The following is a 144,179-nucleotide window of genomic DNA, read 5'->3' on the forward strand; positions in this document are numbered from 1 at the left end:
AATTAAAATGACAATACATGTAGTTTGGACACAAATAAAGGATAAACATTCTAAGTGGAGTGGAAAAGCTTGAGTCAAAAGAAAAAATATTTTTTGAACCTTGCAAATGCAATCATGCATAGTAGCAATTACGATGACATTACAATAAAGAGTAAAACTAAAAACAAATATCTAGGTGTGAAAGAGTTATTTGTGATACATGACATAATTTGAGGAACAACTGATGCATGAATAGTAAAAAATAACTAGATATTATAATGCTAATTAACTAAATAAGCTAATTTTTATGCATATTATTAAAATTTAACTTCGTAACTCAAATGTTCTTACTTTTGCTACCTCTTAACCATTTTGTACAAGATCAACATTATAACTAAAAAATATTGTATGAAAAACTCCACCATATACACATTATGATTGATGATCAATCATTATTCATTACATCATAACTTTGTATAAAGAATAATAAATTATTATGATTGATGATCAACCATTATTTATTATATAAAAACTTTGTACAAATCAATTATTATGATTGATGATCAACCATTATTCACTACATCAAAACTTTTTACAATAAATTAGTTTTTATTACAATAAAAAATAGTAAATCTTAACTATGATAATCTTATCTAACTACACTAGATTAATATAACATATAATCATACAGTAAGATTAGTTTTTATTACAAACAAAAATAACAAACCTTAACTATGATAATCTTATCTAACTACACTAGATTAATATAACATATAATCATGCACTAACGTACCTCATATCATATTTACTAATCTAATATTAATTAACAATTTTAAAATCAAGGATAGGGAGAAAAAACTATCAATTAAAAAAACAATTGAATACAACAATGAGATAAATCTGAACCAAATAGTATCTTTACATAAAAAAAAAAAAGTCATATATTTGTATGAGTGAATAAACATTTTTTTAATAACAATTTAGAAGACAAAATAAATCTATAAAATCAAAAAACAATAAAAAAATCAAATACACACCCAAAAAGCCTCATAAAACCATCAACTTTGGTGGTTATCCAAAACGCAGAAAGCTTTAATTCCTCCAAATGTCCAAGTGCCAGAGCATTTAATTAAATGAGGGGGGACTAAATTTATGTTTTTAATATTTTTAGATTGTGACGGAAAATTTATCAAAATAATTTCACATGGAACCGAAAGATGGATGGATAAACATCATTGGCCAGCCTTAAAATGGTGCCAAAAAAGGAGCTCTCATGTCAACAAGTCGTAACTCCAATTCCATCTTTTGTTTTATTTAAACAGAGGCGTTTGATGAAGAAAATGATAAGGCGTGTTGGACAAGGCTTGTCGTCATCTTGTCCGTATTCTTCCCTTTCTTTCCCTCCTCTCAACATCATTTCATGGTCATCATGATCACAATATTATTATTTACTACATCACCATCTCCATTATATTCCAACCATAGATAGCAATAATATTTGCAGATGAGAGGTCGGATCGTTTTTATTATAAACGCAGCTGCACTTGAAAACTAGTTTATACATTTTTTAAAGGGTTTGGATTTGCTGCGGGGGTTCGATCCTGAGACCACTACGAAACGGAATCATGTCGTCCGCAGCGAAAAAGCTCATAAACGATGTCAAAGGTAGGATAGCAGATGATACATTTTTTTTTGTTTTTGATTTTTCGAGTGTAGATTTTGAAATTTTCGTGAATTGCAGTTGTGGCTTGTAAGTTCTCGAGAATCACTCATCATCTGCCTTTGTTCTCTAGGGTTCTCGGTTTTTTGGCCTGTTAAAATCCAGGCCTTAAATTTTTTTAAGGAAGATGATTTTAATTTGAAAAATGGATGAGAATCTTTAGTGTAATTTGACTCCTCGAGGGCTTGCATTGATAATGCGGTTAGGAATTGAATTCTCGTGGACTTTGAATCATTCGCAGAGCCTTGCTGGTCGGGGTTCTATACTCGTAGCTTTTTTTTTTTTTGGGCTGAATTTATGAATTCATCATCAGACATATGTTGATTATGTGAGTATCATTTGCACATTACCTGTAAAATTTCTTTAATGTGGATGAAGTTAGAATTACCTGGATGGTCCTGGTTGACAGTTTTTTTTTTTTTAAATTGTTACGTACGTTGCTGAATTTATTAATTCTTCAGGCACCCTGGGGATTCGATTTTATAATTCTCGGTTCATTATCTTAAAATTCGCTTTGCTTTTTTTTAAAGAGTCGAGTTCTTCTGCATTTTGAATCGCCGTTGTGGTCATGTTTATCAGGGTTTCGTACGTATTTTTTATTAATTCAACTAATTAATTCTTCAGCTATCCAGGGTTTTGGCTGGAAAGTAGCTGCCATAATTGGTTTGATGTGACCTGGATTTCATTTGCTTTTATGCATGTAAAAGCAATTGTTGTCCCGTTTGACAGGTTTTCTCCTTATTGTCTGTGAATTTATTAATTTTGAGGCCCTTCATGTTTTTGATTGAAAATTTATGTTGCATAGTCCCTGTAAAAACTGCTTTCATTTGGTTAGGAATTGACCTTTATGAGTATTGAATCAACCTTTAGCTTCCTCTTTGACAGGGTTTTGAACTCATTTATATATATTTTTCTGATTTTTAAAACTCTTCAACAACTTATAGTTTTTGATGTAAGAATTAGGTGCACGTTATCTGTAAAATGGTTAATGTTGTAGGAATTAGGGATTTTATTATTTGGGTAGTCATGTTTGGAAGGGTTTTCTATTTGTTATTTACCTTGGTGAATTTATTAATTATTTAGCCCCACAGGTTTTTTGATTGAAGATTATTCTCTTGTTATCTTTAAAAATTGCTTTGAGTTGTTAGGAAGTTTGATGCTTGTAGAGTTTGAATCACTTTGAGAGCACTATTTACCATGGTTTTATACTTGTTTATTTTGCTGGTAGGGCATTTTCGTCAAAGTTTTGTCTGTGTTATATGCTAGGTTTACGGGATTTTTAATTTAGCTAATGCACTCCCAGGATTTTAAAGTTATTTGAAACAGAGGATTGTATTTCATGGAATGCATATATCATGTATTTGTAGAAGTGTTGCCAATGAAATTTGTTATCAGTGGACCATACCACATTTCTTTGGAGACTTGGAGCAAGAAAGGAGCTTACATAAAGAGTGATTTTTCTCTTACAACTCCTTCCAAAATTAGCTGGTTGATCACATCAAATTTGAACATGGACTACATAGTTGTTAGCCGAGTGTTTGCTAGAAAGAATGAAAGAAGAAATGAAAGATGAAGGGAAAGAAAATATTGTCTTAGGGTCCATATGCCTTGTGCCATGCACACATTTCCTTACTGTTCTTGGATTGCAGAGTAGCTTACAACACATCATACCATCCTTGGACACATGCAAATGGTTGTTTCTAGAAAGATGGAAAGGCATCATGATATTACATCAATGTCATCAAATGATCAATGTAGGTCTATGAGAATCAATTGTTTGAGTAGTCTCAATAGCAAATCAGGAGTACCAGTTGGACCAACACTCAAAGATGAAGCATCTAAAAAAATTACATCTTAGACATAGCAAATCAGGAGTACGAGTTGGACCAACAATCAAAGATGAAGCATCTAAAATTACATCTTAGACAGAGAAAAAATCATACGATGGAGATAAAATTAAATGGACAATTCCTGAAAAACAAGTACATACAAAACTATGTATCATTAAACACTCCAGTGAAAGGACTGCCCCATTCCTAAAAGATAATGGCCATTTGATCTATAAGATGAGTAGCCAATCGGGACAAACACTAGTCTGCATCAGAATCATGAGGAGTTGATTGCCATAAGAAAGCCATGGCAGAGTTTGACAATTTCCTCGTGAATGAATTGGGCAATGAGGGCCTTAGTGAAGTATTTATGCATTGCTTGCAGGATTCTTCTTCAATTAAGGTGGATCTTGACACTTTATTGATAAGCACACAACTTTTAAAAAGTATTTCATCATTTTTAATCTCCAATACAATTGTTAGAGGAAGTTGTAATTAGTGTGCCAGGGTTGGTGAATTGCCCTTGATGAGGATATCCTTAATTGTACATGCAGGGAAAAGCTTATTTGGTGTTCATAATTAAACTCTTTTAACAAATTATTTTTTAGTAGTTGTTGCATCCCCTTGTCTTGGTTAGATCTGTGTATGCTATCCAGTTTCATGTTTCATAAATGAATGCTTATAGTTAGCATCTTTACCATCGTAAAACTTTATTGGCAATCAAAGTAGAGGCCATGAGAGATAATCTGCAGTTCACTGTTGTTTTTCTCAACCGATGATGACATTTTGTTTCAGTATAAGAAGAAATCTGCTAAAATTTCTCCATGTAAAATTGCCCTTACGCTGCTGAAGTTAGCTACGTCTCAGCTTACAGCTATTTTCAATTTTGTTGTTTTACATACAAATGGAGATGCATATCATGATCACCTGAACTGACAGAAAATTATCGGATAAATCAAAACAGGGCCAGGACTCTCTATTATGCACTCATTGGTTGAAGATGAAGAATCTATTTATTGACTAGATGCCACCAAACTCATGTATGCACATAGACTCAGCTGACATGGCAAAAAATTGTCATCCACATCTTTGTTTATGTAGTGAAGTTAAGACCAGTAATTGTGAGTGGAGAAATAATGAACTTTTGCCATTTTGAAAGAGTTGTCAATTGATCGAAGGGTGGAAACAATTTGAAGAATAAATTATGTTAACCATGATGTTTTGTTTTGTTGTTGCTCTCTTGATAGCTCTTCTGGAGCATCTACTTACTTCTGAGGTTGTCAGGGATTATGAACCAATCTTGTATAAAGTTGTACCATGCCTTTCTTTTTCACTATAATTAATGTGAGGTCCCTCCTGTCAAATTGATAGTTGCATGTTGATTTGTATGGCACATTCACGAGATCAATGGAAGGGGAAAACATGGCCTTACAAATCTGAGATCTATACAAGAAGGTGGAATCAAGAGGCAATGCAAATGATTAAAGAACTGGAAGAGATCTTTTGGAACAGGAATGTCTTGATGGAAGAAAACTTGGGGTTCATGACAAAGGCCCAAGAAAGTTTTATCAAGCAACAAGAACTGTCAGCAAAGAATCAAACTTCTATAGATAGGGTGGTCCATTCTCTTTGAAGAATATAATGAAGAAAAGAATAGGGTATGGTGATGTAGAGAAGCAACCCAAGGTATGCAAGGGCAAAGCTAAGGTATAGAAATCTGATAGACCCACTTCTAAGGTTTGAACTAAATTAGATGTCAAAGCTTTTGGCTCTGGATACCTCTACTTCCAGACAGCCTGACTCTTGAAAACACCCAATGACCGAACAAGTTGACTTTTAGATGACTCAACTCCTGAATATCTGAACTCAACAACAAATGGACTGACTCTAGATGCCTCGACTCTGGGTTGCTTGTTACCAGTGTCACTCAGGTTTCATTTGTGTGCTACTTTGCCAGTGCCAGGGTTGATGTATACTTGTTACTACTGCACCTGAGAACACTGCTAACAGCATCATCGTGTGTGGATAACACTAGAGTGTGTAGGGAAGCAAAATCGTCACATACATGCTCATCACCAGAGGGTGCCTGTGAAGATGGACTTTCAACTGTTTGAGTGTTAAACTCTTTAAACAACTGTCTTCACTTAGGTAGGAAAATGCTATGAATTATGTTCATTTTATATTTTTCATGCTAAAGATATTGTTTGCAGATTGGAGTAGTACTATTGTTTTTTATTGGTGGGATAACAATGCCGTGTTTATATCCTAAGTTAACTAATAGGCTCATTTTGGAAAACCACAAAATTTGTTCTTGACAATTTGAATGCGGAACTATGAACCAATTGCCCTCTTGCCATGGGTTTATAAATCAGTCTTTATCATAAGAAAGAATAATATTATTTATAAATTTGCATAACACTACGTAATTTGGTTCATCACTTGGAAAAATAAATAATTTAAAAGGCTCAGGACAATCAAGAAGGTTAATATAGGGGGCTCTGCGAAAGTTTTATTGAGCATATTAAACATAACCAGTTTTTCATTCTCTAGTAGATTCTTAGTCAACGATTTGATTTTGAAACGGATCAAACTGATGAACAAATCTTTTGTTTAATCCTTCATGCTGTAGAATACCATAATAAGCATTTGTTAAGATTATTGGTTAATTTGTTTTCCCAAATGCCTGCTGTAATAACAAACTTTATTGAGATTACACAGTATGGTGGAACCAGTCTTCTTGCTGCCTTCTTGGTTGATTTGTATTGCTACTTTTATCTAGACTCAATATATAGAAATTTGACTTTATCTTGCCAGTGAGAAGATGGAGCTTATCATCATTTATATAAAATGTTTCTGATGTTCTTTTTTCAGCTGCACTCATGATGTTCAAGATTTGTGGCCTATATTTTTATAAGCATGACAAGATATCAGTACTGTAATCTTGAAGCACTAATTGCTTATATAATTTTGAAATATATGATAATGCATTTCGGAATGGCTGGTCTGGCAGTTCAATTATGTTGAAGAAATAAAAAATGGCAATTTTAAATGTTTAACCTTTATTTATTTATCATCACGCAGATACTGTTACAGAGTTCATTGAAGGCATTGTGGAAACATATCCAAACTTGCAGTACTTAGATGGCTTTCCTGAGGTGAGCTTGATATCTGGACGTAAATTCTCAAATCTCTTAATTCTCTAATCTTGATGAATTGGGAGGGATAACTTCACAATTGCAATTTGTTAACTACGAAAATTAAACATGATGTGTTCTTTTTAGTTTGCAGAGTGGCTTGCTTCTTTTTTATTGACTGAGGATTTTTCATTTGACTATGCTTACGCAATTTGTTTGCTTCTGTAGTTCTTGCATTGTTTTCGCAATGGGCGATAGTTTGACTTACCACTAAGAGAAACTTGTTTTGAAATTTTTACATCGAACTGTAGTTGAGAATTTTTGGTTGGTAGCAATGGAAAATTGAAAATAACTAATGTGACTGTCTCTAGAGTGCTGGCTATTACTGTATTCAAGTACATCGCTGTTTTCTTTGTTTGTTTTGAAGAAATTTTTCTAGAACAAACAACAAACATACATGAAAGTCTCTTCAAAATTTCACCAGTATTTTAAAAATCTTATGTCATGTTTGTGATTTATTACGAATAATACCTTTGCTTACAATTCTTATCTCACAAGTAGCTCTTGCGTGCAGGTTAAAGTAGTATTGCGTGCTGATATATCTCGGGGAACATATGAGAAGGTTGCAGTTATATCAGGTGTTCTAACTTCTTTTCCCATTGCATTCAACTAGTAAAATATTTTGAAGATTGAGCTTGCTGGAAATGGTGGACACAAGTAATGTGATTGCAAATATATTTACCTTAAGATGAAATATTTCATAGTAGATTTGATCAATAATGTAAGAGTTTTTTACAAGAGTGTGACTGGATATGTCAGAGAGATGCCTTTAAGGCTTTTAGCTTCTAACATCAATATTTGAGTGGGTGGAATTAGGAAATGGCATATGGAAAGAGCATAACTCTAATGTAGGAGAAACTTGTCAATTACTAGTATAATGCTATAATATAATGAAACGGTAACTATATTAAAGTAATTAATGTATTATTAATGGTCATTTAGTTAGTTTCTATTTTTGCATTCAGTTCACAATTGTTTCTTATAGAAACATCGTTACGTATTTTATTATTTAAGGAGTCTTTCATCTCCTTGTTTAATACATAGAATTACAATTTCATGGTATCAGAGCGGGTTATGTTTTTTTTTGATGATTTTAAAAAAAAATTCCAGAAGTTTTTTACAATTTTTTATGAAAAATCGTGCTGGTGTTGTTACCTGGAATTTTTTTTTGGAAGGATTTTTTGATGGATTTTTTGGAAGGACCAAGCAAACCTGCGGAAAGCTCTAAGAAAGTTATCACATGTCATTATTGTGGTAAGCTTGGCCACATGAAGAAACAATGCAGCAAATGGTTGGTTGATGAGAACTCCAACCAAGGAGAGTCTTAGCAAAAGGCCCATGATGCAGAGTATACTTAGTAGGAGTTTGCCTTTTATGCTTTTATGGCCAAAAGACTAGCAGATCATGTCAAAACATCTACTCGATACATTGATTTTGGAGCTTCTCAACCATTCACGCACATAAGAGATTAGTTCACGGAGTACAAGATTTGCTCTGATTTTGTGATCTTTGGAGGAGTTGAAGAGTATACAGCTGTTGGGAAGGGCAACATTCAGATTCCGTCTAGTGGGAGAAATCTCATATTTCACAATGTATGCTATGTTCCAACCATGGATCTTAATCTACTTTTTGGTTAGTGAGAGGATGTGATATTGTTCGAAGTTGGATGTCATCTTCAGTGCACGCAAGTGCCTCTTTGTTGATAAGGAGTCCAAGAAGACAGTTGCAGTTGGCCTCGAAGATTATGGATTGTACAAGGTTGGTTGATATTGGAGTCTTAGGAGATTGCAGTGGTTGTGAAAAGTTCTTCCATAAGCACTCTTTGGCATCAGCGGTATGGGCATCTCAACCTATCATATCTCTCTTAGTTTGAGAGAATTTGGTAGTAGGCTTACTCGGGATTTAGCAGTAGACACATGGTGTGTGGAGCTTGCCAAGCAGGGAAGCAACATCACACTCCATTCTCCGATGGACAAGCTTGGAGAGCATCCAAGGTATTGCAGTTGGTTCATGTAGATGTTTGTGGACCAATGAATATGCCATCGGTCATTGGTGCCATGCATTTTCTTCTGTTTGTTGATGATTTTAGAAAAATGTGGGTGTTTTTTTTCAAAGCAAAGTCAGATGTGTTTAATGAATTTCAAAAGCTTAAAGCATTAGTTGAAAAAAAGTGAAGACATCAAATTGTAACTCTTAGGTCAGATAATGGGGGTGAATTCCGTTCCACTTAATTCATGAACTTTTGTGCTAGACACGACATCAAGCGTCAACTTACCACACCCTACACCCCTCAGCAGAATGGTGTTGTTGAGCAGAGGAACCAAACCATTACAAAGATGGATCGGTGTATGCTAGAAAATAAGAATGTGCCTAAGAAGTTTTTGGGCTGAAGTAGTGTGTATTGTAGTATACCTTTTGAACTGGTATCCCACATAGGCCGTTAAGAAGATTATTCCTGAGGAAGCTTGGTTTGGGAAGAAACCAAAAACCGGCCACCTCAAGGTTTTTGGTTGGATTGCATATGCTTGGATTCTAGATGCAAAGAGGACTTGCAGATCTCGACGAGGGAGAACCTCTTTCTAGTGTTGCACAAAGGTGGACTTGGAGAACATTTTGGTGCAAATCTTCCAAACAACAAATCAAACAATTTAGACAAAACTTATATGAGTACTTGGGACAAGATGGATACTTGTTGAGGAGTGCATCACGTGGAGTTCGATGAGGGCTCATCAGAATGTTTCATGGAGGTGGACTAAGAGGACTCTTTGGCATACACAAAACACATGCCATGTTGTAGGAGAGGTATTGGAAGCCAATTGTGTGCAAAGATGTGTGTAGATTCATTGAGAGATACAAGAGCTGCCAAACAACAAAGGGGACTTTGCAGAACATTGGGCTGTATAAGCCGTTATGCATGCTAGGTAGATTGTGGGAGGACACCCAAAGATTTTGTCCTTGCATTGCCACACTTAAGAGGGGTAACAACTCATATCTTTGTAGTGGTGGACAAGTTTTTTAAAATGGTACACTTCATTTCTGGTTAGAAGTCAAATAACATGTCCAAAGTAGCAGTTTTTGTTCTCCAAACAGATGGTTTTGTTGCATGGGTTGCTATGTAGCATCACATTGGATCATGACATCAAATTTTCTAGCCATTTTTGGTGTATCTTGTGGAAGAAATTGGGTACACAACTGATTTGTAGCTTTACATATTATTCCCAGATGGATGGATAAACAGAGGTTGTCAATTAGTTTTGTCATTTTGTTTATTTCCCTACTAGGAGAGAAACCCACTCATTGTGACTTTGTGCTGGTGCAAGCAAAGTTTGTGTACACCATCTTGGTGAAAAGATTGTGAGGGAAGACATCATTTGTTGGGAATGAAAGCCGGAGAAAGGCATGTGAATGCAGAAGCTGAGAACTTTGCATTCTAATAAAGGTGCTTCGTTCACAAGTTGAGAAGTAGCTAGAAGGAGAGCAACATAAATGTGTAAGTGACTTAGCCTTGAATGGGGCTCTATATTCTTTCAGAACAATGATAATGAGAAAATGTTTCTTACAAAGGAAAATGTTGAGAAATTAAAGATTACAATGATGCGTTATTTGGAAAAGCCTATCCCTACAAAAATTGCCACTTAAAATGAGATGAACTAGCACCCAGCAAGTATGAGTTATCAGTGTTTCTTTAGTCAAAGAGAAATATCAAATAAATTATTAGAATCATACTTTCCATTTTAAACATTAAATTCATTCCGTATTTAATTCTTTATTGTACAGGAGGTGGGAGCGGACATGAACCTGCACATGCAGGATTTGTAGGTGCTGGCATGTTAACAGCTGCAATTTGTGGAGACATCTTTACTTCTCCTACTGCACATTCTATCTTGGCTGTGAGTAAACTTCATTAATTTGTATGTTGTTGCACAATATAGAATAACTGATAGAAGTCATGATACTTTTGTAGGGATGCTAATATTAAATGAGCTGTACAGGGAATTCGGGCTGTTACAGGGCCTCAAGGTTGCCTTTTAATTGTTACGGTATATTAACTGTTTCCAAATCTTCTAAGAAATGGTAAAATGTTCATGTTAGTTCTTTGATATGATGCAGGTTTTTCAAGAGAAGTGAGATTTAAATTTAGTTGTTTGGAATAAGGGGGAGTGCATTCATTGGGTCATGCTTGTGATTTCCTGCTATTATATGTATGCAATTATTTCAGATATCTTAGAAATTCAACACGTCCTGGTTTATGACAGAATTATACTGGCGACCGGCTGAATTTTGGTCTAGCAGCTGAGCAAGCTAAGTCTGAAGGATACAAAGTTGAGGTATGGAGTCTAGGCAATAGGTTTTGCAGCATTGGTATCCTATTTTTTTGGTTAGCTAGCTGGCCTATGCTGTCTATTTGATTACAGTAAGTGAAAAAGTTAATGTTTATTGTGCTGAATGACGATGTTGTTTGCAGATGGTTATTGTTGGGGAAGATTGTGCTCTTCCTCCTCCTCGAGGTATAGCTGGTCGCAGAGGACTTGCAGGCACCATTCTTGTTAACAAGGTGAATTATCCTTGTACTTATCTGACATCATCAATTGGGCTTCATTACCTATTTCTTTTCTGCATATTTTATTTTCACCACATTATGAATTTAAATTGTAAATATATGACATCTTTTTCTTTTGTACTCTTCAAACTTGCCTTATTTTTTAGGAAAGACAAACATTGAAATATGATGGTAAACATATGAAAACACATTAATAACTCAATTTAAAAAACTCATTAGATTTCTAATATTGTGTGATACAAAATGAACTGAAGTGTGATTTATAGGCATTACATGCTCTATAAGCTTTGTCAATGGGGACCAAGGCTAGAGTAGGAAAGGTCCAAAGCAATGAGGGTATTTAATGTTGCTTCCTTTCACTAACAAATGTTTAAAGGTGTTTTTGTGCCTAGTAGATCCCCTTGACTTGTAATAATTACAAACATAAATGAGGAAAAATGCATTAATGTAATGATTAAGAACTACAAAAGTCCATTCCTGTTAGAGAGTTGTCATTGATGTCACAGTTGACAATGCTAGGCATTGTATCTTGCATATGGCAGCATATGAGATAGCTTATCTAATAATGGCTCAAGGGATGCAGCAGTGATATAGAACTTCAGAGACTATCATGATGCAGGTTTGTAAGTTTTAATGTCTTATGATTATGTGGAACAGTTACAATGAGAAGTAACAGCATTCAAAGGAGATTTGTATCCAGCGACTTACATAAGACAGAGGAGCGGCAAGTATGCTCATTTTAATGGCAGCAAGTATAAGATGGTGAATGTTTATTTAAAGGCAGCAATAACCATTCCTAAGGCAGTGATAAAGAAAAAGACAAAAGCATATAAATTATATGCAGATCACATACTATTAGTGAGAGTATTGATACTAAGGGTGCAGCAATTTAAAGGAAGCAATGATTATCATATTAATGCAGCAATCAAGATACACAACAATTGTATTTTGTAAAGGCAGCGCTCAAAGACAATAGAAACAACAATATGCTATTGTATAGTCATTACGTAGATTAATGACTTAATGCTGAGGTGTAATACTGATTAAAAACCAATCTAAAACCTAGAGAGGATATGATTGAGCAATCACATGATTAAAATGCTAGTTGACTCATTATACAAAGAACTTACAAAAGTCAACAATTATGTTTACACTGCCCAAGATAAGCATAAGGCAAATGCAAACGAATATTATAAAGTTAAAGTCCACTTCACAAATAGTGGTTAATAAAAAAAAGAGAGCGCTTAGATTAAAGCATGAAAAAGTGCGGTTATGGTCAATAAAGTTATTAAGAAATATTAAAGAAGCAGCACTTGATATCAAGAGGCAGCGATTACACTTAAAGGCAACACACTTTCATTTGGTCGATGCTCTGTGAGGATTAAGAAAGGCAGCATTCTGATTAAGATATAAATCCAAAAATGCGTGATTAACAAGAAGCATGTCTGTTTGTTAAAAGAAAATTTAAAGTTCAAGAGGTGTGATTTGTCTAATATAGGACATGTCTCTTTTAAAAGAAATGTCTATTTGTGCAAGGATATGTCTTTTCCAATGAACATGAAGATATATAGAGTGAAAGATTGAAAAACAAAGGTAGTGTGTGAGAAGTGTGTGTGTGGTGTATGTGCGTTGAAGACAATTAATATATTACACCTTGTAGAGCTTTTTGTCATTGATGTCATTGTTGTTTAAGTGGCTGCGTTTAAGCTTGATTGAGTGTTTTATGTGCCACATCTTTAGGGGACTAATTATTTAGTTATTTTTCTCAGCTGGATATTAAAAGAAAAAACGTTTAGACAGAAGAAGTATGAAGCCATGTTTAGATAGTGTGATGAATGCATTTTTTAAAGATATGAAGCTTTTTAAGCCTGCGTTCTTTGCTACACGAGACAATGGATATGTCAGACTGAACTGGGCATCATTTTTTGTTGTTCTGAGCTATTCGAACATCTGGATTCATTATGCATGAAGTATGTCGAGAAATCATTATTGTGCCATGAAGAGTTGTGGAAGCTGTTATGCCTTTTTGTGTCTTTTTAAAAAACGATGGTCTGATTAACTTTTATTTGTGCTGGACGTTGCTCTAGGGAATATGTCCTTTTTAGATATCAACTGCGACAAAGTTCCAGTAAAAAACGTTTTTTTCCTTGTCAGACATTTGGTATTTGAACTGAAAAAATTTCGCATCTTGGTTAGAGATTGTTCATTGAACTTTCGGATAAATGATGAGTATAGATGTGGTATATTTCCTTTGGTGCGTTAAAAAGATTATGGTATTGGTGGCGGCTAGTTTAGCAGTTCGACAGCCTTTTTCCATTGTGTCGTTTTTTTCTGATATACTCTTTTTGGTTTTTTCAACTGTGTGAATTTTTTTTTTTGTGTGAAGCCATTTCATTTTCTAACTGTGTGATAAATGAAGGTTGAGTTGTTCGAAAGAAATGAGTGTTGAAAAATTTACGGGCACGTTCAGTCTATTTCAGGAGTTGATTATCGGGTTCTGTAAAAAGGGAAGACAAACGTTTTCTTTGCACAGGTGGCATGTGGCTTGGATTGTTTTGAAACATAACGGCAGCCTCTCATTTTCCTTTCAGTGAGTTGTATGTGGGGTGTTCACTGTGTGGTGACGTTTTTTAAGGGTCGTTCTTATGATTTGGTGATAGTGTAAAAAAGAAAAAAAACATAGTGAACTGAATACGTTCTTTTACGACATAGATATACTTCTGATTGAGATTCGATGAAGATATATTCGTAGTTTGTGAAAGTTTATATGTGAGAAATATCTTTTGAAGAGCAGTGGATATTTTGTTTTTTAAAAAAGGAAAAACTGTGACGATGGTCTGTGATGCTGAAGAATAACATAAGTATTTTTATCTGTGATTGTGAAGAAAAATTCTGCGAGAAAGTTTTATGTCAAGAAGTCTGAAGACATGCAAAATAAAGAGATGTGAGAAATGCAGAGAAGTGTTTTCATAACTATGTCTTAATCTATAGTATTTCAAGAAGGAGGTATTGTGGATGTAGATTCAGTTCTTTTTTAAGTTCTCTGGTTTATGGTATTCATTCATAAAAATCTTATGTTCAGGCCTCTGTTATTCAAGGTTGGTACCTCTACTAATTTGAGTTGGCACTCTTTAGAGTTGGAGCTCTTGGTTTTTGTAATTGGGTTGATGCCCATGTGTAGTAATGAAAGTTTTTAATGCTGTGGTTTATTTTTTACCCGAGAGGGTTTTCCACGAGATTAAATCTGAGTCGACTTGTTGTTTGTTTGCTTTGATCTTTTCATTTGGCTAAATTAGTTAATGATTATTGAAATACTGATTCATCCCCCTTCTCAGTATTTTTGATTTGGTTTTTAATTGGTATCAGAGCAGGTTCCCCTCTTGTTAAGCTTAAAACCCTGAAGGTCAATTCCTTATAGTCTAAGATGAATGCCCTTGAAGGCCTAGCAACAAATAGATCTCCTCTGTTTGATGGGTCTAATTTTGCTTTTTGGAGTGTCTGTATGAAAACTTACATAATGTCTCTCGGGTTTGATGTTTGGACGAGTGTAGTTAATGGTTACGCACCTCCTTCTAATCCACCTACAAATGCTGATGGAAAGAAGGCCTTAAAAAGTAATTTTAAAGCCATGAATGCAATATTATGTGGCCTATCTGAATCAGCTATTGAACAAATGGCTGACTTGGATAAGATGACAGTGGATAAGCTGCAAGGTATCCTAGCAACATATGAAATGCGAACAAATGTTGAATCTTCTTCAACGAAAAAAATTGCATTCTAAGCTTTTGAGAAAAGCAAAGATAAGGGACATGTATCTAGTGAAAGCTCAGAAGAAGAATCTGATTGAGAAGCAGCCTATTTTGTTAGAAAATTAAAAAGGGGCTCTTGTAAATATAAGGGTAAGCTACCCTTAAAATGCTTTAACTGTGGGAAGATAGGACACTTTGCGTCAAAATGTTCGTATGAGAAGGAAGAGGACAACAGCAGTGAGGAGTCTAAATATAAAAATAAGAAGTTTGTAAGGAAAGGAAATAAGTCACGCAATTTCAAAAGAAGCTTCTATTCTAAGGAGGAAAACAGTTCATCAATTGAAAGTGGAAAAGAGTCCCCGAATGATGAAATCCTATTTATGGCTTTGGAAGAGACTTTAATTGAAAATCAAGAAGAAGATTTTTTTGATGAAGAAGAGGTTGAACTTGAACAAGAGTTTATCAGTGTTAATGAGATGAAAAAGTTGAGAAAAAAAAATTAGAATTGAAAGTTGCTTCTATAAGAAGAGAGTATTAAAACAATTGAAAAATCTCTTGCATTAGAGGTTGCTGAAAAAATCATTGCTGATTTGAAAGTTCAGATTGCTGAAGCTAAGAAAATTGAAGAAGATCCTATAAGATAGCTTAAAGATAAATAAAAAATTGTGAAAAACTCAAAGCCGAAGTTGTTTCTTTGAGAAAGTTGGGTAAATCTACAAAGTTGCTGAATCAAGAAAACACCTATCAAGAGTGTACTATGTCTTTGGATGGCTTGCTAAGTTGTCAGAAACAATCTCTTGATAAAAGCGGTGTTGGCCATGAAGAAGGTGAATGCTCAGAATTCTCTAAAGTAAAACAACAAAAGCTTGATGCTGATAATATGAGAGATTCTGACTCTAAAAATAGAAATAGTACCTTTAAAAGGTTTCCTACTTATGGATACACTCATATGGGTAGGTTTAATCGCTCTTACTTCTATGGCTATTGCTTTACATGTAATTATTTTGGTCACAAAGCTATAAATTGCAGAATGTTTGCTAGGAGAGGTTTTAGTTTTGTGTACAGGGATTCATTTGCACCTCTAAAGAACTATAATGTTATTTGTTATAAAATGCAATAACTTTGGTCATACTGCAAAAGTGTGTAAAAATGGCATGGCAGATTTCTCTAAGGAGGATGATGCAAAAGGAAAAGTAAAGGAGAGCACTAAAGTGTGGAGGATAAAAGAAAAGCAAGGTACAAAAATGTCTTTGGTTGTGCAAACTGCTTTTCTTGCACAAAATATAAAGGATCTGGTATGTTGATAGTGGTTGTTCCAAACATATGGCTGGAGATAAGAGCAAATTTTTGACTCTTAAAAGGATGAATGGAGTTAAAGTTAGATTTGGTGGTAATTCTTTTGCAAGAGCTGTTGGCAAAGGTACACTTTTTTTGAATAATGATGAAACCAAGGTTGAAAATGTTTTGTATGTTAAAGGGCTGAAACATAATCTTTTGAGTGTTAGCCAATCGTGTGATCAAGGATACAATTCGGTTTTTACTTCAGATTGTTGTGTTATTTGTAAAAATGGAAAGCATGTTGCTGATGCAAGTAGAATTGCTAATAATCTACATATTCTTGATGATACTAATGGTGAAAAGTGTTGTTTAAGTCAACTTGATGAAGCTTGTTTGTGGAACAAAAGATTTGGGCACATGAACTTTGACAATTTGATTCAAATCAGCAAAAAGGAAGCAGTAAGAGACATGTCAAAGATTGCCAAGCCTTCAGATATTGTTTACAAAGATTGTCAGATGGGCAAACAAATTAGAATTATTTTCAAATCAAAAGAGCTATCTAGTACTAGAACCCTAGAGTTTGTACACACAAATTTGTGTGGTCCTACAAGGATTGCAAGTCTACAAGGTGAGAAATACTTCATGCTTTTAATTGATGACTATTCACACAAGACATGGGTAACTTTTTTAAAAGAGAAATCAAAAGCTTTAGAGAAGTTTAAAACGTTTAAAGTTCTAGTTGAAAATGAAATAGATCTGAAAATAAAGTGTTTACGTTCTGATAATGGAGGTGAAATTTACTTCTAATGAGTTTATCAATGTTTGTGAGAAAAATGGTATTAAAAGACAGTTTTCAGCAGCTAGAACACCTCAACAAAATGGTGTTGTTTAGAGGAAAAACAGATTAGTACAAGAAATGGCTCGAAGTATGATGAATGAGTTAAAGGTTAGAGACACTTTTTGGAGAGAAGCACTTCACACTACTCTCTACATTCAAAACAGAGGCTTGATGAGAGCATAGCACAATAAAACACCATATGAATTGTGGAAAGGTAAGCCTGATACGGTAAAGTATTTTAGAGTTTTTGGTAGTCCTTGTTACATCAAAAGAGAAGAAGACAACCTAGGTGAATTTGATGCTAGGGCAAATGAAGGTATTGTTTTGGGCTATTCTTCTAAATGTAAGGCTTACAAATGCTTTAATAAGAGGTTACATAAGATTGTAGAAAGTGCTAACGTAAAAATTCATGAGATTACTAACACTTGTGACAAGCTGGGCTATTCTTCTAAAAGTAAGGCTTACAAATGCCTTAACAAGAGGTTACATAAAATTGTAGAAAGTGTTAAACATAAAAAATCATGAGATTACTAACACTTGTGACAAGCTTGAAAATGGTGACAGTAGTGCTCAAAAAGATGAAGCAGAAGGTGCTGTTCAACCTTTCTCCTCTCATACACAAGTTGGAACAACAAGTGGTAATGTAAAGAATACTTCAGAAAATGTTCAATTAGAGGTAACAAATACTTCTTCAAGTTTTCAACTTGGGACAGCATATACTCTTTCTGGAAATGAATTTGAAATTGATCATGGTAAGACTACTTCTAAGACTCCTAAGTTTGTGCAAAGAAATCATCCTATTAATCAAATGTTGCTTGAGAATAGAACAAGAGCAACTAGAAGGAATGTAAATTATTTTGAAGATGATGATATTTCTTTGCTGTCCATGTTTGAACCTAAGTGTTTTGAAGAAGCAGCTGAAGATAAATTTTGGATAGCAACCATGAAAGAAGAGCTTGACCAAATACAAAAAAGTGAAACATGGGAGTTTGTGCCTAGACCCAAGGATAAGAACGTAATAGGCACAAAATGGGTTTTTAGGAACAAATTGAATGAAGAGGGCAAAGTGGTTAGAAACAAAGGAAGACTTGTTTGTAAAGGGTATGCCCAGGTGGAAGGTAGTGATTTTGATGAAACCTTTGCTCCAGTTGCACATCTTGAAGCAATTAAATTGTTTTTAGCTTTTGCTTCTTTCAAAGATTTTCAGATTTTTCAAATGGATGTAAAATTTGCTTTTCTTAATGGAACTTTGAATGAAGAAGTGTATATTGAACAACTTGATGTATTTTTTTTGTCACAGAATCATGCCTATGTATGTAAGCTCAAAAAGGCACTTTATGGGCTTAAACAAGCTCGATGTGCTTGGCATGACAGGTTGGATAAGTATTTACAACAACAAGGCTTTAAAAGAGGAATGGCGGACAACAACCTTTATGTGAAAGAAGAAGGCAAACATATTTTGGTTGTAGTGGTTTATGTAAATGATCTGATTTTTGGAAGTTGTTGTGTAGATATGTGCAAAGTTTTTGCTACTAAAATGAACAAGGAATTCAAAATGTCTATGTTGGGTGAGCTATCCTTCTTTTTGGGCATACAAATTCTACAATATGAAAAAGGTATCTTTCTTTCTCAAACCAAGTATATCAGAGAGATGTCAAAGAGGTTCAGAATTGAAGAATGCAACACTGTGAGTACACCTATGGTAATAGGATGTAAACTCAGTAAAGATGATGAGTCTCCTAATGTAAATCAGATTTATTACAGGTCTATGGTAGACAACTTGTTATATGTTACAACTACTAGACCTGGCATTATGCAGGTAGTTGGTTATGTGGCTAGGTTCTAGGCTACAACAAAAGACATTCTTGTTCAAGTTGTAAAGATGATCTTCAAATATCTTAAGGGTACAATGAATTTGGGTTTATGGTATCCTATAGGTAAAAAATTTACACTCATAGCTTTTATTGATGTAGATTGGGGAGGTTCAGTTGATGACAAGAAAAGCACAAGTGTTGGTGCTTTCTTCCTCGGAAGCTGTCTTGTTTCCTGGTTAAGTAAAAAACAACCTTCTATTTCTTTATCTACATCAGAGGCAGAATACATTGCAACTGTATCATGTTGCACTCAAGTACTTTGGATGAAGCAAACGTTAAAAGATATCAAGGTTGAGTATGATTTCCCTAGTTCCATTTTTTCCAATAATACGAGTGCTATCAATATTTAAAAAAATCCAATTTTGCACTCTAGGACTAAACATATTCCTATTAAATATCATTTTTTGAGAGAACATGTTACTAATTAGTAAGTGAAATTGGAATATGTGTCTTCTAAAGAACAAATTGTCGATGTATTTACTAAGCCCCTTCCAAAGGAGACATTTGAATTTTTAAGGTAGAAACTTGGAGTGATTTCACTAAAACATTAATTTGCAGGTTGGACTCAGGGGGAGTGTTTCTTGTCTCATTTTTATATCCCTTTTCTGTGTTACGGAGAATATTTTAAGCTTTGCAACATTGGTTCAATCGTTGATGTCAAAGGGGAGGTAATGAGCCAGGGGGAGTTTCTTGTTCAGATTTGTTTTAGTGGCTTGTTTCAAAAGTTCAGTTTGGGTTGCCATCAATGACAAAGGGGGAGATTGTAGAGCTTTTTCTCATTGATGTCAGTGTTGTTTTAGTGGCTGTGTTTAAGCTTGGTTGAGTGTTTATGTGCCACATCTTCAGGGGACTAATTCTTCAGTTTTTTTTTTCTCAATTGGAAATTAAAAAAAAATGTTTAGACAGAAGAAGTATGCAGCCACATTTAGATAGGTTTAATTTTATTTTCTAAGATATGAAGCTTTTTAAGCCTGCATTCTTTGCAACATGAGACAACAGATACGTCAGAGTGAACTGGGTGTTATTTTTTAAGAGTTGGGTGTCGTTTTTTGTTGTTCTGAGCTATTCGAACATCTGGTTTCATTATGCATGAAGTATGTTGAGAAATCATTATTGTGCCGTGAAGAGCTGTGGAAGCTGTTACGTCTTTTTGTGTCTTTTTAAAAAGCTATGCTTTGATTAACTTTTGTTTGAGCTGGACGTTGCTCTAGGGAATACGTGTTGATGTAATATGGTGTGAACTGAGTCAGAAAAAGTTTTTGGATTTTAATTCTTATTAGATATCAATTGTGACAAAGTTCCAGTAAAAGCATTTTTTTTCTTGTTAGACATTTGGTATTCGAATTGAATAAATTTTGCAATTTGGTCAAAAAGATTGTTCATCAAACTTTCAGATAAATGATGAGCATAGGCGTGGTATATTTTCTTTGGTGCATTAAAAAGATTATGGTATTGATTGTGGCTAGTTCAGCAGTTTGACAGCCTTTTTCCATTGTGTCTTTTCTTCTATTTCTAATATACTCCTTTTGGATTTTCTATTGTGTGAATTTTTTTTTGTTGTGTGAAGCTGTTTCATTTTCTAAGTGTCTATGTGATAAATGAAGGTTGAGTTGCTCGAAAGAAATGAGTGTTGAAAAATTTACGGGCGTGTTCAGTCTTTTTCAAAAGTTGATTATCAGGTTTTGTAGAAAGGGAAGAAAAACGTTTTCTTTGCATAGGTGGCATGTGGCTTGGATTGTTCTGAAACATAACGACAACCTCTCATTTTCCTTTCGGTGAGTTGTTTGTGAATGGAGTGTTCACTATGTGGTGATGTTTTTTAAGGGTCGTTCTTATGATTTGGTGGTAGAGTGTAAAAAAAGAAAAAGAGTGAATTGAATATGTTCTTTTACGACATAGATATACTTATGATTGAGATTCAATTCAGATATATTTGTGGTGTGTGAAAGTTTATATGTGAGAAATATCTTTTGAAGAGTAGTGGATACCTTTTTAAAAAAAAAGGAAAAACTGTGACAATGGCCTATGATGTTGAAGAATAACATAAGTATTTTTATTTGTGATTGTGAAGAATTTTTTTTTGAGAAAGTTTTATGTCAAGAAGTTTGAAGACATGCAAAATAAAGAGATGTGAGAAATGCAGAGAAGCATTTTCATATCTGTCTTAATCTATAGTATTTCAAGAAGGAGGTATTGTGGATGTAGATTTAGTTCCTTTTTAAGTTTTCTAGTTTATGGTGCTCATTCATAAAAGTCTGATGTTCAAAGGTTGGTGCCTTTGCTGGTTGAGGTTGGTGCTTTTGCTTATTGGAGTTGGTGCTCTTGAGAGTTGGAGCTCTTGGTTTTTGTAATTGGGCTGATGCCCATGATTATTAATTAAAGTTTTTAATGCTGTGTTTTTTTTTTACTTAAGAGGGTTTTCCACGAGATAAAATCTGAGTTAGCTTGTTGTTTGTTTGCTCTGATCTTTTTGTTTGGCGAAATTAGATAATGATTATTGATGAAATGAAAGCAAGAGTCAAAAGGAGTTTGTGATCATCTTAAAGCATTTTTCTGATCAAGTTTTCATAGATTTGTGGGAGCAAATTGTTCCCGAATTTTGTATTGAGGTTGGTGGCTCATTTTGATGAAGTTGGTGCTTCATCTTTGTGAAGTTGTGCTTCATATTTAAAGGTTGGAGCCTCTAGTAGGTTGGTGCCTACATTCAGAAGCGGGAGTTGGTGCTTCTAGTGGGTTGGTGATCAAAAATTAAGTTAGGGTTTGGTGCCTCTAGTAGGTTTGTGCCTTCAAACATTGTAAAAGAAGATATACATAATTAAGCATTTGTTCTTGTAGTTTTTCCCATTAGGGTTTTTGAGTAAAATGTGTGTTTTTGGTGTTCTTATTTGTTATATCTTCCATATGTGCTGAATATGCTTTATAAAGTATTGATAATATATTCTATCAAGTTTTAATGAGTAAGAATTTATTAATATACCGATTCACCCCCCATCCTCCCCACCCCTCTGTCCCTTCAATATATCTGTTTGCTCTTCAATTCCATCATATTAAAAATCTAATTAAAATGCTTGTGGAATCCTTGAGTTTTTTAATTAATTCTTTGTTTATTTGTTGGTTTGGAGTTAACAAAAATTAATTCATTTTGTAAGTTCATGTTTATGCCACATTAAATATGTTGGCATATATTTATGGGATCATACCCAAGAAAGGGTTGCAGTAAGTACAAAAATGGCCTAGAGTCACATTTTGCTTTTGTGCGAGATTCGAAAGGTGGTTGGATGTGGAATTACATAGTTCGAAAATTTGTGCTTGACATAAACTTGGTAGTCCAAAATATTGTCCAAGATTGGAGTCTTGGCAAAAATTCGATTAGGTAGTTTTAAGTTTGTCAATTAGTTTTAGACTTAAAATTGAGTACAATGCATATCATAGTGTGTTATATGATATAGTGAGTGATCATTTGTCATCTAAAAGTACAAGTGAATAAAATATTTTACAAATTTCTCTTTTTTAATGCTAGTAATTGTTTACTCCCTTGAATTAGATGTTAAAGGTTCCCTCTTCATGGACAATTATTAAGCATATCATAACTAGCACTTGCACCAAAAGTTGGTGCAATGGTTATGCCAGTTATAATTTATATAGAGTTTTGAAAGATAATGGTAAGTAATTATTTTATTTTCATTTGAAAATATTATTAAACACATTAAATGAATTGAAGATATAAATAGTGAGTACATTTTATAATTATTACACGATTTATATATATTTTTTTGATGGTAAATTGTGGGTTAGGGCCCACTCCCATCATAGGAACGAATAAAATAATAAAGTTTGCTTTAGACCCATGACTAGGGAGTGCAAAAATAATGAATTGACGAAAGAGTCTAGAAGAGAGCTCAAAAAACCAAAGGAGAGCTCAAGGCCAAGAAATCAACAGGGGAACAAAACGCTGCAATCACACAGACTATATAATCTATTGTCCCTTTGAAACTACTCATTTTTCTATTTTTGGCTATTGTCTTCCTTATGCTTCTAGTGAGGAGGGCATTCATGGTCCATTGAGCTCCTTCATTGACAACATCTCTACCTATCGTGCAAAGCTTCTTTACTTCTGATTTGCATCCTTTTTTCCTTTTGGTCGGGAAGTTTGGTTTGGAGATGGCACTAGCAGTTCTGGAAATGATGCATTTTCTTACTGGAACAACCATATCATCTAAATCCAAGAAACCATAATAATCCTCATCGAGATCTTTCGTGAAGGGAAAGGAGCCCTCAGAGATATACTCATTTCTAGCCACCTCAATAGGCTTGTCATCACGAGGAGGGCCTGCTATAACTGAGAGGGAGGTGGTTCACCTGGAACACCAATGGGCATAGAGGAGGGTTGCTTTGAAGGAGTGGAGTCTCAGCTGGTTCTTCATGAGTATGCTTGGGTTCTTCACGAGCAGCCATAAACTTCCCATGATTACGCCAAATGAAATCTGCATTTGAATTTCCAGGATTCTTGACTCATTTTTTAAAGCTGATTTTCCTCAAAGTGACTGCCGTGGGAGAAGAGCAACCAGCAACCTTGTGACCAAACTTGTTGCAGCGAAAGCAGGTGAAGGGGAGACCTTCATAATTTAGGTATTGGGTCATAACTTATAATTGTTTCAAGTGTGAATGAAATGTTTCATTTTTGCAAGCTTTAAAAATAAAATAAAATGGAATGTAATTGGATTTTTTCTAAATGTGATTGTAATTTTTTTTGGTTTGAGAAATTGTTTGGAATTCGGCGTGAGAAATACTTAATTCTGGTGGGCAATGCCCGCACTAAATAGCCTATCAGCTAATTAACATGTTAAAAAAACTTTTGCAATGCTTATGGAACTCATGCTTTTATTGCTTTCTTTCAAAACTAGTTATCATCTCCACAATAAGCATTGCCTTGACATCCTTCACAATCCAATTTGAATGTGGCATGATTTCATTCATGTCAGTTGTATTATGAGTCTTCTTTGGCTCTGCTTTTTTTAATGTGAAGACAACATATCCTACATAAAAAGAGGACACTGTGTTATGTTTTTGTCAACTTGTGTTTCCTAGAGTGAGCGGTCTTAAATATGTTCCAATTTCGCTCACATCTAGAAGCACTGTAAGGTTGACAAATAATGGGAATGACAAGAATTAGAAGATCTGTTGTCTTTTCACCTTAATTTTTCCATCACAAATCTGCAAATTGAACATTTATAACTTTGTATGTATAGTAGAATTGTGTTTATTAAATATCTATGAAATCATGATTTAGTATTTTAATGATTTTTTTTAACTTGGCTATTGGACCATTCACTTTCAAGTACTTGCACGTGAAGAAAAAAACATTTCTTTTTTTATCAGCAAATTAGAATTGCACTTCATTAACAAGTCTATTATATCATAATTTGAATTTTGAAGGGATTAGTACGTTTTGTACCTTGCTATTTGGCCATTATCCATCAAATGCATGGAGATGAAGAAACAACCTCCTCTTTGCACCTTTTTAAATTTACGACTTTTCAAGAATTGTCTCCAATGGTTTTTGTTAGCCATCATCCTTACTATATATGTGTTGAGGGCATCCATAACCTCATCATTGGCCTTAAAAGGAATTAAAGAAGAAAAGCTTGTAGATTGAAGCAATAGGCTATTGCATGTATATGTTGGTCGAGTTGCTTGTTTTACCTTTGATCAATTATTTATCCAATGATGCATATTTTGTTTACAACATAGCCTCAAAGATTGTCACCTAAAAAAATGTATTATAGATTTTTAAAGATAAAATTAATAAAACTTTGAATGACAATAGGAAACAAAAATATAATGAAAAATTTATGTTTTACAACATTGCAAACTTTAAATACAAAATCAGCTTGATAATCTTGTCCATGCTCTTGTAAACACTTAATTAAAAGTTATCTTCGTGACCTTTTCCCCTGCAACCTTCTTCAATAATGAAGTTTAAAATCACCTACTGCTCACAAATATTTACTTAAAAATTCTTTAGTGAGGTTGCTCACAAATATATACTTAAAAAATGTTTAGTGAGGTTGCAATGCTAGCAAATCATGTGACCCATGATTGTACAAGCCCTTTTTGTTTAATCAAGCATCTTAGGTGGTTGCAGATGTATTGGGTGATTTTGTCCCCTTTTTCTTTTTCCACCTATGTAAGTTTTCTTATATCCCCAATTAGACATTTTGTGAAATGAGTGTAGAAGGGCCCAAAGAATTGGTAGCATGACTTTCTTCAAAAAGTACGCACTTCACCTACTTTATTGTTACCTCTAATATATTGCACAAAGCTCAACATTTCACTTAATGGGAGGCATCAATCAACATCAAGAATATCAGCTATCCACCTAAAGCCACTAGAAATTCAATCAACTTGCAGTACTCACTACAAATCTATGCATTAAACATAATATTGTAGCTCTTTTTGTGCTAAGTTCTCTTTTGATAGTCTTGTATGACTAAAGTATTTTTTAATTTTTTGTTGGTCCCTCCAACAATGTTTCGCATTAATTATTTCAGCTTTGTTCTTTGAATCCTTTATTTGGCAACTTTAAATGTATAATGAAAAATAAAAGCTACCATTAGTAGCATTTACCTTTAATTACTAAGTGTTTTCTAATCTACTCAAATTTGAATTTAATTAAAGATATTGGTAACCCATAAATCTTAGATCTAATTATATCAACTCCCTCTTTCTCTCTTATGGGGGAATCATTGACTGTATTGTTAGAGTAATAATTCTATATGATGTTAATGGTCAATATTGTAATTAATATGTCTACAGTAGCAGGTAGTTAGAACTAGGTAGCTTATTTAATAACTATAGTGTTTTTGTAATTTATATAAATGTAACTTTTCCTCAGATTAACGAAAAAGATATTTTACTAGTTCACTTCCTGAACATGGTATCACAACCTTTGGGTTTTAATGTGATTTTTTTTCGTGTTTTCTGTCCAAAATATCATGGGTCAGGTTGAGGGCATTTTCGCCCTACTCCTGTGTCATTTTTTCATTTGGCTGCGTTTTTTTGGGTTTGTTTTTTATTATTTCCACCGGCCCCTTTGATTTTTCGTTGGTCAAAACCCGCAATTTTTTTCACAATTTTCTGGAGATTTCTGCGTAAAAGGTTTGTTGTCTGCATTTTTCCTAGGGTTTTTTTGTTGACTTTTTGCGTTCTCTACAAAATCGTGATTTTCAAACTTGATTTTTTGCGCCTAGGGTTTCTGCATTTTCGGCTAGGGGTTTGACCCTCTGTTTCAAGTCGATTCTTTTTTTAGTTGCAGAATTTGTGGGTTTTTCAGAATCTGAATTGGGTTGTCGTCGAATTTTTTTGGGTGCATCATTTTTTGTGTCTTGGTTTTTGAGCCCGCAAATTTGACCCTTAAGTTGAAAAATAATTCTGATTACATATTCCTTGTGGGTTTTTCGAGTGTTCTTTTGGTTCTTCGTTAGATTTTTCTGGGTCTTCCGGAAAATATTTGCCTCGAAAACCATTCTAGGGTTTCAGTTTTTGCCTTTGAATCTGACTTGTAGAATTTAAAAATAAAAACCCTCTGTTTTCATGAGCTGATTTTCGTGCCTCGGGGCATGTGATGGCATCTCTGACGAATATAATGCTTGAAAGCAACCAAAAGTTCAATGGCTGCAACTACAACACCTGGAAGCAGCGTATGATGACCATTTTTGAGTACCGATGTCTTGATTCAGTTGTTTTGGGCACGTCTCAATGTCCAACAACTGCCGGCAAAGATTAGGACAAATGGGATGCGTGCAATTGCGACGCTGTCATGCTCATTAAACTCTCTGTCACTGATGAGCAACTACCTCAGATACCGTCCGACAAAACTGCGAAGGAGATATGGGATCATTTGAAGAGTCTCCATGAAACCTTTGACAAGAGTAGAGCATTTTTTCTGAAGAACATGCTCTTTTCGATTATGATGGACGAAAGGACACCTCTGCAGGATCACTTGACCAAGATCAAGGACATCTGTGACCAACTTGAGCGATTGGTCGCACAATGGAAGAAGAGGACATGGTCGTTATCACTCTGAAGAGTTTGCCTAAATCTTATGAGCATTTCATCGAAACACTCAAGATCACTTCCACTGATGTCAATTTGAAGTTTTTCGATCTTTGTAACAAGTTTTTATAGCAAGATCGGTGGCGCCAACAATTTGGAAGCAGTACGAGTTCCACCTCCACCGAGCAAGCGTTCTCTACCAAATCTTCTGCTAAGGACAAAGGGAAGGTTCAATCTTCTCAGTCGAAAGGCTTTGGTTCTTCTCAGGACAGTAAGAAGAAGAAGAACGTTCAGTGCAATTATTGTCATAAGTTTGGTCACATGAAGGGCGAGTGTCGAATTCGTTTGGCTTTTGAACAAAAGAAGTAGGGAGGGTCTCAACAGAAAGCAAATGTTGCCGAACGCTCTGAGCAGAAAGAATCTGCTTTCTATGCTTTTATGGCCAAGAGAACAATAGATCCAGTACACTCTTTTGCTTGGTATATTGACTCAGGTGCTTCGCGGCATTTTACTCAGTTGGGATTGGTTCATGAAATTTGAACCATTCTTAGATTCAGTAATCTTCGGAGGAGGAGAAGAGTGCATAGTTGCTAGTAAGGGCATTGTCCAGATTCACTCAGGAGGTAGAAATTTAATTTTTCTTGATGTCTACTATGTTCCAAGCATGGAACATAATCTCCTCTCCATTAGTCAGATCATGAGGCATTCTCCTCAATTAGATGTTATCTTCAGTTCGTCCATCTGCAACATTGTTGATAGGGAGACTCAATACTACAATCGCTATGGGACTTTAAGATCATGGTTTGTATAGATTTGCTGATTCCGGTGATTCTCAGGAGCACGCTTTGGTTGCTAGGAGTACATCCATCAGAACACTTTGGCATCGACGTTATGGGCACTTAAATGTGCACTATCTCTCTCAGTTATATCGGGAGGGTTTGGTTACTGGTCTACCTGAGATCCAACCTCAAAATCATGGAGTTTGTGCAACCTGTCAAGCTGGGAAGTAGCATTGCACACCATTCTCGAATGGTGATTCTTGGCGAGCCTCCAAGGTTCTTCAATTGGTTCACGTTGATATATGTGGGCCAATGAACACTCCATCTGTTACTGGTTGCAGGTACTTGTTATTTGTTGACGATTTCAGTCGTAAAATGTGGGCGTACTTTCTCAAAAACAAATCAAATGTGTTCACTACATTTCAGCAGGTTAAGGCCTTAGTTGAAAAAGAATCTGGTTCTCAGATTGTCACTCTAAGGTCAAATAATGGGGGGGAATTTTGTTCCAATGACTCCTCTACATTTTGTGCTACACATGGCATTAAGCGCCAACTCACCACACCATACACCCCTCAGCAAAATGGTGTCGTTGAATGAAGGAATCACACCATTACTGAAATGGCTCGTTCTATGATAGAGCATAGAAATGTTCCTAAGAAATACTAGGCTGCCACAGTTTACACTGCAGTCTATCTCCTAAATCGTCACCTACGCATGTCGTTAAGAAGATGACTCCTGAAGAAGCCTGGTCAGGACGCAAGCCTAAAGTGGGCCATTTGAAAGTCTTCGGTTCTACCGCTCATGTATGGATTCCAGATGCCAAACATGCTAAAAGCTGGATTCAAAGAGCCAAACACTTATGTTTACTGGTTACAACAACAACCATAATGCCTACAGGTTGATTGATGTGGAGACAGATCGTCTCATTTTCACTTGTGATGTTGTGGTTGATGAGACTACTGGTCCATTTATGCCTTCTGGTACTCCTAGTTCTACGACTCCGTCTGTGAAGATTTCTGATGTTGGTATTCGTCTACCTCTTGGTACCCATGATGGGAGGCTTCAGAGCATTCTGACTCTAAAGATGAGGAATCCACCAATCCAACACCACTTAATTTTTCACAGGATTTGCATCTAGATGACTTTGTTCAAGAAATTCTAGGTTATGTTGTTCCTCCAATGCCGAATGTTGGTACTTCTACCCTTGGACCTAAATGGTGGGCCAAGACTATAGGAGATCTTCGTGATGATGAGCTTCTTGAGGATAGATCAATTCGCTGCAAGAGAAAGTAGCAGAATACAGTAAACTTTGCACTTATGGCCAACATCCACAACATTCGTGAGCCCCAAACGTATTCCGAGGCTAAAGGCATTCTTGAGTGGGAAAAGGCTATGGAGACAGCATACCATAGTCTTCTGAAGAATATCACTTGGGTTTTTTTGATTTGACTCCTAGGAAGAAACCTATCAGTTGTAAATGGGTTTACAAAGTCAAGTATCATGCAGATGGTACTTTGGATAAGTACAAGGCCAGATTAGTTGCTCTTGGTTTTACAGCGGGAGGGCATTGACTACGAGGAGACTTTTGCCCTACTGCCAAGATGAGCACTATTTGTCTTCTTCTCGCCATTGCAGCTCAGTTTGGATGGAAACTTCACCAGATGGACATTAAGAGTGCATTTCTCAATGGTGAGTTGCAAGAAGAAGTTTATATGACTCAACCTCCTGGCTTCAAGGTTCCTGCTAAGGAACATTAGGTTTGCAAATTGGTAAAAACCCTCTATGGCCCGAAGCAAGCCCCTCGGGCTTGGTACTTCAAGATTGATCAGTATTTGGTTGAACATGGTTTTCAGTGCAGTCCCTCTGACACTAATCTGTATGTCAAACTCTTCGGTGATGATATCCTCTTTCTTGTTGTCTACGTGGATGACTTGTCATTACTGGCAATTCAACACATTTGATTATAACCATCAAACAAGACTTGTGGCAAGCTTTTGACATGACAGATTTGGGGCTTCTCCATTATTGCTTAGGTGTTGAACTGTGGCAAACTGATGATAGTATCTTTATTTCACAGTCCAGGTATGCCCACAGTTTGCTTGACAAGTTTCGAATGTAGGATTGTAAACCTGCTTCCACACCTATGGAGAAAGGGCTGAAGTTATTAGCCAAGTCTGATTCACCCACAATAGACGAAACCTAATTCAGGCAACTAGTAGGCAGCCTCATCTACCTCATTGCCACTAGACCTGATATATGTTTTGCTGTCAGTTACATCTCTCACTTCATGACGGCCCCAAAAGCTGATCTTTGGATTGCAGCGAAGAGATTGCTACGATATGTGAAAGGCACTTCAGACTATGGCATTCTGTATGGTAGGTGCAACGATCCAAAGTTGATTGGTTATATTGACTCAGATTGGGCAGGATAAGTAGATGACAAAAAATCCACTTCTGGGTACGTATTCAGTTTGGGTACTGGTGCCGTCACTTGGAGCAGCAAGAAGCAACAGGCCGTGGCTCTTCCCTCAATCGAAGCCGAATACTGGGGAACAGTCAAGGCCGCATGTGAGGCAGTTTGGCTCCGAAGGATGCTTTCTGACATGTAGATGCCGCAAGTAGGTCCTTCTTCCTTGTATACTGATAATCAAGGGGTGCTCAAACTGGCCAAAAATCTAGTCTTCCATGAACGTACCAAGGATGTCGAGCTTCATTGTCACGACATCTGCAAGCTGGTAGAAGGCAAATCAGTTCAGTTGTAGTACGTTCTGATAGCAAATCAAACTGTGGATATTCTCACCAAGTCTTGAACTCGGATAAATTTGTAAAATTCATGGGGCAACTTGGTGTTTTTGATAGATTAACCATTAAGGGAGGGTGTTAGAATAATAATTCTATATAATGTTAATGGTCAATATTGTAATTAATGTCTACAGTAGTTGGTAGTTAGAAGTGGGTAGCTTATTTAATAACTACAGTGTTTTTGTAATTTATATAAATGTAACTTTTCCTCAGATTAATCAAAAAGATATTTTACCAGTTCACTTCCTGAACATGTATATTCATGATGGATGTACTACTTGGGGGTTATCATTGAGTCCTCCATTCATCATCCTTATATGTATCTTTTCTTTATTTCGTAGAGGAGTTTTTGTCCCAATGGGTTTTCTCCTTTCCTCTGTTTATGATAGATTAATCATATTGTAATGGGTACCTAACGCGGCCTACTAGTCGAGATTCATAATCATCTTCATCTTTGTATCATTTGCAAAATAATATACTATTCCTTAAGTTCATTAGTGGGTCCTATTCACATACTTAAGTTTACTTAGGTCCTAGAGAATCTTTTTAGAAGGTTGTTAGTTGTCATTAGATCTTATTTTATCTTTTGACATTTACTATAGTTACCTAGGTCATTTAATAATAATTGTCACCTTATTGTTTCATAACATATGATTAAGATACATGTCATGATCTTGTCTAATCCTATGTCTCAACCTTGTCTTTATAATCAAGGCATCTCATTGTATATTTCATATTCAATCCTTTATTTAAGCATTCATAATCAAGCAAGCTATTCTTGTTATTCTCTCTTGTGGAAGGTTATTTTGTCTTGTAGGTGATCTTGTGGTGTGGGGAGTTCACTATCCAACTCCTACACTTTGATCATTTCGAGAGCATTTCCTTAAGTGTGCGAATTCTCAATGAGAGAATGAGAGCCAAAAAATCCCTTATATAGAGATTGGAGGGAAATAGGGCATTTAAAAACCAGATATTTCATTTTCCCTCGAGCTTAAGTCTCCATATTTGATTTCCCTAGACATCCAACTTGGGGAACAACTTCACTTTATAATATATAACACTAAAGTGAATATTAAAACATAATTTTATTAGTTATTACTTTAGTGCAAATATTAAAATATTAAAACAATACCAACCACTTTGCTGAAAGTTTACATTGGAAACAAAAACCAATAATGCTGAGGCATAACTTTGGCTGAAGAATACTTCCCGCTGTCAAAACTGAGCACTTACTATAAATAGCAGTTTTGTCCAAGAATAGTGGAGAACAACCTAGATTGCTAAAAATGCTACAATGAGCATTGTCACCAAGAAAACACCAACTTAGCTGTCGAGACCCAAAACAATTGAAAATTGTGCTCTCCAAGAAATAGGAGTCCCCTAACCACCGTCGAATAGCCTATGGGAACGCAGGAATAGGTTAACAGGGAAGCACCATTTGACTAGGTCTGAGAAGGGGACATTACATAATTGCAAAGGAGCAATTAAGTAGGAGGTGATCGATCGTTTCTTTTGATTGCTTGCACATGAGACAACCCCACAGCTCTTGGGTTCCTATTGATTGAAGACGATCACTGGTTTAGATTCTTTTATGGAGTGCAATCTAGGTGTAGAACCTAGCTTTTAAGAGGCAAAGTTTGTTTCAATACAGATCAGATAGCCAGTTGGTGTTGAGCTCCAATAAATTTTGAAGCTTGCAACCTAATTTAGTGAGTAAATGCTAAATTTTGCACCTATCCAAATGATTTTGTCTTCGTTTGGCAATGTAAGAACCTTTCTTTTTGCCAACTCCATTGAAAAATTTCTTGCTAAGTAGTCATGAGAGGGGTTTCTGTTTTAACTAGGATTTTCCACACTGAACCTCCACAACCATTTATTTCTACATTGGAGATGGTTTCGCAGGTAGTGTTGCATAATGAAATCAGTTGGAAGTTAGAGAAGGATTTTGGTGAGGGATTTTTTGGAACTAGTGTGATGTTGGCTGTATTGATGTTTTTCAATTGTTTTTGTGATTTTCACGAATCCTCAATAGAGCTCCACACATCTTTACTAATAATGCCTTACTATTTTTGTTAGAAACAAGTTTGAAATTGTTAGGCCCAAGGGGCCTTATTTGGATGGAGCTAGAAAATTGTAACCTTTACTGCCTCCATTATTATTGGGGCCATTAACAATTGTTGCCCTATCTTGACTATGATTTTCACGAATCCTCAATAGAGCTCCACACATCTTTACTAATAATGCCTTAACATTTTTGTTAGAAACAAGTTTGAAATTGTTAGGCCCAAGGGGCCTTATTTGGATGGAGCTAGAAAATTGTAACCTTTGCTGCCTCCATTATTATTGGGGCCTTTAACAATTGTTGTCCTATCTGGACACTAGTGGGGAATATGATCTAGAAAGGTGGCTTATTTTTAGGTTTAAAGTCTCATGGCAAGCCAAAAGATTGCTGAAGTACATAACAACTTCATCTTGGGTATCATTTAATATTGGGTTGTCTGTGAGGATCTCTTTGTCTAATTGAATGAAATTGCCTAAGTGATCCTTGATTTTTGAGAGACAAGTCTTGACCAGTACTCCTTGGTAAATTGTAAAGCTGGATTAACATTGTGGCATTGGGAATGCACATGTCAAGAAGATTGAAATTTGGCTTCCACATCTGAGTAAAAAGGTAAGCCAAATCCATCCACCATGGATTGTGGTAAAGAACATGTCTTTTTGATTCTCGCACAAAGGTGGCGATGAATAAGCCCTTTAGAAGGAACTTGACAACATGACACTATTTCCAGTTTTCCTTTATCCAATCAGTTTTCCCAATGTGTGTCAGCTAGAGGTCTACAAATTTCCCAATGAGAGCTTTGGCACAGAGGTTGTTTCCCCTCTATTCAATTTTAGAGTATTGGAAAACTATTTGGATTTCTCTCCTTTTTGTTGTGACTACCACAAGGCTGCAATTTTGTGTGATATGCTAAGTTAAGAATTTTTGTTGTGATATGAACTCATACTCATTTTTTTTTAATATTTTTTTTATTTTTGTCTATATTTATTATTTATTAATATATAAATGATAAATATGGATGTAAAAATAAGAAATATAAAAATATACTATTATAAAATAATAATATATAAAAATAAATATAAATATATTGATATTAATATGAATATAATTATAACATTACCTTTATATTTATCATGCCCCAAATAGCTATGCAACTGAAGGGGAATACGCTTGGTTGTTCATTGCTAGTGACTTTATTGCTTTGGTCGTCTAGATTTGAGTGCCAGTGAACAAAGAGATATATTAAACTCAAGTCAAAAGCAGGAAATGCTAAAAAACACAGAAAAAATAGTTGAAATCCGTTGGATTCATCATGGCAGCAGAAAAATAGTTGGAAATTGGTCACAGGTTCACTTGTGTTTGTACCAGATGAACTCGCAGGGATATTTGTGAACACTGTTCTCATTCCTGCCAGGTTGGAATCTGGATCTAGATTACGTACGGATTGGACCTGAACTGGCAGGTCTGCAGGAAGTCAAATGCAGGAAATGGTAAAAACACAGAAAAAATAGTAGAAATACGTTGGATTCGTCATGGCAGCTGAAAAATGGATGGAAATTTGTCACAGCTTCACCTGTGTTTTTACCAGATGGACTCATATGGATATTTGTGAAACCTGGCCTCATTGCTGCTAGATTGGAATCTGGATCTAGATTACGGACGGATTGGACCTGAACTGGTAGGTCTGCAGGGCTGAATCGTAAGTTTGCTTTACACTAATGAAAAGCATTGTAGATTTTATATTCTCCAGTTTGATATCATACTAACTTTCACACCATGGTAAGCAGATTCTACACACATAAACTTAAACCCTGAACACTTGGAAAATTAAACTTGATAACTCCCATTAAAATTGCTGATTCTGAATGCAAGAATCTACAAACATTCCACACTGAAAAGCAAACAAGAAGATACACAATATTGAATTCTTATACCTGTAACTAGTTTCTCATTAAATCTGGAATGACATACATTGCACTAACTAAAAGTTTGAAAAGAAATAAATAAATCAGTTATGCACTTGGCTTCCTTTTGTAAATCAAGAATGTTTGGAACTGGAAGTGTGCCCTATCTAAGAACAAACACGATGCCTTTCTAACTTGAAACAAAACTAAAAAATAAGGATAGGACATGCAAGGTGGCTAGTCTCTATTGCAGAAAAAATGAGATGAACTTTCACATCAGCGCTACACCATACTGATGGTGCTCTTGACTGTGCCTTCAACCCACCTGCACACAGGCTAAGGCCGCTGCCTAGGGGAATCTGCAATATACTGCTGTAATGCTGAAAGAAGAATACCTTAAGAGCAACAAGGGAAAATTTTCAACTGCATTATGGTTGGAAAAGCAACACTATCATATTTTTGTTTGAGTATTCACCCACAATGGATATCTTTAAATTATAGTTTTTTTGCATGTTTTGTTTTTGGCTATTCTTCACTTCTTTATTCTTCTTAATGCTCTTTTCATCTCTAACACTATGGTACTGTTGGTTTCACAAACAAAGTACTCAGGAACAACACTTTTTAAAATTGTCTACAGTTATGCATGATTATCATTTGTTTTAGTGAATTAGACATGGTTATTTTTGGACTTGATTGATGCAAAGCTTTAAAGTATCTCCCAATGAGATGGAACCAAGTAAGAGAAGGCATTGGACATTGTTGATGGGTGTTTTTGCACTCTCCAACACATAATCAAATACACCTGGTATCCTATTCTGTCTTGAAAGGAAATCATATCTGATGACTCAAATAGTATCACCCCAAGGTTCTAGTAGTCAGATCTTGACCATGCTTTGGATAACTCAGTGAATGTATGTGATTTTGCTGGTATCACAAGGGTCCTTATACTAACAAGCTGGAGTTCTCTTCCTGCAAGATTTCTCAGAAAATCCTAGGATTTAAAACTTCAATATCATCAGATTTCACAATAAGAATTGATACTTTTTAACTTACCTAAATTCATTTTAAACAAATTTCAAAAGAATTGGGCTTAGAAAGCTAAACTAAAACGTAAATGAAAACTTGTTGATACTAGTAGATAAGTCCCAAAATGTTAATCAGATTTTGTTTCACCAGATTAAAATACAACTACAGCGAAATAGATGCAATCTTTAGAGGAATGTTTTAGATTTTTTGACTCCAAGTCATTCATTAATTCCATCCAATAATGCAAATTAATGAACAACAATTGATTGAACTTCAGTTCATAAATAAAGAGTTCAAACTAACCATACATTGAAACTTACAATCAGCAAGCACCAAATGGTATGAACCTGAATGGAATTTCATCAAGTATCAATCTCAACAAATCTTCATGCTACTGAACTTAAAATGATTTTGAGAAGCAAGAAACCATGTTAACATTCAAACTTAACACATATTTGCCAACATCAATGAATTTCTGTATTAATTCTGGCAGTAATTTGGGAACAATTTCCAGTTTCTATTTACAATGTGGGAGGGCAAGGCCTTTTATAGAGTTCACTTTTTTTTTTTCTAATTAAAAGATAGTTAATCAAAGTAGAGAGTACATTATGAGGAGCAGCAACTCCAAGTAGTATGAACAAGTATCATCAGCCGAAATAAAGTAAGACGAAGAGTTCGTAGTTACATCAAATACATTTGTTACTATAGAACCAAAAAGACTAACAGAAATTAATCCCAAGCTCCAATCACACTGTTACTACATTCAGCTCTGTCACAGTCATAGGTACCAAGCGGAGGCACAATCAGGTTGTGATCCACTTCTGGACATGCGAATTGCTCTGCTGTCTTCATCCTATTGGTGCCTTCATCTTCAACTGGTTTAGGGATCTTTTCCTCCATGAATTTCCTATGTAGTTACAATTCTTGTTGATTTCCTCCATGAATTTTTATATGGGTTTGCGTTATACCAAAGTCAGCCATCATCTGCTCTCAAGTCCTCTTATTATTATTGACCAGAATATGTTGCAAGTACTGCACCCCTAAGAAATTCTAAATTTTTGCAAAACAGACCTGAGACAAACCTAACAGTTTCTCAATAAGCACCACATTCCACCATAGAGATCTGTTTTGAACATAGTAGCCTGGAGAAGTAGAAATAGAATTTCCATTTCTAACCAAACGCTTGACTTTAGTCCAAGTCTTCCATAGAGTAGCAAATATAGGCGAGCCAAAACCATAACCTCAAAATGGCCGAACAAAATGCCTTGGAGATGGAGGGGACCCCACTGCTTACCTTTCTTTAGTCTAGAGAGACATTATTTCTAACTAGAACTTTCCATGGCTCATCTCCATCAAGAGCCTTGAATATCTATTTAGCAGCAATTACAATGCCTTGGATCCTAATATCCTTAAGACCAAGGCTGCCCATTTGTTTTGGGAGACAACACGATTCCCACTTTACACAATGCCTTTTCTTATTGCTCTACCATATGACCATAGCAAATCTCTGAAAATTCTTTGAAATTTAGCAAACTGAGCATTAGCAAACAACCAAGCCGAAGAATGATAAATAGCATGAGAGGATAAGACTTTTTGAACAACCTGAAGACTTCCAGCTAGTAAAAGCAGGCGAGTTTGCCATTCGATATGTTTCTTTTTTCAATATTTTGGAAGATCCATTCCCACATACTTTTTAGGGAAGGGGATAAGGCAAACACAATGCCCAAGTACCTTACTACCTTTGAGGGGGTTTTCTCTTTTCAAATGGAGGGCCCAAATTTAATTTAATCAAGGGCGAAGATTCACCACAAAACCTAGGGTGGTTATTACTTTTTTAAATGCAGTTTGTTACGCCAGCCTGTAAAAATAGAAATGGCATAGATCCCCATAGATAAAACATACTTTCCGGCCCATAATCCTATGAGGAAAAAGGACAAAAAAAATGCAACTTTAACCTCAAGTAGCTAAGCACCTAGATTACATCAAATCACCTTCAAGCAGCACATGCCCAACATTTTTCTTTCCTTTGTAGCATATCTTAGATATCTTGAAATAATGTTTTTGTGAGATCCTTCTTGGGTGGCGTCCCTGTTTCGGATGAGGCATGTGTGCAAGGTAGAACAAATATCATGATGAAGAGGATGTCCATCAAGTGATTGAAGACATACGTGAAGAGAACTTTTGTGAGGAAATGCATGAAGAGAACTTTGGAATATGAGAAACTAATGGTTCAAGCATTGCTTTTTCCATATGTTAGCTTGACAAGATAGAGGTGCTTGTTGTCATGTCTCTACCTTTTAATCCAAAGGATTGGCATAAGTTCAATGATAGCATTGTCACCTTGAGGCATATTTCAAACTTTATCAATTGAAAAAACAAAACATTTCTTTTGTAAACCATAATATTTTTAGTCGTTGGCATATTCCATCATATCAACCCATATAGTTTGTTTGGTTGATTTGTATTTGTTTGTTAGTGTTTTTAGGTACCTATTTGTTATTTGCTAGTTTCTTATGGAATTTGTAAGTTTCAAATTCATGACTAGTTTATATTTATAAATATTTGTTGTTGTAATAGAAAGTAGCAAGTGTCATTGTATTTTGTCACAAGACAGAAAATTGAGTGTGGAATCTTCGACCCTCCTTGCTATATTATCCTTTCTATATGGATTCATCTTTCGTTGTAATCATCTATTGCCATTTTTGCATCAATACAAATCTCAGGTTGAGCAAATCCATCTTGCTTGATTGCCATTTTTGATGGGTATTTTGCTTGCATGTGATAGTTGGGATTTATGGTGTTATATCAATAACTCCAACAGATTTGATTACTGAATTTCATTTCTATTTACAATTATTGATTAGTCATTATAAACTCGGTAGCAACCTTCGCTAGAGAGAAGTCAGTTAATTGCTTAGATATTTGAATTAATGCTACAATTTTATTCAATTAAGGTTTGCTATGTTTAGTCCACAAGAAAAGAGATTTGTAGGTCTATGATTGGGATAATCTATCTCACAAGGATACATGTTGAGTCTAATTGTGATGGCAACATAATTATTATTGCCATTGTTGACAAACCATAGTGTACATAGGTGTTGCATTATTTTTTATTGTCAACTCAGTTATATTAAGGTGTTATTTTATTCGTAAATTATCCTCTCCTATATGGCAAAATGCTGATCCGAGTGATGAGAAATAGGACAAAATAAAATCTATTTCTTGTTGATACAATGGCCAATAGTTTTAAATTTCTTCTTCCAGTTTCCGAATTGCTATGCGGGATTAACTATTCTGCATGGAAAATCGAACTCATAACTCAACTTGAGTTTAAAGAAGTTCGACATGTGGTTGGTGGCACCATCAAGCTGAATGAGAACGAGTCCAACGAGTAGAGAAAATTTGATCAAGTTGACATAAGGCTAAATTGATCACCATTTTTAGTGTATTTGATGAAGTTCAACCGTTTATCTGAGATTTGTTTGCAACCAAAGATGTGTGAGTCTAGATTAAATCAGTGGATGAGGCACATAATTAGAATCGGATCTTGAATTTGAAGAGTTAGCTATATAGTCTAAAGATGAAGAATGGAGAACAATTGGAATCTTTTTTCAAAGGATTGCTGTGCTGAGAGCTTCAACTCAAGCATTGGATGAAACAATTGAGGATGCTGTCTAGGTGCCTATGGTTTTTTGAGCACTACTTTCAAATTGCCAATTGTTTATGACAACATTGAATGTCACGTAACAAACTCCTAGTTTTGAGAAGCTAATGAATCTACTTCACAAATAAGTTTCTATGCTAGGAACATGGTGAGGATGATCATGCAATGGCCACAAATTATAAAGGCAAGAAACCTAAGAAACTATTTGCTGGACCTCCAAATTGTGTAATTCATCCCGATGTCCAAATTTGTGAAAGGACTGGACATGATGTGAATTTTTTTTGGTACAATGCCTGGGCCAAAGGATCATCCAACAACAAATTGCATCAAAAGAAGCCATTTCAAAGTGGCATTACACAATGGGAGCAGAAGTAAAAACAACAATAACATGGTAATGTTGATGAAGAAGATGACTCCAAAGAAGAGGAGTATGTGTTTTCAGCTCACACTTCTAAAGATAGTTTGCAATTAAACTTTATTTTGTATGTGGACTTAGGTGCTACAAAGCACATGTTTGGACAAAAGGAGTGGTTTCTGACATTCAAACCCTATCATGGTAAAATTTCTTTTGGAAGTGACACAGCCTATGACATCCAAGGTATTGGTTAAGTCTCCTTGTAGTTTAGCATACTTTGTTGTAGGTTCATTGAAATTTTTTATGTTGCAGTGCTTGCCAAAAATCTTCTATCTGTTAATCAATTTCTTGACTACAACTTGAGGATTGGATTTATGAAAAGTGATGATAAAAAGGTATGCCTTACTCGTGATAAGTCTAAAAATTCAAAGATTGATGCAAGTGCTTTTGAACTTGGTAAAATGTTTAGGCGTGATACAATTGACAATAATCAATTCTTGGTGACTAAGAATAATGATCTTTCTATGATATGACATTGTTGTTTTGATCATTTGAGCACTAGTTATTTGCTCACTCTTACCAAGAAAGGCATGGTAAAAGGACTTCCCTCACTTCAGAAGTCGAGTGCTATTTGTTCTAGTTGTCTTTTTAGAAAACAAGATGCAGTACCCTTCTGTCCTAGTGAGCGTCGCACAATCAAACCTTTGCAGCTAGTGTGTATTGATTTGTGTAGGCCCATGGCACCTAGTCACACAAGAAAAATGTGGGTGTATTGCTTGTAGACCAAAGATGGAGCTTTTTCCTACTTCCAAGAGTTATTAATTTTTGTGGAGAAAGAAATGAATCATCTTATTTGTGTCCTCCATTCTGATCGAGGGGTGGAATATGCTAGTATAGAATTCTGCACCTACTTGAAGGAAAATGGATTTTGTTGTCAACTAATTGCAGCTTACACAACTCACCAAAATGGATTTGTTGAATGGTGTAACCACATCATCATGGTAATGGTACGTAGCATGTATTCTCATTTTGACATGCATATTGGGTTTAAGTTATGCATACAACGATTTATCTTCTGAATCATACACCAACTGAAGCGCTTCATGTCATCACACCAAAAGAAGCTTGGATAGAGGTAAACCCATCTATGTCTCATCTTTTCATATTTGGTTGGCCTACATGCATGCGCATTCCTAAGTAAAAGTGAAAGAAGCTTGATGAGAAATCCATGAAATGCGTTCTTCTTGCTTATAGTAATGAGTTAAAGGTCTATTGCCTTATGAATCCTACCACAAAGAAGATATACATTAGCAAAGATGTCATTTCGGTTGAGAAGAGTGAGATAAGCTCACATTCCACACCATCATCTACTCCAGAGAGTGCTCCTATATTCAACTTGGATAAGAAAAGTAATGAGAATATTTATAATCAATTTGATTCAACATTGGCAAATTTTAGATGACCTATGCCCACATGATATACTAGTACCATTTCTGATGCAAAGCTAGATGATGTCTATACATTTCTGTACCAAAACTCATCGATGGAGTCCATAACATTAATGAGTTTAGTAGTTGATACTATGAACCATCTAATGTTCAATAAGCACTAGAGTGAAAGCCTTGGAAGGAGGCTATGGATGCAAATATCAATCCCTAATAGAAAACAAGACTTAGGAGCTTGTTGATCTTCCACTAGGTAAGAAAGGGATTGGATGTAAATGGATCTTTAAGATTAAGTATAAGGCAGATGGCATTGCAGATAAGTATAAGGCAATACTTGTGGCAATGGGTTATGCCCAAAAAGAAGGGATTGATTATGAAGAAACATTTACTCCTATGACAAATATCTAAACCATCATAGTGATTTTTTTTTAATCTACATTGTTTAGATGGAAGTTGTATCAAATTGATGTAAAGAGGCCTTTTTCAATGGAGAACTTAATGAGTTGGTCCATCTGACCCAATCAGAGGGATATATTACAGCTTGTAAAGAAGAAAAGGTATCCAAACTTGTTAAATCTCTCCGTGGTCTGAAATAGGCTCATATAGACTGGTATATCAGAATTGATGAACATTTGCTACAACATGAAACTAGTATGCATCCATATGATCTAAATCTCTACCTCAAGGAATGAGAGGGGGAGATTGTGATTATCAATGTATATGTTGATGGCCTAGTTATCATAGGCAACTCAAAAACAATGGTTAAGACAACAAAGAATGATGTCAAGAAGGCATTTGATATAATATATCTCAAGCTCTTACACTACTGTCTTGACTTAGAGGTGTGGCAAACTAATCACCATTTCTTTGTATCTAAATGAAAAATTGCCAAGACATTGCTTGAGAAGTTTAGAATGATGGATTCCAAACCCATGGAATTAGGATTTTAACTATTTGTTTCTGATCCATCTCCTCGGGTAAATGCAATTCTCTATTGACAGATGATTGTAGGTTGGTTTTACCCGACTTATACTAGACTAGATATGAGTTTTGCTGCCAATTATCTTTCATGATTCATTGAAGAACCAAAGAAATATCATTGGAAATCAGCAAAATGGGTACTAAGGTATATCCATTGTACAATGAATTATGGTTTGGAATATAAAAAGAATGACCAATTCTTTTTGTCAGGGTATTGTTGGTTTACGCTTTATCACCTACCAAACATTAGAATAAGATACCCAAAGGCATTCTATCCTCTCCTGAAAAATCACTGCTGATTTCAAGGTCTATATGTGTGAACAAGCGACTTTAGTTGGATACCTACCTGGGTAATGTATGCTGAAAATCTCAAGGGGGACTTACGTTTATGAATGTCTTTCAAGCTTCTGGATTTAATTAAATTTATCAATTTCAGGCTCTCTTTTTTGGATTTTCTGGGATTTAGACCTTCAAAAAAGGGGAAAAAGGAGATAGGGTTAAGAAAGTTGATCTAAACCTACAAATTCTGGAGACGGTATTAATTGGGTGTTCTCGGGAAACCACACTTTGCTTCGCCACACTAAGGACAACTACACAAAGCGGGTGCAATCTTCAATGGGTTGTGCTTATGATTGAAGTTTTGGCATACACAGGGGATAGGTTTAGACTAACTTTGCACAGTGAAATGGAAATCATCCATTCACCAAAAGTATGAGCAAAGATACACCGTTAATTAATACTTATCAAATCCTTCATTCAACTCTAACAACTTTGAAAGCAAATCTAAATTAACTTCTAATTAATGTGTTGAGGAAATTGAAACCATGCTAATCACTCAAATAACAAAGATTACAAAGCCTTAAGAGAAAGCGCACATGCAATGTATTATTTGAAAAATGACCTTCACGCAACAATATATCAAAAACCTCACACTCTCCAAATGAGAGGAGGCAGCCTTATATAGTTTCTCATAAAATAATGAATGACCGAGATCAAACAGTGATCAAGGGCCCAAATTGAAAGCTACAAACCCCTTTAGGGTTTCCCAAAACTAACTACCCCTCGACCAATGGGAAAATTACAGTTGGGGACACTTGTCCTTCTTGCTAAATATGAACCAACAATGAAGATAGAAGGTTGTTGCATTGTGAAGTGTTCCCTTCTAGAAGCTTCTGGATAAGTTAGGTTCATTGAACCTAGACATGCTGACTTAGAACAATCTGATTGGTTAGAAGATGATGAGGCGCCACCTCAGTGTGTTGGATGTCTTCTTTGAATTATCCAATTTGTGTCAAGAAATTGTCTAAGTATGGAAATTTGTTCCTTGTCACCATCTGATTCTGATTGGGAGCTTGTCTTTGACTCTTTAGGAGATGAAATCCTTCAAGAAGTTGTCCTGACCGCTCCCATAGGATGAAACTTCGTAAGAAGTCTAAAATTCTTTTTATCAAGTCTGAGGACTTTTCTTTCTTGATGCCTTGAGATTCGGAGAAGAATTCCTCTAGGCCTTCGCCATAATAGCTCTTCCCATGCTTAGCCAAATTTTGGCCATCTTTATGCTCAGACGAACTTTGCTTGTGGACTTGTCTTCAATTCTGAATTTGGCCTGAACTCCATTTGTGTTTTTTGTGACGATCCCGCCTTCAGCTGTCAATTTATGTTGCGTGGGAGGAGGGTAAAAAGCTTTGGATAACTCCTCACAAATATGAATTGATGTGATCGCGTTCAGCCATCATCCAAAACCTTTGGAACCTTTCATCTGCAGCAGGGCGGACTTTGCTGAAGTTAAGCACTATAGACCTGCAGGTTAGGCGGACTTTCTTGATGTTATGCACCATATGTTTTACTTCTTGAGTAGACTTGATTTGATTCTTGGCACCACTTCATACACTTAGCCATATCTCCTCATCCTCGAGGTAAACTTCACTTGATTATTTTCTCAATACCTCCAAGGCGGACTTTACTAATTGCATGTACCTTACTCATGGCAGACTTTACTGATCTTGAGCTCCATGAAGGCGGACTTTATGATGTTTAGGAACTTTATGCAGGTTAGGCGGACTTTGTTCATCTCTTCATGACCCATTGCTATCACCTTCAAGGCGGACTTTGTTCCTCTTATGCACCATATTCCTTGACCAAGGGCGGACTTGAATGGCTTCTCTCCTTCTTGCACATGGCAGACTTTGTGAGTCTTGTTCTCCATCATGGGGCGGACTTTCCTTGCCTTATGCACTTGGTCTTTGTAGGAGGGCAGACTTTCTCATGTTCACACAACACTAACCATCTCCTTAGGCGGACTTTGTGAGACTTATGCACTTTTTACTTGCTTCTTATCTCACCTTAGGGCGGGCTTTGGAAGATTGGTGGAACAAGACAAGGTACCATACTTCATATTCATTCATACTTAACCAAAATCTGATCATTTCATCTTGAACTTGAACTCCTCTTCAGCTTAACACCTGATCTTACCATGATCTGATCATTTTCAAGGCATAGCTTAACACCTGATCTTACCATGATCTGATCATTTTCAAGGCATACTTTGGAGTTTGTTTGATCTTTCATCACTGGGGCGGACTTCAACCAATTCATGACACCACACTTGTTCATCTTTTAGGGCGGATTTTAGAGAGTTTGTTGCACCACACAATCATCTTCATTAATACTTCCAAGGGCGGACTTTATGAAGTTATGGAACAACTCTTTCAAACATAGGGCTGAGTTTTTGAAACTCATGGAACAAGTCTTTCAAACATAGGGCGGAGTTTTTGAGGAACATGACCATTGCCTTTGTACCTTGGGCTGACTTCTTGAAGCTCATGACCTTGGGCAGACTTTTGGAGGTTTTGGAGACCTTGGAGGGCGGACTTTCTAGAGTTCACAACTTTCTTCATTATCCATCGGGCGGAGTTTGCAGCTGCATAATCCTTTGGAGGGCGGACTTTGGAGTTCAACTTGGGCGGACTTTTTGCTTCCTAGGTACCAAGGAGGGCAGAGTTTGTTAACCTTTTGCACCATTGCATTTGCACCTTGTCTCACCCAAGGGCGGACTTTCTCACTTCTTCACACTTTAACTCTCTATTCATGGCGGACTTTGAATGGCTTGTGCACCTTTCACTTCACCTTGGGCGGAGTTTTGGGAAGGTCAAACACCACTTTGCTTGGGCAGACTTTCTCCTACATGTGCACTTTGGAAGGCGGACTTTGGAGTTCAACTTGGAGGGCAGACTTTTGGAGAGACTTCATCAAGGCGGACTTTTAGCTTGTGCTTCAAGGCGGACTTTGGAGAGACCAAGAAGGTGGAGTTTTGGAAGCTCAAGACCATCACCAAGGTAGACTTTGGTGAGTTTCCCTTTAGGGCGGACTTTCGAGTGTTGAAGGGCGGACTTCTTTGACATAGGCATCACCTCTCATCATGGGCGGACTTTTGATGGCCATGAGAATGATTTGTGCACCTTGAGGGCGGACTTTGGAGAGTCTCCATCATGGCGGACTTTTTCCAACTTAGGCACCACATACCAAGGCGGACTTTTGATCTTCCTGTCATAACATTCACCATCACACATTGATTAGCCAGACAGAGAAAAAAACTTGAAAAACTCCAAAATTTGATAATTTCACCAATTTTTGCCAGATTAGAATGATATTTGAAATCCAAACTTAGGTTACCTATCTGAAGCGTCATGACACCTAAAATGTAGGAACTTAGCTTTTTGGGTCAAAACTTGGAAATCTTTGATCACGATCGATGCAGGTTGTTGGTTCTAGTTCAAACCCTAGGTCCCCACTTCGAAAAAGCAAAAAGAAGACATCCCTAAAAAATAATGAAAACTTTAGCCATACTGGGGATCGGGCTAAAATTGTCAAAAACAAAACTTCCTAAAAAATAGGAAAAAAGAAAAAAAAAAGCAAATTAGAAAGTTGTCCAAATTCGTTCAAATTTGTTATGCAAGATTTGTGAAAAAGGTCACAACAGGTGTATAGATGCATGTTATGCAAGATTTGTTGATGATAAGTTACCCACATTTGGATTTGTTTTCTTATTAGATTTAAGTTCCATTTCTTTGGGAATTAAGAAGCAGGACAGAATTGCTGGTTCTTCAACATGAGCAGAATATCATGTTGCAACTGCAACAATTTGTAAATCAATTTGGCTACACGACATACTGGAATGATTGGGAGTATCTCAAAATCAACCCACAATCCTCTATCACAATAATCAGAGTGTTCTAAGCTTGTTTGTAATCTAGTGTTTGATGAGCAAGTCAAGAAAATTGAAGTTGACTACCACTTCATACGAGAACATGTTCAGCAAAACAATACTCATCTCCAATTTTGCTCTACTCAAGAGCAATGTGCTTACATATTCACCAAGCCTCTTGGATGTGTGATGTTTGATAGTTTTCAGGATTCACTCATTAGTACTTTAAAATAATGATGTGATAAGGGGGGAATGTTGGCATATTCCATCGTTATCTACTCATATAGTTTGTTTGGTTGATTTGTTATTGTTTGTTAGTGTTTCTAGGAATCTGTTTGTTTTTTGTTATTTTCTTGTGGAGTATCACGGGGGACGAATTAATTTGTTTAGGAAGGGAAAATTTCAATTGGTAAGCTGAATATTGATGATGAAGCATGTGCTCATGCCCACTGCTTTCAGCACGATAAATATTTACAACCCCAAGGTCCATCATCTAAACATTAATGTGTGTCCAATCCTAACGGGAAAGGTGAGAGAGTTTATATCTGTTCCTTAATCACTGTGGACATTGGTGCATAATGGACAACATGGAGATCAAATGTTGGAAACTGGATGTGAAGATGCACCTAAAAAATAACATACTATTTGTCAATCAGTAAGTTTCAGCAATGCATGACATACCATTTGTCATGGTCACATTTAAAACAAGTTTCTATATCATTGAGCGGAAGTCCAAAGCAAGTAGACCAAAAAGGATTATGGGGGACAAAATTTGGGTTGCATCAAGACAAAGGCTTTGTTGAATGTCTGAGTTTCCCCTTGATACTTCTAGAGTTGGAAACAACATCGGCTTGGCTAGGTTGGTCTGTGCTAAACTCCTTATCTTCTCTTTGGTAGAAGTTGAGGGGATGAATCTTTGCTGAATTCATTGCTATGCAACCAAGGGGCCTTGAAACGGACGAAGGCAAGGCCGCAAGAGTGTACATAAGATCTTGCATTGTGCTAGGTCTCCTTAGCAGATTGTAACATGTTTGGCTAATGTGAAACTCATCATAACCCAGTTATACAATTGTTCAAGTGGGCTTATGTGCATCCCAATCAAATATGATAAAGGAAGAACTGTAATCATGCAAGAGGAATTTAAAACAATCAAGTAGTCTGATTGTTTTGTTCTGACTTCCCAAGTGCTGTTTGCCATCATTTACCCTTTGCATCAAAACACATTAATGAGCCTTGGGGGTGGCATTGAGAGCTGTTTGACAATTGTGAAACATTATGGGTAAATGTGATTGTCAGCATAATTAGAGAGTCCAGTAAGTGCAAGCATATTTTCATGTCACAATGACTGTGTTATGCTCCTTGGCACGAGCCTTCTGTTGCAATCTCCAGTTTAGGTGATGGGAAAGGAAGTACAACTTCATCTTTATTGAGGTTTTCACCTATTATGGGTTGCTTCACAGTTAAATAATGTCCGTGGGTGTTTTCTGTTATTCAGTTTCTAACTTTCTATACATGGCCGCTATGCAATGTTCTTTATGCTCTTTCCCTTTAGAGCACTAAAACAAGAAAATTAGCTTGAATTTAGTTTTTTTTTTAGTTGAAGCAGTTTAATTTGAAGCAGTTTAATTTTCTAATTGGAAGTAAGGAAGGTGATTTTATTTTGCTATAGTAGGCAGATGAAATGCTAGCACTACTTATCCTCAACCTATCTAATTTTCCCCACCAAATTTGCCTCTTCTTTGAAATGTAGCCCATATCGTGAAAAATGTATCGGAATCAGATTTATAAGTTGTAACTTCATATATTCTTTATATTCATCAAATTTCATTATCCAACAGTATACTGTGAGAGGGCCTAATTGTGAAGAGGTTTGAATTCTATAAAGTAGATGCAGGTTATAATGAGCAGGGAGGTTGGATAGGTACACAATACATATTATTTCATTCTCCAACAGTATATTCTGAGAGGGCCTAATTGTGAAGAGGTTTGAATTCTATAAAGGAGATGCAGGTTAGAATGAGCGGGGAGGTGGGATAGGTACACAATACATGTTATTGGACAATATATGAGGTAAATGGAAAAGCAATCATGGCATAGGTTTCTTTGACAGGGATTTCATTCACCAAATCGGTGTCTTGCTTGGCGGTTACCTGAAGAGCGAGTACCAATATTTATATTAGTTGATCAACATTGCCCTTTGATTTCCAGCCCACAATGTTGTTGATGGTTTACAAGATGGAAGGAGTTAGTGATTTTTTACCAGATTCTTTTTAATTGGAATGCATGCAATCCCTTATTAATGAAATTATGTGGATTATTTTAGTCCGTGTTCATACTGTTATTAATAATTTTCAAATCATTGGACTATGTACGGTTTACCATTTACCTGGAATAGTACTCCTTTAGTATTGAAGACATTAACAATTTGTGGACTGTCTGGTGCTGTCAATACTGTGGACAGATTATATATACTTGTCAATGTGCACACCACAGGAGATGGGAGCAATGTATAGCTGGTAAATGCTTTATCCTCCTAAAAAGTAGTCTCTGAATCTTGTTTTGTAAATCCAGTCAAATTTGCAAGGTTTTAAATTTTAATTCCTGTTTATAGAGTTTATTATGCTGCATGCAATATAGTGATTATTACATATAGATACTTATTTAACATCAGAGGTGATGATAGACACCCTGTGGGGTGTAATTTGGATATGATAGGAATGATGAGATTTGAGAATCTCAGAAGGGTATCGAAATGGTTGATGATGCTCCCCACTCGCTTGATTTTTGATTAGCTATGGAGTTGATAGATAATTTTTCACCTATAAATTGTTATCCTTGGTTTGATATCTTGTGGTGGATAGAAGTCTGCATAGTATGAAAGAGGAGTGTGATTTGAGATTCGTGAAGAGGGAAGGGTTGTATAGTATTATTTTGTCTCTAAGAAGCCAAGGGTTTGGTGGTCAAGTAACAGCTTAGTTGGATGGTCCAATGATTCTTTCTTAGTGAGGAATTTGAGTTGAAACTATGCTTGGAATGTAATGTTCGTAGTTATATGGACAATGGCTGATTTCACATGTGCACATTATCATCCTTAGGTAAAATATCTCATCTTTATTTGTGACTGGTGGTACATTGCTGAAGGAAGATATTGTTTTGTTGATTGAGATGGCTTTATGATGTGCTAATGCTGTTGCATAGGCAAAACATGAGTTGAAATATTTTATTGATTTTTGGTGCAGGGGAATTTGTGGCTTTTACTAAACAATATATACAGTAAATTATTAAAATGAAAGGATGTTTTCATGTTTCAGCTTTAGCTAGTATGTGTGGTTTGTAGAAGGCCTTAACAAAATGAGGCCATTGTCTATATTTTGGTGATATAGCTGGTTAGAATATTCTATGTAAGAATATACCAAATGTTGATTAGAAAATATCAATTTTAATCAATTTGTTTTGATAGTGTCATTTGTTGAAAATTTTCTTGTATTCATTAATTTTAAAATTTTACAATTTTTGGGCATTTCATTAACCAAATCAGAAGCGTTTACATTCTTAATATTTGTGATTGACTTATAAAGTAATTTTTTTGATGCAAGGCAAAGTTCTGTAACCGGTTACACTTTGCAGGTTGCAGGAGCAGCAGCAGAAGCTGGTCTTCCTCTTGCTGATGTTGCTGCAGAGGCAATTCGTGCAGCTCAAATGGTTGGAACGATGGGTGTGGCTTTGTCAGTGTGTACCATACCAGGTCAGGTCACATCAGATAGATTAGGTCCTGGGAAAATGGAGCTTGGCCTTGGAATAGTAAGTCACATACTTTTTGTTCTTTCTATATCAAAGTAGTTTCTATTGTTAGTGTAGTTATAAATATTTTATCTAAGTTGCAACAATTATATTAGCATATGTTCAAATATATTTTTGATAAATTACAAAATACCTTAGATTGGTATTAGCATGAGCCCCCCTATAACAGTTGTGGGTGGTTTCTTTCATGCTGATGCCACTTTACTTTCTGCAGGATGCACCTGTGTTTCAACTTTCAAGTATTGGCACTCACTTTCTGAGCTAATGAGCTAAGACATGTCGTCTACATTTGCAGCATGGTGAACCTGGAGCTGCTGTGGCTGATTTACAACCAGTTGAAGTCATCGTCTCTCATGTTCTTAAACAGATTTTGTCAAAGGTACGTATGTATTTGTTTCCCTAAAATTGTAGTTTAATAAAACTTTGGATTTTTTGATTTTGGCCATAGAAATATCAGATGATGTGAAAATTACAATTGGGAAATGATTTATGACACTTATTAAAAAAACATTATCTATTGCAAGTTTTGTCTAATTTACAATTATTTACAAAACTATTATTTTATTTTAGAGAGAAGAAAAACTCATATAATATGTATTGGCTTTACATTACATGTAAAATTTTTAGAATCTCACATGGATTGATAGATACTTATTTCATTAAATAAGTAGAGCATTTAAGAATAGACTGCTGGATGCATGTCATAGTCCAACAGATTTCCATAATGGTTTCTCTTCCCTTTTTAGATTCAGAGTGCACAACAAATCAACCAGACATTTTACATATCATGTCATCCATCCTGGAAATAGAAGTTGAATCTGGACAGCCTGTTATTCTTCAAAATATTTTATAGAACAAACGGTCTTATAAGGGATGCAGGTACTTGAATTCCATAGGGCATGGTTTGGAGTAGTTAATGTTGTGGAGAGAGTTTAAAGTTGTCAATAATAAAAAGACAAATTGTTAGAGATTGATCTATTTTCAAATAGAAAATCCCGGAAACTCCTTTGGCCCTCCCCGGAAACGCGTTTCCCTGAATCCGTTCCCGTTTCTGAAACGGATACGTATCCGATACAGCCCAGATACACGTCGAATATTGTACCCACGCATGCCCAAAAATACTTGATTTCCAACCATGCTAAATACTAATGTGATTTGATTTTTGAACAAAATTGATGTAAATCTTCCTAAATTTAATTTTAAAAAACTTCATTAACGCATTTAAAAAAAAAATGGTATTAACAAAACCTACACCAAATGAGAAAGACAAATGAAATGTTTTTCTATTTTAGTGTCCCATTTTTTGGGGTTATCTTCCAATGCAACTCTTCTATTTTTGCATATTGTAAAATGTTAAATCTACTTATCATTATTTATGTAGCAATTACGTGTCTATATTGCTTTTGTAGTAATGAAAATCCCCTCGAATAACTTAGAAAATTGTGTTAAATATATTTGTATGTGTTTTTTATGAATGACGTGTCCAGCCGTATCCATATTGGGGGTCTTAAAAAATAGCCGTATCCGTATCCGAATCCGATACCGTATCCGTGTCCATGCAACTTTGAGAAAATCCTATTAAAATCCTGCAGTTGCTGCATCTGAATCTTTATAAAGGGGCAGTTTTGTAACTGTCAGGTAGCAGTTTGAAACCGTTGCTCTGCTTAAAGATGGAGGCAACAGAGAGTGTGAGCTTATACTCTTTTTAAGAGCTGTTTGTATTGACTTTATTGATCCAGGGAAGAAGAGGAAGATGTGAAATTAACACTTTGGTTGGTTCTTCCGACCTTAGGTTTTAGGGTAAAATCCTTTTGTTATGTGTGTTATTTCCTTCTCATTATGTAGTATTGTTAATGTAAAAAATTTATAAATTCCATGCACAGTTTCAGCACCTTCATTCTAAATCTTTTGCCATTTTTATGAATTGAAGCATTTGCAGCATGGGTGAGAAGGAAATATCTTTAATTTACACATGCATGTTTTGTAGGGGAAGTATAGATCATTGGTACCAAAGCAGGAAGTTCCTTGTGGCTTGTAGAAATTTATAAACACAGAAGAGATTATGTGTATGCAAGAATATATGTGAAATTCTTTGAGAAAGGATTATAGGATTTGTGATTGTATGGACCTACCTTGACTAAGGATTTGAGTAAGAGTCTTGAGCAGCCATTAATTAAATAATGACCATTTGCAAGAAGAAAATAAAGAACCAAGGGCAATGTTTCAGCTCCAGGAAAAAGCTTTAGATGAGCTTAAGGATAATGTAGGCATTTTCTTACAAAATTTGTTAATTGCAGAGTTATAGAACCCAAATTCTTGCCTATGAGTTTCAATTGCACATGAGATAGACAACAAAGAAGTAAGAAATCCTCAAACCATGGAAAAACTGTAACAGTCGGTGGTTGCAAAGGTGCTCCAAGAAGAATGCGAGGAAACAATGGCTCCTTTATAAAGGACTTCCTCACACAACAAGACCATAAATATGCGAGGAAGATTAGGTAATCATATGAGTTAAAGACTTGGATGCCTTTGTTCTATTTCCTTTCTTTGAGAGATGTTTCCAAAATGTTTAAAGCATCTGCCAATTTTTTGGGATGGCCAGGTAACATCCTTTGTCTTCTCTCCATACTTGAAAGATCATTGGGGGCAGAGACAAGGGCTGAGGCCGAGGATGTATCCCCATTGATTGCAGTTTTTGAATAAGAGTAAAGATCACATTGATTGGTTTAGGAGGCAAGTTTTTTAACCAAATGGCTTTCCCATCCTCATCATCCACTATAGCATCGACTTCTGCTAGCTGTTGAAGGAGAGATCTTATATTCCTTATGTGGCTAGGCATAATGAATCTGAGAGTCATTTTGAATCTAAAAAATTGAAGCCTTAGAGAAAATTTTGTACTAATTGCTTTTGCTGCAATGATTTCATTCAAATTATCCCAAATTACCTTAGATGATTTTGCTAGTTCTGTATGATGTAACTTAGAATTGGAGAGAGCAAGATCAATAATGGCTTTGGCAAGATCATCTTTGTGTTGCCAATTCATTTGCTATTTTGTTCCATATGGATTTTTACTTCTAGGTGTGAAAGTTGAGGTCATGATATTTTGGCAATGGGATTTCCATTCTTAGAAAATTCCTAGAAATTTCAAAACCCTTGCAACTCTTTAATTTATCCCAGAATAATTTTCCAAAAAATTTTAGAAACCCTTTTGAATTTTTCTGGAAAGAAAATAAAACCTTTATGCAAATTGTTGATGCCCTAGTTGTATTAAAACAATGCCTCCAATTTCATGGAAATTGTGACCTTTCTTGACTAAAAAGCATACTGAAATTCCCCAAAAAACTTACACAAATTCTATAACTAGGAGTTTGTTCGACTTTGTGCTAATCACGCGACCCTAAAAATCTGTCATTTTCTTGTGATTGAGCAAAAAAAAATGGTTTTAATTTTTCTTATTGCCTGTAATTTTTAGATTAAAAATGTAATGATTTAGTTGAAGAATTCCATTGATTGAGAAAACAACAAACTCGTCCTTGGTTGATTGATTTTGTTTTTGATTATTTGATGGACAATCTTTGATTGACAACCTATGATTTTAAACTTAAACAATTGTTGTGATTTTGATTAAATAATGGTGTTACTTTCAATAGATGAAAAATGGCTGCAATTCAAATGGGAAATAACCCTCAATTTTTTATGAAAAAATTGCCCACATGTGAACGCTTATCAGACCCGTGAGTTCGTGACTTCTTTTGATGACCTTGCGACTTGATTTTTCATGTGATATTGAGCTTTGATGCCAAGTTGAACATTTCTCATCACCTACCTAGGACTCAAGTCTAGGACCTCCCATTTGTTGTTAGTGTGGTCTGCTATTAAGCTATCAAGCCACTTGGTGATTGGTCCATCTTTGGTTCAAATGTGGTTCTTTTCCAACGCTGTGATGATGTGTGTTTTATGCACATACGAACACAATAAAATACCAAAGTATATTACACTCTCTTGAGCAAAATCACCTCAGATGCTAAATATCTGATCAACGAGGACGATTCCAAGGTTTCTACTGTTAGTTCTTGACATGTGGGTAACTCAATGGCTTGATGTGATATGCTGTTTTCACTTGGGGTCTTACACAATTGTTCAATCTTGGGGATCTTTTCATGGATTTGAAATTGGAATAGGTTATGTTGATAACTTTAAGATTTTGCAATTAAGTTCTTTTGATCTAATCTAACATGGATTTCTAAAACAAACAAACAAAAGGAATAGGGTTTAGAAGTTCTATTCTAACCTAGAATGCAAGAGGCAATGAACAAATTCAATGGAATCCTAGTAGGCAAGGTCTCACCATCAAGAGAACAATTTGACACAAGCTTAGTGCAATCATCTAAGGGAAATTTCATGGATGTTCAAATTATCACCATCAAACATTGATACCATCAAAGCAATGTATAACAATGGACATGCAACAATTGAAGTTAAGTTCATATAAAATTCCAGTTGACCACACAAGGCTGATTTAGAATGAGCAAGAAGCTAGTGGTATGGATTAGATCGATTCCACACAAATGCATTCAACAACTCTTTCATTCAATCTAAAATGCTTGGAAACAAATTCTAAATGTAAATTCTAATCTAACTTGGAGGCAATGAGAACCACAAATGCATACAACATTCAAACAAAATCACTAAACTTCAATGATATTGTATTAAAATCTGCAGCATGTAGGTGACAATTCTCTAAAATCTCTCTCTTACAAATGAGAGGCAACTCCTGTTTTTTTGTAGTCCGTCCAAGGGCAACCGAAGTGATTTGGGAATCCATGGGAGTAGCCACATCTCTAGTCACATCACCCATCAGGATAGCATGTGCAAGTCACATCCCTGTATCATCTTTGGCTATATTTGAAAATATCTTCGCCTTCTTTCGTTCTTTCACCTTATTACTCTTGGCTAAGTAGACATGGATTGTGCCTCTACCATCTTCTTTTCTTTATGCTCTGTAGCAACCAATCAGGAATGGTGGACATTTCCATACCATCATCAAGACGCATCTCTCGATCAAGTCCCCTCAATGCTGAGATAACATCATCATCATCCTCTTTGTCCTTGATTAAATCATGAACATTATCCTCCAAACTAACCTCCAGTTGGACAGTCGGAGATCCCGACTGTTCTTCCTCTTCATTTGGTGGCGTAGACTTTGCTGTAGCATGCAACTCCTTAATTTTCTCTGGTAAAATTATTGTCATTGATGATCTTGGCCCAATTGACCACAATTCCTTTCATTATATCCTGGACAAAATAGAACATCTAGCCCTCAAATAAGACATCCCGAGTCATTCCCATCACTCAATTGAGCAGGAATAGTAGATCACTCTACTCATCCTTAAAATTTGTGCACATGAGTGTCTTGGGCACCGTGGAATGGTGAGGCCTTGGCTCAATCATCCACTCCTTATTCACTATCACCATACATGCATCCACCCTTTTCTTAAATTTGGCATCATATTCATCCTGAGTTCTTTCCTGCATATCTGTAGACCTAGGAATCCCAAACATCTCTGCAATCGCGTCCTCAACAAGGTATGCAAGCATAGTCCCTTTAGGTTATTTAATCGTATGTGTTCTTGGGTCATAATTCTTTGCACACTCCACGACTAGTTCACTGCATTGTATTGATTGCGGAAACCCGACGACGTGGTATATGCCACTCTTCATGATATTTGCATTGGTAGGAGAAGGAAGCTGGTTCTTAATTCCAAACATTCTTTGCCGCATCTGCTCCATATCAAGGAATTCCATGTTTGTGTCTGTGATCTTCTTCCATCGGGATGACAATTGAGATTCCGGATAGAATCCCTTTTGCACGATCTTCAATTGTTCTTTCCTAGCTCCATTCCCGGTTTTAGACATGGTGGCTGTACGAAACTAGAAGTCAAATATCATAGAAAATTATCTATGTAACTAATTTCCAGAATTATATAAGTTCTGATTTTTAAAGATTTTGACCAATTTAGGGACTATAATATAACCATATTCATCATGAATTCTGGAAATAGAATAGAAATTTGATAGAAATAGGTTACAAAACCCTTGTAAAACCTTTGTTCTCAGACCTGTGTAAGGTTTGATTTAAGAAACTAAGTCTGAAGACAACTCAGTATACTCAGAAAACTATCAAAATTAGGGCCAAAAGGGTATACCAAAGATCAAATTTCACTTGGCAAAGGTGAACAAAGTTCTGATTTGCAGTTTTCAAAGTCCGAAGACACCTCTCCAAGCTCAACAATGGCTGCCCAAAGTCTGAGGACAACCTGCAACACTCATAAATCAGTCATTTGACGAGGTTGCAGCCATCTAGAATGTTCATACTTGATGAGTTTTACCTTCCCAATGTTAAAATGGCCAAAATCTGGGCAAGAATAAATGGTTGGTAAAAATAAATAAGTCTGAAGACAAGTCTGGCAATGGAGTTTCAGACTTATACCAGCGATGACACTCAGAAAATGGTCCTAAATCACTCTAAAAATGACTTCCTAACAAGATCGCCTAAGCATAGTTGGAAAACTCGCAAAGTACTCGGCGAGTTTTTCTGACTTTTACTCGCTGAAAAACTCGCCCGAACTCGGCGAGTTTCTATAAAAAACTCGGGTACACTAAAAAAAGAGGCCCAACCACATCAAAAAATTATCTATTTTTGTTTTTTCAGGTTAGTTTCATTCTCTTCATGAGAATATATACATGAAATATAACATTCAAGTATAAGTTGGAAAACTTGCAAAGTACTCGGGAAAAACTTGCCGAGTTTTTCTACTTTGTGAGAGTTTTTTTGACTTTTACTTGCCGAGAAACTTGCCCGTTTTTTTGCAAAAAACTCGTCGAGTTTTTCGCAAAAACTCGGGTACACTAAAAAAAGAGGCCCAAACACGTCAAAAAATTATCTTATAGTTTAAGTTATATTTTATGTATATAATGGTAGGATGTTTGAGAGTGGTTTCAGATCTCTAGTGGTAGGATGTTTGAGAGTGGTTTCAGATCTCTAGGAGTTATAATGCAAATTCTAGGTTTTAGAAGATCTTTTAATTTTTCAGACTTAGTCAAATTTCAGTAATTAGTATGCTCCTATCAACATTCTCTCGCTTTCTCTATCTCACTCACTTTATCTGCCCCGAATTTTAGACCTATCTATCTCCCTATCACTCTTCCTCTATCCCCCTCTCTACCACACTCCATCTCACTCTCTCCTTTCTCCCCCAAGATCTAGACCTATCTCTCTGCCCCTCTCTTTCTCACCCTTAGACCTCGGCGAGGGGTGCTACTCTCAACCTAATTTTAATTTGCAGATGCTTGGTGCAAAGTTGGGGTGGAAATACCCCACATCTCAAAAAATTTGTCCTCAAAATCTTATGTCAGCCTTGTAGTTCATCCAATTGTGAGCACAATTGGAGCTTGTTTGAAGCAATCCACACGAAGAAGAGGAGCAAGTTAGCATAGAAACGCCTCAATGACCTTGTCTTCATGCAATATAATCTTCAATTGCGTAGAAGGAAGGTAGAGGAAGTAGAAGGTGGTCAAATTGACTTGGATAATATAGATCCTTGCAGTGATTGGACATCACAGGAGCAGCCTCCATTGTTTTCTGAGGATGACATCACTGATTTGGAGAGGCAGGCTATGGAGGAGGAAGGGGGTGGATTTGGTTTTACTTGGGATGACATTGAGGAGGAGGGGGGTGGATTTGGTTTCATGTTGGATGACATTGAGCAGGAAGAGGATGAGGATGAGGAATCATTGCTAGTGCCAGAAGCAGGTGGAGACATAGCTTCATCCAGGATGGAGGACGAGCTAGCCATACCGAGCGAGGAGGCATAGTCACGCTCACTGCAAAATTCTAGGACTAGACCCTCTAGTTCTACCTCTCCCCTAGTTTTTGCTAGAGCTGGGAAGAGGAAGTTGTAATTGTAATGATGTATTTACTTTTGGTTTTAGAAAAACTATTTACTATTTTGCTTCCAGGCTTCCAGCCATCAGCATTCCTCATGAGGATTTTGTAGACACTTTGCATTTAAATATATCTAGAATAAGCTTGTTTTTTGTGTGTTCTCATTTATTGACTCACTGGATGCATCTTCTCATTAAATTTTGCAAAAAAAATGCATTTTTAATTAAATTTAAGGGTGTTTTTAAGTTGTCGAGTTTTTCCCGAGTTTTTTTTTTCAGGCCTTGGTGAGTAGTTCATCTATGCGCCCAAGTATGGAGGGCTGGAAATGAAGATCCAAGTCTGAAAATGAAGCTTCAGACCTGCAACAACAATGGCGAACTCTGAAAATGCCTCGAAAATGGTTCTTAGACAAAATCGCCTAAGTGTGAGTTGGCTGGGAAGTGAAAATAAAGTCTGAAAACTAAGTCTCCAGCCAACAATGGTGTCCAAGTAAGCTCCAGCAATGGTGAAAAACTCAGGTCTGAGTGTATTCACAACCCTCCAACATTAATGGTACCCTGCAATGTCAATGAAATTGCCCAAGATGTGGCAAAATATGCCCAACAACAAAATCGCAGCCCTAAGTCATGGCACCAACCTCAAAAATTGTTGAAAATGGCCTAATCAGCCACCAAACTTGCTGAAGCTCCCCTTTAATGGCAGTGCCTGGGTGTAACTGGGCAAAATCGCCCTTCAATCTGCAATTCCAGATCACTAATGGTGTCCAATGGACACTTAAACAAAATCGCCTAGCTGGAAAAACCTCCAATTTGCCTCCAATGGTGTCTTCAATCAGTCACAATCAGCACTTATAATATTATTTTAATGCTGGGTAGGCTCTTTTAAACTTGTTTTCACCTTGTTACTTCACCACACAAGCAATGTGGGATAAAACTTTGCCTTTATAGCCTGCCGAGGAAAATCAATTTGCCTTAGGAAAAAATATTTGATCATTAATAATTGTTGCAAATCATTAAATAATTGTTTTTGATTATTAAATAATCATTGTCGACCCAAAAACAATTAAATTTAATCCCACTTGCATTAAATTTAACTCACTTTTATCAAATTTGGGTTAGTTGGGGAAAAACGCCCCATGCCTGGATAAAAATCTCGATGAAAAATCATCACAATTGCCACTTGGGGAAAATCGACCCCTATTTGGATGAAAATCCGCATTTAAAATTTCTTCATTTTGCTTATAAGCTGACTTGGGGAGAGTCGATCTCCATCTGGAATGTCAATTTCATCCGCATGAAATTCATTTGCATTCTTGGGGATAAACGATCTTCATCAGGATTATTTCCAACTCTTAGTCGAAATTTAAGGCCTCTTGGGGAATGTCACCCTTCGTCAGGAACTTGGATGGGAAAAAAAAGGGTTCGTCGGAAATTTTGGGGAAATTCACACCTCATCAAGATTTTGAGTGGGGGAAAATCAAGGGTCATCGGAATTTTGGGGAAAAAACACCCCTTATTAGGATTTTTGACCCTTAGACTATAATCTAATAGATTTTCATCAGGAATTTGATGATTTCCACACTCAAAAGCATTTGGATACTTCAAATTTAATCATTTTCCATCGGAATTGAACTCAATTTAACTGGATTTTGAGCGGGAAAATTGGAATTCATTGGGATAAAATGCAAATTTGACTTAGTTGACCTCCTAGAAGTGAAAAGACAACTTCTAAAAGACCCTTAACATTTAGGCACACAAAATATCACCGACTTACCACACTTAGACACATTTACGCTCAAAATCAAAACTCATTACAACTTCTTGACTTAGGCAAAATTAGGATCACACTATCATTTTGACATTTTTAAACACTTGATCCTATTGATTCGTCATCTCAAAACCTGCAACCCTAATAGCTCTTAGGCATGATCATATCAAAATTGAGACTCAGTCATTAAAAGCTCAAAATTTCCGTCTCGTTGCCAAAACCCTAAAGGAACAAGACACAAAAAGTAGGAAAGAGGGGGTCATGTTTGCAATGGGGCAATGTGTGAAAAGCTCACAACACACCGGTGCCAAAATTTTCTCATAGACCAGTTGGGACACAAATCTATGACCTTTTATTTGCTGTTGGGGTACTCTACCATTGAGCTACCAACTCACGAGGTGATTGGACCATCTTTGGTTCAAGTGTGTTTTATTTTCCAACACCCCCTATTGAGCCATGTTGTAAGTGCTTGGGGACCCTAGCTTGGTTTGGCTCAAATACTATATTGCAAAAATGTTATAGACCATTATTCTATTACATATTGGATTATGGAGTACAATAATTGTTAATCTTCTTATATAGAGTATAGGAGATGTAAACCACAAACATAAATGTGGCACTTTTCCTAGATTCTAAATGCTAAAAATAATAGTACTGAAAAAGCACATTAGTCGCTATGATGACTTTGGTACAAAGGTAAGCCTTATATTCTAACAAGCAGGACACCGATTGAAGTTCATCTTAGCAAATAATTAATGATGAATCAATTAATTTGTAGGGTAACCTCTAGCAAGCTGTTGGTGGAAGGAAGTGTGCTTCAACCACTGCAAACCTTGTTTGTCACTTTCTTGAGCAAGTTATGTTCTAAACTTTCTCACAATAAGAGACACTTGTTGATGCTTGTGATGATGCAAGGAAAAGGGATCTGATAAATATTAAATTGTTTTTCAAAGTACATAGTTAGTAGGAATCCTTTTGTAGCAGAGTTAGTTTCTCGAAAGAGGAGAACATCTAGAATGTTAATATATGTTTTAGAGACAAGTAATTTGATGTATCCTAAGCAAGATGTGGAGGCATTAATAAATTTATTCTTGCAGAACAGACAGAGTGCCTGTTTGTATTCCTACAATATCTATAAATCATTCGAAATACAAGAGATAGGTTAAACCAAGAGATGAAGCAAGTTGACCCTCCAAAAAACACAAAAAATAAATAGGTGTAGAAGATAGAAGAATTACTGCCCATGACTGTACTGTGCCTTTTATAGAAGAATTTGAATGAACATTGAAGCCACATTTTGTAGGAGGGAAAACATCTTAACAAAAAATCTTAGTCAATCTAGTAGTAGTAGAAATTTCGAGATATAGAATAATTAGGTTATAGAGTTATCACATCAAGGGTATAGAGGCAGACATCTAGAGGAAAGCTTAGATCAAGAACATTGTTGATCAAAGTCAGATAATCCATGAAGTGATTTATTTGATGAAGCAAGATGGGGAACACATTGTGATGAAACCATCTGAAGATGAGCTTTAGCATAAAACCACAATAATGGTAGGTGGGTACCCCACTCAGAGGCTTTTTATGGACCTTAGGAATGAGGTAGAAGAAACAAGCCCTTACATATTGGGAGAAACTTGCAGAAAAAACTAAGTTCTTGTGAATTGATTATGCTAGATGTTTGAAATCAATGCTCTGAAAATTATTGATAGAAACTATATTAAAAAATCGTGGTACAAAATCTTACTTCCCTTTACTTTGTCTATCTCTCTGCAATTAATATTAGAATAATATCTTATTTATTTATTATTAATGGTCAATATTGTAACATAATGTAAATATTAGGTAGTTTCTATTTTACGATCGTTTCATAAGAAACATTCGTTTTGTAATTCTTTAAATGATCTTTCAATCATTTCTATAATACATTTAGATTTTTAGCAAAACATGGTATCAGAGTGGGAAATAAAATAATTTTATTTTCTAAAATAAAAACCAAATTTCCTTGGGTTCAAATTTTCTCTGAATTCATGTTTTGTTTGATGATTTTTTTTGAGTCTCACTGTGTCAAATCTCTTTCATTTGTGCTCGCTTGAAGGATTTGTCTGCTTTCTACAGTTTGTTTCACGATTTTTTATTGCCCTTCAATTCGCATTTTATTGGTCGAAGGTGTGCAACCTGCGATTTTTTGTGTCATTTTTTCTCTGTTCTTTCTACGCACATTTTTTTACCGACGGGATTTCTTCTTTTATTTGCATTTCTGGGTGCCATTTTTCTATGCATTGGATTTGTTTTCTGCAATCGAGACTTTTAGGTGGGAATCTTTCTTTTTGTCCTATTTTTACATTCGCGAGTTTGCACAAATTTCTTCGACCACCTAGGGTTTTCCTTTTGCTGGCTAGGTTTTGTCAAAAATCCTCATTTTTTTGGTTAGAATATTTGGTAACCTACAAATTTCTTGTTTGTTTTTCCCATATTTTTCTGGGTCTCTGTTCGAATTTTTGGGTTTGTTAGCAATTTTACCTAGGGATTCATACTAGTCGTACTTCTCAAAGTCTATACTTGAATCTGCCTATGTTTTCGCATTGGGATCTGTGCCTGAGATTTTGTAATCAGTTTTTCACCTCTTCAGATATTCTCGTTTTTGGTGTCTCGGTAAATGTGCATGATGGCATCTTTGACCAACATAATGTTGGAGGGCAGTCAACGATTTAATGGCAAAAATTGCAACACATGGAAGTAGCGGATGATCGGGATAAGTTTGATGAGCGCAATAGAGAAGCGGTCATGCTTATCAAGCTTTCAATTATTGATGATCAGCTGTCGCAAGTGCCATTCAACAAGACACTTCCAAAGCTCCTCCACGAGACATCAGATAAGAGCCGTGCGTTCTTCCTGAAGAACCAACTTTTTTCCATCATGATGGATGAGCGTATGTCCTTGTAGGAGCATTTGACAAAGATTAAGGACATTCAGGATCAACTTGAAGCAATTGGTCGAAAAATGGAGGAAGAGGATATGGTAGTTATAACCCTGAAGAGTCTACCTAAAATCTTATGAGCACTTCATCGAAACGCTCAACATTACTTCAATGAATGTTGACCTAAAATTTTCAGAGTTGTGCACCAAACTTTTGCAGGAGGACCATTGGAAATAACAGTTTGGTACTAGTGCCACTTTGTCCTCCTCAGAACAAGCCTTCACAGCCAAATCCTTTCACAAGGATAAAGGCAAATCTCAATCATCTCAGCAAAAAGGCTCCAATCAATCTCAGGATAGCTTGAATAAGAAAGTTCAGTGCAACTATCGCCACAAATATGGCCACTTGATAAAGGATTGTCGGAATCGGATAGCTTCCGAACAGTGGAAGCAAGGAGGGTCTCAGCCTAAGGCCAATGTTGCAGAGCACTTAGAGTAGAAAGAATCTGCCTTCTATGCTTTCATGGTGAAACATCCTGCAGATCATGTGAAATCTTCTGCTTGGTACATAGACTCTGACTCATGGGCATGATTGGTTCATAGACTACTCACCTTTCATCGATTCAGTCATTTTTGGAGGAGGTGAAGAGTATATTGTTGTCGGCAAGGGCAATGTTCAGATTCAGTCTGGTGGGAGGAATCTCATATTCCTCAATATCTACTACGTTCTTGGTATGGAACAAAACCTTCTCTTAGTGAGCTAGATCATGCAGAACTCGCCTTAGCTTGATGTGATGTTCAGTTCACACAAGTGTTTGATTGTTGATCCTGCGACTCTCACTACTGTGGTTGTTGGCATCGAGGATCATGGTCTATACAGACTTGTGGATATGGGTGATTCTCTTGAGCATGCCTTTGCAGCTAAATCATCTTCTATGAGTAGTCTCTAGCATTAGCAGTATGGTCACCTGAACATTCATTATCTTGCTAAGCTTGTTTGGGAGGATCTAGTTCTCGGCTTACCTGAGATTTAGACTCAAAATCAGCGAGTTTGTAGAGCTTGTGAAGCTAGGAAGTAGCACAAGACACCATTCAAGGATGGTGACTCATGGCATGCCTCAATTTGTATTGCGGTTGGTTCACGTTGATGTATGTGGTCCAATGAATACTCCTTTTGTTATTGGTTCCAGGTATTTCTTGCTTTTTGTTGTTGATTTCAGTTGTAAAATGTGGGTGTACTTTCTTATACAAAAACTATGTGTTTACTGTATTTCAGAAGTTTAAGGCCTTAGTAGAAAAAGAGTCAAGTTGTCCTATAGTCACTCTTAGGTCAGATAATGGGGGGGAGTTTTGTTCTACTGCTTTCTCCAACTTCTGTGATACACACGACATCAAACACTAGTTAACCACACCTTACACTCAACAGAACGACGTTGTAGAACGTTGCAACCGCACTATAAGTGAAATGGCTAGGTCAATGTTGGAACACATGAATGTTCCTAAGAAATATTGGGAGGAAGTAGTATATATCACAATCTATCTCCTTAATCGGTCTCCCACACAGGCTGTTAAGGGGAAGACTCTTGAGGAAGCCTAGACTAGTCGCAAATCCAGGATCAGCCATCAGAAAGTCTTTGGCTCTTTAGCATATGTATGGATTCTAGATGCCAAATGCTCCAAGTTGGATTCCAAGAGTAAAAACCTTATGCTTACAGTGTATAGTGACAACCACAAGGCTTACCAACTAATTGATGTAGACACTGATTGTCTTATCTTCAATCGTGATGTTGTCTTTGATGAAGAACGAGGACCTTTTCAGCTATCCTTGTCTGAGCAAAATTTTGAGGATCAACCTTTGAAGGCTACTGATTTGGGTGTTAGTCTTCCATTTGGTTCAGCTGATCGGAGGGGTGATGCAGATTTTGAATTTGATGATGCACTACCTGAATTTCCTCCGGATGATGCTAATCTTTTACCTATTCAACTTGTTCTAGATCTTGTTCCAGTTGTTCCTCCTGCACTTGATGTTGGTTCTTGCTAAGACCATAAGTGATCTTCGTTTTGATGAATTCATTGAGGGTAGATCTTCCAGAAATAAGAGCAAGCAGCAAAATACAGTGAACTTTCTTCTCATGGCCAACATTCATAGTGTTTTTGAGCTTCAAAGATATTCTTAGGCTAAAGGAATTCTTGAGACGGAAAAGGCTATAGAAGCTGAACACCAGAGTCCTTTGAAGAACAACACTTGGGTCCTTTTTGATCTTCCACCAGGGAAGAAACCCATTAGCTACAAATGGGTGTATAAAGTTCAGTACAATGCCGACAAAACCCTTGACAAGTGCAAAGCTCGTCTTGTTGCTATGGGGTTTTCACAAAAGGAAGGCATTTACTATGAGGAGACTTTTGCTCTTATAGCCAAGATGAGTACCATTCGGCTTGTCCCTGCCTTAGCAACTCAGTTTGGTTGGAAAGTCCATTAGATGGATGTTAAGAGCGCATTCCTCAATGGTGAGTTGTAGGAAGAGTGCATTCCTCTACATGATGCAACCTTTAGGGTTCAAGGTTGCTGGAAAAGAACATTAGGTGTGCAGACTGGTGAAAGCCCTCTATGGCCTGAGACAGGCTCCTCGGGATTGGTACATCAAGATTGATAAGTACCTCATAGATAATGGCTTTTAGAGGAGTCCATCTGATTCTAATCTGTATGTCAAAAACACTCGTAGTGATATTCTCATTCTTGTTGTCTATGTTGATGACTTGATTACCATTGGTAGTTCGACACTTTTGATTGATCAGATTAAATAGAATTTGTGTCAGTCAATTGACATGACAAATTTGGGACATCTACACTATTGCAAGACTACGAACATTTATCCACACCTATGGAGAAAGGGCTGAAGCTGACAGCCAAATTAGATTCACTTGTGGTGAATGAATCAACATTCAGGCAACTGGTGGGCAGTCTCATCTACCTTACTCCTAGGCCTGATCTTAGTTTTGCATTGAGCTACATTTCACGCTTCATGACAGTCCCCAAGGCTGATCATTGGGTAGCAGCAAAGCGTGTGCTGCATTATGTGAAGGACACTTCTGATTTTGGTCTTTTGTACAACAAAAGTCACGATGCTAGACTCATTGGTTTCACAGACTCAAATTGGGCAGGTTCCGTTGATGACAGGAAATCAACATCTGGGTATGTTTTCAGTTTGGGATCTGGGGCAGTGACATGGACTAGCAAGAAGCAGCACGCGGCAACTCTTTCCTTGATAGAAGCAGAGTATTGAGGAATAGTTAAGGCAGCTTGTGAGGCAGTTTGGCTTCGAAGGATGCTTTCAGACATACAAATGTCTCAAGCAGATCCTACTCCCCTTTACTATGACAATCAAGGGGTGCTCAAATTGGCCAAGAATCTGGTCTTCCACGAAAGAACCAAGCATGTTAAACTTCATTGTCACTTCATTCGGAAGCTGGTTGAAGACGGATCAGTTCAGTTGTTGTATATTTTGACGGCAGATTAGACAACAGATATCCTCACTCTGAGCCCGAACATGTCTATAAAATTTAGGGGGCAACTTGGTGTAGTTGATAGATTGATCATTAAAGGAGGTATTAGAATAATATCTTATTTATTTATTATTAATGGTCAATATTGTAACTTAATGTAAATATTAGGTAGTTTCTATTTTACAATTGTTTCATATTAGAAACATTCGTTTTGTAATTCTTTAAATGATCTTTCAATCATTTCTATAATACATTCAGATTTTTAGCAAAACGATTAAATTCTCTTGGGTTTTTAATTGAATATCCATGTTTAGAAAAATCTTCACTTTTTTGTTTGCCATGTTATTCCTGAGAAAGATTTTGGTTACTATGATTTTGTGATTTACCTAATGTTGTTTTATTCCTATGTAATCGTATTTTATTATCACAGTCTTGCATTTGCTAGGTACATGTAATAAAAGGAGGTGCATTCTTCCTTTGTTTTTACTTCTTTTGGCTGGTTCCATGGGGTCTTGTGTTTTGCTATAGGTTCAGTAGCTGACAACTTATTGTTCTCTTCCATGGTCTTGAGATTCTGGAGATATGCATGTTACCTGCTTACTTCTACATATTTTTTATATTAATTTTGATTCTTGTTTTTATTGATATGGTCCAAATTCTGATCTTTATTCAAATTGTTGGCATGTTTCAAAGCTTATAGTTGATTCTTTAAAGTGTATCTTTTTTGTGCCTTTTTTTTTCCCTACCCTTTTTTTTGTTAATATGGTTGTGTGGGAGCTCCCCTCTATTATTTTCTGTTGAACATGACTGCTGGCTTTTCTTCTTGAGTTGCCTTTGTTATATTTTCTTATTAGAGCTCTCTTTTAGTGTGTTCCTTTTTTGTTGTGGGAACACTAGGTGATGGTTGGATGCCTATGTTGGTGGCAATTTCTACAGTTGAGTAGTATGTTTCCATGGCCCTGTGGGCATTTCCATGCTTTGTTTGGCATCTATCTTGTGTCAATTTTTACTCGAGTTCTGTAATAGAAAGCGTTGATGTTGAAACTGCTTCTTTAAGATGCTATGTAAAGGAGTTTAAGGTGTAAAAACACTTCGTACACTACTCTAAGAGGAGAAATGAACAACAAATACGATCTAAAATGATTTGCATATAGAAATAACATAATAAAATCATTCACTATTAGGCAATGGCGTCCCTTGAGGAAAACCTCAACCTCCAAAAATCAAAATTGATGTATTAATCAAGAACAATATTGGTTACAATACAATCTAGGCAAGGATTCTTCACAAGAGAAAACATAAACACTTAAATCTAGATTAATATTGTTAGCATAATAATAATTACAAAATACACTATGCAAACTCCATCCTAAGCATCCAATATATAAAGAAACCAATACATGTAACTGCTCAAGGGGAGGTACAAAACCTTGAGATAATACCACCTAAAAGTGGCACCCAAATCACCGAGTAAAATTTTAACACCTAAAAGGCTAAATGCTAAGAGAAGTTGTGTAAGAATTTATCATAACATGTAATAGTTATCCTCTCAACTTGCTCCAGTTTGTATTATTCAAGCAGCCCATAGGTACTTTATGACAATCATAACTACATGTCATAGGTTCGTGAATGTACTTGGTAGACATGTGCAACCCCCTCTTACAACTCTCTTCTGTGTCATAGATGCTCTTACATTAGTAAGGTGGAACCCTAACTTCTGGAGGCTGTAAATTGTGATTTGGGAACTTGATTGAGTTCAGTTTTTTTTTCTAAATTGAAGATCCAGTAGATCTCTATGTCACCAAAACCCACTTTAGTCACTTCAAGCCCATTTTGGTAATTTTTGGGGCCAGAAATGACCTCTATAGCCCCCATAAATTGCTTTCAAAATTAGGATGCATGGTTTAGACACCTTGCCTAACAGAGTTGGGCCTAAACTGTTGTTGCAGTTTGTAACTTTTCCATAGGATTTAGGGTTGGAGTTAAATTGATCCAAGGGGCTCCTTCAAAGGCTGCATCCATTTCGACTTTATGGTGAAAACAAACATAAATTATTCCCTTAGCATTATCATTGCACGATTGCAACAACAAAGCCTGCTGGTTTCTAATGAGTATTCAACCATTCTGTTTGCAATTTTCATCTGGATGCATGCCATAAGACTGTAGGTCAAGATATTTACTTTGTGGTTTCAGTCTTAGATTTATTTAAATGTGTTCAAATGTGCACTGAACTCTTGGTGAATTACCTAATGCCTGATGAACGTGTTGGCAACTTGGCACTACCAAATGGCAATCTTTTCTGAACTCCCGCCTCTTGCTGTGTGAATCTTAATTAATCCTCTGTAGAAATTTGTTGCATCTCTTGAGTTGTCATTAAACGTGTACGAATGATTGACTAGATGAGGCCATGACCACCTTTGAAGAAGATTCGAGTGGTTAACTAGTCCCACTCTTAGTCTAATTTTATTTTTGCTGTTCTTAATGGAAAATGATCAGCACATTATTCTTGTAATTGGCAATTATGAGTTATTGTATTTGCATATTTTTGAGTTGTTTTATGCATACTTCTACTGTCTATAAGCTTCCCTTGTTCTAGATGAAATTCTATTGTGTAATACCCAGCATTCATGTTGACTTTTAACTGCCTATAGTAAGTTACGAAGCTTTAAATATAGGTGTTTTGCAAACATCTTTGTTGCACCCTTTTTTCCTGGGTGCACTGGGGATATTACTTGGCCAAACTTCTGTCATCTGTATATTATTTGTCTTTAACGTCTTCTATTTTTTTACATTGTCTGTCCTACATGTAAAGTTGAGTGCTCGGGTATTTTGGAAGCTGGTCCATTCTTGAAATTACATTGATTTTCTTACTGCTTGGTTCTGATTTAATTTTGTCAAAATAAATAGCATTCTTGCTCATAAGTGATTTGTTGGGTGGATGCAGGAACCACAATATATTCCAACTAAACGTGGAAGTAGGGTTGCATTGTTGGTGAATGGGTACGTATGTTTTCCAAAAGTACAATAAAATAATTTCATCTTTTGAATACATTGGGTACATTCTTTGTAAAATTGTAATATGGGAATTGAAGGTGGGTGGAGAAAATGTAAATTCTTCACTGGGTTTTCTCACATATCTACAACCTACTTATGCTATATGCAAATTATTTAACTGTTTACTTAATGAATATGCTACTGACAATATCTCTGGCATGCCTTTTCATCTAGTTTCTTCTAATCATTTAATCTGATAAATCACATTTGCTAATCCAGGATTTGATGGCTTCACTTTAATAGTTGAGAATTAGAACATCTTCAAATCATATTTGCTGGCAGTAAATGCTGTATTTAAGAAGTACATAGTTGTACTATAACAATGTCTCATGCATTGTTTTTAACTCAGACTCTGCTAACTACATTTAGAATGAATGTAGATGACACCTTCATCTTTTCCACAAGCACTGGATTCTATATGTTAAATATTTGGATGAACTGTTCAATGTACGGAACTCTAATATTGCATGCTTTTCTCAATGTGAACACAAATGTATTTTATTCAATGTCTTCCTTTAAGATGCAACTATGTGATTGTCATTTTATCTATAGTACCACCTTAAAAATTTGAATGCCATTACACAATATTTTTGTGCTCAAGACTGTTTAATCTGATACTACATAGGAATTCAAATACTTGTAGAAGTCTTTTGAACATCAACATGCTTTGTACAAGCATAATACATAGGATTTCGGGCCAAACATATGGCAGCTCAACTGTTACATCCGATTCTCATTGTCTTGCAATGAAAACATACCTGAATTGAGTCTCTGTAACCATAATGCCTCTTTGGAGGCATGTGCAGCAGCCATATACTTTGCTTTAGTGGTGGACTGTGCAATTGTAGGCTATTTTTTTTTCTCATCCAACTGACTGCACCTCCACACGAAGTAAAAACATAGCCACTAGTGGACTTTCAATTATCCAAGTTAACTGCTCAATCTACTTTAACAAAACCTTATATGTCAAATAACTTATCCACATCACCAGTAGCATGATAAACCAAACAGTAATTAGAAGTACCTCGCAAATATTTAAACACCCTTTTAATGAAAATCCAATGCTCTCTACTAGGGTTAGACATAAAACTGCTCAGAACTCCCACTGCTTGGGCTATATCTGGTCTAGCGTAAACCATTGCATACATTAAACTACCAACGACACTGGCATAAGGAGAATTAGGACGTGTTTAAACTCAACTTAGTACCAATTGGAAATGGAATATTTATTGGTTTGCAGTCCTACATTTTAAACCTTTGCAAAATGGTATCAACATTTTTATTCTGACTTAACTAAAGCATTCTGTGAACCCGATCCCTATTGATGGACATCCCAAGAATATATCTAGCAACCCCCAAGTCCTTCATATCAAATGTGCCGGAAAGCTGAGTTTTGAGCTCCCTAATTATCACCTTGCTATTACCAAATACCAATAGACAACATCATCAACATACAAGACGATAATTAGTATTTGATCATCAATTACCTTAATACAAACACAGTGATCCTCTTCACTTCTAACATAACTCAACTTTGATGCAAAGGAATCAAAGTTCTGCGTCCACATCCTGGGTGACTATTTGTGACCATACAATGATTGTTTTAATTTGCAATCCAAGTGTTCTTTTCCTTTCACAACAAAACCGTTAAGCTATCTCATATAAATCTCCTCCTGAAGATCCACATGCAGGAAAGTTGTTTCAACATCCATTTTCTCTTTTTGAAAATCATAAGTAACAACAATAAATAATAGGAAACTAATAGAGGCTAACTTAGCAACAGGATTGAAAATTTGACTGAAATCAACTACCTCTCTTTGGGAGTAGCCCTTGACCTCCAGTCTAGCTTTGTATCGCTTAGATTGACTGTTTGCACCAAACGGTTTTTTAAATACTGTCCTGCATCTGATGGTTTTCCTTCCTTTGGGCAAACTAACAAGATCCTAGGTGTCACAATTGTTCAAGGCTATCATCTCCTCCTGCATGATCTGCATTGAAGACTCACTTTCCTCAGAAGAGAGAGCCTCTTTGAAAGATCTAGGTTCATCATAGTACTCATTTTGAAGCATTTTTACAACAAAAATTTGGTGGGCTATACTTGTCAACAAGATTCGATTGTCTTTCTGACCTCCTTCAGATAGGAGTAATGGGCTCTGCTTGTTCTTCTTCTTCCCCTGTGTATTTATCGTGAATATCATTTGAACTCTTTGGACCGTCTTGCTTCTTAATATTTGTTTCAAAGGGCATTGTCTTTGTCTTGTCTTTTGGTTTTTCTTCACCTGAGCAAGCTTTAAATTCCTTGAAAATCACATCTTTGGAAAAGATTACTTTACGAGTTAGAGCATTCCAAAGCTTATAACCTTATACATTCTCACTGTAACCTACAAAGATGCATTTTTGAGCTTTGGGATAGGAGTAATGGGCTCTGCTTGTTCTTCTTCTTCCCTTGTGTATTTATCGTGAATATCATTTAAACTCTTTGAACTGTCTGGCTTCTTAATCTTTGTTTCAAAGTACATTGTCTTTGTCTTTTCTTTTGGTTTTTCTTCACCCGAGCAAGCTTTAAATTCCTTGAAAATCACATCTTTGGAAAAGATTACTTTACGAGTTAGAGCATTCCAAAGCTTATAACCTTATACATTCTCACTGTAACCTACAAAGATTCATTTTTGAGCTTTGGGATCCAATTTAGATAGCTTCTCTTGAGGCACATGAACAAAAGCCTCGCGACTAATGACACTTAAGTTTAAAATTGAAGGCTTTTTATCCATCCACACTTCATAAAGAGTTTTATTAATAAGGGTCGAATAAGGAGATCTATTAGTTAAATAATAAGCATTACCTACAGCTTCTGCCCAAAAGCATTTCTGTACCACTCAACATGCTATTAGTTCTTTCCATTAAGTTTGGTTCATTCTTTCTGCTAGCCCATTTTGTTGGGGAGCATAAGGACTAGCCTTTTGCCTAACCATTCCAGCATGCTTACAAAATTCATTAAATATCTTAGAACAATATTCACTCACATGGTTAGATGTCAACACTTTTATCTTATAATCCGATTGCCTTTCCACTAAGGCCTTAAGTTCCTTAAACTTAGTGATAACTTCTGATTTTGAATGCATAAAATAAATCCAAGTGTATCTTGAGTCATCATCATTGACAGAGACATAATATTGATATTTACCTATGCCCCATGGTGTTTTGGGGATGGGGATGACGGGACGTGTTTCTGGTATGGGGATATGTTTGGGTCATTTTTTAGGGGATGACAGTGGTTGGCTGTTATAAAATAGGCAAATTCTAAAAAATGTAGAAGAATTTCAAATATTCATATTATAACATTGATAAAGCATTCATCACACACATCGTAGAAGCTAAATACATAGCATTAGACTGGAATTTAGATTTCACTTGAGAATCGACAAACAAATTATCAAAATTCAAATGTTTTCATTGTAAATGAGCATACATATTGTAAATGAAATTTCCTTATATTTTCATTTTGTTTCGTAAAACCTTTTTCTTTTAAAGTTTTGTGAATAAATTTCTATTATTCATATGCTGTGATAACAGAAAGTGCTGTTATTATGATAAGTGCAGATATTCTTTGGAAGTATCACATCACTTTGTAATAATTAAAAGATGCCATTTTATTTCAAATCTATTTGCAGCCTTGATAATGGATTGTTGTACCATTTGAAGAGGCTGAGAAAGGTCCCAAGTCACTGCACTAATTTTTTGTTATTTAACGGAGGGTATGTTTGAAAGCTGTCCCTGTGTCCCTATACCATCCCCAATATGGGAACGGTGGTACCAGCATAGGGTATGCGTCCCCGTGGAGCAGAGATGTTTACCCAATGAATCGACATCCACTGGAACACAAACATCCCAATGAATAACTTCTAAATGTCTCTTTGCCTTATTAACTCCTTTAGGAAATGATCATCTATTTTGTTTGCCAAACACACAATGTTCACAAAAATCATTTTTACCAATAGAATAATCAGAAATACCGTCAACCAGCTCCTTATGTAGTGCCATCTTAAGAACTTTTTCACCAATGTGACCCAATCTATGGTGCTACAACATAAATGTATTTTCAGTACCAGTTATGTTGGCAAAGTTTCAAAAAGTGGAGGCATGTAGCCTAAACAAAGTCCTTGTCGGAGATCCCTTTGCATTCACCGAACTCCCTCTCACAGAATTTTCCCTTTCCGACAATCTTTTTTGTACTATTATTGCCAAGGAAAACATTTCCCATATCATTTCCTGAGTATGTAGATAACTACTAGTTGAGTCATATGGTAGGAGGCACTTGAATCAATAAGCCAAGCATCATTACTAATAGTGTTAGCTGAAATAAACAAAGCATCAGAATCATTGTCATTGAAGGACTTATCTATTAAGGGTTCAACGTTCTTTTTCTTATTCTTGTACTTATTCTTCACATGCCCTCTTTTGCCACAATTCCAATAGTTCACTCTACTCTTTCTTGGGTCTTAGAACATCCTTTTGACTTGTCCTTCCTTTTATCCCGTTTAGGCCCTTTTTTCTTGGACCTTCCTCACACATGCAAGGCATCTTGGGAGCCAACATTCATGCTCTTTCTCCACATTTCTTGTGAAAGAAGTATAGGAATAACATTATCCATCTTTGATCCTGTACCACCACTACTTATCGCAATGATTAGATTTTCTCAAGAATCAAGCAAAGAGCAAAGCAATAGACTACATTTATCATCATCTTCTAACTTAACATCTACTGATTCAAGCTGAGTTATAATCAAATTAATAGCATTGAAATGTTCAGCAATAGAATCACCATCCTTCATCTTTAATGAATACAAACGTCTTTTGAGATATAACTTGTTAGACAAACTTTTGGTTTGGTAGATTTCATCTAACTTACTCCACAACTTGTTTGCAATATCTTCAGTGGAGACATTCAAGAGGACAAAATTTATAAAACACAACCGAATGAAGAGATGTCTGTAAGAGCAATAAGAAAGTATATAATGGTAATTGTATTTGAGTTGGAGAATGTGTAGTGTGTTGTGTAAAGGCAATCAATAAGATATATACACAGCAGATTTAAAGAGGGCTATATATGAGAAAATCATTTCAGAGTTGAGGACAAGTTTATGAAGAATTTGTAGCCGATTCTGTGAGGATATAGTGATCATTTTGTGGCAGTTTTATGATCATAATTATATCAGAATTTATTGGTGAAGTTGGTGCTTCATAGTTTGAGGTTGGTGCCTCATTTTGCTGGTGTTGGCACTTCGTCTTTGTGAAGTTGGTGCTTCATATTTATGGGTTAGTGCCTACAAAGTGAAGAAATTGGTTTTTCTTAGGGGTTGATGTTTACAAACTTTGTAAAAGGAGATATATCAAAGCATTTATTTCCCGTGGTTTTTCCAGAGAGGTTATTGAGCCATCAGTTTGAATTCCTTTGAATTTAGAGACTTGAAGCTGTTTCTTCATTTAAAGTATTCTTGAAGAGTATTTCCCTCCTTGTGAGTGGTGCAGGAGAAGATAGGGTACCCTTTAGAGAATTATGGAAAGATGCAACCAGCATTTCCCTCAGTACTATCCAGGTGCACTGCCTTCCTTTAATCAGTATAATAAAATCTTTAACGTATTAAATATTCAACAACCACGATAGAACAATCACATAAGATTGATCAACTAAAAGCACAAGATTTACATGGAAACCTTTTGGGGAGAAAACAACAAAACGGACTGCTTGGATCTACTGTCCAAGTCCAGCCATCTTACAAATTTTTGTAGGCACCAACCCACTGGAGACACCAATCCGTGCTATGGAGCACCAACTTGGTAAGAGACACCAATCTCTTTTATTAGGAGGCACTAATCTCCAAATGAACAAAATTTTTGCCTTCTTGAATATATTCAATGGATGAAGATCATTTGTTGGTAACCTTATAAAATCTGCTTGCAACTTCACATATATTTTCTCTTTAAAAATCTGCCGCAATAAGTCTGCTCTGCACTAGATCTGATTGGTATTTAATTTAATATTTAATATGAGGGTTGGCCATGTGTTTATTGATTTCATTGCTGCCTTGACAGAGAATTGGCCTTAATTTTGATCTTAATAGATGAATGAATGGAGCTATTAGTGGACTTTGGCCTTTGGCATGTGATTTCCTTGTGATCTGTGCTCATTTGACATCAATGAACAACAATATTTTCAACAAAACTAATCTCACCATGCTCAAAAGGTTGAAAACTTACGAAGAAGAAGCTGTTGCAAAAATTTAAAGTTGTTTGTGGCATGGGGCTTCTGTTTGGAATGGACTCATTTCCTCATGTAGTCCTTCGAGGGGTAAGAAAGAATTTGGAGATCAAGGCTTTGGAATTCTTTTTTGAATGTCCCCTTACAAACATGCTTCTTATAGATCAACTACTGAATATTTTGAAGGAATGGCCAATAAAAGGCCTCAGATGGCATTGGCAGAGAATTCCTTAAGCTCTGCATGTTGGCAGAAAAAAGCTTATCGTCAAGTAAAGCACTGCCCCTTAAGATTGAAATGTTTCTGAAGTTTAGTTTCTCTTATCTTATATTAGGGTGATATTTGTTTTTCTGGAGACCTTTCTTCATTGTGTACTACTAATTGGTGGTAGTCATTGATTTACAGGACAACTTGTAGGCTATCATAAATTTCATAGATAATATAAGCAGGATAGAATGCATTTATTGATAGCACCATGCCCACCATTTACAGACAGGCATTTCTTTGCCAACTTAGTTATTATCACAAACCAGCGTTGTTCCATAAATAGCTGTACCGTTTTTATGTATATAATGCTTGTTTTTTGAGTGCTAGTCTCTGCATTTGTGGGCTTTAATTCACTTGAGACCAATATTTCTACCCTGATTTTGTGGGTGGATAACAATTGCCATTTATTGATATTTATACTTTATTGTATGCAGCTTGATACAACCTTTCTAATATAATTTAAGCTTCATGCAGACTGGGTGCCACACCTTTGATGGAGCTAATGATTGTAGCTGGGAAGGCAGTTGCTCAACTACAACTAGACCATGGTCTTGCTGTGGAACGCGTTTATACGGGTTCCTTAATGACTTCTCTTGATATGGCAGGTTTGTGCAAGATAGTGTATTTGTTCAATAATAATCTGATATTTTTCTGCTTAAGCATTTGTATCCTTGAAAACCTCAGATTACCATTTTGGGTCCTGATATGCAGGTTTTTCCCTATCTGTTATGAAGGTTGACTCAACAATTCTGCCACGCTTAGATGCTCACACAAAGGCACCTTCCTGGCCTGTTGGTGTTGATGGTGACCATCCTTAACTTCAAAACATAACCTCTATGAACATTTCATGAGAATAAAAAGAAAAATTTGATTCTATCTATGATGCATGGATTTATGGACACGTTTTTCATTATTGTCATTGAAGTTTGCCCATTATGTTTTTCTCTAGATTTTTGTTTTCGAAATCTCAATTCTTTGATACCCATTTTCTATTATGCTTTTAAAACCAGTAATAACGCTTCATACTTAGTATTATTAGAATTAAAAGAAAAAAGGTTCTAAATGTGATATGGAAATCTATGGATGTGTTTCTCATTATTGTCATTGAAATTTTTCTGTTATTTTTTTCTAGCTTATCACTTCTGAATATTAAAGATTGTTGCTATACTAAAATTAGAGGGCAAGCTTTAAAACATAAAATCTCTTTCTCTCCCTCAGATTTTATTTTTTAACATTTGGTGCTGACTTGTGTGTAAAGGACCTCGCCCAGCAACAACAATACCTGTTCCTATGGCTACTCATTCTGTGGAATCAAAAGAGGTAAATGTTGCTATATTACTTGTTAGATTTTGTGATATTTTCTAAAGGGGTATCTTTCTTTGTAAAAAAACATTTTATTAGTTGTAGTCGGATTAAATAATTTTGTGGGGAGTCGGTGGTGCAAATATGTATAACCGACTTAAAAAATTAGTCATAAAATAATATACAACGAATAACATATTAAGTTTTGAAATACTCAAACGTATTGCATTGAACAATGAAAATGCCAAATATCAATACATATATATTATATTCAAAATGATGATTACATTCAAAATCTAAATACAATTGGCCAATGGCTGAATGTCTTAAATTATGATTCATCCCCAAGCCTGCACAAAATCTCTCATCATTTGAATTGTTTGACTCCTTGAGCTCAGGCATTTCCAAACAAATCCCAATCAACCTTATTTGTGTTGCATCTTCATCTCGTGCTAGCTCCTCTAGATCTATATCCCATTAAGATGTTGGATTCTTTGTGTTCATAAGTGTGTTGTAGTCAATGAGACACAAGGTGCTATGCATAGCTACAACTTTCTCCACGCTCGTCAAGGTAAGTTGGTCCATCTTGATAGAGTGGATGAAACTATAACTAGATACATTATTCTCACAAGTAGAAGAGCTGAAAAGTTGGGACAATAGATGGATGGTTAGTATGGTTCTCAAAGCTTAGACACCTATGTATAGTGACAACTTTCTCCACCCTCCTAGAGGTAAGTTGGCCCATCTTAATAGAGTGGATGAAACTTTAAGTAGATTAATTCTTCTCAGTAGTAGAAGAATTGGAAACTTGGGACAACAGAGAGATAGTTAGTATGGTTGTCAAAGCTTAGGCTCATGCATAGTCCACCATAAGATTGGATCCTCTTGTGCCATAGTCTCCATATTTATCTTGGGCTCTTTTGAGTATCACCTAATACTGGTAAAATTTTTGGACAGTACAAATGATGTCGGCATGTTTGGAATCATACATTTTTTGAATGATCTTCATGAACTCTGCCTTTATTTCAATATCTCATATGGGGATAAATTCGCCAGGTCGTTAACATACCACATCGGGTTCAATGCTGAGGCAGCCATGTCCAAGGGAGTGTGGAGCTACTCCTAGCTGCGATGAATGATTGATTGAATAGATTTTTAGAAATTTAATGTGTGGTCATTCTCTTGTAAAATATACTTGATTTGGACAAGCATTTTGTCAATGCATCCATACAATCTCCAAGGATACATGCAATTGCATCCCCATATTTAATAACTTTGGCGCTATGAGGGCAACATTGTATCTTGCATCAGCCCAAAAAATGTCACTCCTTTCCACCTCCTTCACCTGCCCCTGCTTTGACTTAGAATTGCGCCATTGATATCACTTTACTGTCTTGATTATTAGTTGCAATGCCTCTTGCAATGGAAGTATCCTCTCCAAGAGAATGAAGTTTGTTGCATATCTAGTCTCATCAATCTATATGATTTTACCCATGTCCTTGAGTGCATTAATATGCCTATAGGCTGCCTAAATCAATTTCTTTGCAGCTTCATGCATGTAGTTTGCATCTATCACTACTTGCATCACATTCTTTGGCCCAACTTTCTTAATAGCATATCTAAGGATCTGGAACTAATAATCAGCACCCTTGTGGTGCCTTGAACAATCAGTAGCTCTAAGGAAGTAAGAGTCCCTTGTACATTTGACCATAATGGTGATGAATGAACATTGCTTGATATCCATCCACCTGTCCATGATTATGCTATATTTACTACTGATCCAGGTGGCCTTCATTTTGTCCATTAGAATATTAATCGTGGAATAGTTTAATCCTACATTGTTGTCTTCAAATTTGTCTCCCTTGCTGGCACAGATGATGGTCTTTCTTTGTTTATTTTTTCCATAGCCTCCTTATATCAAGGATAGCGAGCCACTTAGAATGGAATGCCATTGAAAAAATAGAATTTGTCAATGGCATCATCTGCTTGATCCCTATTTTTGCACATTGAATAATTTTACCACTATGCTTGCAACATTACTAGCGATCATTTTACATTTCCCCTTAGGCTTTGGTTTGAGGTGGTTGTAGTACTAGTAGGAGTAGTATCCCTCATTGGCAAAGTGATAGGTACAATACTTAGATCATCAACACCTCACAATCAATTTTTTTCAATTCTTTTTCAATTGACAACCCTTACATATTTTTACACCTTTTCTTGTGATATAATGAAGGTGTGCGTTAACTCTTGTAATGCGGCCCTAAAATTAAAGGTGACATAAATAATATCTCCAAAGCTTAGTGCCCTGTGTTGCCCCATATTTTGCTTGCAGTATAGCTGCACATTGTCTTAACATTAACTTCTTATCAAAGGGATGCTTGGAAAAATCTTCTAATATTTGGAAGGGTAAACTATTTGTACATTGTCAATAGAATAGTTATCTCCCATTCCATGCCCCTCTTCCTGCTCCTTACCCCATTCACACATGTGTACTTGGAGCTGTTGATTCAACCCCCATAGGCATTTCACAATTCTATTAACTACTCATGCTTTGAGAAGTAGAACTCATAGTGACAATACATGAAATTAAATTTATTGTCACCATACATGTCAAATGCCATTAACTTTATGCACAAACTCAAGAGACAAGGATTTTGTTTATGTTTTTTTTTTCTTAGTTCACTCAAAGTGTAGAAGTGGAGGATGCACACAAATATGGATCCTTGCTCTTCAACCTTCATCAAACAAGGATTTTGCTTTTGCTTTTCATTCTTCAAGTCTCACGAAGTGTAGAAGTAGGGGACACAAGTGACAATCCTAATTTGACTTGTTAATTTAAATTTTATAGTCAAATATATGCAAATTTGGAAAAATAGGTTATATATAATTTTAGAAATGAATATAAACGCCTAAACACTGTTATAAATTAAAAAAAAAAGCTTAGTAAAATTAAATTAGTACATTGTAAACCTCTAAATTAGTTAATAAATTACTAAAATAAAAGGAAACAAATTTAAACAAAAGCTTAAAACTATCGCAATCAGCCAAAGCTTACTTTGAGGTTTGAAGAATGCGTTGATTCAATGGTTGATTGATGAAGTCTTTACACTTACTCTTCCTCCTACTCTCTCTTGCTAATGCTCTCCCTTGCAATCTTTCTTACTCTTGCCAGCTTTCAGTTTGTTGTCACAACTTCCAAATTTGTTGTTGAAACTTGGGAGTGATTTCGAGTGAGGCTTAGATGTCCATTTATAAGTTTTTGTAATTATTTAGGGTGTGGGTTAGGCACATAGACCATTATGGCTAGGGTTATTGGCATGAAGATCTAATATTTTTTTTGTTTTTATAAAAGAATGGACTTTTTACCCTTTTGTTATCACAAAACTAGCATAGAGGCCCATCCTTCAAATGCATACTACCGCACGTGATGCTATGGTTGTTTCAGATTTTGTCAAGAAAGAGCTACTGCTTGTTGCTTCTTATTGGTCCTTCTTATTGTACTTTTGGCAATCTAGAGGAGGATTTCCTATTATCAACAAAACTTGCTCAATTTGAATTTGTGAACCCAACCAGCCTATGATCTTTGCTTTTGCTATATAGAATACCAAAGTCAAGTGTCCCTTTCATATATCTTAGCACGAGACTTGGGGGAGTGTCTTCATCTCATGATGAAGAGGTGGAAGAAAGCTTCATGAAGGCCATTGCAAAAATGTATACTAAAGAGGAGTTTGATTTACTTGGCACACAGTGGCTCACATTTGCCAATCTCTATGGTCCAATGTTCAATAGAGAAGAGGCGAGGTCAGATATAGCTACATTAGCTCAAACCAACCCTACTGGATGGTGGATGTATCATGACAAGGACACACCAGAATTGAGAGTAGTTGTCGATCGACTTTTTTCACAGGTTGCCAGTTCCTTTGCTATAGAGAGGAATCGGTCCACATATAGCTTCATACAATTAGTGAAGAGGAACAACCTTAAATCTAGTTGATCATATAAGTTGGTGGTTGTACACAATGCTTTGTGGCTATAGGAATGCCAAACTCTTGAGTATTGTCGGACTCCAACCTTATGTAGGAATGTTAATCCTGAAGATGCTATTCAAATTAATGAGGAGTCTTGGGAGGGATTGGTAGGGGTTCCATTGCTTGGGGTAGCTACTTATGGTGGCAGTGACTCATACTTGAGCTTCGATTTTGATTTAGAACTACTAGTTGCATCTGCTGATTAAGGACATCCATATATTTTCTTAGTTCTATGTTTATGTCATTCCATAATTGAAACCTGGACACTTTGGGCATTTTTGTTATAATTCTCATATAATATGTATGCACATTAACAGTGAAAGCATTTGAATTTTGTAATTTGTTTGTCAATATCATGTGAAATCTGAATTCAAGTCTAATGCTATGTATTAAGCTTCTGCAATGTTTTATGATGAATGCTTTATCAATGTTATGATATGAGCATTTGAAATATCTCTACAATTTTAAAAATTTGCCTATTTTTTAATAACTGGCCCCTAGAAAATGGCCCAACAATATCCCCGTATTATAAACATGTCCCGGTGTCCCCATCCGGGAAACTTGGGGGAGCATTGATTTTAACTTCTTGTTATTACAATCCAAATTGTTGGATTCAATTACACATTGCACTTTTTTAGTCAAATTCTTATTGCTTTTTTGGCCATGTTATCGGTTTGTTGGGCAAAGCCCCCTAGTTCTAGTTGAGTTTGGCTTGAATATAGGTTTGGATCTGGTCCACATTGGGGACTGCCAAGTGTCTCGCAATTTGCCTTTGGGTCCCATTTGGGATGAACTTGGGCATACTTGCAAGAAATTTGGCGGGAAATGAGGCCCATGCAACATATTTCAATGTATTTTTATTGTTTGTTTTTTAATCCCAATTTTGACCAAAAGCTTAATTCACTCCTCCAAACCTTAAAACATGGTATCAAAGAAATCTTAGAGACAAAAACAAAGTCATTTCTCATATTATGAGTGAAAATAAAAAAATATTAATTTTTGCTGAACTTTTTTTTCTTGCTTGCCATTGCACAAATAGAGTTGAAGATTGATTAGTGAATATTCCAAATTGGTTGATTTTCTATTCCAATGCATTAACAAGAGTTTGTTAGTTGCTAAAGAGATCGTAGAGGGAGATTTCTAAAAAAGAGTTAGGTATATTTTCTTACATATTCTTTTTACAAATAAACTCTTGTTTTGTTTCGAAGTTTTTGGTTTGTTTTCTTTTCTTTTTTTCTAGTAATCTATAACATATGCTTAAGTTTTTAAAATGAATTAAGTTGTATCCATATAATTTTTGTTTTCATTTGTTTCATCTGTTTGAATGTGTTGTTTATTGGACTTGCCATAAGTATTGTAATGGCAATTCGGTTCTAGCTCCATGAGCCAACCCCAATTCAAAGAAAACCCAAAAAACTACCCTTTGGAAATATGTTGAAATGGTATATCAACTTTTTGGTGGTGGGGGTTATGTTTGGATTAGTAGTGGGTGTGATGCTAGATATTTTGAGCTCATACAGTTGAGTGAATGGACATTTATGCAACATACTTGGACTAGGCATCAAAGCTTGCGTAGGCAAAGACGGTAAACCCATTCGATAGTCACAAGTCATAACATATATTAATGGGCAAGAAAAACAAGATCAACTAGCAAAATATAAATCAAATCATTGTTTGTTATATAAAAGATCTTTAGGGATGGAGCCCCCTCCATTGCTTTCTAATCACGAACTTACAAAGAGCCACCCATTAATGTCCACATTTGAATAACAACTTGTGGCCTATGCAAATAAGAGATCAAAGAGATCATTTGAAATGGCATTTCAAAATGAGTTTCGAGAGATTTCTAGGCAACACATTGCAAGATGTTTCTAGTCGGATGGATTGGTATTGAATGTTGTTCGTTCAACATATTGGCAACAAATGGTGAAAGCAATTAACGAGCCTCCAAAGGGTACAAGGGCCTAGGTTTTGAGGTGTGTAGCACTTTATTGGAAAAAAGAGGTGAAGTTTGTAGAGGATTAATTGAAAAGACCATAAGGGATTTGTGGGTTGAAATAGGCGTGTCCATTTTTCATGGATGGAACGATTGAAGAAATCGACTATTGACCAATGTTATTGTTGTGTTCCCTAAAGGGGTAATGTTTCTGAGAGTAGTGGATTGTGAAGAGGTGAAGGATTGTGCATTTATTGCTAACATTCTTTGTGAAGCCATTGAGGAAGTGGGCCCTCAAAATGTTGTGCAAGTTATAACAGGCAATGCCAAAAATTGTAGAGCGATCAGGTTATTGGTGGAGGAGCGCTAATGGCACATTTTTTTGACAGCGTGTTGTTCACTTCCTCTACCTTAAGCTACAAAAAAAAAGATTCAAGAAATCGACCATTGAGCAATGCTATTGGTGTGTTCCCTAAAGGGGTAATGTTTTTGAGACAGTGGATTGTGAAGAGGAGGTGAAGGATTGTTCATTCAATTGCGAACATTCTTTGTCAAGCTAGGAAGTGAGCTTTCAAAATGTTGTGCATGTTATAATAGACAATGCCAAAAATTGTAGAGCAGACAGATTATTGGTTGAGGAGCACAATTGGCACATTATTTTGGACACAGTTTGTTGTTCACTCCCTCAACCTTATGCTACAAAAAAATTGGCACCAAAATTGATTATATCAAACAAGTGTATATAGAGGATCAAGAGATCAAAATGTTTGTTAGTATAATGTAGGGAAATGTGTTCCTAGCCTAGAGACATAGATTAAGACTCAGATCACTATCATTCACTGGAGGAAATAGCCAACAAAATCCAACTTCAGTCCTATAAAGGAGACCTAGATATTGTGTACGCTTATTTCCTCTTTTTGTGTTTGATATGACTTGATATGATTGTGATGCGATGATGCAAACTCTAGGTAGACTGGTAGAAAATTGAGAAGATTTAGCATAAATAGATAAAAATAGATTGAAAGTGAAGTACTGTTTTGGAATTAGGAGACAAAGAATTTGTGACTAAAGTTTGGGGCTGAAAGTGTCGACTATGGATCTGGGCAAATTAGTCTTGAAGGTGTTTGTGTCAATTGAAGCTTCTAGATTTTGGATCAGAGGGCTTTGTAGAACTTGTGACAAAAATTTGGGGTAGAAAGTGTTCGATTATGGAGCGGGGCAAATTAGTCTTGAAGGTGCTTCCATCAATTGAAGGTTCCAGATTTTGGAACAAAGGGCTCTTTAGATTTTTTCCTCGAAATTTGGATGAAAAGTGTTGGACTATGGAGCTCGACAAATTAGTCTTGGTTTACCTATTCAAAGTTGGGAAGTATGCGTTTCAGTATGCTATATGCAATCCCACAACTTTTGATTGTTGGACCTGTTACCTACACAAATAAAAGAGGGAAAATTGTTGTGTTGTATAGGGGCTTTCCTAAGTTAAACTGCATGTTGGTGTTTCTATCTCCACGACAACAATTGATGCTGAAAAAGATAGCTTATCCTTGGTAGGGAAAAGGCTAAATTAGAATTGAAATGCTAAATTGAAATGATATTACCTCAATTGATGCTGAAAAAGATAGCTTATCCTTGGTAGGGAAAAGGCTAAATTAGAATTGAAATGCTAAATTGAAATGATATTACCTTAGTATCGATAAGTCTTGCAATGTTCTTTAGATAAGTCCTTAAAGTGTTGATGTAATAATATGACATGACATAACAAGATTAATCACAAAAGCATACTTGAATGCAGGTTGTTGTAGCTTGCTGTTCCATAATGCTTAAATCTGAAGATGCTTGCTCAATGATTAGGAATTCACACGATGATAGCATCAGATAAGATGCCTTATGAGTGAGAAATGACTCCTTTATATAGGATTCACAAGGTATTTCCTAGTTTAGATTGACTTCCAATAATTATTTTTAAATATTGGGACCGGATAACAAATGATGGGAATCAACACTGGCACATGTTTGATTTTGGCTCCTTTTTGGAGGGACTATGTCGTTGGGTGCCCTAGTCCACATAGAAAGGGACCAAAGAAAGATGGTTGCGGAGTATTTAGTCCCGGGACATGGGATCTAGTCACTACATTACAATATGATGGCAGTTTGGATATCATAAGGCCAAAAATAGGCTTTAAATGAGCTATGAGAGAGCATACTAAAGAAAGGGCTCAAAATAGAGTGTGAAATTGTAAAGGATTACAATTTAGGAGACTATAGTCACCAACCATCATATTCTACAAGGCATATTTAGAACATTGTTGAAATTAAAGTTGCTAAAGGTAAGTTAAATATGTTTATTAAATTTTTTAAAATTTGATTTCCAAACAAGTTGTGCAACTTGTTTTGCCTCCAACACAATTGTGTTAAGATGATTCATGAAGGTTCATGAGGCAATTTCTAGATGGCCATCAACCCAACGTGATCCATATGGAGGGAATCTAGCACTACGAGGGCAATGGAGGTTAAGAAAATGATCTTAGATGACATTTGTTGGGTTTGTATTGAATAACTTCTCAATTTCACTGAGCCCATGATGAGCATGATCTATTATATCAACACAGATAGGCCTCGTTTGGGTGAGATATACGATGGCATCATCTTGATGTTTGAGAAAATGAGATCCATCATAAATGCAAAAGAGCATGATCCTAAAGAAACTTTCATCAAACTACACAACAAAATTGGAGAGAGATGGAACAAAATGACCACTTCACTACATCTTGCCGTTCATTGAGTCCAAAATATTATAGTGCTAAACTCTTTTCCGTGTCAACAAGAATTGCCTTATATAGAGATGTTGAAGTCAAGGGTACACAATAGCTCTTCACAAACTTTTCATTGATCTTCACATGTGAGATGTAGTGAGGATTGAGTTCATGGATTTTGAAGTGTCCAACAAGTTCAATATTGATGCTCTTCGGGACAAGCATAAAATCAATTCTCATTTTTGGTGGTACTTCAATGGCTAATCATTTGCACACCTACAACCTTTTGTTCAAAATTTTATTGCAAGTAAGTTTTATAAAAAGAAAAATACTCATCTTTGGTTTAAGCTAAGTTTTGTTTTTATTTTAATTTTTAAAATTCTGTAACTCTTAACTGAATAATTTTGTCTTAATGGGTTACTATTTCATTTGTATCCGAGAGGATACAAATAAAAAGAGTTAGAGGTCTTGGTGTGTGCATTCAAATGTAGCTTCTTACACACAAACAAAGTGCTAGAAGGAAACCTGACACAAAGAAGTTGGATATCGAGCCAAAGCATATTGACTTTTCACTTTTCACTTTGCTGCACTTGATGTTGAAGATGAGCCAACTAATGAGCATGGATGGTGATGATTATGTTTTTGATGATCTATATGATGATGTTTGATTAGTGATGGCTGATTGTTGATATTTGACATTATTATTTTTTAATTTTAATACATATCATGACATGTAAGTTTGACTAATTGACATTGTAGCATTTTTAATGGTAGTTTTGTTTATTATATAATATATGATGCAATGTGTGGTGTATTTTGAACTTAATACTATTGCAAATATGTATATATCTCTTATTTTTATTTGTTTTTGTATGGATGAATCAAAACAATTTTATTTCAACTGAGGTCATGAATCAAACCATCGAACCTGAACCCGATCTAGTACCAAGATCAGTAAATTAGATTTTTGGTTGTATCTTTCCTCTTAACTCACATAACCTTTTGACAACATAATTCAAATATTTGAAATTAAACTTCTGTAATTATATAGTCTGTTCCATTATGAAGCGAAGGTTGTTGTGTTACTACTTTAGGCTTCAATTTTCAGCCTAGATGATTGGTGTTTACTTGGGGTGTGAAAAGCAGAGCTACTTTTTGGTAGTGATCAAAAACATTTTGTGATGCTGACACCATTTGCTCTAGACTAATAGATAATGTTATTCTCACATAAAAGGTTTTATCAAGCATAACAAAAGCTTCAAAGGGCACTATTTTGCAGAGGTTTCTGTCTTGAAACTTCTTAATTGTATTGGGAGTTTCTGTCTTGAATTTTGAAACTTCTTAATGTTTACTATGGAATTCCTTTGGGTCAGATAAAAAGCTGTTTGCCTTTGAGACCGTTTCAATTTGAAGTTTTTGCCACCCAATTATGAAAGCCTCTTTCACTCCTTTACAAACAGCTTTGATGTGGTTGCTTTTACAAGTTTACAAAATTTTGACTTGAGTGTTCTTCTTGCCAAGTAAAATTAACTCAGCCTCTTCTTTATTCTTTTAAAACTACATGATTCCCGCCATGTCTTGGCATGGAAAATAATTTTTAAAAGTGAAGGTCTTCCTGTCACCATATGAGAAATCATTCATAGGCATACAGTTTCTTTTAATGCCATTTCACTATTGCATTTCTAACAATTTCCCTTAAACAAGAGGAATATTTTTATTTACTTGTGCCTTAAAGGATGTTGGTTTATCCATGTACGTAAGAAATTGTCCAAAAGGACATAGGTGGTTGAAATCATTTAATATTTGTGGCCTATGTTCAATGGCTATTGTAATTTTCAAGAAGGGACACCCTTTTTTATCATTTATAATGCTAAAATCATAAAAACACCCTTCTTGGCTTGGGAGTAAGGAAGGGGAAGAGTCATGCACTCATATTTATTGAATGGTTACATAAAAATGGGAAAAGACACCTTTTTAGGCACCCACTTAGGAAAATTGAAAAGACACCTCTTTAGTTGGCCTCCTAGGGAAGTTGAAAGGTCATCTATTGTCTATGTGTTGCATTGCTTGATTGCCATGTGTTGCTCTCTTAGAGGGGGCGTGAGAATTACAAGATGCACAAGAGAACTATAAAGAGGGGCTTGTGATAGAGTTTTAGGCATTTAGAGTTGAGTCTTTCAATGTAGAGCATAAGTAAGAAGGCTTGTAGCTCTAGCTTGCAAAGTTGTAAAGTTTACGTGTGTAATATTTTGTAATTGATGAAGTTGTAATTCATTATATTTGAGAAATAGAGGGCAATTTGTTTCTTGCCCTCATTTAGTGTAACAAAGCATGTGTTTGTGTGTGTTAGGGGAGTTCTCGTCATCAAGTGATATCAGAGCCATTGTTCCTGAGCATGTATACAAAGCACCAAACGTAAGGCAGTTTGGTATCGGGATCTGTAGGTAGAGTGGAGTGTGTGACTAGTGTTCCCAAGCGTGCAAACAAAGTGTTGAATGTGAGGCAATCTTGCACTAGGATTTGGTTGACAAGTATCCCTATAATATGAAAATCCATGTGATGTGCGTGTCCTCAAGAAGTGGAGATATTTTGAGCAGGGAGCGTATAGACCCTATTTGGGGATGATGGGAGCATGATGGTTCAAATGTAATACGGTACTTGAAAAATGATGTAAAAAAACTGTATTAGAAATAGCAACTGAAATTTTGAGCTAATAACCACAATGAATTAAAATCAAAGTTCCCAGACTCAGACTCGGCTCGGACTCGACAAGGCCGACTCGACTCGTGACTCGGCTATGACTCGGCAACGACTCGGCAATGACTTGGCAAAATTAAAAAAACCTTGAAATTAAGAGATTTTTAACAATTTAAAACTTGTTTCATGCACCCATTATTGAATAAAGCCCAATTATAATGTGTGCTAGCTTGTTATGCCATGAAAGGCATGTTGGTAGAGTATCTACTTGTTTGGGGCTTCTGTTTAGTATTTTCTTTGGCCAAATTAAAATTTTGGGAGCACCAACATGAGACATCATGGACATCTTCACTTGGAAACTGTAAGGAATGCTTGTGTATGGTAGCATTAAATAGTGTGCTTTTTGAACTTAGGTTTTACCTTGGGACTATAGTTGACCTTGGTCTTTCTTGGACCTCTTAGTTTTTAGGCTATATATATGTTGGATGGAAGGGGGAATTGTGAGGCCAGAAGGGTTTGAAATATGCTCCTCAGAGACATGTCCCTTGCCAAAAATAACCTTGTGCCTCATGGGGGGATTTTTTGGGATGTGGGGATAGGTAGGAAATATCCCCAACTCACCCCCTTTTTTCAAAATTTTAAGAAACATCCCTGTTGTGAGGTACTCACACATCGCCCCATTGCAAATGAAGACCCCCACTTTTTGCTTTCTAGGGTTAGCTCTTTTAGTTTTGTTGTTGGTCGTTTTAGTGTCTTAGCCTTTGCATTAAAGGGATTGAGTTTCTCAAAGGTCATCAAATCAGGTGGATCTCCTCAAGGTGGAGTGAAGGAGGTTAGGTCAGTTGAGTGATTAGGGGTTATTTAGATCATTCCTAGGGTTTTTGTGTACTATCTGGTCACGCTTCAAGTTGCTAAATCAAACCTTGGTTGAATGCATAGTGTCCTCCTAGGTCCCATCCCTTACATCATGGTCAGAGTGAACTTGCCTTAAAAGTCTGGAATGTCATCCTGATCCTGAAATGGCCTGAAATTTGACTAAGTCTGGAAATTTGAAGGATCCTTCAAAAACTAGATTTTGCATTATAACTCATGGAGGTCCGAAACCACTCTCAAACATCCTGACAATATATATGGAATATAACTTAAAGTATAAGAAAGAGAAAAGACATAAGGAAATGTCACTTATACTTAAATGTTATATTCCATATATGAATCTTGACGAATATACTAACTTGTCAAACAAGTCAAAACATTGACCTGTGGTGGCCGAGTTTTGCCATAACTCGCCTGACTCGCGAGTCAGGCGAGTTTTGGTCAAAACTTGGCGAGTCCGAGTCCCGAGTCAGCAAAACTCGCCGAGCTTGGCTCGACTCGCCAACTCGGCGAACTCGCCTGACTCGCGGCGAGTTTGGGAACTCTGGTTTTTGAGAAAGTACGCCCACATTTTACGACTGAAATCGTCAACAAATAACAAGTACCTGCAACCAGTAACAGATGGAGTGTTCATTGGCCGACATATATCAACGTGAACCAATTGAAGAACCTTGGAGGCTCGCCAAGAATCACCATCCGAGAATGGTGTGCAATGCTACTTCCCAGCTTGACAGGTTGCACAAACTCCATGATTTTGAGGTTGGATCTCAGGTAGACCAGTAACCAAACCCTCCCGATATAATTGAGAGAGATAGTGCACATTTAAGTGCCCATAACGTCGATGCCAAAGTGTTCTGATGGATGTACTCCTAGCAACCAAAGCGTGCTCCTGAGAATCACCGGAATCAGCAAGTCTATACAAACCATGATCTTAAAGTCCCATAGCGATTGTAGTATTGAGTCTCCCTATCTATTTAAAATTGGTGCATTACTGCATTATTATATTTAATATAAACCTATGTTACTCGGGGACGCGTCCCCGGCGTCCCCGGTTTTATTTTCAGGCGTCCCCGTCTCGGGGACTCCTAGGGGACGTCCCCATAATTTCTGCATATAGACAGTGAATTTTGACAATGAATTCTATAAGCAATTTGACACAAATTTGTCATAAGAACTCTAGTAGTTCTTATATGTTAAAGTTCTATAATGTATATGTGCATGTTTTATCCATGTTTTCATATGAATATTTTAAATTTCCCTATATATTTTAATTTTCCCTGTTTTTATACAGCCGTCCCCTTTGCTGTCCCCTAGCCGTCCCCAAAATTGGCAAAAAAATCACCGTCTCAGAAACACGTACCCCCGTCCCCTACTGTCCCCGTCCCGGAAACTCGGGGTAACATAGATATAAACCTGATGATTACGTTGAAGTGCAATAGGTCAATTCTCAAGCCATTTGAGAATCAACTCATTCTCCTCAAATGTTGTGGCAAAGTCATCATTATAATAGCTATAACCATCTAGTTGAAGCTCCTGTAATGTACAATGACCAACCTTGCTTGTGGAAAATTAGTGATATGACAGATATAATGTTTTTGGCATCAATCGAAAAACTGTTGCGTTTCATCACTTGCTTCACTCTCTTCCCTTGCTTTGAGTTGGATTTGACCAACCTATTTCACTCGTGTCATGACGGTTAAGTGCAACGACTTGCAACATAGTCATCCTCATCAAGAGAATTAAGTATGAAACATATTTGGTCTCAACAAGTTTGAGAAGTTTCTTCTTTGAGATGGTTTGGATGGTGCATGTAACGTTTGACAATTGTACATAAATATTTGGACATTTACTTTCTCCATGCCTATGTGTGCACGTGAAGTTTGTATTGCTCATGGCATTTACGCAACAAATAGTCTGTTATATATGTTTGTAGTGTTGGAAATATTGTCATCGATGTCAAGGAAGAATGAAGAAGTTGTTAGTGATGTCAAAACTATAACATCAGGGAAGCATGTCAAAGTAGTAAGATGCTGCTATTGGTGTCAAGATGGAATGGCAGTTGTAGATGTTAATGTTATCATTGTTGTCAAGTTTCAGTACAAAAGCAACATAGAAAGTTTGGATATATAAAAGAATCAGTAGTTACTGAACATCTACAACATTTGCGGAAGTTTGGAAATGTTTGTGTTGGATTTTTGAGGTTTGTTGCTCATAAGTGGTATATGGACTATGCTATATTGTCATTGATTTTGTTACAACATTCTATTGCCATTGGTTGTTTTGTCTTGTGGCTTGGAAGATAAGTAAAGTTATTCAATAAGTATGTTGTATTAAGTTTCAAGAGATTTGCATTATTAGACATAGATCTAGAAGTGACAAAATGAACATTGTGTTTGCTGGTTGTCTATGCAAATGTTTTGATGTTTGCGCTAGAGAAAGGAAACACACGTTAGTTGGAGGAAGCATGTGAAAAGGTAAATTGGGGTCAGTTGTGTCTATGATATGAAGCACATATCTTTAGTCTTCTGTTAATGCATTTGATTTGGGGTTGGGCTGAATACACATTTCATATCATTTTGAATTAAGTATTTATTCTTGGGTGACATAGTGAGTTGTGGATGGTGTTGAATGGTTCTAAGTTGACATAAAGATGATAACAACACAATGGAATGGGTATATATTTCCGATCATTCATGTGAAGTTTGTGTAGTGTGAGGGTGTTGAAGTGTGCATGCACGAAAATGTAATATCTTGTCTGCACTATCATCAATTGCTAACAATTTGTCTCTACCATGTTTGGATTATAAATTTAAAAAAAAAATACAATGTACCCTCTTTCGCCTTGTTTAATTCAAGGTAGTCTCAATTGGAGTTTAGCACCTTGATTCACATAATTGAGCTGTAATGTGATAGCATGTTTCTAAACAGCTATTCTTGTAAATTAATGTATTCAAGAGAGTTGGAGTTATTGCTCAATATTTCTCAGCATTTCTTGTACTTCCCCAATTTATTTTTTCATATTTCTACCTTTAATACTCCCTTAAGTCCTTATGAACTTAGTAGTTGTTGTCACGAAAGTTTGCACCCTTGCTAAGCTATCAACTCAGCAACCTTGTGAAACAACCTCGAAATGTGGGACCTTGCACAAAGGGGTCGAGTCTCTGGAGAAGGCCGATTTTCTTCTCAATCCAAGTGCAGGTGTCGAACGAATTCAACACTCCAAATTCTACTTGTAAAACTATCCTACCAACTTGCAGAGGAAAAGAGAAGAAAGAAATGCTGAAATGAAAGGAGATGATGCACCAAGATAAGAGATTTTCCTCTCCCCACCCCAAAATGACACAAAGAATTAATCGAAATACCTTGGAGATGCACAAACGTTAGTTGCATGAATGACCCCAAACATATGTATGGAGGTTAGAATTTCTTGAATACCAAAAGGGGAGAAGGTTTCCCACAAGTCACACTTAGAAACAAGTTAACACAAACATATACGTGAGAGAAAGCCACAAAACATACACTTACAATGAAGGTAAGAAAACATACACAACATGCATAAGTTGAAGGGAGGCAAGGATGATGATTTGAATTCATTCTCAAGCCAATGGCCAAACTTACAATTGCAAACATGCAAGAAAATGTACAAATCTTCAAGATAAGTGAAAAAGCATGAAGTAGCTCAAGCTAGCTGGGAGAGAACCCTTTACGATGAGGCTTAATAACTTATATATAGGAAACTGGTTGCAGAAGAGAGACCAATGGTCAAGGGGGAGAAGCCATGACGCTGGCGTGCGTAGAAGAATGTCAATTCGAGAAGGCAGGGAGGTGCATAGATCTGATTTGGTTGTGCATGCAAGCAAACTGCCCATACCTAGACAAGGCAATCCCAAGAAGAGTACTTCTTGAAGGTGGATTGTTTGACATTCCAAGGTTAGAGCATGCATACTTGACATGAAGGCCATCAAGTAACCATAAATAAGCATGGCTTTGGACTCCATTTGATGGTAATCCTGCAAAAAACATTAAAAGCGCCCCTGTAGCTCCATGAATGAAAGTAGACAAGTTGCAAGGGTTGCTGGAGCATTAAGAGCCTTGAGTGATGATCACATCATCTAGAAGCGTTGTAAGTCATCGGAAGTCGGACGTTGGGCCCTCAAGAAAACGTTGCTAGGGGAGAGGAGTTGAGAACCTCGGGGTGTCGGGATTCCTGGATTTGGAAGGAAAGGAGGAAAGGAAGGAAAGGAGGTTGGAAACCTAGGAGGTTCCGAGGTTTCGGGGTTCAGAAGGAAAGGAGGAAAGAGGGGAAAGGAGGTTGGAAACCTAGGGGTTTTGGGATTCCATGGTCTAGAAGGAAAGGAGGAAAGGGAGGAAAGGAGGTTTGGAATCATGAGGGTTCTGGTATTTTGAGGTTCGAAAGGAAAGGAGGAAAGAAGGTTTGGAAACCTGGGGGTTTCGGGATTCCAAGTTTTGGAAGGAAAGGAAGAAAGCCTAAAACAACCTCTTGACAAGATAACACTTAACATTTCATGATTCCATTGGTTTTGTTCTTGATTAATTGAGGCAGCGTCGGTCCATGGAACATATCTCTGATGGGTTCTCACTGATGGACCAAGGGTGTCATAAAATGACAACAATAGAATCCATAGCATAGTTACCAGGAGACCCATCTCCTACCCCTGGAGACCTCGCGTCTCCGGTACCAGATACTTCTCCGAAAACTTCTTGACGCATAAGGTGCTTTTGGCTGCTGTCTCTTGCTGTCTTTGAAGTCTCTCGACCAAAAATTGTCGTCTCCTCCTAGAAAACTTAGGGCAAAATCCAAAAAAAAGGCAAAAAAAAAAAGCAAACAAATAAGATAAGCTTGCAACAAAGCAAAGTCGTAGGGAAATGACTAATAAGGAAACTGTTTCACAGGAAGACAAAATCCATACAAAGTCTTAGTGATCGGATCTATTGACAGTGTAGACTTTTTGAGGGGATTGATTTCTTCTCATTGTAATAGTCTAAAGAGAGCCTTTACTATTTAGCCGACAATATTGAGTGTGCTCAACATCTGTATTACCTTACTTTCACTAAACAATTTAGACTAGCTATGGTATCAACAATATAAGCAATTTTAATTTCAATTTTTGTTCAATTTGAAAGTTAATGTTAAACGTTACCACTGTTCTTGTTTTCAAAGTTCTCTGTAATGATATGTTTTGGAAATTATTAAATATTATTTATTAAAGAAATTGGTGTCTCCAAGTACTCCTGTCTCCTATTTTTGAAAATTAGTCGTACCAGTATTAGTGTCAGTCTCCGGAGTCTCCAAGTACCCCTGTCTCCTGGTAACCTTGATCCGTACTATTTTGCAATCAAACGATTTCAAATTGGGAAGATAATAATTGTTAACTATTTTTTCCATAGACCTTATCCTTGCCATATAATCAAGATCATTCAAATGTTTTGTATTCAATATATACAAACCCTTAAACTTTGTTAACAATTTATTGTGAATAGAAGATGCTTAAGGAAACTAGATGAATCCTACATTAATTGTATAGCGAATCCTAGATCCACTTTAATCTCAGAGAAATAATGTAAGTAGATATAGATCCCAAGCAATTTCAGCAGAGTAATAACAAGAGACATAGATATACTGTTCGAATATCCTTTTCCGAAAAATCTAGCTTCCTAAGCACACTTCCAATTGTAAGTAGAAGATTCCGTTACAATAGAGTAGCGTTGCTCTCCATAGGTGAGACAAGAGATCTTGAACTGTCTTTTGGAGTTAATTTGATAACTTATTAACCTATCTCTGGAAACACCATACAAACTCCATCTCAAGCATCCAATATATAGATCAAGATGATTCAAGAAACCATCCGTGGTATTCCAAAACTATCGGCCCAAACCATGTGCAATCTTGGTACAAGTAGTCCAATTTGGACTAGTGTGCTATTGCACTTGTGAAGAAATCCAAACATAGAAAATAACTTATAACCCTCTTACAAATGACTTAGTCGATGAAAGATGCTGATTCAGTCCACTATATAACCCCCTCTTACAACATTCTTTCACGCATTCCATAGAAACTCATGTATCTTACATTATTGTAGATGATCGTACACATTTGTGCTCCCTTAGCCATGTCATAAGACAAATGTCAAGTGGCATTGCATGTCATGCAAGAAATATTGTGATTCTTCCCAAGTCTGGGACCCTATTTTGTGATGGCCCAAATGTGACAATACACAAGACATTAAATAATTACTAACTTTTTGATCATTATGTAGGGACATGTATGGGTTTGGGGTTTTTCTCTTAATGACTTGTTAAATGTCAATATGGAATGAAAATTACAATCAATAGTCTATAATCTTCATATTGCTCTTCATATAGAGCATCAAAGTCAACATTTGGTTTTATTTCATTTGAACCACAATGAATTACAATGCCACTTCTAGTAGCCATGTCATATGTAGAAGCCACCTCATCTAAAGAGATTATTGGCAAGTTGTGTGACTACAACATCTAAAGAGATAATTGGCAAGTTTCTTATATGACAAGAGATCCCAATAAATAGTGGGGGTTTGGGAGTGGAGACGCAATGGGGTTGAGGGGCAATGCCTGCAGTGGGCTCAAGAGGGAGCGTTCGTGCCATCAAGCCCAAATCAAGGTCTTTGAAACCACACAAGCCCATAGAAAACCTAGGTGCCCAAGCAGCACCCAGGGCCATACCCAGACATAGTTCGATACATTAAAACCTTGGTTTCACTCATCATTTTGGGTATGCCATTTCCTTTATCCATCCAGTCCCAATTGTATCATTTTATATAACAATATGCCAGCAATGAATAAATTAAATATCTTTTTAGTTGCATTTGTGAGCTTTACTTGTGAACACGAGGTTAGTAAACTTTATGTCAGCATTAATGAGATTGATTTCAGTTGATTTAAATTATGCACATGTAGCAGCTGTTTGTTTATGTTTTGTGAAATCACTTTCCTTGTCTATTTTTAATGGTTTGGCATTTTGTCAAAGTTTGCAAAATGAAATTGAACCAGCTTTTGTACTTGACACAGTGTTGTGACCATTTCACACATCGCCCCATTAGAATGGGGACCCCCTCTTTTTGCCTTAGGTTTTGTTTTCTCTTTGCTTGTTTTCTCTCTGCTTTTAGGGTTTTGAGTGAGTGAGTGGTCTGCCTAAGTTGGCTAGATTGGGGCTAAACTTTGGAAGCTCGTTTTAGGGTTTCTTTCAAGACTAAGTCTAGTCTGGTTTAGGAGGTTGTTAGTCGTCTGCCTGAAGCCTCAAGATTGCCAGAATGAAGCATGCCTTTCAGGAAAGTCAAGTTGGTTAGATCAGGGGGCAGGGAGAATAGGTCTCAGGTCAGGATAGGTCTAGATTGAGGGTTTTCTTGTTGGAGTCCTGCTTGTTTCCCTATCTAAGTCAGTTGAGCTGAGCTAGTGAGGATAAGGAATTGGGTTGATCAAGTTAGATAAAGGATGAAGCAAATTAAGGTAATATCTAGCCTGGAAATGTCAAATTCGCTCCTGACCCTTCCAAAGGGTCCAGGGCAAAAATCATTGTAAACCTCTTTTCTCCTCATTTTTGACTAAGTGATGATTTCTAAAAGGCATGATTGGAGGTGAATTGATATATTCCTGCTTGGAGAGGGATTTGATTGATTTTGAAGAGCAAGATGATGCTAGAAAGAGGATTTTCGCTCCTGACCCTTCCAAAGGGTCCAGAGCGAATTTCATCCTAAATACTATTTCTTGCTTTGAGTAGACTTGTAATCCTGTTCCTAGCCTAGAAAATGATCTAACTTTGCCTTGTGAGATGGTTTCAAACTTGAAGATTGAGCAATTTGGCCTGGAATGAAGATTTCGCTCCTGACCCTTCCAGAGGGTCCAGAGCGAAAATCTTATAAGAGCTTATTTTTCACTAACTTTGGCTAACTTTTCATGTGCAGGATCTCTTGGAATGAAGATTGGACATCATTTGATACATTTGAAGATTTGGAAGCGTGCAAAATGAAGATTTTGGACAAGAAAGGTGAATTTCGCTCCTGACCCTTCCAAAGTGTCCAGAGCGAAATTCTCAATAGCTCCCATGTTGCAAAGAAAAAGGTCAAGTTTTGGGCATGAGTGAAACAAGAACAACTCCCTTTTGCCTCCTGAAGAAGTTTCAACTTTGAAGAATGAAGGATTTTGCTTAAAACCTAATTTTCGCTCTTGACCCTTCCAGAGGGTCCAGGGCAAAAATCTTTATAGGAGACATTTATTGCCTTGTTTGATCAAATTAAGGAGCCTAAGGCATCATGAAAGGAAGAATGAGCAGGATGAAACCCTTAGGCATGTTTGGAAATGAAGAAAATGAAGGATTCTGGCCAAGAAAGGCAATTTCGCTCCTGACCCTTCCAAAGGGTCCAGAGCGAATTTTCTCAAAAACACTTTTTGCTATCAAATTTTACTAAGTCAAGTAGGGGATAAGATGAAACATAGAAGGAATTGCCCCTAGGATTAAGTTGAGATTGGAAGAAATCGTCAAAAGGTGAAGGAATTGAGCCCAAAGGTGAACTTCGCTCCTGACCCTTCCAGAGGGTCTAGAGCGAAATTCCTAAAAACACCTATTTTCTTGCAAGAACAAGGGAACTTTTTAGATTTTATGGCTTGAATGGGTGTGAGAAGGTATGTTTTGCCCTTTGAAGATAATTGAGATAGTCAAGAGGAAGCAACCAAGTCTAGAAAATGATTTTCGCTCTTGACCCTTCCAGAGGGTCCAGGACGAAAATCCTAAAACCTATCCTTTTTTCCAGATATTGGACTAGACCAAGCTTAGACATGGGTTTGAGAAGACTTTTGAATTGCCTTGGAGTGAAATTGGATTGTTAAGAATGAAAATTTTAAAGCCAAGAGGGAAATTCGCTCCTGACCCTTCCAAAGGGTCCAGAGTGATCCAATTCCTCCTATTTTCCTTGCATTTCAAGATAAAATTTTGGTTTTCAGGACTTGGATGGGAGAGAGGCATGATGTTCTATGCCTTAGAAGTGATTTGAAGTTAAAAAGCATGAAGGAATAGGCCTAAAACTCAAAATTCGCTCCTGACTCTTCCAGAGGGTCCAGGGCGAAAATCATAAAATCAACATATTCCTTTTAAGTTTGTGCTAAGGCAAGGATACACCAAGGTGGAAATGACCTTTAAGACCATTGATGAGTAATTGTTTGTTTCAAAAGTTGATGATTCTAGGTCAGAGAGGGAAAATCGCTCCTGACCCTTCCAGAGGGTCCAGGGCGAAAATCTAAAAAACCCCTATTTTACCTTGCAAGAACAAGCCAAACTTGGGTGGAGTGAATGAGGAAGAACATTGCCTAGCTATGAGTGAAAAATTCAACAAAAGCTGATGAAGGAGTAAGCCTAAGGAGGAAAAATCGCTCCTGACCCTTCCAGAAGGTCCAGGGCGAAAAACCCTAAAATCACCTTTTTCCTCCTAATTTGAATGAAACTAAGCCTAGAATTCAGTGAAAGAGCCTATTTGAAATGCCTTGAAGAAGTTTTGGACCTTCAAAAGTGAGAATTTTGAGCCCAATTGTAAATTTCGCTCCTGACCCTTCTAGAGGGTCCAGAGCGAAATTCCCTAAAATGCAACTTTTCCTTCAAAGTTTTGATGAGCTAACCCAGTGATGGAAGGAAATGGACCCTAGAGATTGCCTTGGAGGAGTTTAATGATCAAGCTAAGGTGAAGTTTGGCCTAGAATGAAAAAATCGCTCCTGACCCTTCCAGAAGGCCCAGGGCAAAATCCACATTTTCACTTAATTTCCTCATGTGAAATACCAAAATTTGTAATGCAAGACTTTAATTAGGTATGAACTCACCTTCCAGGAGATTTTGGAGTCAAGGAATGGGATATTCGGGACCAAATTGAAAAAATCGCTCCTGACCCTTCCAGAGGGTCCAGGGCGAAATCATTAGGAAGCTTCATTAAGCCTCAATCAAACCTTGATATTCCCCAAATTGCACTAAATTACCCAAATTCAAGACATTTGGGAGGTTGAATTAAATTCGCATTAATTAAGGCATTGGCAATTTAATTAATTAATTTTTAGGCCTTGAAATAATTGAAAATCCACCTTGGAGGCATTGAAATTAATTTTAAAATTTTAAAAAAATAAAGGTGAGCGCTCAAAACATATTTACTTGCCTTTACAAGCAAGTCGGCCTCCTTGTTAGTGGTTTTTATTTTATTTTATTCCCTATTTGCCAAGTCGGCCTTGAGGGAAATTAGGGTGAGTGCCCTATATAAAGGAGGAGTGTTGTTTTAAAATTCAAATCATTCATTCATTCCTTCTAAATGCGATTTTGAGGAGCAGATTGGAGGAGCGAAATCCAGCAGATTAGGGGCGAATTTTTGCTAAGTGTTGGAGGCTAAAGAAGGTGAAGCTCTTTTGAAGGTTAATCAAGGCATAATTCATCCAAGGAGGGCCAGAAATTAGATTTTTGTCCAGCAAAATCTAATCTTCTTTCTTCCAATTTCCAAGGTTTATAGTTAAGCATTCAAGGGAAGGTATGAATAATCATTTTGAAGTTCTTATTCAAGACTTGTTTTGATTTTCATAGCAATTTTTTTATTTTAAAAAAGGGTCTAAGTCTTGAGAATTTGATTTCATTCATAATTAATTTGAGGAATCATGTCCTTTTCAAATTAATGTTTTGAATTATTTCCTTGGAAGTTCTTAAAAACTATGCTTTAAGATATGATGCTTAAAGACTAATCTTAAATTGTTTGTGTAGGCATCAAATGATGACCCCCAAAGCCGGAGGATCTACTAGTCGACAGGCTCTCATCAAGGAAGATCAGAGGAGCGACGAATTGGAGACCAGGATCGTGTCCAAGTGGAATAATGTCGGAGACACCAACTTAGGAAACTTCAATGTGAAGAAGTTTCGAGAGGTCCCCTATATTGGCAAGCCATCACTTGTTGCAAGGAGGATAATCGAGAGTGGCATCATCAAGGTGGCAGGTTTCCCTCCCGCAGTCAAGTGTCATGAGTTGATGATCGAGTGTGCCCGCCATTATGACTCACAATCAAGGACGATCATAACCAAAGACGGGAACATCTTAGCCTACCTTTCAGAGGAAGCTATAAGCGAAGCTCTTCATCTTCCAGACCATAAAGATATGATTTACAAAAGCTTAGAAGGAGCCAGGTCGATCTATGAAGACGATCCTGAGTCTTGTTTGAACTTCATCAATAAGAATTGGTTGCTCAAAAGTCGGCCTCGCTTGAACAAGATTCCCAATACACCACATAGGATCGACTTTTAGGAGGAATACAGAGACTTGATAACTTTGCTCAATCGAGTTACAGGTGCTTCTCAAGCCGCCTTCTTCGAAAAGTGGATGTTCTTCTTCATACAAGTGATAGTTCAAGGAAAAAGAATGCTTCATTGGGCCAGAATCATTAGCAAGTGTCTGGACGTGTAGTTGAGAAGGCTAAGACCCACCAAATCATTCCACATGAGCTCATATGTTATATATGCCTTGATTAGGAGTTTCGAGTATGCAGGGCTACCTCACAGAGGAGTGATTGGAAGAGGACCCGGAGAAATAAGGGTTTGTGATTCTTATGTTCATCTGCATCATCCGCCTAGAAGTGACTACAAGTTAGTCAATGACACCTTCACGATGAACATTACTAGGATATTGCAAGGAGGAATTCACAATCGACTGTCTCTGGATGCACAAGAGCTTGTGAAGAAGTATGGTGCATGGTTCATCCAGTTTCAAAAGTTCACATACATCAAAGTTCATGGGTGTCCTTCACCTCCTTACATGTTGCCAAGATATCCAACAGACAGGATTGTATTACTTGAGGTGACTAGACAGTTGGCAGCTTATGCGAAGGCATCCAGACACAAGCATGGAAATGGGATTCCCGTGCCTATCATACTAGGGAACTCAATTGAGGTGTGTCCTAATACTCAAGCCGTGGAAGATGCAGAGAAGGAATTATCTTTATACTCATTCACATCCTTTGCTTCGCGAGAAAACTTTGACCCTCATGGTTATATGGAGGAGACAGTCGGTAGAAAGTACAAGCATGAGTTTCAGGTGGAGGACTTTTGGATGAATCTCCCAGGTGATTTAGAGGTTAAAGGAAAGATGCATTCCAGGCTACCCTTAGATCTCATCAGGAAATGCAAAGTTTATAGAGTAGTCGATCAAGCCCAGGATAATGGTAGATACCTCCAATCGTCCTATGAGAAAGAGGACAAAGAAGTGAAGATAGATTGGAATGAACCCGAGGTTTTAGACTTGAGAGCTTTGATGGCTCCCGTTTTATCCTGCACTCGCAGATGGGTGGATGTATAGTATCAAAAGTTGAAGGAGTAGAATGTATCAATGACATTTACTTTGGAGGCAAGACCAAAAGAAGGAGAAGCAAGTGTGAGTGAGAATACTTCTCATTCCAAAGGCTCAAAGAGGAAAGAAGGACTTGAGAAGAAAGAACCTTCCAAGAAGAAGTAGAAAACAAACCCTGATCACCCACCAAGCACATCTTCCAGGCATGAAAAGGAGGCGAGTCAAGGGGAAGATCAGAGGCAGATAGTATATGAAGTTGATGAGTCTATGGAGTCCATGGTATAGAATGATAAACAAGAGAAAGGACAGACACCTCAACATTCATCAAGTCAGTCTCCCCAAGTTGATGCTAATGAGCAACACGAAGAAAAGAATGATGATGAAGCAACATCTCCTTTCCAGGAAGACAGGCCACTACCTAAAGAAATACAAGTGGGGGAAACAAGATCTGCCATTCTTGATTGGCTGAAAGAGAGATTGACAAGGGTAGTTGTGGTTGAAGAGGAAGAAGATGTGTTTAACTTGGAAAGCCTTATAGGAAATTCTCATGAGGTAATGGAGAAGAAGAAGGCCACAAAGATGTCTAAGGTAATTAGAGATGAGACAGGATCCAGGAAAGTACAGGTAGCTACACCAGTGGTGGACAAATATGAGGATGAGATTCTTGCAGATGAGTATGACCTAGAAACATTTGAGCTTGGTCCACTTACCTCTGAACAAGCGATGGAAGAAGCAACTGATTCATTTGAAGCACTTAAGGACAAAGTTAAAGAAGAAATGGAAAAGAATAAGAAGCTTGAAAGGGAGGTCAGTGCTTGGAGGAACTATTTTAGTCACCTTAATCAGCCCTTGAGACGTCAGGATCCAACAGTATCTCCTTTGCAAGCACTCCCTCTTGAATCAGTAGGCGAGGCAGAAAGGGTGAAGAGCTTGGTTCAACTTATAAGTTCTTGGATTGATAAATCCCACACGGTAGCCGTTGAATTTACAACAAGAATGATGAAGATAGTTCATCGAGCTATCCAGGTCCTTGAGATTATCCATAATCTAATGATAACTGTAGCTGCATTCACTCACACTAGAGATGTTATCATTCCTGTCTTGCAAGTGATAAGACAAACACCAAGACGAATTCTGGCTTAAGAAAAGATAATGGATGGAGGAACCCATAACCTCCTACAGTGGTTAGCTCTGCTCCAGATGAAAGAGGTCCTTTTCGAAGACATCAACACCAGATGCAGTCGAGTTGAAGGTATCATTCATCCAATTCAAGATAAAGTGTTTTGAGGTGTTGTGTACCATTCTTGACAGGCGTATCGAGATCGAGACAGATGTGGACATCCAAGAGTTGGAGGATAGAATCAAGGTCATCTTTTGCAAAGAGGAGAACATCATCATAGATAAGCAACGAGATCAGATGTACACTACTATGTTCCTGATTGAGAAGACAAAAGAACTTGAACCTGGATGGGAGACAACTCTTCTCATTGCTTTTGATCAAGTCCTTCACTTGGAAGAACGAATGAAGAATCTTCCTGAGATTCCCATTGCTGAGATTGAAGGAATTGTGTCCAGATTCATTGAATATGCTAAGAAAGAGCATAGGAAAGGGAACAAAATTCTAGATGAAAAGTTGTTATAGGATGATGTGGCAGCTTAATTCCTATTGGTCTATGTCTCCTCGGTTTTTGTGCCAATTCTTTATTGGCTATGGATTAGTGATGTTTATCTAAATGGGGACTTTTTTGTAACAAACCCTAATTAGGGTTTAGGTGTCAAAATCTCAACTGTCGATCTTCTTTTGATCCGGGCCATTCATTGTATTTGAGGATGCTATATATACCCTCACTCATTTCATTTTAAGGGGTTAGAACAGTTAGAAAAGTTAGAGAAGAGAGAGAGCTTAGAGAGAGGAAAGTTATTGTTGTAGCAAGATTGAGTAGTGAAGAAAGAATTTTGAACAATTGTTGTCCATTTGGCTATGAGATCAATAAAGTATTGAAGTTATGGTGTTTTATTGCAATACTTGTGGCTATCTTTATGATTGTTTATCTTCTTGAATCACTCTCAGTTGAAGTAGCATTTAAGTTTTAAGTTTGAAAGACGAAGTGTTATGCTTGATCTTTGATAAGATTCATATTCCAAACCACTAGCTTCTTACTGATTGTAAGGACGCCTTGTGTGGTCAACTGGAAACCTTGAGATTGATTAAGAATTCAATCATTCCTGGAAGTATTGATATGTATCTCCATGATAGTATCTATATCCTTGATGATTTGAAAAAAACTATTGAATCCCCTTAGAAGATCGCATCAATTCCAGTATAGTTGTAATTTCTTGGCGATATTGAAATTGGTAGAATCTTATCAAGTCTAGTCTTCATTGAGTCATTCTTAGGATTAGTTCAAGCATTCCTTCCTTGAAACCCTTATTTTTTGACATTTTTTGAAAATTTGTTAGTGTTAGGAAAATCCTGTTCCTGCAGTCAAAAAGAGAGTAATACGAACAAGCTTTCTCTGAAAGTACGTAAGGCCCCTTGAAGAAACAACATACACAACGACCACTGGTGCTTATCCACACGTAGAGATCCTACAACAAAGAACCTTGAAGTCATCTCGATTGATCCTTTTCGCAACATCTTTAGCATTCAGAGACTTTAATCAAGAGAGGATAAGATACCTTTGGGTATTTTATTCTGTGTTTGGTTGTGTACAAAATACACATCAACACACAGCTAGTAGGAGCAATATTCCAATTGATTCGGGTTCAAATGAAATTGAACCAAATGTTGATGTTAACCTTCATCCATTTGATGAAGAAGAATATGAATATTAAATATCGATTGTAATTTGAATTTTTGTTGTGTAATGACATTTTGAGACTTGAGTATTTTTTTTATTTTTTTATTTTCTATTTTTTTATTTTTATTTGAACATTATGCATATGAGGTATTTTTTTATTTTTATTTGAACATTATGCATATGAGGTATTTTAATATTATACTTTTTTAGTAATTATGAGTATCATTGTTCTTATAATTTTTATATATTCCTGTACTCGTACCCAAGGAAAATTTCTTTTTTTTCCTTCTGTATCGGGTATCAGTTTTCATACCCACACCCATACCTGAATCGACAACTTAGAAATTTTTAAATTATTCTGCTTTGGGTAGCCCTTGGGTCCCCCTAGGTTTGACTAGGATGCCTGGGCAAGACCTTGGGTGAACCTAGCAGCGTATTGGGTCCAAATAGGACCCCCTATGTGTACACAAGTAATTATTCTATATTATTAGGTTTCTAGGAAAGTTTGATAACATAGAATAATTACAATGTTCACATAGATTTACAAGGTGGACACCATCTAATCCTAACAAACGCAAAAGAAAGGTGAACCCAACTTGATGGTGGTTAGATAGTACAAAAAAGGAATGTTCCAAGAGGGAGAAGAAAATGATTTGTATTAGGCATAAATTTGTTCTATCTAGAATAAAACTTCTTCCCTCTTTTTTATAGAGTATCTAGTGGGGCTTCTATTGAGCCCCTTGCTTTTGAGTTGTGACCCTCATCCCACACAATTTATTTGTGGGGATATTGCTTTAACTAATGGTCTTCTGTGGGGGATACCACTATAGTTACATTCAAACGCCTACTCTTGTAGCTCTACTATGGCTTAAATACCTTGCTTTTTCCTCTTCTTGCAAGGCATTTGCTTTCAACTTCTCCCTTCGTTGCTCCTATAGCTTGAATGCTTTCTCCATGGATTTTATTTTGTGGAGCAGCTACTTCTTGTTCTTCCTCCAGCTCTTCTGAGCCCACCTCACAGTATCACTAGAGTAGGGTTATCAGTTTAGTATGCCCTTTTTGGGTCTAAGATGCCGTTGGTTAGAATAGAACCTTGGTCTCCAACATTAGAACCAGGTGGTCATACCAATCGACCACAACCCCTTTGACAAGACTCTTTTCATTTTACTACAAAATTATAATTCATTCTTTTTCAGTCAAATGGAGAACCTCTTGATTTCTTATGTGTTTTTAATCATATTAAAACCTACCTCTAAAAGTTAAGGAACATTTTTTGATATGATTAGCCTTTTTGATTATTGCACTATGTAAACCACTATCCTTTATTGCCCTTTTACCTTTCTATTCAGAAGGAGTGCCTCTTGATTTGTCCTCTTTCTTTGATAATATTAGCATCCCTCCCAAAAAACTAAACAATGCTCTTCACATTATTGGCCATTAAGCCTCAAACGAGCTTTTTCCTCCTTATAAGGCCCTGAGTGACTGAAGCACCTTTCCAGATGATTTGATCTTTCCAAACTTTCCTTAGTAGATGGCTCGTAACACAGCCTTGAATAAGGAGTCCATATTCGAAAAATTTATAGAGAAAAGCAGGAAAATGCCTTCTTGAACCATTCGGAAAAAAATCCATATAGATCCTGAATTTCTTCCCTAGACAATAGTCATCCCTGAAGGAAAGGCTGAAGGAGAGGCTGTATTATTCAAGTGGGCAAATCAAATCTGGATTTATTTAGTGTGGTAAATATCGCAAGACAGTTGGGACCTCCTCGCAAAGCACCTCTCTAGACGTTAGTTTAGGGTTTCACAAAGCTGTATAGATTGCAGTAGGGAGCAAATCTGAGTCTTTTTTTTCTCTTATTTTCTTTGTTGGCTGTGCCAGTAGTTGCTTCAAACTTGATTAAATTATATAAAATATCCCTCTGAGCACTCTGCAAAACTAAGTCAGAACTTTTGATTTAGCACAAATAACTAAGGATTTATATAAAAAAATTTACACAGCATGAAGACTAATTAAATGGGGTACATGCAACACAAAAAGAAAGCTTGAAGGTGTTCTTATGAAAGATAAATTTTTGTTCTTTTTCAATATTTAGGTCCCCCTCTCTCCTACTGTTTCATTTGTAAATGCTATTTTAAAGTATCTTATGAAATTAAAGAATTGTTCATGATATGGTAATTTTATTCTATGAACATTGGTCTTATAATCATGATGAGATTTGAGAAGCCTCAATAAGCCTGCTCACACAATAGAATGCTTCATTTGTGTGAGAAGCCCCAACAAAGTCCTGCGATCTTATTTGTAGGAATAGATACAGACAAAAATGTGTAAATAGATATTCTGAATGGTATGCTCTATTTTACATTAGATGTACAAAGTAATTTAATGTTAGAATGGGGATTTCTCTTATTTCTTCCCCATAACTTTTTGATAGTAAAATATTTAGTTGAGGGTAATAATTTATATGACAAGCTAGGTGACACTTACCACAAATTAAAATAATTGAATTTATAAAAGGAGACTAACTTTAAATACCAATTTCTTTATCAGGCTCCATGTCGGCCACAAGATTTGACTGTGCAAGGTAGGGTTCTTGAAGTTGCCATCAAGGCTGGTGCTGAGGAGCTTATTAAGCTTAAGGACACTTTAAATGAGTGGGACGGCAAAATTGGAGATGGAGATTGTGGGACCACGGTAAGGATATATGTTCTGTAAAGCCATATAAATTGCTTTCTTGAGTGGATTGTGAGGCCACATTAATATAATAATATTATGTTTGCTAACCAGTGTGTACACACATATTTATACACAATGCGTTTTCATAGCTTTAGCTGTTGTTACTTACCAATTGAGGGTACTGCAGATGTGTAAAGGAGCAATTGCGATTCTCGAGGATATGAAAAATTTGTGAGCTCTTCCAATTTCCTTCCTAATATTGAGAAAACACAATTTTACTTGGTGTGATGTAAAATGAATTTCATGTGAGAATATTTATAATGTTTTCTAGTTGTTGCAATTCAAGGAATCACCTAAGAATGTCATGAAATCTATGGGTAAGGCTGTCTATTGTTCAATTATCAGGCCCCTTGAAATTCTTGAATGTTATCAAACAGCTCAAGTTCGCACTTTATTCTGATTCATTGATTTAAATTTGTATGTTCTGTAAAATTCTATCCATTTGAGTATATTCATACTGTTTTTGGCTCATGCAATCAAAAGAAACAGTTCACTTGATCATGAAATATATGAAATGCTGTTAAATGGTCAATGTGGATTAGGTTTTTGAGATTACTGATTGTTATTGAACCATATGAGTTGTCCATTTTATTTGTTTATGTTATTCTATGATTTCAGTGTCATTTGCTTATCTGACATTGTTCGATTTATATTATTACCTCAAAATGGAATCCACTCATAAATTAAACATAGAAACTTATTATTATGTTTCATGTAGAATTCAGCAAAATCAGAATTTGAGAGAAATTGGGATAGTGTTGGAAAACTCTACAAAAGCATGAGGAAACTATTGAGTTGATTTTGAGAGTGAATTTTATAATAATTCAGAAGTGGATGCTTGTATTATAGCCTTTAGAATAAACTTCTTCTCATGATGAAAGGATGGTTGTGATATAAGGAAGCAAGTTGTGTGGAAACTTCTTTTTACATTATTCTTGAAGGGAGTGATGGTACAAAAAACACCTAAAAACTTATCCAAACTTAATAAGTTTATACAGAAAGCAGAGAAACACATTCATAAACAGATAAATAATGATAGCATAATTACAGTGATTTAGATGAGGAAAACCTTTTTGGGAGGAAAACCCCACACTCCAAAACCTTTACAACATAATATCAAATTTGAAAGAGATGACAATGCAAGTCTGTATAGGAGTATTTTACCAGCAATTAAACTTGGAAGAATTTTGTCAGCTATCCATCAAAACTTGTGTACCTGCAAATTCTCATACTCAAAAATCTCCTCAACCACCAATTTAAAGACAAATGAACAAGCTCGAAACTACAATTAGTTTTCCAAACCATGTTTCAAAACCCCCAAAAGGATGATGCCCAACTTGGTGCAATTTCCAACACCACCCTTGTTATAAGTTGGTTAAGATTCCAAAGTAGTCCCCTCTATTTCTGGCTCTTATGCATCATAAGAATCAGCGATAAGCTGCCATAGGATCTCCCAAAAATAGAAGACACAAAATAGCCAAAATGAATCCTCTTACAACACTTTACAAAGCACTTATACATGACAAATAATGCTGCAATAAAATACCATTCCTCATTTACAATGGAGGCTACCTTTTATTGATTTGACCTGGTCAATTTTCTTTTTCTTAGCAAAATTTCACCTATACATTTTCTTTATCTATCCAGTTATTCAAGGACTGCTTCAAATGGTTTGGTGCACATGTCTTGAAGAAAGTGCTTATGTAGACTTAAAATTAGAAAGACAACTTTGTTTTTACTAATTTAGCTACTGATCATATGTCTTGTCATGGAATGTTGTTCTTTGGTGTAGCACATCTTCCATTAGGTGATCATATCCTGACCTGCACATTCAGAAGCCACTGTTTTGACCTGCATAACATGGACACATGCCATTCTCTATTTTTGTTTTGTATGCTGTTTTTATAGCTACGCTATGTGAACTTAATTTCCAATTTTTTTGTTTGGTTGTTTGCACCTGCATTGAACTGTTATCCTTCTGACACTCTTATCTTGATTCAGTTTTCATATGCATTAGTGATTTTTTGTACCTTATTATGCATAAGTGGGATCAGTTATAAGGTTGTACTATGATTATTTTTCATGGTTGTGATATTTAAAGTTCTTTAGTGTTGTTTCCATAACTGGCATCTATGGAGCTTTTCTTGAATTGATGAATGGTGAGAACATGATATGAGCATTGAGTAGGAATAGAGTTTTGGTTGAATGAGGAATTAAAGACAGGAATAGAGATTTTATTTTGTTTTGAGTCTTATTAGTGAGTTAATATTCATTTTACACTATTTTTAAGGTTAGTTTAGGTTTTACATTTTTATTTAAAAAAATTGTTTTGTATAAGACTTGCAGGATGGCATGTGTTCACCCAGGGTATGGCCCCAAGACTCTGGATCTGAAATTTAATTCTGTTACCATGGCCTAAGGCTATGCCTTGGGTCGTCTAGAATATTACCCTTGGCCTGTGGGTCTACCCTAGGTCAATCCAAGGTATGACCCTTGGCTTGTGTGTCCACCCCTGGTACATCAAAAGCCACAAATCTACCAAGAAAATGAGCTACATCTTCCTATGCCCTCTGGCATGCATGCTGACATTATCAGCTTTGTTCTATTAGGTCTAATCTGTGGATAATTTGTGCAAAGTTGGCAGTATTTTTAAATCTAAGTAACATCGTAAATGTGATTTATTTTATGCAAAGTTGGCAGTATTTTAAGTCTAAGGAACATTGCAAATGTGATTTTTTTTATACATGGAAAATCATTGAGATGTTGGTCTGATCTGGGAATGATCTCATTAACTTCTTGAGTAATCAAATGAGTGTTTTGGCTTTTTCAACTTGGACAATAATTATTTGTGTAATGGATGTTTTTGCAGATATCCTTTAAATGATGCAACTGAGACTGTAAATGAAATTGGAGTCACTCTTAGAAGAGTTATGGGTGGCACAAGTGGTGTACTGTATGCTAGCCTTCTACCTTGACATGTTTTGTTTCCTTGATGCTGCCTCCATTTTGCCAATTTATTCTAAACTTCATTTTCTTAAATAATAAATTAAGTGTCTCAATTTCTGTAGTACATTAGTAAGATGGTACAATTGCATTTTACCACAGATATGATATATTTTGCAAAGCTGCATATGCCAAGTTGAAGGAAAGCACTTCATCAAGCATCCCACCAACACAATGTGAGAAGAACACAAATCAAATCTTTGCTGTATCTTATCTCTCTGCAAAGATTGCTCCATGTACATTTTGATTTCTCCTATAGGTTTGCTTAATAAGGGAAAGCTATATGATACCAGGGGCTGCTGCGCTAGATGCTGGTGTAGCAGCTGTGAGCAAGTATGGTGGTGCTGTAGCAGGCTATCGGACAATGCTAGATGCTTTAATTCCTGCATCCCTTGTGTTGCAAGAGGTACCTGAATATTATTAGGATATTTACTACTGTTTTACAGTTTTTTTTGTTTCTATAGACTAAGCCAATCTATTGCTATCATGGTCCTTTAGAGGCTAGCTTCAGGGGATGATCCTTTGATTGCTTTCGTTGTTTCATCTGAGGCGGCCTCAACTGGTGCCGAGTCCACAAAGAACATGGAAGCTCAGGTACACATATTTATTGAATTTGGTATGTGAAATTCAAATTATGACCCTGTGATGTGTTGATTTAGTAATTAGAAACATATGCAGCCTGAAGGCTTTTCATTGATCTTTGTTACGGGTATATAGCTAATTTACTCAGTCCATCTTACTATGCTTGACAAATTAGGCAGATGGCAGACAAGTACCAACAATATATGGAAATATTACATTTTAAAGCAATCCAATTAATGGTTTTATTTTTATGGTAATGTGGGTAACCTACTATGTTGAAACTTGAAATTATTGAATATGAATAATTTATTGAATAGAAGCACTAAAAACAAAAATATTTTTTAATAAAAAACAGTGTTCCACGGGCGTTGGGGACGGGGGGATGTGGGGAGGCGTTTCCGGGATGGGGGGACCAAGGGCCTAAGTTTGGGGACGGCGGGGGGACGACGTCGGGGTGGCGGGGTGGTGGTGCTGATATAGTTATACATATAGTACTTGAAAAACTAGTTTTGAAAAGATGTATGACATTATTATAGTATAAGAATTACATTTTCAAATGAGACTAGGAAATTTGAAATACTAAATCTAAATACCAATTACCAAGATTTCTAAGTTGTGTGGTTATATGGAGCCTAATCAGATTTGGAGGTTAGATTTTCCCTACTTCTATCGGCGCGGTTTCCCCCTATATTTTTGAACGGGGGTTTGGTGGCAGTGTCAACAAGCTGGGGTCAAGGGGCAGCGCCCCTTGCGCGTTCCCTTGGGGTTGAGGGGCAGCGCCCCGTGAGGCAAAAAATACTTTTATTATTTTCTAAAGGTGTCGGGTGTTATTTTTCTATTGGCCCACGTCCAATTAGAGTTACCCCTTAAACCCCCCAAAACTTAAAAAGTCACTTTTTAAAAAAATTTCAATTTTAAACATTGCATATACGTGGGGGCGACAGGAGACGTCTGGGCGCCTCCCCGTCCCTTGAGAGACGTCTGCATGTCTCTCGAAGGACGGGGAGACGCCCAAACGTCTCCCAAGGAGACGTCTCCGGTGGCACTTGGGTGGCAGTGGCGGGATGGCGGGGGACGTCGCGTCCCCGTCCCCCCTTCCCGGAGACGTCCCCGTCTCAGAGACGTGACCAAAAAGGGGGGGGACGCGTCCCCGTGGAACACTGATAAAAAATAAAGAAATTGATCATGTTAATCAACTACAAGGAAATAAATTATGTTGATAACAAAAAAGGCAGCAATTATAACAAGTATTACTTGAGAAAGTAGCATATACAAAACAAGGAAATAGAAGGTGTATTAAACCTAGTAAGTCCTAAAGGTGGAAGATGACCCCTAAGAGAAATAATAGACAAGATCAATTTTTAGGATGTACACATCAAAGATTATAAAATTAAAAATATATAAAGATGAGAGACCCTGCAATCCTCGTTGAAACCATAGGAAGTAGCTGCATCACTATCCGCTAAAAGATTACAGAGAATCTGCATTGAGTGAGAAATGGAGTGTGGTGGAATTGTAAGAATCATTTGAATGATCTGTAGTGGCTATTACAATATTTCATTATATTGATCGAGTAGTTACAAATGGAGACGTAGTCTCTTTATATAGAGAAATAAGGAAAGAAAAAACAGAAACATTCTAAATTACTTAACTGACGTAGAAAATAGAAACTAACTAATAAACTAAAGATGCCTAAAAGACATAAAATGACCATTATAAGATTATCTACTATTATTCTAATACCCTCCCATAATGGTCAATTTATTAACTAACCACCCTATACAAGACAAAAACATTAAAACGAAAAGAAGGCCGACTCCTCAGAATGCTCTGTGACATGAACCTGCTGTTGAGACTCTCCCTAGTTGGTCTTCTGATTAGCCAATCGCTTTCTCGAGATTCTCTGGTTATGACCAAGCTTTTCCCACAATAGTGACAGGTGAAATTCTTCTTGGAACCGTTCTCAGATGTGTGTTGTCCTTTCTGTTGAGTGGACTCGCCTTTGCCTTTATCCTTGGCAGTAAATGCTTGTTCCGTACCGACCATGTCACTGTTGCTACCAAACTGCTGTCTCCACCGAGCTTGCTGCAATAGCTTAGTGCACAACTCTTCAAACTTCAAGTCAACATTAGTGGAGGTAATGTTGAGCGTCTCGATGAAGTGTTTGTAGGAGCATGGTAGATTCTTCTTTGTAATCACTACCATGTCCTCTTCCATTTTGCGACCACGGCTCCAAAAACAACCCACGAAAGCCACTGTCGCCAGATGCAGAGGCCCGAAAAGACCTCAAAAACCCTTCTGCGTGCAGGAAAATCAGACGCGGCACTTAAAAATCGCGCCGCGTGCAGAGAATAAACTCCAACACAGGCAGAAACCAACAACACCTCCTGATGCAGCCTCGGAATGTGACCACAGGCTGCAAAGAATAAAAAAAAACAGAAGTTGCGGCTATGAAGAATACAAATTGCGCTGAAAAGAGAGCACAGATGTGACACAAAAACAGACACAGAAAATCGCCGCAAACCCTCGACCGCCAAAACACAGAAAATCACACCCTCGATCCACAGAACCAGAAAAAAATCGCTCGCGCCTAGAACTGAAAAGCCCTTGCGATCTGAGAAGCACTATTTTTCATAAAAAATCGTTTAAAAAATTCTGGAAAATAAATTCCTGGTAAGAAATTCATGAAATTTATTTAAAACTTCGCCAAAAAAGTGTTTGGCTCTGATACTATATTACAATATTTCATTATATTGATCGAGTAGTTACAAATGGAGACGTAGTCTCCTTATATAGAGAAATAAGGAAAGAAAAAACAGAAACATTCTACATTACTTAACTGACGTAGAAAATAGAAACTAGCTAAATAAACTAAAGATGCCTAAAAGACAAAAAGTAATAAATATAAGATAATCTACTATTATTCTAATAGTGGCTTCAAAGTGTTCCTCATGTTTAGAATTTCTGGCCAGGATTTGATTGTCCTCATGGATGCTGCCAACATTCCTAGAGCATTTTACCCTCGCATCGCGAATGATAATTTTGCTTTTGATGATAAATGTGTGTGCGCATGCATGCGTGCATGTGTGTGTGCGCGCATACATATATATCCATATGTGCTAACACACAATACACAAGCTATCTGACAGTGTAAAAGGATTTTTACACCAGATATCGCTAGGAACCATAGTTTATCCTACTGATCAATTCATTGTGCATTGGCACTTAGCTGGATTTTGCTGTAGAGAAGGAAGCCCGGTAATGGTCCAAGTTTAGTCAAGATCACCATACAGCAGGTGCTTTCCATTCAATGTTTCTGATTTTCCACATCGTTGGAAATTCCTGGGAGTTAAGCAAGTGATCAATATTGACACCAAAGCATACATTTTAAAGATCAATATTGATAAAATAAGTGCATAATTCAGCCAATTCTGTTGCAATGAGTTTTAGATGCTACAACATATTCTCCTATGGTCTTACCAATTCCTCAAAGAATACCGTCTACTGGATGAAGCTATGCATACAGAATCGCTGAAAATTATCAAAATCAGAGTAGAGCAGGGCAGATATTAATTAGCCATGAGGAAACAAACATTGCCATTTGCAATCCAGTGATTTGTGGCAGCAAATATTTGGGAAACTCTGGCCAGGTAAATAAGTTCATCAAGGTTGAAAGGAAAAAAGTAAAAAACCAGCTTGGCATTTGGTAAATTCCATCAAGATAAATAGGTTCCTCAACATGAAAGAAACAAAATAAAAAAAAAAAAAAATTTCATGTTTGTATTTTTCAGCTGTCACCTCTTGGTCTCCTTGGAATTTTCCATCTACGCAAATATGATTTTGCTCAAACTTGCCACTACATAAAGTTAGGGATAGCAATCTGATAATATTTGTCAGAAAAAATGCAATGGATTTACTTGCTGTTTATAGGGGCCTCCATGTATGTCGCTTGCATGGTGGTTGATCAATCCATAGTTGAAAATCTCGGACTCGCCTCGGACTCGGCAAGCCAAAAATTTGGACTTGGACTCGGACTTGGACTCGTGAAAGACTCGTGAAAGACTCCGCAAAAAAAAAAACCGTAGTTTTACAAAAAAAACATAAAGAAATTAATGCATTTAGAGAACATAAGTGCCATAATTGAGACATTACACATGTCATATGATCTACAAACACGCAATATTTGAAATTTCATCACTCATGGCAGCATATTCAAGTTTTGCAGCATATTCAAGTTTCAACTTTCAACTCTAAAATGTATAATACTATAATGGCAGCATAAGTATATAAATGTTCACAAAATTACATATAATGATATGTCCAAGTCCAACTCCAAATGTGAAAAACAACAATGTGAATGAACAAACCAAAGAGAAGACTACATCTTCCTCTTTGTATTTTACCTAATATAGCTCAATTTTTCAGGCCTTGAGCTAGAAGTAGTAGCAGTGGGTGTTGTGGTATCTAAATGGTGAGATGATTCTTCTTCAAAGTCAAAGTCCTCATCATCGTCCTCATCTTCGTCCTCATCTTCATCCTCCATTTCATCCAATCTTGCTCCTTTTGCATCTTGTGCTGCTCCTCTCTCTATTTCTGCAATTTCTTCTTCGGTAAGGAGGAAATCGTCACCATCATTTTGTTCATTCATGGTCCAATCACCATATGGATCAATTTCATCCAAGTCAATGGCCTCATGTGAAACACCCTCCACCTGTCTAACTCAAAGGCGAAGGTTGTACCGAACAAATACTAGATCATTGAGCCGCTTTTGTGACAATCTATTTCTCTTCTTTGTGTGAATGCTCTCAATACACTCCAATTTCGTTCACACCTAGAAGCACTGCATGGCTGAGACAAAACACAGATAGTTATCTTTTCAAGATTAGGCGTGCCAACACCATAATTCTCCCACCATAAATCTACAAAAAACATTTAGAAATATTAGAATTGAGAAAAAAATGTAACAATCAAGTTTGTAGGTTTTTTCTTGCACTATTGAACTAAGTTACTAAATTTTTTACCTGTTTGTTGTTTTCCCCTCCTATCAATTGCTAGTTGTGATGAGAAGAGTCTCCCCTCTGCACTTTTGTAGATCTTGAACAATGAACATTTCCAAATTCAGAAATAGATAGTCAAAGTGTCAAACACAAATTCAATAATGAACATTTCCGAATTCATAAATAAAGATAGAGCAATTGCAAATTTCAAATCTCACCTCCAACTCATCAAGAACCTTGTCTCTCAACTCAGGATCAACTGTCATCTTATCAATGCATGTAATAACACCTGCCATGACCTCCTCATCAGCCCTAAATGAATCAGAGAAGTAGAATTTCGGGTTCAAAAAGTAGGCGAAGGCATGTATCGGTTGGTGGAGTTGGTTTGTCCACCTACGATCAATGATGCGCCAAAGGATTTCACATTTTCTTGTATTTCCACGATAGTAATGTTAAATGGTCTCTTTGGCCCTATCCATGGCCTCATAAATGAAACCCATTGGCATGCCCTCTCCATCCAACATACGAAGAACCCTTACCAAAGGTTCTGTCACCTAAAAAAATGAAAACAAATTTTAAATTAGTACAAAATCAACCCCTAAAAAATAAAATCAGCAAATAGACAAGATTGTATAAACTTTACTTTTGTGTTTGTTACTTACCGCAGTCAACTCCTCTCCACTTTTATTGAACCCTTCATCAAAAACAATGCTCACAATCTTCTCTGCTTCAGGTCTTTTGGAGTATGCAGACCCCAACCAAGCATTTGACACAAACATCTGCTTAAGATGAGGAATGGCACTAAGATTGCTCTGCAAAGTGATGAAGTGGCTAGCAAATCGTGTCACTCCAGGTCGCACAAGGTCCTTGCCATTTGTGTGTTTTCTCATCAAAGCAAGCACCCAAGTATGGTTGTAGATGAATTTGGTGACACTTTTTGCATCTTCAACCACCTTCTTCACCCATCCAATCTTCCCAATGTCCGCTAGCACCAAGTCCAAGCAATGTGCAGCACAAGGACTCCATGTAATCGAAGGATGCCTCTCCATAAGCATTCTACCTGCAGATACATATGCGGCTGCGTTGTCCGTGATAATTTGGACAACATTCTCAACTCCAACTTCCTGAACCACACCATCCAACAGATTACACAAAGTGTCTGCATTTTTAATTTCATTTGAGGCATCAACAGACTTTATGAATACCATTGCACCATTTGAAGCGACGAAGAAGTTGAGAAGAGTCCTATTCCGTCCATCTGTCCATCCATCAGATAAAATGCTGCATCCTTTTTTCTTCCAATACCTTTTTTGATCATCAACCACACCTTGTGTATTTTGCACAGCTTTCTCTAGCAATGGCCCACTGAAATCATGACCTGTTGGGGCCTTAAACCCCTTACTCGCAACTGTTACTGCATTAACAAAACCTTCCCAATACACATTGTTTGCTGCATTGAAAGATAGATTATTGTAAAACCAAAAGTTTGAAGCTGCTATCCGTGCTTGTTCATGCTTCTCTTTATTCCATCCTGTACCTTCAAGTGAAGGTTGTGCACTTGGAACATTGCGTGGTACAAAAAAATTAGGGTCTGATTTAACAGGAGTGCCACTAGCCTTACCCTCACTGTCACCAAAAGATGAAAGTGACTGACGACCCCGAGTGTGACCAATGGGACCCAAAGTGGACAATGTGGGATTCATTGCAGCTGCCATGTCTTCTCTTGTTTTTTGCCTTTCTTCCTTATGCATATCATTCTCAGCAAGAATGGCCTTCATCTCTCTAATAATTTTAGGAGTTGATTTGGGGCATGCCTCCACACCATATCCAGGTATTTGTGCAAGGTGGTATTTTAATCTATTGATTCCACCAGTCATCCATTTTGTACATTCGGTGCAAGTGACCTCCCCCTTTTTGCTTCCTGCAATCCCATATTTCCATGCTTTATCTCTTTGTCTTCCTGACCTTGGGGTTGCCCTTGGAGTTGAACTTGCCATTGCTGATTTAACATGAAAAAAAAAAAAATCAGCAGGGTTTTATGGAAAATCAACAAAAAAAAATGACAATGAATCATTTGGGAAAAATAGCATTCAAAAACAAGAAAAAAAAATGAGGAAATAACTTAGGAAAGAAAATAGAAAAAAATTTGGTAGCATATCCCCTTGTTTTTCAAGATATTTTTGAGTTTCAAAATATTGAAATGATTCAAATGAAAAAAATGCTATAACCAAAGAAAAACCAAAATGAAGTGATAAATGAAAAAAAAACTCACTTTTTACCCTTTACGGGCGTATTTTTCTGGGCCCGCGAGTCCCTACGAAAGACTCGCGAGTCCGAGCGAAAGACTCGCGTGAGTCTTTGCGAGTCTTTCGCAGGCCAGTCCAGGCGAGTCAACCCGCGGCGCCAAAGGATTCGCAAGTCTGCGGCGAGTCGCCGAGTTTTAAAACTATGGATCAATCAACATTGAGCGTTATTGCCTTATTTTTGTATTGTTTGTAGTATATACAATTTGGAAGCCAACAAACTTTCTCTCAACTCTTCATTGGAAATTTGAGCTGCTTGCTTGCTAATAACTCACACTTCAAAAGCAACTTCAAGAGTTTTGCTTGTACCATCTTTGAGGAGGATGAGTTTAACCACAGACCAGGGTACTGATTTAGACAGTACAATCACTATGCTTCAAGATCTGTAAGCGGTCAAAACCAACAGGGGTTAGAATTTCTTGAAGTTTACATGTCTTGAAATTTGAAATGCCAGTCTATTAATATCATAGATCTCAAGGCATTCCTTGATGAAATGACTAAATGTATTTATAGGGGTATACTTGGTTCCTCTGGTATGTTAACTGTGGGGTTCCTCTTGAACAATGGAGTATAGCTTTTATTAAAAAAAAAATAAAAAAATTAACAAACTTGCATTACTAGTATATGGGCTACATGTGTAAGTTAAATGTGTGCGATTTACTACTTGCTTTCCATGGATCGCACACATTTAACTTTCTCTCAACTTTTCATTGGAAATTTGAGCTGCTTGCTTGTTAATAACTCACACTTGAAAAGCAACTTCACGAGTTTTGCTTTAGACAGTACACTCACTATGCTTCAAGATCTGTAAGCGGTCAAAACCAACAGGGGTTAGAATTTCTTGAAGTCTACATGTCTTGAAATTTGAAATGCCAGTCTCTTAATATCATAGATCTCAAGGCATTCTTTGATGAAATGTCTAATTGTATGTATAGGGGTATACTTGGTTCCTCTGGTATGTTAACTGTGGGTTCCTCTTGAACAATGGAGTATAGCTTTTATTAAAAAAAATAAAAATTAACACACTTGCATTATTAGTATATGGGTTACATGTGTAAGCTAAATGTGTGTGATTTCTCTCTAATGTTAATCATCTTCTGTTTTCTAGGCTGGCCGTTCTACATATGTACCAGGTGATGTTCTTTCATGTGTTCCAGACCCTGGTGCAAAAGCAGCAGCAGCATGGTATGGGGCAGTGGCTAATGCAATAGCAGACTATTATCAGAAAATTTTGTGAGTCTATTTGGTTAAGGTTCAGGTTTAATGCTAAATTAGTTTATGTATCCATTTTTAGAGATCAAGGCACTTAGTGCACCCTTCAAGGTTTCCGAACACAAATGTTTGAAATAAGGGATTTTTAGTTTTACTATAATTGTTGAGAATATATTAGAAGTTGTTCTTTAGACACCCATGGCACATCCACTTTGTTTACCTGTAGGTTTAGTAGGTATTGATGATATATTGGCATTGTGTAAAGCCCAAGGAATGGAATTTTGACAACTTTGTGGGGATTTTGATTTCATTCCCCATTTGAGTGCCAATCATATCGTACTTTCAGAAAGGCCATATTTTCTCAATTTTTTTGATAAAATAGATGAGGGGTGTGTTCTTAGGGAATATTTACGCATGTTATGGGTGTTAAATCCTGAGTGTCAAATGTGATGGTAGTAATTGTTCCATCAATCTATTTGTGTTTGGAAGCTTAATGCAGATTTACAACTTGCTTTCCATGGATTGCATGCCTGATGAGAAAAAATGTTTTAATTAATTTTGCATACCATCAATCTAATTATATCATTTGTGGAAAACGGTGTTTAACCTTGGTTGCAACATGATGTTAATGAGGAGTTTTTGTCTCGTTTGGAAAATGATAAATACCTTGAATTCTGGCATACGATTTTGATTTCTGCAGCAAAATTTGTGAATGCAAAACCGAACTTATGGGGATCCGTTGTAATAATTGCTTTTAAGCTGGCTACATACAGTTTTATTTACTCTGCAGTCATATTAGCTTTTTTCATTCACTGATATTTGTTTGATTGAGGTGAGCTGATATTAAATCTATGGCCACTACTTAGCATTTATTCACGCATCTATGACATTGATAGATTTGGTACTAAATAGCCAGCTCAATATTCATTGTTTATGCTTTCATAAGTATTTACCACCACCAATATGTTTGTATATAATTTTCTGAGCATTGCAATGGAATGGAAATGAAAATTAAATTGTCACAATGTGTAGAGCAAAACATGTGATAGAGGAGACCCCAAAAAGAACGAAGCAAACACATTTTGAGGAATTTATGTTAGCTCGATTCTCTTGGGTAGCACAAATTGGACACGTCATCCATTATTTTTTAACTGCATGCCTGCCTTGAGTTCCTGACAATGAGAAGACTTACCCCTTGAATGTGAATGGACCTGTCCAATGAAGGACATAGCAAAATGAATAAGCTTGAATACTGTCTTATTCTTAAGGTAGAGTTAACATTGAATATGAAGTTTCCCTTGACTTGTTGCTTAAGAAGATTTAAAATCTATGGCTAGTTTGAGGAGGGCAAGTCCTGGGGAATTGATGGCTTTCCAGCACAACTTTCCTGGTACTTAATGGAAAATTGCAATACACCTTGTAAGAACTATCTCCAGATGTACCTAGTGAAATATTTTAGGGTCGAGAAGTAGTGCATTCCAAGGTAGAATCAAATGTTAAAAATGAATTCTCTGGCTATCAGTTATTCAAGTGGAAAGTAATTTTGTAGCTTTTTCATTCTAGAAGGTTAACTCCTAAAAGGTCAATAGCTTTACAACAGAATTTTACTGTTCACCGTTGTAGAAAATCGAGTTCTAGTAGTGCTTGCGGAATCTAAAATCAAACTAACTTTTTTGCAATCATCAATTGAACGAGAATAATATTGATAATAAAAATGTAATGTCCTTAGTTTTAAATATAATTCAAATTCAAATGGATAAAAATAAAATTCAAATTCAAATATAAAAGAATATAATTAAATATAATTAAAATTTAATTAAGTTAATGAATGGTCAAAAGAAATGGAATGAAAAGTTGACTCCCTCAAACATGAGATATAAATGGGAGAAGAGAACGAAGAGAACACCATTTGAGGGGGGATAATTTGGAAATCAGAAGTGCATATCTGATTTAAATAAGAAGTGCGAATCTAATTATGAAAGGTTGTGTCGCTTTCAAAGGACATTAATAATGAAGAGTTGCACTCTTTCAAAGGGTGCTAATGGTGAAAGGGCGTGTCTCTTGCCAAAAGGCATACATGATGAAGAGGTGTGACCTCTCCCTCACATTAATGATATAAATGAAAGGAATTAAAAGCCTCTAGTAACTTCAGCATCAATCAGTTCAGATCAGAATTGTTATTTACATACATTAACATCCTTGTTCTTGGTGGTATGCATGGGTATGTGCTTAATATATGAAATAATTTAATAGTAATATTAATATGCACTACAATGTGTATGACAATCATATTTAAATTATGTATATATTCATAATACATGAGAAGTTAGTATACTTGTAGTCTAAATCATGCTATTATCAATATTTAAGATGGGGATGAGATGTTACAAAGAGGGGCAATTTAAATCCAAGCAATAGGTTAAGTCCCAAGATAGGGTGGGGATCAACAACCCATAAGCCTTGAGGGTATCGAGCCAAGATAGGCAAGGGCTTGGATCTGTAAACTTTGAGGGAATCTATTGTATTTGGTCTCTAAGCGCTTTGGTAACATAAACATACCCTTCTCCCTTAAAACTGAAGTAGTAGGGTTTGATATCTATATTAAGAACTATGAATAATGAAATTAATCATTTAATAAGTAAATAAATAAGCACTTGTTAATTACTAATAAATTGAATAATATCAATGATTGGCGTCATGATTAGTCTCAATTGATGGTATATTGAAATAGATTAATTATGTTAATCGGGTAAGAGACATTACAAAAAAATTGTGTAAAATATGCTAGATGCCCAATGTACATCAATACATTGTATATTTGGTGTACAAAAAAGACTGAAGCGAATTGTAGCATGGTTACAACAACTTTTTTCTCCGTGCAATAGCTATATAATTAACAACATTGTCAATAAATTGAATCTTTATTTTCTAATTAAGGCATAATGTATTAGTTGGGAAAAACATTTATATGTATTTTCATAACTTGTATTTGCCTATTATATAGGCACACAAAACGATAATATGTATTAAACTTTCAAAGACTTTGAGAATCTTAGCGTTACTAAGGATTGCCTATACAAATTCACATAAATCTTTAAGGATATGTTTTGCTACTAGATCGTTCAGCTAATATTTGGCAAAAAGATTTTTAAAAATGTGATGGGGAACTCATGAATTTGACCTTCTAAATAACATAAATTAAAATTTACATCTAAATTATGTGTAGCATAAAACCCCTTGTAAATGTAACATGGGAAGAGGATGTGATAAGAATTGATGGAAGATAATTTTAACACAAAAATAATGAATAATATGTTCATATAGACCTTACCAGGTATAATAAGGTATATGTATTATTATTTTTGAATATGAAATAATACATTGAACAAAATAATTGAAGTATAAATTGAAAAGCTAACTCCAATATGGGCTACTCATTATCATTAAGGTATTAGTATTGGCTAAAAGGAAGATTTTAAATAATGTTCAGATGCAGTCTACACAAAAGATCAAATTTTTTTTCTAATTTTTAGAGTGCCCTAGCAGACAAGCATGAAGAATAAGAAATTATAGTGACTCAAACAGATATTGGAAACCATTAAGTTAGATGTGAATAATTAGCATCTAAAATATGTTGGAAGCTTTTGGCTTCAACATATATACCATTGTGTGCTTAAGGTATTTCATCCTTAACATGTAAATGAATTAGTCCAGTGCTTCCATCCCAAAAAGAGTGGCGAGAAATAGACTGAGGAGGAAAGAGAGTGGGTGCATCAACGCTTCGTAGATGAGACAACAATAAGCTAAAATGATGGTTGACGTCATGTCTCTCAAGCAACGCTTGATATCTTGAAATTGGAGCACTACTGTAGCACCTTGTTGAGCTCATCCATTGATTCCTTATTTGTGTAGAAAAGGTTGGGATTTTGCTCCGGTCGATTCATGTCTGGAATATTTTTCCATAGGTTTGGCCATGAAAACCACCTATCTATGTAACCATATATTCTCATGGCGTGTGATAAATCAAATTCACCTATGTTAAAAGAGTGGAACATTTTAACTTTTTAGTAGTTGAACATGAATTATAGTTGTATTAATAATGTGTTGTTGGTCAAATGATAACATAGGTCATTAAAATAATCTTAATTTTCTAGTATTGGTTAAGTGGTGGTGTTGTTGTGACTATAAAGATTTAAATTCTTGTTGGTTCATTGTGATTGTAGGATTGCTTTTATTGATCTGATATGCTTGTGAGTTTGAGCCTCAATTCTGTTAAATGGAGATGAGGTCCTTTGTGACCTCACGGGTTCATAGCTCCAAGTCAAAAGCAATGAGTGCTTATAACTTGTATATATCCTCAATATGACAGAGAAGAAAAAGACAAAAATCTACAAGTAGTCTAATAGAAATGGTGAAATGTCTCAAGTTATCACTACTCTAATAGCTGATTCACTACTCTAATAGCTGATTTGGAAGGATGAGGGGGTGTTGCTAAAGTCATGGATATAATAATAAGAAAATATCCTCTTGAAAGATGAACTCTTATAGAAAAGCATCGAAGGAGAGCAAGAATCTCGAAGCTTAAGGTTTATTTCATCAACATATCCATTGAAAGAAAAGTACATAAAACATTATCTAGTATGATGAGAAGATGATTAGTTAGTATGACGAGAAGATGATTAGTTATGAATTGATATGGATGCAGTTTGAATGTTTTGATTAATAAAGTGGTGGTCAAGCCCTTTCTATTGACAAATATTAGTATGTTAGTAGAAGTCTTCCATATTTCCATGAGTGGAATTGGAGTCTTATAGGTGCCTGGCTCTTGCGTTTTAGAAATAACATTATTTTTTCGTAATATTTTATGTTGCCTCTTAACTAGATGTAAAATAAATTTTTGAAGAATATTGTGTACTATTTTATGGCTGATGTAAAATAAATTTTTGAAGAATATTGTGTATCAGATTTTAGTATCTTAAAAGGTTTTGGATCATAGTTTGTGGTCCGTCATACGAAAAAGATTATAGATTGCAAATGTTGAAAACACATATAAAGCTTGGTTTGTGTTCGATGATTGATTGAAGAGTTGAACAGTTTTTATGAATACATTTTCCTTTAGGAAGTGAATATTCTTCAAGATAAAGCTATTGAAATTTGTCTTCACTCCTTTATCATGGAAAAATGTTGTGAAGCGATCTTACCTTCTATCTACCAAAGCAGATGAAGTAGTGACGAGATAATTTATATTTTTTTATATAAGATTGATCATAGTAGTTGATTTCACTAGAGAATCACATATTTGCTGCCTAGGATATTGCGAAAGTTATTAACACTGGTGAAGGGATCCATATGGGACGATACATTAGAGTGACTAAGAAGGATACGCAGGATTAAAAGTTTCAAAGTGAACCTCCATTTGTGATGACTAAGAAGGATACGTAGGATTAAAAGTTTCAAAGTGAACCTCCATTTGTGATGAGAATTGGTGGAAGCCTTTTAATATTAAGTCATTATAGTTGCATTGCTTCATTTACAACTCTCTAAATAAGAAATAGTTTCTAATGGTTGCATGATCTTCTTTTTGGATTTAGATATGCAAGCTTCCATAAGGTGGACCACCATACTTATACCCTTCACAAGTTTGATTAAGTTATGCCAAACCATTGTTGGGGAGTTTTAAAGTTTTAAACTTTTTTCATGTAAGTAATCTTTGTCTAAAATGTCTAAGTAATCTTTGTCTAATATGCCTCCTAAGATGTTTTGGTAAGAGGATCTTATGTATTGAGATCTCTATATAAATATGTTTACCCATTCCCACTCAAAGAAAATTATTGTGTTTTTTACATAAAGTTAATAGAGATTAAAGTTTATAAAGATTAGATATAAATTATATGTGTTTAAGATTGTGATCTTCATAGTTGAGATCTCATTCCTGAAGTGAGCAACCTATTTGTCGATACAATAATTTCAATTTTTATTTAATCATCTAAGATTGAGGTTGAATTAGTGTCAATGGATCGTCCTCAAACCATTTACTACTAAATTGGCTTGTTTTCTTTATTGTGCATATGTAAAGACATGGAATATTTATAGTAATATTTCAATAGAAGAAAAACCCTCAGATCTCACATCAAATTTATACTTTTAAAATCAAATGCTTTCAAGTTGAATTATTATTAGTCAAATCCATTGCCTATTCAATTTATTTACATGATCTTTATTGTTTAATTAAGTCAATCTTTACTATATTTTCATAATTAAATAATTTTTTAAATTATTTAATTAGCTAATGATGTCCTAATTAAATAAATTTTCAAATTTATTTAATTTAACTGCTCATTTCAAATAAATTTCATTTCTCCGCAAATTGAATCAATTTCAATTTCATGTTTTCAAAAACCCAAATTTCCTCCAAATGACATTTAATTTCAAATTTCCTACCTCACTTGTGAGAGTTGCTAACTACCACTGACACTAGGTTCCAACTAGTGAGTTAGCAATCACTTTTTTAAAGCTAGTTAGTCACTTTCCCCCCTTTTTGAAATCACCTTTTTTTTTGACGATTTAGTTAATTTAGTTCCACTCTCAATCGAATCTCTCAACTAGTCAATTGCATGAGTTATTTCCTGAATCAAATCTAGTTACATTGAGTGATTATCTCCAACCACGTCTCATGAAATCCCAACCATTGATGAACTCAATTCACAAATCAAACTCAACCATTGAATTGAATTTTAAAAATCTATAAATTCAAGCTCATATCTCCATTTTCAACAACCATATCTTCTTATTCTTGTGCAAGTTTCGTAAAGTGCGACTTGAGTCATCAACACATGTAAAAATAAGAACACTGGAGGCCAAGTGCCTGGGAATCAACATTGTGTTTTCTTGTTTCATTATTGTTTTGTTTTGTTGTTTTTCTTTAGTATTCCTTCCTTACGTTACGATTGAACTTTTTTTATTAGATTTAAGGTTTAGTGGTTGTCTTATTAAGTCTAATAAGGATGTTGATTTTTCCTTCGTACATAGGAGTTCCTCACAAAGAATTATCTCCAAGCACATTAACAAGCTTCTTTTGACATTGATTTGTTAGATGCCATGTTGAGTAATGCTTTTTGCATCAAAAATAATTTCTTTAATAATTAATTGGTTGTCTCCTTTTTTGCTATTAACTTTTAGAGAAATTTTGGTTGGAAGTCTTATTGTAAGGTCCATTTCCATGTAGATCCTAGCAAAAGTAGATTTGACATAAGTAACAATCTCCTTAGAGATGTAATGAAAATTTTCAAGCCCATTGCAGTGACCTTTAAGCCTTTCATTCTCTAAAATTGCAAGGGCAAGTATAGTAGACAAACCTATAAGAAGGTAGATGAGAAAAAAACAATGAGTGGGTGAAAAGTTAGTGTTCAAGATTTTATACAAAGATAATTGCCTTGGAGTGCCTATAGTCTAAACTTTAGTGTGCAAATGGGTATATATTGATTTCCTTTGACATTACTTCTTTCTAATTTTTCAAAATGCAACCATATAAATTGTGCAACATACTATTATTATGCATAGATACAAATTAGGGCACAATGTTTGATATCTTCGTGATCTTTGATTTCATCTTCCAAGCAAATTTCTAGACTATGCTGAAAGTTGTCATTTTTGTCAATGTGGATGGATAAAATCGTTGGAAATTATTATTGATGTCAAAGAAGATTGGTAGATTATATGTGATTAATGTCAAAAGGATCAAAATAATTCGTTGTCTAGAAAATCCTATTGCAAATGATGAATTTGGAATTTATGATGAAGAAGATCATTTGGAAGTCAATGAAGAGGACAAAGCAAAAAATGATGCTTCTATGATGATAAAAGAAAATCCTTGATGATAAATAATAGTGATTGTAGATTGTGGGAGAGAAAGTGTGAAGCGATAAAAATGAAAATAAATAAATTTTTGATTTGAAGAGCAGATCTTGAAGAAGAGAAGGGGCATAAATATGAAGTGTTAATCATATTTATTTTAAAGACAAGTATGTGAAATTGCAAGAATGATATGAGCATATTTTTGAAGATATTAGCATTACTTGTGTTAGATTTAAAGAAAATCTTTGCCATATATGTGATCTATATGTGAAAGAAGATCGTCCATGATATGGATTAGATTTGTGATCTTGAAGAAGAGAAGGGCCATAAACATGAAGTATAAATCATATTTATTTTTAAGGGAACTATGTGAAATTGCAAGAATGATATGAGCATATTTTTAAAGATATTAGCATTACTTTTGTTAGATTCAAAGAAAATCTCTGCCATATATGTGATCTATTTGTGGAAGACGATTGTGCATGATATGGATTAGATTTGTGAAGAATAGATTTTGTTTCAGTAGTGATCATATTTGTGATAGAAAGTTTTGTTTGAAGTTAGATTTGTAAAGAGAATTGTTAAAGATAATATTTGTGAAGGTTATTGTTTAAAATTGGAGTTGAGAAGGACAACATATTAGAGAAAATTTATGAGATATACTTGAGCAAATTTAAATGATAGTTAGAGGCAGAAATGCAAGAGAGATCTATGTTGATATGGAAGATCTTGCAAAGATATAGAAGATTGGGTAGATATGAAGGAGAGGTTTATGACAAATTTATATAGAAAAGTAAAGACAAATTTGAAGAGATAATAAAATCATTTAGGGGCAGATTTGCATGTGAATATATGAAGAGTTGAGAAGAAGATTGTATTGTCCACCATCCATTGTAGTAGAAACATTGAGAAGGTGGAAACGTGTGTTGGGGTTTGGTGCCTCCAAGAAGAAGAGATTTCAGTCTCTTACTAAGTGGGTGCTTAGTTGTGGGGGTTGGTGCCTACGAATTGAGGGGATTGGTGTCTCTTGTTGGTTGGTGCCTATAAGGTTGTAAGAAATTTTTTAAATGAGCAATATTGTGTCGTGATTTTCTCCCATAAGGGTTTCCATGTAAAATCATGTATTCTACCCGTGTTGCCTAGTTATTTCATTTTATGTTGTTATTGTGTAATTGATATACTTATGGTATTGTAGATGTGTGTTTTATGCACAAAACATTTCAGAATAAAATACCAAGGTAATTTACCCTCTCTTGAACAAAATCACCTCAGATGCTAAGGATAAGATCAACTAAAATGATTCCAAGGTTTCTACATGTCAGGTCTTGACGAGTGGGTAACTCAATGGTCGATGTGAATTGCTGTGTTCACTTGGGGGCTTAGATAAATGTTAGGATTATCTTCTTCGATCATGAAATATGCAGAATAGGTGTGCTAACAACTTAGGATTTAACAATATGGCTCTGGACTTAATTCTTACTAAAAAATAGGCAAAAGGAATAGGGTTCAGGAAGTCTATTCTAGGCCTAGGAATGTAGGAAATGATGAACAAATCTAGCGGAATCAAACTAGGCAGGGTCTCACAAACAGGTATTGACACAAGCTTAGTGCAATCATCTAAGGTATACTCAAGGATTTTCAGACTATTACCATCAAACGTTGACACCATCCAAATTGATGCTTGTCAAGGGACACATAATAGTTGAAGTTAAGCTTACTCAAATTTCCAGTTGACCACACAAGGCACACTTACTAGCGGCAAGAGGCTAGTGGTATGGATTAAGGATTCAACACAAATATATTCAACAAATCTTTCATTCAATCTAACAAACATGAAAATAAATTCTAATCTACTATTCTAATATAACTTGGAGGAATTGAGAACCATGAATGCAAAGACAATATTTGAAGAGCAAAATCACCAACAATTAAACAATGATTTAGATTCAAATAGCTGCAGTATATACCAACAATTCTAAAAAAAACTCCCTTACAAATGAGAGACAAGGAGGTACATATAGAGTCTCTTACAAAATGGATGGCCAAGATTGATACAAGATCAACGATCAAGAACATGCCAACAAAACCCTAGAATTGCCCTAATTATTGTTTACATAAAAAATGACGCCACCAACATATGGCCCAATAAAAAGATATCTAGTCATCAAATAGGGAATCTTCTAGAAGATTCCTCCATGCATCTGTCTCTCTCTCTCTCTCCTAGCATATTCCAAGAATCTAGCCAATACAGAATATAACTCCTCCATGGAAATGCTAGGCAAGGTATCCTATTGCAAATCAATCACGTCCAGTGAATCGAAGAAAGCATCCAAAGTGTTCTCCCAATCTGGCATGAGCTTTTGCGAACTATGAACATGAATCAACAAAGAGACCAAGTCATCTATCTAACTCTTCTTCAAAGAGTCCAACTGACAAAAATACGCAAGTTTCATCTTGTCTCTTAATTCGGCTAAGTGTAAACCACTAGCATCACTAACATCAACACCCAATAATTCCTCAATTGAGGCAATGATCTTCATCTGAATGTCCTAAATCAATCCCTCCATTTCCATACAACTCAATTGGGCGTTCTCATAAGTTGATCTCTTCACAACCAATGAACAATGCCAGCCGTGGAAATCATATCTGTCTCCACTGTGCACAATGTTCTCGTTGACCAGAGTGGAATTAGGAATCTTCTTCAAATATTTGAGGCGTAAAATAGTCTTCTCTTGAATAGGTCAGAATTCTTCCCAAACTCCGTCTAATTACTGGATTCTAAACACGAGCCTTGTTGTCCTATCATATGCCTGGACAAATTGAGTAAGGAAATCATCCGCTTGTTTTCTTGCACTCTCAGTCCACTTTTCCACCTCCGAGAGTGTATCTCTCGATGCCTCATAGTGTGAATGTAGTCCATGATCAACTACAATAGGAGAAATAAGGGTGGGATTCTTATGCCTTATCCCCGCAATAAACTCTCTAAGTCTGATATTCTCTTCTTTGTACTTCTCCTTCTCTTCTATTTCTCTGTCTAACCTTGCGCTGATCGCCTTAAGGTTATCACCAACGTCCTGAAACTATTGCTCTCTTGATGTATGGCCAAGGGAAATTGAAGTAATATGGAAATCCATAGGAGTAGCAATGTCCACTGTCACGCCTGCAATAGGAACAACAACCTGCACAATCTGCATTCCTGTCTCATCTCTAGCTATGTGCGACAAAATATCAGCTCTCTTGGGCTCTTTCTCCTTATTGCTCCTAGCTAGGTAGTCATCAATGTTATCAATATGCTGTACCTCTATCATTTTCTTACTCTTTTCCATACTTCTCATTAGCCAATCGGGGATAGTGGCCATCTCCATACCATCATCGAGACACATCTCTCGATCAAGCCCTCTCAATGTCGAGACATCATCATCATCATCATGATTATTCCTGGTCAAATAGTATATCTCATTTCCCAAAGTAACCTCCAAAAGGATAGTAGGGGATCCCGACTGATCATCATTCTCATTTGGCGGAGCAGATGTCGCCGTGGCATGTAACTCCTGAATATTCTCTGGTAGTATCACCGTGTTGGAACATTGCTGGGTTTTCTTATTCTGTTCTGTTATTTCAATTTTCTTAATTGATGAGACACTGAGAGGTGGTGAAGGAATGATAGGTGGAGGAATGATAGTCTTTTGTTTCTTCTTCTTCACCTCCTCAGTCTTCTTCCCTCTAGCCTTGACTCCTCTTGATGTGTTTTTCCTTCTCTTGGGAGCTTGGCTCTCTTCATCTGCATGAATCCTGTCATCACTAATAGTCCTCTGATCATCTTCGAAAGTATACTCTTCCGACTTCATCTTTTCAAAGTAAAGGAAACACCATATCAAATAACTTATTCATTTGAATATCTACCCATGTGCGGGAGAAACTCAAGACCTCTCTCATCAATACATTCATATCAATCTCTTCTGATTCTGACCAATTAGGCAATAAGATTGCCTTCTTCATTTCATTCTCATATTGTAGAAGTGTATGATCCCTATCATCTAACACTTGATTAGGAATGAGGAAAAATCTACACTTCCTCATGAAATCCACTGACATTCTGGACCACATTCCTCTCTTCACTGTCTACTCATCCATCAAGTTGGCCCAATAATCTTCTATGTCTACCTTGTGGATGAACTTCTCTCCCCTGATCCTTCCAGCTTTCTTATCAGGATCAAATCTTTCTCTTTTCGTGAAGGTTGCAAATCTATAGAATGCAAGCTCCTCACTTGCAGTGATGGCAACTAAGGTAGATTGGCAAACCTCCAACATCTTCCTAACTGAAATAGGGAATGCCATGCCAGTCCTATGCTTCTCTCTCTGAATGGAATCAAACTCTAGAATTTGTCTCACCACCTCCAACAAGATCATTATGTTGGATGGATACCTAGGAAGCATGTAGGGTTCAGATTGAAACCCATGAATCCTAAGGTAAGTGAAAGTGGGAAACTGAATATACCACGATCCATATTTCTCTATTAGCTCTGTTGCCTCCTTGGACAATCTTCTGTATATTTCACCTTGTAGCATCCACGTGATGTACATGGTGAATACATCATTCAAGTTCTTATAGTCTTCAATTCTATACATGTTCAGCTAGGGGTAGCATTCATGACTCTTGAATTGTCCTCTCCCATTCTCGTTTTCATCTTTACATATCAATCCTTTGTATGAAACAAACCATGCAAGTATGTATACCAAGTAGGAATTCATGGCGAATGACTTGGACTTCTGTACATTCCTCAGCTGAAAGTCCAGATTGTCACTTATGATTTTAGACCAATTGATTAATGTGTCCCTCTAAGACAATCCTGAATGAAGTAGAACATCCATCCATCGAATATTGCACCCTGTGGCATTCCTGTCACTTTGTTAAGCAAGAATACTAAGTCACTACATTCCTCTTTGAAGTCTGTGCACATGAGTGTCTTGGGAGCCTTGGAATGATAAAGCCTAGGCTTGATCATGCACTCTTTGTTTATCATACTCTTACACACATCCATCTTCTTCGTGTACCATTCTTCATATTCATCCTTAGTTGCATCCTTCATATCCACTCCACGTGGAATTCCAAACACGTCAATAATCGCATCCTCAACAAGGTAGGCAATGCCAACACCCTTAGGAGTCTTGATCATTCGCGAGCGAGGATCATAACATCGTGCACACTCCAACATATTCTCACTACATTGTATGGACTATGGAAATCCAATGGCTTAGAAAATACCACTCTTCATAATGTTTACATATGTTGGGGAAGGAATCTAATGTTTACATATGCATGTTTGTATCTGTAATCTCCTTCCATCTGGATGACATCTTGGACTCTGGATATTATAACTATGCACAAACTTGATAAAAATCAGTCTTGATGATGAAAATAATCAAACTTGGGAGCATAGGTATGGTTGGTAAAAGATAAGTTTTCTTAAGACAAGCAACCATGGCAAAGTTGCAGACCTGTAACAACCCTCAAATGGTCAACTGATTGACTGAAAATGACTTGGAAAACCCTCCCAAAGGAAAATCGTTGAAGCTGGAGCTAGCTGGTAATGAAAGTTCAGGTCTAAAAATAGATAACTAACCAACAATGGAGGCTAATCCAACTGCAATAATGGTGTTAAGACTCAGATCTGAAGCAACACCAACAAGTAGAGAATAATGGTGACCACCAAACACGAGGTAATCCACCCAAAAAGGCACAAAACTCTTGCTAAATCGAAATCGTATTTTTCCAATCATGGCGCCAAACACTTAAGTCTAAAAAAGCCTTCATAATTTATCTCAATCTACACACAATCTGCACAATGGAGGTTTGAGAACAACAAGCAATGATGGTGGAGACAAGGAAAATCGCCAAAGTTTGCCAATACCAAAATCGCTACCATTCACCAAAATTGCCAAACACACCAAAATAACACCAAACTTGGAAAATCATGGCATCAAACCATTAATGGCAACCACCAAGAGGTTGCTAAGCTGGACAAAATGGAGAAGAATAGAGTCCTCTACCAATTGCTTCACCAAAACACTTCGCCAAAATTCACCAATAAGAGAGAAAATCGCCTTTGCATGGAGACACCTGGCAAACTTAGTAATAAAATATTGCTGGACTCCTCCCTTTAAGTCTACCTTCATAACCAATTTTCACCACACAAGCAATGTGGGATAAAACACTTGTTCTTATACTTGCTTGGGTGAAACTAACTTGCTTCTAGAAGGTTGAAAACATTAAATGTTCATTGCAAATCATTTATTAATCATTTTCATCTTTTAAATAATCATTGCCTTTCATTAAAAACAATTAAAATGAGGCTCATCTATTAAAATATTTCAATTTAAATAAAAAATGGGCCAATTGGGGAAAATCGATCCCAGTATGGATTTAAAAATCCTCACAAAATCACTTTAAAATCGTCAAGTATCCCCTTAGGAGAAAATCGATCCCAGTTTGGATGAAAATCCAGACTCAAAACTTATCAAATGTGCACAAAACTGGGCTAGGGGAAAATCGATATGAGTGTGAAATGAAAATTGCACTAAAAAAATCAAGTCATCACCCAAAAATACCCCTTTGGTGGAAAAACGACCCGAGTCTGGATGAAAATCTGGACTCAAAATTATGAAATACACTCTTAGTGGAATATTGCTATGAGTCTAGATGAAAATCCAGAGAAAAATCCTCAAAAACTTGTCACAAATACCTAGTGGAAAATCGACCCAGGTGTGGAATGAATGCAAACATCATCAACAACCTATCCATACCTCCCTGGTGGAAAAATGTGGGTAGTCAGGATAAATCCCAACACTTAGTCAAATTTTAATGCTTCCAGGGAAAAAATGACCCTAGTATGGATTAACAGTGGTGGAAAAACGAGGCAAGTATGGATTTCAGGGGAAATCCATGTCCAGACTAGATTCTGAGAGGGGAAAACCATGGGTAGTCAGGAATATGAGGGGAAAAACACCTCTAGCATGGAATTTTGACCTTTTAACCCTTAGAATATGGACTTTACTTCAGAAAATGATGATTTTTCCACTCAGAATCACTTAGAAATTCCGAAACTTAATAAAACTCAACTGGACTTAGGCAAATTCATCAAAAATTGGAGCGTAACACAAGGAAATCTATCTGAACAAAGTGCAAAATCAACTTGAATAATTCTCTAGGAGTGAGAAAACAACTCTAAAAGGTCTGAAAACACCTTAGCACTTAAAATCACTGACAGAGACATTTACAAACATGTTAACGCTCCAAAAGGGTCTACACTTAGACAAAACTAGGATCATCTAGAAATCTCAATTTTCACGCGCTTGATCCTATAACTTAAAAAACCCTAAATGACACTAGGCATGATCAAAACTCTAAGACTCGGGCATGGGAAACACAAAATTGCCCACTAAGCAGTCAAAACCCTAACCTATCAACCCAAAAAGCAGGAAAAAGAGGGGGTCCCTGTTAGCAATGGGGCGATGTGTGAAAAGGTCACAATAGGTATGAAGTTTGAAAAGGAAAAAAGATTGTTGATATACTGATTCATGCCCCCCTTTTAGTATAACCATGTGCTCAACATTTGGTATCAAAGTTGGTTCCTTCGAAAGAGTCTAACCACTTGAAGGTAGATTGTGAAAGCACATATGGAAAAAAGAAAGGGAAATAAAGGAAAATTAAATACCAAAAAGAATGCTGATCAACAATTACAGAAATCAAATATAGTGATGAAAGAGAAGCTAGCAAAAATAATGAAGTAACAAATGTAATGCACATGCCAATGGATACAAGGAGTGATGTATCAAAAGGTGAAGATGACCTTGGAATGGAAAAAGAAGAAAAAGCCAAAAAAAATAGTGAAGTTGGTACAAAAAAAGAATATGATGAAAATTATTAAGAAGAAGATTTTGATGAAGAACTCTATCACACTATAGAAGAGATTAGAATGCTTAGAAATAAGAATTCAATGTATAAGATGCTATTTAAGAAGAGTGTAAATTAAAGCCAAAATACTTGAAGAATCTGAAAAGGTGATCATTAAGTTGAAAGTTCAATTAGAGGAATCAGAGAAAATAATTATCAATTTTAAAATTCAAATTGAAGAAGTGAATACAATTTAAGGAGAGGTGAAAATCTAATTGATATGGAAGGACGTAAATTGTGAAAGGCTAGAGTGTGCAATTGTTTCCACGAGGAAGGAATCAGAGAAGACAATTGTCAATTTTAAAATTCAAATTGAAGAAGTGAAAAAAATTCAAGAAGAGGCAAAAATCGAATTGATATGGAAGGAAGTCGATTGTGAAAGGCTAGAGTAGTTATGGAAATAAAGAAAGAGGTTGTAGAGCACGAGTAAGATGTGGTTATGGATGGAAGAAAAATAAAAATTCTTATTGGTGGACAAGTAGAAACTACAATACATATGTTCCTCTAATTAACAATAAGGCTTTATGCTACAAATACAACAACCATAGACATATGGCATAGCATTGCAAAAAAAGTTTTATGGAACTTTCAAGACAAAACAAGAAGAGAAATATACTTGGAAAGCATAAGAAAAAACCTATAAAATTTTGGAAGAGGAAGCTAAAGTAAGAAGGAGAAACCTGTGCAAGTGTAAACTTCATTACATACACAAGAGATATCTCCCAATTCATAAGGAGAAGCACAATTTCATGGGGAGCTAAGTATGTCATTATCTTTAAGCCCCATGGAGATGATAACTTAGAAGAGGAAGTAATAACAAAACTTGAAGAAAATAATCCACTTGTGCAATAGATTGGTATAAAGGGGATACAATGTATTGGTATCTACATAATTGTTGGATATGTTCAAGATCCTAGATGATGGAAGATTTCATACCTTTAACTCATGCACATGAATCTGGCATTTACAAGTGTCTCCATGAGAATGAAGATTTGGGAGAATAGAGAGATGGTGGTGTTGATGTCAAGAAGAATTTCTCATGCGAGGGATGACAAAGAGAATTAGTTGTGGTAATGAAAATGATTGAGAAGGTGAGAAGACTCTCACAAAGAAATAAAAAATGGATGATATTTAATTAGAAAGAATGGATAGAGAAGGAAGAGTTGAAGATGCATAAAAGAGTAATTGAATTCCTAACTTGTTTAATTTAAGGAGATGATCCAAATTGTCTTGGATTGCTATAGAGGAAGCATGCCACTAAAATGACTTATAAAAAAAAGGGTGAAGAGTTAGAAAATGAGTAATATTAGAGCAAGGGGGAGCATTAGATAATTTAGGGAAAAGCATATTCCTACTACATTAGATGTGAGTCTTAGAGAATATAATTGGATTTTTTTCATGATCCATTTGTGGATTGATGTTTCGTGAACATCACTTTGCCATTGATGTCAAAAAGGGAGATGTATAGAATGAGGAGAGAGAAAAAGGAAATTATATTGTCATCAATGACAAATGGGGAGATTGTTGAGAGTTGTCATTGATATCAAAGTCAATAGACAAGATAATTGGAAATTGTCATTGATTGTAATAAAATAACCTGCACAAGGTGAATATTATAAGAAATATGTTGTATATACTTGATAATAATATACCACTTCGAGGGGGATACCTCCAATAGTCTTCAATAAGAACTCAACACTCTGCATGATTCTAATAACTAACCTATGCCTCTTATATATACCATATTATGTCTAGGATACCATGTAGGATGACTTAGATACTTAAATGCCTCTTGAGATGACCTAAAGACATATTATATATATGCTTATATTAATAATAATGTAACTTATTTAAGAGTTAAGGTAGCCACAAGTCAAGTAGTCATAACATAATACACACTATAGGGTTAGGGGCTTAACATTGATGTCAAAGAAGATTGGTAGATTATTTGTTGTTGACGTCAACAGGATCAAAAGGAATTTGTTGTCCAAGATAATCCTAATGTGAATTATGAATTTAGAAATTATGAAGGTGATCACTCAAAATTCTATGAAGAGGACAAAGAAAATAATGATGCTTCTATGATTATATATATGTGTTGGAATCAATGAACACTGGGAGGGTGGTAAATCAATGTTTTATACTTTGTAAACTTATCGAGATGATTCTTAAGCCACCAGATGCAAGAGAAAGTAATCAAAGTGCATAATCATAAAGTAAACAACCACACAATCATAAGACCAAGATTTTTATGTGGAAACCCGGAAAGGGAAAAACCACTGTGGGATTGAGTACCCACAATATTATTTTACTATAGCCAGTAGTAGAAAAATATTACAAAAGGGGAATGCACTTGCATTCAAGCACACTGCCTAGACCTCACAGCTCAATTACAAAAGGGCTACAACCTGGAGGAAGGCTCACTGCCTTACAGGGTATTACAAAATGATTACAATGATAAATGAACTGAAGTGTAGCATCTAACTATGCCAGAATACAGTTCTGGTTAGGCTCATTATGTCTTCTACAACTGATTTGATATTCTACTCAGTCACAGACAAGAGGAACAAAATCTTCACTAGACTCACAAATTCGCTCACACAAACTTCCTTCGCTCATCACACATACCAAAATGATCAACTACACCAATCTTATATATCCGCACCATCAAAAAGAATCATTTACTAAGTCGGCTTCCAAAAACCGTATAACACGCAACATGAAATGTGTTCCACCAAGTTGTCTCAATCTGATCACAAATCCAAATGCAAACCAAAACAAGATGATAAAATGCTTCCCATACGTTGGTCCAATCGCCTCAAACACAAAACTGATCACTAGAATCACCCTAACAAATCCGCAACACACGCTACCAAAATAACTTCGCCCTAACTGAGTTACCGAATACCAGAGCACTAAATTTGCACACAATTCAACAACGAATGTGATCTGCAAATTGAGTTGTCATCAATGACAACCCCTAAACATCTATCATGCACCAATATTCACCGGGACATTGTCTCTTGCCAACAATATATATATATATATATATATATATATATATATATATATATATATATATATATAACAATTGAAAGAGTGTATCTAATATTAAAGATAAATAATACATATCTATTATTCTAAGTTTAAGACAAATTTTGAATGACAAAAGATGTTTCAATTAAAAAGAAACGATTAAGGTTTTTGAAAGGTAGCAATTAGTAAGGGAAAAGGTAGTAATGATTATTACAGAGTTATGTCTATTCAAAAGGATGAATCTCTTCATCAAGGCATGAAAATATAAAAAGAGAAAAAAAATTGTGGAAGCATGTCTTAAACATATAAGCAATTTTTTTGGGAAAGTTTGAAGAATAAAATAGTCATTGTAGATTGTGAGAAAGAAATCATGAAGTAATGCAAATGAAAATGAATTAATTTTTTATTTGAAGAGCAGATCTAGAAGAAGAGAAGGTACAAATATATGAAGTATAAATCAAATTTATTTTAAAGGGTTGTATGTGACGTTGCAAGAAGATGATATGATAATTTTTTTAAGGAAGATATTGACATACTTGTGATCAGATTTAAAGAAAATATTTGCCATATATGTGATCAATTTGTGAAAGAATATTATATATGATATGTATCATATTTGTGAAGAAAAGATATTGATTGGGTAGTGATCAAATTTGTGATAGAAAGACATTGTTTTCTGGGATAATTTTAACAAGATCTAATGCTTCTTGTTTTTGAGATGATAACTTTATCTATTTTTAACCTTAACCCAATTTCAAATTCATAAATGTGGTGATTGGGTTTGATGAAATTTTCTTTTTTAGTCCACTCCTTGAGTTCACTAGTTTGCCCCTTGTTTGCTCCACCAAAAAGTCTAACATTGGTATAAAAAATGTTGAAGCATCAAAACATTCTAGTTTATTGCATGAATGAAGCCTCTTGTTGGGATGGGTCCTAACTAGATTGGTAGTTGAGAAATGATGGACATCTTGAGAAGAAAAATCTTTAGATGGATGAATTCTCTCTAAAGGACCCACTCCACTTAAACATCGTGTAGTTCAATGGTAAAATCTATCAATAGAAATTTTACCTTATCTATACAAGAAAGGTTAATATCAATACTATTTTTCTTTAACAAACTTGACCTTTGATTGTTGAATTTGATTATGTTTAATAATGACCATAAAGGGTGTTGAGATGAATCCATCTCATGTTTCATAGTGACAAGACTTGGCTCCAAACCACAAAGTGGGATTCACTCAAAATGATTGATTTTGTTCATTGACACACTTATTGTAACATTAAGAGGCCTGACATTTAATAAAGAAATAATTTTATTGTAGAAAACAATCATTTTATAACCAACATGCCACCTCCATCCTTGATTACCTAGCTTATATTGCTTACCTAACTCATTATCAATAGCCTTTAAACCTTATAACTCCCAAAATTACTTGCCTAACCCATTATCAATACCCTATAGGTCTTATAACTCCCAATATTACAACATACATTCAAGTAGACGTAGGAGAAAGAATCAGTTCCAAGGTTGAAAACCTAGTCTTTTGTCTAAATAATCACCTTATAATTCCCAAATGTATTCAACACTACTTGTTTGTGTAGCGTCCTAAATTGTACGCACTTGCTAGAGTGGTACAATTTCACACCTAGTTTAGCACCCGCCTTGGCACATTTTGCATTTTGCATTGCATTTCCCCTTTAGCACTTAATTAATTAAATTAATTAGGTCTAAGGTCCTATTTTATCATCTCCCATATCATAAAGTTGGGCCCTTTCATTAAAGTGTGCCCCTTTCATTTTATTCTTCCAATACATCATTTAATCAAAAACCCTAATTAGGTCCTATTTTGAACTTGGGGGCTTGATTTCGGGGGTCAAAACATCTCAAAATCACCTGTAACTTCGGGATTCTCTCTAAAATCATCATATCTGATGGCCCTGAAAATTTGGTGAAAAGTTGTCAAGACCATGGCGCCGAGAGTGCACACGGTCCCGGACATTTTTCTCGAAATTTTAGGAGCGCGATCCAATCATAAAATAAAGCTTAACCCCAAGAAATTGGCGGGAGATTCAATCTCTAGGTCGGCCAAAAGTTGAAATTAAGACCTAGGGTTTCATATATAAGAGCTCTCTTTCTTCATTTGAAAGGATCCGAATTTTGTTTTCAGGAACCTCATATGCAGCGAAAGAGCAGATCTTTGAAGACTTCAACAAAATTCAACATCCCTCTATCAAGCATTTATCAAATTCATTCATCCATTTAGGGCTTGGAAGACATTGAAGAACAATAGGAGAATACCGACTGAAGATTGGCTTGTACCCCTCCCTTGGGGGTTGGGTATGATTTCATGTCTTTGCATAAGCTTCAATATATCCTTTATTCATGCTTTAGATCACTTTGCATCTTGATTTAGAGCATTTACATTATCATTTACAAGCAATTAGGGTTTACTTTCTAGGTTGCTCTAGTTTGCTTGCTTGCATTTTAGGATCTTGCACACACACAAGGTCTGCACACACAATACATTTTACAATACAACTTGGCTATTCGTGGAGGTGGAAATCACCGAAGCGGGGGTTTGACTAAGGCAAAACCCTATATATCCGCCCACCATACCCTTTTCAGATATAAGTGCAGGTTTTGGGATTCGGACGACGACGCAAGTTGCAGATCCGAGAAAAGCAGGCCGAGACAGAACAACACACCAAGTTTCAGAGCAGAAGATTAGGACAGGGGCGTGGGGCGCCCTGGTCCTGCCAGGATAGGGGCGCTGGGCGCCCTGGTCCTTCTGTCAGACAACAATTTTCAGCAAGTTTCAAACATCTTTTCAGGTTGCAGAACAGCAGTTTCAGGAGCAGAATCAGGACAGTGGTGCCCGCGCCCCCGTTCCGAACATTTTCATTCATATTTTAACACCGGGTACGCATTTACATTCTTGTCTTGTCCTTGTGTTTACAACTTTCCATTGTTTAAGTTCAATTCTGCAATCTTGTTATTAGTTCATACTCGCACTTTGGGGTTAGGGATTGAACTTTCATCATTTTATCTTTCAATTACAACAAAGGAATAGAAATCCTAATAGGTAGCCCGTGGCTCTCTCTTCCACAAAAATAAGTAGCCAATTGTGTGATACCTCTAGGCTCTTTCGTATTCCACAAATGTGTGATTGAAAGTGAGATTAGGACATGCTTGCTTAGCTTCACTTTTTCTCCTACACAGTTTGTTCCAAAGAATCAAATTTAAGAATAGAAAAATCACTAGCCCAAAGGTAAAATCGTATTTCTTTCTCCATGATCTCTTCCGATATTTCTCATATTCAGGTATATAGGTTGCATAGGCACAAAAATCTTCAAAATCTATCAATGAGGTCATGACCCTTTTTTGAATTGAATATTGATAACAAATATCTTGCTCATACGATAATCAAGATTAGACCAATACAAGATCCTTACAAGAAAACACATTAGAAATCACTTATGGAAGATCAAGAGTCACTACTTAGAAATCCACTTTTATCTAGAAATCACATCCTATGGAAGACCAAATATCACTACATAGAAATCTACTTTTATTTAGAAACAACCTCCTATGGAAGACTGAGTCATAACTTAGAAATCCACTTTAGATGTCCTTATGAAGAATTGAACTTTTCTCTCCATAATGAAATATTGATATTTTAACCAACTAAGCTCAACCTCTTGAACACGAGGGCATGATTTGTAGGTATTACAGTGAATAATTCATTCAGCCATATATATATATTTTAGGGAAGATAGAAGGAAATGATCGTGCCCAAAGATTGATGTGAGGGTCCTTGCTAAATAGATTTGTATTTGTTGTAGTGTTATTGATGAGAAGACTTTGAACAACCTTCATCATCATCAATTCAGATCCTCCATAATGTTGTATAAACAAATTTTGCCTTATTTGAATGCAATGCTAAAAAAGACATTGTGAAGCTTTATTAAATAAATGTGAGGTAGTGACATAGTTAAGGCTTTGAAATATTGTAATACTAAAAGTTATATTCTCTTAAAAAATTAACTTTTTTATTGCTATTATGAATTTGTTTTAATGCATATTTATTTAAAAATTGTTATGTTCAAGGTAAAGTGTAATATTTTTTATTAATGTAAGTGAACATTTTAAAAGGGTGTAGGCTATACAAAAAAAAAAAATGAAAAAATGAAGTGAGAAACAAGGGTCTCAATCCTAGACAAAGTTTTCCAAAAGTTTGAATGAAATAGGTCCAAATAGGCCATAAACAATAGAGAAACAACACGAACATAGAAAAGAGGAACAAAAACCAAGCTGCTAAACAAGACTAATGATGAAAGATAGAGCATGGACCATTGTTGACATTTCACCCATACAATTGCTCTTATTTCACCCATAATTGGAGTATGAGTTTAAGAAGATGAAGAATAACGACCTTTCCTCTTTTCACTGACAATCTAAGCAATATTATCATCCAAATTCTAAATACGAGTGGGAGTATGAGGAAAAATCCCCATGGAGGGCATGTCAACACACAAAGAGAGAGTAATAGGACAACAAGATGAAAGGAAATCATCCACATCATGAGAAATATAGTTTTGAATTGAAGATACAGACAAGTTAGATTGTGAGAATAGAACATGAGGTTCAATAAAGTGTAATGTTATGTATGAACACGTGAACACCTTTTTATCTTTTATCTTAAATTTAAAAATGGTTTGTATGTTAAAATGTTTAATAGAATAATAAATATAGAAACACTATGAAAATGAAGATTAGTAAAATCTATATAAATCATGTTAGTAAAGAGTCTTCAACCATAAGCATTACATGAAGACAAATCCATTCAAAGCATCATCAACACAAGAACCAAGTTAGGAATTAAGTAAACAAAATGAACATGATACTTCCCCATGATGCTCCCTATGCCATGACTCTTCCTTGTCCTCCTCTCCAAGATCCTATTACTACATGAAGTATGCCCTCAACTTGAGCACCAACACAAAAGGATGTCAAATGGAGGATGGGATATGATTGATGATAGTCAGGTGTGGATGTTTGAAGATGTGAATGGAGTATTAGGTGTCAAATAGAAATTCCAACTAGTGGAAGAGCTAAAACATAATACAAAGGCTTCCTTCAAACAAGCATTCAAAAACAAAGTAATAATGCACATGGATGACTCTTGTGACCCCTAATAATGAAGGAAATAGATCTATTTATAGGGAAAATGGGCAAATGAAGGGTTGAGATTGAATTGATTGAGGAAGGGTTAGGATTGATTGAAGAAGTGTTGATCCTCAATCCATGTGCTCTCCTTCAAGCCAATCACATGTTGGCAAGTGTCAAAAAGGGAAGGCTTGAGAGGAGAGGGGGACAATGCATTGAATGCTTGAAGACTTGAAAGAAGCCATTAAAGCCTTAAGAGGACTTTGAAGGAAGCCATTAAATACTTAAGAAGACTCTAGAAGGAAGCCATTAAAGGCTTGAAGACATTAAAGGAAGCCATTAAAGGCTTGAAGACTTTGAAGGAAGCCATTAAAGGCTTGAAGACTTTGAAGGAAGCCATTAAAGGCTTAAGAAGACTCTAGAAAGAAACCATTAAAGGATTAAGACTTTGAAGGAAGCCATTAAAGGCTTAAGAAGACTCTAGAAGGAAACATCTTAAGAAGACTCTTGAAGGAAACCATTAAAGGCATGAAGACTTTGAAGGAAGTCATTAAAGGTTTGAGTTGATGGGTTTTGGGTTAACCTTTGGTTTAGGGATGTGTAAACCATTAAAGGATGATTAGGATAATGACAAGATGTTTAGAAATGAATAGGAGGAGGGTTAACTTGCACTTTGTATTTTCTAGAAGATGCAAGTGGTGGAAGGATTTTAGAAATTTAAATAAAAATTAATTAATTAAAATGTGAGAGAGGGGATTTTAGGATAAGATGAATTAATTAAACAA

The 144,179-nt window shown here is 36.1% G+C and overlaps 1 protein-coding gene across 2 annotated transcripts; it reads left to right on the forward strand.

The window, feature by feature from the left end:
• The first annotated feature begins 1,313 nt into the window (after positions 1-1,313).
• On the forward strand, positions 1,314-119,790 carry LOC131078347 (putative 3,4-dihydroxy-2-butanone kinase). Of its 2 annotated transcripts, XM_058016016.2 has the most exons (20): positions 1,314-1,644; positions 6,610-6,683; positions 7,237-7,300; positions 10,500-10,612; positions 10,715-10,762; positions 10,979-11,050; positions 11,188-11,277; positions 49,923-50,096; positions 50,392-50,475; positions 69,176-69,231; positions 76,283-76,413; positions 76,520-76,612; positions 77,067-77,128; positions 107,101-107,244; positions 107,414-107,457; positions 110,156-110,239; positions 110,392-110,465; positions 110,583-110,695; positions 110,788-110,883; positions 119,280-119,790. In XM_058016016.2, exons 1-20 carry the CDS (start codon positions 1,605-1,607, stop codon positions 119,406-119,408), a joined length of 1,785 nt encoding a protein of 594 aa, XP_057871999.2. In that variant the 5' UTR covers positions 1,314-1,604; the 3' UTR covers positions 119,409-119,790. The 2 variants fall into 2 exon arrangements, with proteins under 2 accessions (XP_057871999.2, XP_057872000.1); XM_058016017.2 differs by lacking the exons at positions 1,314-1,644; positions 6,610-6,683; positions 7,237-7,300 and adding an exon at positions 10,022-10,212.
• Positions 119,791-144,179: the final 24,389 nt, after the last annotated feature.

Source organism: Cryptomeria japonica, chromosome 3 (assembly GCF_030272615.1).
Source record: "Cryptomeria japonica chromosome 3, Sugi_1.0, whole genome shotgun sequence".
Classification (NCBI taxonomy): domain Eukaryota; kingdom Viridiplantae; phylum Streptophyta; class Pinopsida; order Cupressales; family Cupressaceae; genus Cryptomeria; species Cryptomeria japonica.

Coding starts and splice junctions, on each gene's coding strand:
- LOC131078347 (XM_058016016.2), top strand. CDS start 1,605: ATGTCGTCCGCAGCGAAAAAGCTCATAAACGATGTCAAAG. Junction 76,414..76,519: donor GACTTCTCTTGATATGGCAG/GTTTGTGCAAGA, acceptor CCTGATATGCAG/GTTTTTCCCTATCTGTTATG. Junction 77,129..107,100: donor ATTCTGTGGAATCAAAAGAG/GTAAATGTTGCT, acceptor TTTCTTTATCAG/GCTCCATGTCGGCCACAAGA.